Source organism: Rhinoderma darwinii, chromosome 4 (genome assembly GCF_050947455.1).
Source record: "Rhinoderma darwinii isolate aRhiDar2 chromosome 4, aRhiDar2.hap1, whole genome shotgun sequence".
NCBI classification, from domain to species: domain Eukaryota; kingdom Metazoa; phylum Chordata; class Amphibia; order Anura; family Rhinodermatidae; genus Rhinoderma; species Rhinoderma darwinii.
The window spans coordinates 331,778,366-331,917,506 of NC_134690.1; the positions used below are offsets into that span (position 1 = coordinate 331,778,366).

At 40.0% G+C, this 139,141-nt stretch overlaps 1 long non-coding RNA gene across 2 annotated transcripts; it reads right to left on the reverse strand.

Moving 5' to 3' along the window:
* Positions 1-15,077: 15,077 nt before the first annotated feature.
* LOC142761249 (uncharacterized) lies at positions 15,078-120,900 on the reverse strand. Of its 2 annotated transcripts, none has more exons than XR_012883581.1 (4): positions 120,800-120,900; positions 115,135-115,284; positions 112,401-112,507; positions 15,078-15,640 (listed from the first exon to the last, which is right to left on the reverse strand). It is a non-coding gene; the product is annotated as an uncharacterized LOC142761249 (long non-coding RNA). The 2 variants fall into 2 exon arrangements; XR_012883582.1 differs by lacking the exon at positions 15,078-15,640 and adding an exon at positions 16,635-16,865.
* Positions 120,901-139,141: the final 18,241 nt, after the last annotated feature.

Here is a 139,141-nt window from a genome sequence, read left to right on the forward strand (position 1 = left end):
TAGTTAATTAGTTTGATTAAATTAAAAATTCCATCTGACCTAGTAGTTCACAGGGGCAAAAATACCCCATTATTGAGCTGCTGTAGGACATAAGGGAACTTTATTTTTTGAGTCATTACCGCAACTATATCATATATGTGTATTTTTATTTTTTTTAATAAATAAAACCACTTTTTATGGAAAAAAATGTTTTTTTGTTTTTTTTCTCTGCACCTTTATTCATTTTTATTTCACATTAATTAATTCTTTTTTTGTCCCACTAGCGACTTCACTAAGCGATCTTTTGATCACTTATATAATGGTTTGGTATACTTAGTAAAACTGACAGGCATCTATTAGGCCATGCCTCTGGCATGAACTAATAGGCATATAGCCAGGCAGGCCTGGGAGCCTTTGTTAGGTCCCCGGCAGCCATAGCAACCCATTGGTGTCTCGCGGTCGCATTTGCGAACTGCCGATCGGTGACAGAGGGCGCCCCCTCCCCCTGTAAATCCTTTCGATGCCGTGGTCGCTATTGACCGCAGTTACACAGTCGCAATCAAAGGAAACTTTGATCGCAACTATTAGAGCAGGAGCCCGGCTGTCATGAGACAGCCGAGCATCCTCTCCAGCCTGCTCGGGACACCCGTGCAGGTCATAAAATAGCAAGCCATGACAAGACGGCTACCTAGCCTAAGGTCCATTAGTGACCGCCGTGAAAAGGCATATCAGTGGTCACTAATGGGATAAATAAACACTCCATGCAGAACTGATGTGCTGGGGCAGATTTACGATTCAAAATGAATTTCTGTGCGCCACATTTATTAGCATTTTTCAACACGCTCTATAAGGGGGTATGACTTAGTGGAAAAGGGGCATGGTCTAGCAGAAAGGTACATGACTTAAAATGTGAAACAGTGTGTTAAAAATTTGGGGGCAAAATATAGGTGTAAACTAAGCCAACCAAGAGGTGGTATAAGAAGAGAAAAATGTCTAACAGGTCTAGCAGGATGCACCAAATTTATCAAACAGCATGTACCACTTTGTAAACTTAGACCAGGCAGAAAATGCGCCAAATTTATCACTATCTAAAACTTAGGCTCTGTTCACACAGAGTGTTTTTGTAGGGAGAAAAAATCTGCCTCAAAATTCCTTCAGGAATTGCGTGCATTGTTTCTGCTTATTTTGCCTGCGGCCATTGAATATAATGCAAGGACTGCGGACAAAAAACACAGCGAAAAACGCTCAGAAACAAGTGCCGCAGGTATTTTCTACCTCTCATTGATTTTATTGGCAGATCAGAGGCAGCAACCTTGGCAAGAAAAAACATTCCACTTTTTTTTCCCACAAGCGTCCAAAAGCTGCCCAAGAAACGCCTCTGCCTCCCTTTGTAATCAATGCGGGGCGATTTCAACCATTTATTGACTCTGATTCGGATGCCAATTCTGCGTCACAATGAGCTCCAAAAAACTCTGTGTGAACAGACCCTTAGATAGTTTTAGTACATCTGCCCAAATGTGTTATGGCTATTGCACGGCCTTACGAGGCGGTGCATGACACAGGGATTCAAAAGAGAAAAGTCAGGCACTGAACTAGCAAAGTATGATGGGTGATCATTATCAATAGTGGTGTACAATTCATCACTTTAACGGTGAAAATTGCACAAATTGCGCCAAATGTATGATAATGGTGCAGACGGAATGATATGATGATTTGTCAAAACTTATTAGGCATGCTAGATAGTTTCCTCTTCCTTAAACCATCTCATGGATGGCATACTTTACACCAATATTTTGTGCGCCGTTAATATATTTGGTGCATTTTACAACTTCCTTCAGCCACATCACTTTTTTTTAGACAGTTTTCAAAAATGTCTAGGAAAGTGCAAGAAAGAGTTTAAAACACATTTTGTGCACGTCATGCATTGCACTTTTTTTTGGCACACATTATGCCAGAATTCTGCTGTATTTTGTTTAGTCAATTTCCCCCACTGTATCAGCCTTGCCTGAAGTGTTACTTTAAGGTATCTAGATAAGTTGGCTTCCTCAGAACACTGTGGATGACTTCATAATGAATGAATGAATCAGTAATGGTATGCATCGATAATAAACTCCTGTAGTAATGACAAAGGTGCAGATGTCATAAATACATCTGTTTATGACATTAAGAATCCATAAAAGAAGATTCCATAAAACAAGAGTATACTTCCATGTTCAGTGCCATATTTGATGCGCCAGAGGACCTTTCATGCGGCAGAGGACTTTTGATGCATTGGAGGAGTTTGACTACGCCACAAAATGCTAAGGCTGGATTCACACGTATGGACGGACGTATTTCGTCCGGAAGTCCCGGACCGAACACACTGCAGGGAGCCGGGCTCCTAGCATCATAGTTATGTACGATGCTAGGAGTCCCTGCCTCGCTGCCAGACAACTGTCCCGTACTGTAATCATGTTTTCAGTACGGGACAGTAGTTCCACGGAGAGGCAGGGACTCCTAGCATCGTACATAACTATGATGCTAGGAGCCCGGCTCCCTGCAGTGTGTCCAGTCCGGGACTTCCGGACGAAATACGTCCGTCCATTACGGACGTAATGTGCTCGTGTGAATACAGCCTTACCTTGATTTAATTTGGAGTTTCTAGTAAGGAAACTCCTTCATCCATGATCGTTCCTTCTTTATCACAGTGCTGCCATCCTCTTTACAGGTGTTGTCTGCCTTAGAGAAGGTGCCCTGGTCAGTGAGGATTTCTTTAGAGATCCCAGTCTGAGAAAATATGTAAAACAATTCCTGTGCAATACTTTTAGAGGTGGTGTTTTTTAAGGGCATGGCTTCAGGATAGTAAGTTGCACAAGCCACCATGACCAAAATATATTGGTGTCCTCCGACTTACTTGACAATGGGACCCACCAAATCTAGAGCAATCCTCTCAAATGGTACCTCAATAATTGACAGCGGAACCAAAGAGTTCCAAAAGTGTGACGTTGGGGCACTTATTTGACATGGGGTTCACGACTCACAGGATTTCTTTACTTCGTTATATACCCCTGGCCAGAAAAACCTTCTGGAGAATTCTCTCCTGTGTTTTGTAAGTCCCCAAATGTTCCCCAAGTACATGATTATGAGTCATGTCAAATACCATACATCTGTATGACTAAGGCCTCATACACACGACCGTAGCCATGTGCATGGCCGTGATTTCCGGGTCGGCTGGCCACGGAGTGACAGCCGCGAGCCGCACGCAAATCGCGGGCTGTGCACATGGCCGCGGACATTATTTTCAATGAGCCCAGACCGCAGAACACGGCCGTAATAAGACATGTCCGTTCTTTCTGTGGTGTTGGCTCCGGGGCCATGCACGGACCGTGAAAACCTTGGTCATGTGCATGGCCCCATAGGAATGAATGGGGCCGAAGTGCTCCCGTGGATTTTCGGGGGAATTGCGGCCGCAAAAGCACGTTCATGTGCATGGGGCCTTAGGTTCCAGAAGCTGTTCAAAGATTTTACTGGTAACTCTATACAAGAGATCATTGTTCGTTGCAAAATGGTGAAGTCAGCATCCGGTTCCTGTGACAAACGATTTATGATTGTAATATCTTGCCGAGCATTTATAAGAACAGTGTCTCTCAATTTTGCAGTTCCAAAATTATCTCGGGACACCTCTAGATCAAGTACTTTTTGATCAGCAGGAGGTTCATCCTCCTCTCCAGCTAAGACCTGGAATGGAAAATTGTTATCAATAGCATGCATTTCTGTCAACAAATCAACTTTTGGAAAGGCAGTTTCTCCAGAAGTTTCCACACCCCCTTCAGGGAATTTAGCTTTTTCTCGCAATTCCAGAATAGGGGGGAGTATCACCCCAGTATAACACTATGCATTGGTATAACTACCGCTATAGCAGCCCTACCGGCTGCTATGGGGCCCGCATGCAACCCGCCGGCACGGGCTCCCTCCATGGCCGGAGGCTCCGCTAGCAGGTCCTATGGCTGCTACAGTGCGACGCCACTGAAGGGGTTGTTCCTACAAAAGACATGCATCCCCTATCCACAGTACAGGGGATACATGTGTGATCGCTGGGACGCCCAGCGATAAGGAGAACGGGGTCTGTCTGCAGCTCCATAGAAATGACTTGTGCACCGGTCGCGCTTATGCGCATGCGTGACCAGTGCTCCTTTCATTTTTATTGAACTGCGCAGACGCCGGAAGTCCGAGGTTTGTCATGGAGAACTTCGGGGGACTTTCGGTTCCCCGTTCTCCTTATCGCTGGGCGTCCCAGCGATCACACATGTATCCCCTGTCCTGTGGATAAGGGATGCATGTCTTTTGTAGGACAAACTATAGGCCGTTTTTTTTTGTGGGGGGCTATATGGCGTTATCTACAGGGGGGTCTGTATGGCGTTATCTACTGGGGGGGACTCTGTATGGCGTTATCTACAGGGGGTCTGTATGGCTTTATCTACAGGGGGTCTGTATGGCGTTATCTACAGGGGGTCTGTATTGCACTATCTACAGGGGGGTCTGTATGGCGTTATCTACAGGGGGGTCTATATGGCGTTATCTACAAGGGGGTCTGTATTGTGTTATCTACAGGGGGACTCTGTATGGCATTATCTACAGGTGGGGTCTCTATTGTGTTATCTATAGGGGGTGTCTGTATGGCGTTATCTACAGGGGGTCTGTATGGTGTTATCTAGAGGGGGTGTCTGTATGGCGTTATCTACAGGGGGGGCTGTATGGCGTTATCTACAGGGGGGCTGTATGGCGTTATCTACAGGGGGGCTGTATGGCATTATCTACAGGGGGGTCTGTATGGCGTTATCTACAGGGGGGCTGTATATGCGTTATCTACAGGGGGGCTGTATGGCGTTATCTACAGGGGGATTTGGGGCTGTAAGACGTTATCTACAGGGGGGCTGTATGCCATTATCTACAGGGGGCTGTATGGCGTTATCTACAGGGGGGCTGTATGGCGTTATCTACAGGGGGATTTGGGGCTGTAAGTCGTTATCTACAGGGGGCTGTAAGACGTTATCTACAGGGGGCTGTATGGCAGATATCTACAGCGTTCTGTTCCGATGGGGCGTATTTTTACGCTACTGTTTTTAAAAATGGCCGCGTAAAACAACGCCCGAGAAAAAGAAGTGAATGTCACTTCTTGACCTGTTTTTGGAGTCGTTTTTCATTGACGCTATAGAAAAACAGCTCCAAAAACGGCGTAAAAGATGCCATGAAAAAGGCTAGTTAATTAAAAAACAGCTGAAAATCATGAGCTGTTTTTCCTTGAAAACAGTTCCGTATTTTCAGTCATTTTTTGCTAAGTGTGTGAACACATTCTTAGAGTTTGAAAAAAAAGCCAATATTTACCCACGGGCGTTACCATAGCAATGAGTCCCTGTGTTCTAGGTGCATTACAACATCCTGTGATGACGTTGCAGTCCATGTAAGCACTACAGCCTGTGATTGGTTGCAGCAGTCACATGGGATGTAACGTCATCAGGTTGTATAGAAAACACCTGGGAAAAAAAACTACGTGTCACTATGAAAACGCCAGCAGCGTATATATGGACTTTTTTCATTAATTAAAAACTAAAAAGTTTTTTTCATATTTGCGATTCTTGCGGCGGAATCACAGCGTTTCTGCTGCAAATCGCAACATTTGCTTTTTGTTGTAGGTTTTACCTCTCAATGAATTAAATGGGGAAAACCCGCAACAAAAGAGCAATGATTCCGCAGCATATATTGACATTAAAAAAAAAATACACCGCAGGTCAATTTATGAACATTTTTGCAGCAGATTTTTTCTGGAGAGTGCAAATGAAATTTGTTAAAATCTCATCCACTTTGTTGCTACTGTAAATGCTGCTAATTTTCCACACAGATTTTTTGCATCGGTTTCACTACATGGGAAATCAGCCTTAGGCTATGTTCACACGGGGTATTTTGCCGAGTTTTTTGACGCGGAAACCGCATCGCAAAACTCGGCAAGAATGGCCCGAGAACGCCTCCCATTGATTTCAATGGGAGGCGTCGGCGTCTTTTTCCCGCGAGCAGTAAAACTGCCTCGCGGGAAAAACAAGCGACATGCCCTATATTCAGGCGCTTCCGCCTCTGACCTCACATTGACTTCAATGGAAGGCAGAGAAAGCGTATTTCGCGCTGTTTTATGCCCGCGGCGCTCAATGGCCGCGGGCGAAAAACGGCGCGAAAATCACCGCGAAAATCGGCGTGCAGGGAGAGGAAAATCTACCTCAAAGTTCCAAACGGAATTTTGAGGCAGATATTCCTCCCCCAAAATACTCCGTGTGAACATAGCCTTAGGGTATGTTCACACGCAGTGGTTTCAGACGTAATTCAGGCGTTTTACACCTCGAATTACGTCTGAAAAAACGCTCCTAATACTCCTACAAACATCTGCCCATTGCTTTCAATGGGAATTACGATGTTCTGTTCCCACGAGCCTTTATTTTACGCATTGCTGTCAAAATACAGCGCATAAAATGACGGCTCATCAAAAGAAGTGCAGGACACTTCTTGGGACGTTTTTGGAGGCGTTTTTCATTGACTCCATTGAAAAACAGCTCCAAAAACGTGAGTTGTTAAAAAAACTTCTGAAAATCAGGAGTTGTTTTCGCCTGAAAACAGCTCCGTATTTTTAGACGTTTCTGGTCACTGCGTGTGAACATACCCTTTAGGGTATGTTCACACGCACTATTTACGGACGTAGTTCAGGCGTTTTACGCCTGGAATTACGCCCAAAAATACGGCTTGAAAGCGTCTGCAAACATCTGCCCATTCATTTGAATGGGTTTTACGATGTACTGTGCAGACGGTCATTTTATTTACGCGCCGCTGTCAAAAGACGGCGCGTAAAAAAGACGCCCGCATCAGAGAAGTGCATATCACTTCTTGGGACATAATTGGAGCCGTTTTCCATTGACTCCATAGAAAAACCGCTCCAATTACGTCCGTAATGGACGCTGCGAAAAACGCCTGCACATGCCATTACGTCTGAAATTCAGGAGCTGTTTTCGCCTGAAAACAGCTCCGTAATTTCTGCCGTAACAGACGTGCACGTGTGAACATACCCTAAGGGGGCAGTGTGCACCCTTACCTACTGGGCCTGTTGAACTGCACAGTAGAACATATGGTGTGTCTGCACAAATTCACAGATTCATGGTAATGAAATGCCTAGAGCAGTAACAATATATTTTAAATGGGGGCATCGTAACCCAAAACATGACTACAAGCTGTCTGCTTTTTATGTCACCTTGAAAAGGATACCACCAGAATATCAGAGTGCTTCAACCAAATTTATTTTTTGCTTAAAGCATAATGCACACGACTGTTCATTTATATGGCCAGGCCCCATGCACACGACCGTGATGTTCACAGAACCGATATGGGGACTGCAAATATGGGCCGCGAAAACTCAAGTAATTTTACTATCCGTATTTGTGGCATGGACTCGCTCATCGTTCATGACATCCCTGCATTTTTTGAAGGTTGCACTACTGAAGGTTTTTTGAAGATAAATGGACTACAACGGATCCGGGGTTTGCGGACCGCAAAATCACTATGGTCATGTGCATTAGGCCTAGCTATTTTATGACTGGGAGATGTCAATAGACCTTTTATTCAGACTAACAGATTTGCCTATCCAAATTCGTGTTAAAGTCCACACGTTCCGAAGCAAATTAAAAACAAATCTGCAGCACAGAGGTGTAGCTAGGGGTTTAGCACAGGGGGGGGGGGGCGGGGCAAAACATATCTGAGTGGGCCACAACCCAGTGGGCCCCCAACGCATGTAAAACGCAGGTTCAAGCTGTTGCCGATCACATCTAAGTTCATAGGAGAGGTAGCACTAAAAAACAGATGTCGTCAGAAAAGTGGATTTATTCTCCCATCAGTGCAGTAAACAGCCTTCTTGTTTGGGCTGTTCACATATGGACAGTGTTGTCAAGAGCAGAGCTGGAGTAGCGCTAGTAGCGCTCTGCCTGGAACTCCGGCTCTGGGGTTGCCCTGACATAACTGTCCATATTTGGACAGTGATGTCAGGAGCAGAGCTGGAGACCCAGGAAGAGCGCTACTAGTGCTCTACCCGGAACTCCAGCTCTGGGGTTGCTCCTGACATCTCTGTCCATATATGAACAGTGATGTCAGGAACAGAGCTGGAATCCCAGGCAAAGTGCTCGAAGTGGCTCTGCTCTGGGACTCCAGCTCTGGGCAAGCCCCTGATATCACTGTCCATATATGGACACTGATGTCAGTGACTTCTCCAGAGTTCCAGAGCAGAGCCTGCTCTGCTCTGGGACACCGGCTCTGGGGTTGCCCCAGACATCACAATCCAGTCCAGGAGGACAGTCTATCTATCTGTCTATGGACAGTGACGTCAGGGGCTCCAGCAGCAGAGGAATTCTCCGTCAATGCTTCGGCAACGTTCTGACTGGGGATTCCCCTCCTAGAGGGAGCCCCAATGGAGCTATCTATTGGCGTGTGTGGCACTATCTACAAGGATTGTGTGTGGCATTATCTACAGAGGTCACTGTGGCAGTATATACAGAGAGCAGTGTGGCAGTATCTACAGAGGGCACTGTGGCATTATCTACAGAGGGCACTGTGGCATTACCTTGGGGGGTGGCATCCACAGATGGCACTGTGGCATTATTTAGGGGGTGGCATTATCTACAGAGGGCACTGTGACATTATCTACAGAGGGCTGCCCAATCTTGACATTCATGTGTCTGCCAACTGAGCCGCCGGACTGCATTTAGGGACACTTAAACGGCAAAACTGGAATATTAAAATAAGCACGTGGAGAAGTTTAAGAAGTTTAAACATAGCGGTATTATTATTATTATTATTATTATTATAGTAATGTAGTATTGTTATTATAGTTCAAATAACTAATTGATTAAAGATAATTTTGTATCAAATTTGTGAAGTAATGTGGTCCGTCAACTTCAAATTTTTTCTATATGTTATATGTGGCCCACTTACCCAGCCGAGTTTGAGACCATGTTCTATAACCAATTAATGATTAATCATTAAGTGCAAAAACCTGAATATAACATGTCCACAGGGTTATCACATGTGCCAATTTGTATCATCAGCAATATAAATGTAGTTTCACAAACCCCCTTTATAGATAGTGCCACACTTCCCGCTTTGTAGATATTGCTAAACTCCCCATTTGTAGATAGCGCCACACTCCCGCCTTTGTAGATAGTGCCACACAACCAGGGACGTAGCTAAAGGCTCATGGGCCCGATGCAAAAGTTCTTCTTGGGCCCCCCCCCCAATGTTCTCCTGGTCGATGGCCCGCATCTTTCAGCTGCATCACTGGGTCTCCTAAGTAACCCAACAATGCAGCACTAGCAGCCAGGAGCGTCACTAAGGTCTTAAAACGTCAGGGGAAATAGCCCCAAAACATACGTCCCCCCCAAAAAAGTGTGTGCATGTTTGTATATGTGTATGTATACGTGTGAGTGTGAATATATATGAGACAGCATATCTATAGATCTACGACCCCATAGCTATGGATAGGATTAGATACAGTGGCTCAGCAGACAGTATCACATATGATGTGTTTAGATATAGGTTCCAGCTCGCTGACATTGCGGGTCCAGCGCTGGACCGGGACAGGTAAGAATAATAATTGTTTTGCTTTTTTATGTGTTACTAATTATTTTTGTGTGTTTGTATTTTTTTATAGGCTCAGTTGTTGGACTACATCAGATTCGGGGACTACTTCGATGACAGTGTTTTTTTATTCTCAATAAAATGGTTGTGTTTTTTTTAATTTCAATAAAAAAAAAATTCTATGTCGTTGTATTGTTTTTTAAACTTTATTACTACCTCCTTAGTAATGGCCGCTGTCTGATTGACATCGTCCATGACTAAGGCGGGGCTTAATGTTAGCCGGTGAAGAGGCTAACACTAACCCCCATTATTACCCCGGTACCCACCGCCACAGGGGTGTGGGAAAGTGCCGGGTAGGACCCAGTACCCGACCATCTGTAGGGATGTTCAGGCCCTGGGGTGGCGCATGCTAATATTATTAGGCTGGGAAAGGCCAGAAACAGTGGCCCTTCCCACCCTGGTAATGCTAGCCTGCTGTAGCTGTGTTGTATCTGGCTGGTTATGAAAAATGGGGGAACCCCACATCGTTCTTTCCAATAATTTTTTTCTTTTTAAAATACTGACGTGGGCTCCCCCGATTTTTTATAACCAGCCAGATACAACATAGCAGCAGGCTAGCATTACCAGGATGGGAAGGGCCACTCCCATGTGGTAGGCTTAAATACAGGGCTCATCAGACAGGATCACACATGGGCCCTGTATCTAAGCCTACCATGTGGTTGTCTTAGATACAGGGCTCAGCAGACAGGATCAGACACTGTGTGATCCTGTCTCATGGGCCCTGTATCTAAGCCTACCACATAGTAGGCTTAAAGGGGTTGTCCAGTCCTTAAACATTGATGGTCTATCCTCAGGATAGGCCATTAATAGCTGATGGGTTGGGGTCCGACTCCTGGGACCCCCGCCAATTGGCTGTTTTGAACGGGGTGCAGCGCTCGTACTTCCCCTTCATTTCCCTTACTTGCTCACTGTGAATCGCCAACAGGTCCGTGTCGGGGATTCACATTGTGGGCAAGTGACCGAAACGAAGGGGAAGTAGCGCTCGTACGAGCGCTGCGGCCCCTTCAAAACAGCTGATCGGCGGGGGTCCCGGGAGTCGGACTCCGATCTATCAGCTCCAGCAGACAATGATATTAAACTTACCCACCTCTCCGGCTGCAGCGGAGGTCCTGACTCCATCCAGGGTCGGGATGTTGTGAGCGGCGCATAGCGTTGTGATGTCATGCACTGCGTACAGCGTTGTAACGTCAGGACATTTGCTGCGCATCGGAACGAGGAGGGTAAGTACTGTCAGTTACTATAGTAACAGGTTTAGTATATTACATAGGCCCCAGTTACTATAGTAACTTTTTATTAATACGGTGCGGGGGGCCGCGGGCTCTTCTGGCTTCGGGGCCCGGTCGGAATTGCGACTGCTGCGACCCCTATAGTTACACGACTGCACAAATCCCTGTAGAGAGTGCCACACAGCGCCTTGTAGATAGTGTCAGCCACAGCCCCCTTGTTGATAGCACCAAACAGCCCACCCTTGTAGATAGTGCCACACCCCCCCTATATAGATAGTGCCACACAGTCCCGCTGTAGATAGTGCCTGGGTGCCCCCAAAACAAATAAAAAAATGTATATCCACCTAGCCCCGTTCCGTGCAGAAAGGAGCTCCACAGCCTATGAGGCACTGAGACGGGAGCCTTGCGAAGACCGTCAGTAACTTCATCTAGCCAGCATTCACAGGTATCCTCTACCATTGTCTTATAGGCTGCAGGACTAACGTGGCCTGTAGCCTAGTAAATGGCAGAGCAGGGAGCTCCCAGCTCTGCCATAGTATTTTATTGTATCTGCTTCCTGAGGACACAGATACAAATGAATGTGGCAGTCACCCGGACCATCAGGCCAATGCTCAGTGCTAATGACACCACTAGTATGTAAGGGCCTTCCAGTCCTAGTCACAGGTGGATATCCGGGCAACTTGGAACAGCCCCTGCATTAGATCCTAGTCATATACTAGTCCTTCTCAATTAATTAGAATATCATCAAAAAGTTAATTTATTTCAGTAATTCAATTAAAAAAGTGAAACTCATATATTATATAGATTCATAACACACAGAGTGATCTATTTCCAGCATTTTTTTTTCTTTTAATGTTGATGATTATGGCTAACAGTTAATGAAAACCAAAAATTTTGTGTCTCAGAAAATTTGAATATTATATAAGCCCAATTTCAAAAAATTATTTTTAAGACCGAAATGTTGGCCTACTGAAAACTATGCACAGTATATGCACTCAATACTTGGTCGGGGCTCCTTTTGCATGAATTACTGCATCAATGCGGCGTGGCATGGAGGCGATCAGCCTGTTGCACTGTTGAGGTGTTATGGAAGCCCAGGTTGCTTTGATAACGGCCTTCAGCTCGTCTGCATTGTTGCGTCTGGTGTCTCTCATCTTCCTCTTGACGATACCCCATAAATTCTCTATGGGTTTAGGTCGGGCGAGTTTGCTGGCCAATCAAGCACAGTGAAACTGTGGTTATTAAACCAAGTATTGGTATTTTTGGCAGTGTGTGCACGTGCCAAGTCCTGCTGGAAAATGAAATCAGCATCTCCATAAGAGATGTCAGCAGAGGGAAGCATGAAGTGCTCTAAAATTTCCTGGTAGATACTGTTGCTCCGTGGTCTAAAGTCCTGTTATCAGAGGAAAGTAAATTTTGCGTTTCTTTTGGAATTCAAGGCCCCAGAGTCTGGAGGAAGAGTGGAGAGGCATCAATCCAAGTTGCTTCTGGTCCAGTGTTAAGTTTCCACAGTCACTGAAGGTTTGGGGAGCTATGTCATCTGCTGGTGTTGGTCGCACATACATGTGAATGTGGCTGTCGCTAGCACCAGAGCCCCCTCCGGTACTAGCGACGCCACTGCATCCGCCCGCCGCTCGTGACAGTGCGCAGGCTTTAAAGTTTAGTGAGCGGGCGGATCGTGGAAGGAGCACCTTCTAGGGAACACTGCCAACAATGCAGACGAGCGTAAGGCCGCTATCAAAGCAATCTGGGCTTCCATAACACCTCAGCAGTGCCACAGGCTGATCGCCTCCATGCCACGCTGCATTGATGCAGTAATTAATGTAAAAGGAGCCCCGACCAAGTATTGAGTGCATATACTGTACATACTTTTCAGTAGGCCAACATTTCGGTATTAAAATCATTTTTAAATTGGGCTTATATAATATTCTAATTTTCTGAGACACTACATTTTAGGTTTTCATTAAGGGTATGTGCACACGTTTAGTAAAAAAACATCTGAAAATACGGCGCTGTTTTCAGGGGAAAACAGCTCCTGATTTTCAGACTTTTTTTTAGCAACTCGCGTTTTTTGCTGCGTTTTTTACGGACGTTTTTGGAGCTGTTTTTCTATAGAGTCAGTGAAAAACGGCTCTAAAAACGGCTCAAAAAGTGACAAGCACTTCTTTTTCGTGGGCGTTTTTTTACGCGGCCATTTTTAAAAACAGTAGCGTAAAAATACGCCTCGTCGGAACAGAACGCTGTATTTCCCATTGAAATCAATGGGCGGATGTTTGGAGGCGTTCTGCTTCCGATCTCTCTGCTGTTTTTCGGCCATTTACGGCCCGAAAAACGTCAGAAAATAAGCTGTGTGAACATACCCTAACTGTTAGCCATAACCTTCAACATTAAAATAAAAAAATTGCTGGAAAAAGATCACTCTGTGTGTAATAAATCTATATAATATATGAGTTTCACTTTTTGAATTGAATTACTGAAATAAATTAACTTTTTGATTATATTATAATTCATTGAGAAGGACTAGTATATCCAGGGTCTCCTCCACACTTAGTACACAGTGCTCCATTGCTCCGTCTTGGCGTCCTTCTCAAAGGCACTTGTTCTCCTCACACTCATAGCTACGACTGCCCACAGTGAACGAAATTCCTTGGAAGTCATAATCCTTTCAGAAAATCCCATCTCTGAATTTGGTGCAACCTTCAGGTAAAGAACCACGGAAAAAAAGACCAGATTAAAAATACCAAACCCCACTTCTTCTTCTTTATTGTACTTACAAAATATGAAGATTGTACCATAGCAATTAATGCCAATAAAGGCAATACTAACCAGTTATACAAGAGTAAGCCATATGTATTTCTAGATTTAAAATTATGATCATCTTTATTCCAGTAGACAGCACATGTTGAGGAATATTTTTATAGCGACTCTGGCTAAAAGTATTTATTTATAATTATAAACAGATGTCTCACAGGGACAGGTAGCTGGTTGGGTACAAACCACATTGGTATACAGTACCCCCACAGTGTCATAAAATAGCAAACTCACTGATAGCATAGCATATATATGAGAAAGAAAGAGTCATAAGCTATATATAAAGTACAAAATACAATTTTATTAGATATAATTGACATAAATGATTTTAATAAAAAACATGGCGAGGTTTCTAAAAAGAAGAGATATGCCTGTGGGTCACATTTGGAGAGTATATACGACCATGGGTACATTTGTATAATAAACAATGAATGACACGAGAGCATGCAGGTATATATTGCTCAAATGCACCGTTAACAATTTAACCAGCACTGCTGATATTAAAGGGAAAAAAGACAACATAAAGTCTATGTCAAAGATAAGTATGCCGTATGAGGAAATCCCTGTTACTGGAACAAAGTGCCATTCAATCTAAAAAAGTCCAAGGACTTATAGTAATAGCTGCACTCAATGTGCAAAGTATATACCATATGCATGGCTACTACTCCGGAATCACCGGATAGAGCTAGGAAGTATACACTCACCCATGGTTGAAAAAACGTAAGATCGTGATCCACAGACAGTGAAAGGCCACCCCAACGCGCGTTTCGCTGTACCAGCTTCCTCAGGGGGTCTGAACTAAACTATATCCTGTCCACCCTTTTATATTGTCCCACGGCCCGGATCGCAGAAGAAAGAAGAGAAGTTCCGGGTGTCAGTCCACATCAGAGGTCCACGGCGCATGCGCGGGATTATTGCATGGACCACGAGAACTCGGTCACCAGTCGTCACGCCCCAACTGCGCGTGCGCGTCTCCAAAGACGCGTCTCCATGGAGATCGCGCAAACGCAGAGGGGCGTATAGAGGAGAGGGGACCGAGTCGCGCGTCCAGCAGCCCTGCTCATGCGCAACCCCAAAATGTGGTCAGTGTTTGAGTAGGCAGATCTATCTTTAGATGAATGGCACCCGTCCCCAGAAAAGACCCCCGAGATGGACCTGAAGCGGCACAATCAAGGGATTGACTATAGACATCAAGGTAATCATTGGATGATATACATATACTTTAAAAAGAAGAGAGTACTAACAAAGACTCAATAAGTGTATGCAATTGCATAAAAGAAGAACAAATGATATAAATAGTGAAGAATATATATAAATAATAAATATTTATAATATACAATTACAAAATAAGACCGAGACTAATGCTCGGATATAAAAATATCAATATCAGAATATCAAAAGTGGGTAAAGAAACAAGGGGGAGGGGAAAGAAGGGAAAAGAGGAAAGAAAGAAAGAAAAGGTAAAGAAGGGGGGGGGAAAGGGGGGGGAAGGGGGGGAGAGGGGAAATAAAAAGTGGTGAACAAAGATGCACAAAAAAGATGAAATCAATCCATAGGAAATCTATTAATAACTTGTGATGATAAAATATATGTTAGAACAGTACACAAATTATACTGGTAAGTGCAGTGAGAAAGTGCTGAACCGTGTAAAATATATAATCATAAGAATATTTGTAGATAAAATTATATATACACCAAAATTTACCAAGGGTCTCAGAAAGGGGGGAATTTCAAAAAATAGATAACATCCCAACCATCCTACTTTACAATATAGTAGAAATATAATGTTGGGACATATTATTCATTTCATATTCAGGTAACTGTTGTTCATCAGTTGAATAGTCATGTTTCAAATTGTTCCAGTATGGATCGTGGTCATCAAACACGAGAAGGTCCTCATAATAGAACTACGACCGGATCTAAATCTAGAGGTGGGAACAAAAGGTTAGTAACATTTTCCAGGTGGATCAGGTATATACTAACGCATAAAATCGCCTAAAAAACGCAAAAGATTACAGTGAATGGGAATATTCTATAAAAAGGGAGAAAAGCTCAAATATTCATTTAGACCAGATGGGGTCATAGTACCGAGGGTAATAATCCATCTGCACTCTTTTTGTGCAAGGATTTTAATCGCATTACCCCCTCTGACACCACAATGTACCGTGTCAATACCTCGCACCAGAAACGTTTTAGGATCGCATCTATGATGTAGTTTAAAGTGTTTAGGTATCGTCTTTAATAATGACACGTCACTGATTTGTTCTGCAGCCTGGATATCCCTCACATGCTCACGAACACGAATCCTGAGTTGTCTGGAAGTAAGGCCAATGTATACTTTAGAGCAGCCACATGTTGCGTAATACACAACATGGGTCGTGCTGCATGATATATAATGCAGGATATTGAATTGGCGTCCGTTTTTGACAGAAGTGAAGGAATTTGTCCTTATTATGTTGGCGCATGCCACACACTTACCACAAGGGTAGCAACCTTGAATCGGGCCTCGTGAGGAAAAGGGGTTGAGTTGTAAGGGTACGTAGTGACTTTTAACAAGTATGTCTCTCAGGTTTCTATTTCTTCTGGCCGTCATCTGGGGATTACTTTGTAGAGCCCTAGAGATAGCAGGTTCTGTATGCAAAATCGGCCAATGTTTTTCTAAAATTGATCTCATTGTTTGCCACTGGTTGTTAAAAGTGGAGATAAATCTAATTTTGTTATCCGTCTGATCTTTCTTTTTTATACCGATCGGATGTAAGAGAGTCTTCCGTTCTGTTTTTTTGGCTCGATTATACCCCTCTTTATTGTACTTACAAAATATGAAGATTGTACCATAGCAATTAATGCCAATAAAGGCAATACTAACCAGTTATACAAGAGTAAGCCATATGTATTTCTAGATTTAAAATTATGATCATCTTTATTCCAGTAGACAGCACATGTTGAGGAATATTTTTATAGCGACTCTGGCTAAAAGTATTTATGAAGGGTTGCAAACTTGACACGGCGAATACTTCTGAATTTACATTCAGTTGCTTGACTATCCGAATTTAAATCTGTTCCACGCTATCCTCCTCTCAAATTCAAATGACAGCTCTCATTGAAACAACAGATGATTCAAGTGGCAGCTTCTATCATACGTAGGAAGAGCTCGCAAAAAAAGAGATACAAAAAATATTGTTCAAACATACATAATCATATAAACATAACAGCGTAACAAAATAAGATGTTTTTAGAGACAAACACAAGATTAAAACATGGACAACATCACTTAAATAAAAGACAATAGCAATCTGTTGTCAGAGGACATTAGCAGAAAAACAAGGCTATTGTTTTACTTTATAGGAGCACACTTCATTGTAAAACTATATTTGCAGGTACTTTTTCGTCCCCTAGGCTTAAAAAATTTAACCTATGTTTTCTGACCAAAGATGCAATTCCCAAATTTTAAGCTTACACACAATTCCCCATTCACTGACAGAAATGACACTATCCATTAAGAATCTCTTATTAAAGAAAACATACATATAAAAAACAATATATAATAATAATAATAAGAGTCAGTGGTCAGAAAAAATAAGCAGATACACACAACCGTCGTTTTCACCTATAGGGGTCACCATTTCCCATAGTGCTCTGTTTTTCGACAGGTACTCGGTTACCCGCAGGACGTAAAGATTTGGTCGACTTTTTTCTAATGACACAATTTTCACATTCAAAACATCACACACAATTTCCCATCCATCCCCCCAAAAATGACACCCTCCCCAACAACATTATAACACTGTTATTCCATATTATGTCATATCAAACATAATATTTATTCCCATATTTCCTATATTGTAAATATCTCTTCCTCTATTAATAACCTTTCATAAAATAGACTCTCAAAAATACAACTATTAACAGTTAGTGGTCAGAAAAATAGGAAGATACACATGTCCGTCGTTTTCACCTATAGGATCCACAATTTCACATAGAGCTCTGATTGCCCACAGGTACTTGGTTGCCCCAGGACTTAAAGATTTAATTTACTTTTTCTGACTAATGACACAATTTCCATAATATTTATGCAAACATAATATTTATTCTCATATTTCCTATATTGCTAAATATCCGCACTTACAATGATCTCCCCATGCTACATATCTCTTTCTCCTTTAATAACCTTTCATTAAAAAAAAACCTCTAAATAAACACCTATTAACAGTCAGTGGTCAGAAAAAATAGGAAGATAACAAACGACCAACGTTTTCACCTACAGGAGCCACCATTTTCCATATAGCTCTGATTACCCACAGGTACTTGGTTGCCCTCAGGACTTAAAGATTTGATGTACTTTTTTTTGACTAATGACACAATTTTTACACTCAAAACATCACATACAATTCCCCATCCATACCACTAGAAACGACACCATCCGCAACAACATGTTCAACCTATAGAATATTTTGTCATATTAAACATAGTATTTATTCCTACATTTCCTATATTGCTAAATATCCGCACTTACAATGTACTCCCCATGCTACATATCTCTTTCTCTATTAATTTCCTGTCATAAAAAAAACAAACTAAAAAAAACCCATAATAACAATCAGTGGTCATAAAAAATAGGAAGATACACATGTCCATCTTTTTCACCTACAGGAGCCACCATTTCCCATAGAGCTCTGATTGCCCACAGGTACTTGGTTGCCCAGAACTTAAAAATTTGATCTACTTTTTTCTGACTAATGAAACAATTTCTACATTCAAAACATAACCCACGATTCCCAATCCATTCCACCAGAAATTACACCCTCCACATCATTATTCATAATCTATAGAATATTTGTCTCATCCTAATTTGTCCTATTAAACATAACACCCCTGTACAAATAAAAACATTAAAAACAGTCAGTGGTCAGAAAAAATAGGAAGATACTCACGTCCGTCGTTTTCACATATAGGAGCCGCCATTTCCCATAGAGCTCTGATTGCCCACAGGTACTTGGTTCCCCCCAGGACTTAAAGATTTGATCTACTTTTTTCTGAGTAATGACACAATTTCTACATTCAAAACATCACATATAATTCCCCATCCATCCCACCAGAAATGACACCCTCCGAAACATCATGTTTAACCTATAGAATATTTGTTAAACCATATTTTGTCATATGTACTTGGTTGCCGCCAGTTTGAACTACTTTTTCTGACTAATGACACAATTTCAACATTCAAAACATTACATACAATTCCCCATCCATCCCACCACAAATGACACCCTCCCCAACATCATGTTTAACCTATTGAATAATTGTTAATCCATATTTTGTCATATCAAACATAGTACTTATTCCCATATTTCCCATATTGCGAAATATCCGCACTTACAATGATCTCCCCATGCTACATATCTCTTCCTCTATTAATAAATAACCTTTCATAACGAAAAAACCTCTAAAAAAAACCATAATAACAGTCAGTGGTCAGAAAAAATAGGAAGATACACATGTCCGTCGTTTTTACCTATAGGAGCAACCATTTTCCATATAGCTCTGATTGCCCACAGGTACTTGGATGCCCCCAGGACTTAAAGATTTGATCTACTTATCTTCTGGCTAATGACACAATTTCTACATTCAAAACATAGCCCACAATTCCCAATCCATCCTCCCAGAAATTACACCCTCCACATCATTACTCATAACCTATAGAATATTTGTCACATCCTAATTTGTCCTATTAAACATAACACCCCCTGTACAAATAAAAACATTAGAGACAGTCAGTGGTCAGAAAAAATAGGAAGTGTTAGAGTGATCTTTTCTAGATAATAGAATTTGTCCAGGATTAATTCAAATTCACAAAAATGACAGATCGAGAGAGATTTCACATACAATGGTTTGATGTACAGAAATCTGAAATGGCTGTGAACGGATCCTTTATTTATAGGTTCACGCTTTCACTTAACACACATTAACCAATGCCATGTATACAAATGCATGCATTCAAAAATACTTCTATATAAGGTAATGACTTCCTTCCTAGAATCCTTTCAAACACATCAACTATTTATTAGTTTTGATTGCTAGATGACGTCATCTTAATTCCATGTATTCAAATGGACAAATGATGGGGAAAGGGAATGGAAATGTTCAAACATTTTTTTATACATATCTCATACATATCTAATTGAATATAATGCAGTTATTTTGATCATTTAAACAATTTATACAAATCATTTTAATAATTTACTGCATCCAACTACTCTATCCCTATGGGACCCGATATTCTCTGAAGGTGAAAACTTGGATCCTCCTATCCCTTCCTAAACTAGTATAGTGGCCATTAAGTTGGGGAATCTACCTATCATGAGTTATAGTCTAAACTGTGGTATATCACGGATTATACGGGTAGCCATATAAACAGTGGGATCGTCAAACTTGCCTTGAGATCCTTTCCCACAGATCATCTATAAATCATTTACCTAAGAGAAGAGTGTTCCTGGCCACACAAATTTATCCCTAATGATCTGATTCCTTCCTCACAACACCACAATGGACACATATGTCAACTTGAGAGGGGATCTATCCATCACAGTAGACGCATATCCATCGAGGCATGAGAACTGCTACTGGGAGAAAGGATGTAGAAGTTATTTTATGTCCCAATGTTACTCCTTTTTCTACACATGGAACTTTAATCTGTGTTGGGTTTTTCTAACAATTACAAGACTTCGTCATCAGTATAAAAATTTGTTTGACAATAAGATAAATCGGTATTCTTATAATAAATAGCTGCAAAGCTACATGTAATATTCCGTAAAACCAAGCACCTATTCCCTTAAACCAGTTAGCTGTTAGCCAACTAAGCCAATCGGGCAATATGAAATTCCAGTCACCCTGAGAGTTAACTTTCTTGAACTCTTCCTTAACCCTCTTCGCCTTGATATCACATTTGACTTGCAACAGTCCAGAGGGTTCTATATAATGGCAGCAGGCAGGGCCTACTATCTGACACGTACCGCCTTGGGATGTTATCCGATAGTCCAGGACCAAAGCATGCTGATTAGTTACTAAGATAAGCTGACTGGTAAGTGTGCTAGTTATATTTAAAGCATCATAAACATATTCTGCAATATGTCAGCAAGCTTTTCAATATTATGTGCCTACTAGTGTAAGTGATAGGCCTAACTTTTCTTGCCAGGAAACATGTACTAGGGATTTAGCCTTACTTGGGTTGGCTTCCCTCATAAACAACATATGATTTGGTATGTCACTGTAAGGAAAATCATTATTTTCGCATACCCATGTGGGAAGCTGGAGTCTAGCAATTGTACAGGTTCGTTTTGCTCCCATAGGTATCCATTTATAGGCAATATGACCACATAATACATAGATATAATTTGGAAGCATATAGATGCCACTTATATGATGTATCATCAAATCTGCCAGTTCCCCAAACCTTAGGGAATTATGGAAAAGGCACCATGGTTCACTAGTCTTGTTACCCATGGGGCAATGGTATCTTTCCTGTCTGTATATAGAAAGATCACTATGATTATAATTATCCCCAAGATTAGGAATAGCTCCCTTTTGGGTATAGGTGGTATTTTCTCCTTTCGTGAAATTTAACGCACATCTCCAACTGGATCATGCACATACCGGCCCAAACATTTTTTTGAATATGGCATGTTACAGCCTAGATAGTCTGAAGCCTTCTGGCCACCTCATCTGCCATTCGGTTACCTACGACCTCAGGTGACTGTTTCATTGTGTGCGCCTGGACTTTTATAATGGCTGCCTTTTTAGGTAGCTGTTAGGCTCTGAATAGGTTTGCTAATGTTTCACTAAGTGTCAGTGGTCAGAAAAAATAGGAAGATACACACGTCCGTCGTTTTCACCTATAGGAGCCACAATTTCCCATAGAGCTCTAATTGCCCACAGGTACTTGATTCCCCCAGGACGTAAAGATTTGATCTACTTTTTTCTGACTAATGACACAATTTCCACATTCAAAATATCACATACAATTCCTCATCTATCCCACCAGAAATGACACCCTCCGCAAAATCATGTTTAACCTATAGAATATTTGTTAATCCATCTTTTGTGATATCAAACATAGTATTTATTCCCATATTTCCTATATTGAAAAATATACGCACTTACAATGATATCCCCATGCTACATATCTCTTCCTCTATTAATAACCTTTCAAACTGTCAGTGGTCAGAAAAAATAGGAAGATACATACGACCAACGTTTTCACCTACAGGAGCTACCATTTTCCAATCCATCCCCCCAGAAATTACACCCTCCACATCATTACTCATAACCTATAGAATATTTGTCTCATCCTTATTTGTCCTATTAAACATAACACCCCCTGTACAAATAAAAACATTAAAAACAGTCAGTGGTCAGAAAAAATAGGAAGATACATATGTCTGTCGTTTTCACCTATAAGTGTGCTAGTTATATTTAAAGCATCATAAACATATTTTGTAATATGTCAGCAAGATTTTCAATATTATGTGCCTACTAGTGTAAGTGATAGGCCTAACTTTTCTTGCCAGGAAACATGTACTAGGGACTTAGCCTTACTTGGGTTGGCTTCCCTCTTTAACAACATATGATTTGGTATGTTACTGTAAGGAAAATCATTATTTTCGCATAACCATGTGGGTAGCTGGAGTCTAGCTAATGTACAGGTTCCTTCTGCTCCTATGGGTATCCATTTATAAGCAATTTGACCACAGAATATATAGATATCATTTGGAAACATAAAGGCGCCACTCATATGATGTTTCATCATATCTGCTAGTTCCCCAAACCTTAGGGAATTATTGAAAGGCACCATGGTTCACTAGCCTTGTTACCCATGGGGCAATGATATCTTTCCTGTCTGTATATAGAAGGATCACTTTGATTATAATTATCTCCAAGATTAGGAATAGCTCCCCTTTGGGTACAGGTGGTATTTTCTCCTTTCGTGAAATTTGACGCCCATCTCCAACTGGATCAGGCACATACCGGCCCAAACAGTCTTTTGATTATGGCATGTTACAATCTAGATAATCTGAAGCCTTCTGGCAACCTCATCTGCCATTCGGTTACCACCGACCTCAGATGACTGTTTCATTGTGTGCGCCTGGACTTTTATAATGGCTGCCTTTTTAGGTAGCTTTTAGGCTCTGAATAGGGCTGCTAAATCTTCACTGTTTTTCACAGGTTTACCTGATAAGCCAACAAAATCTCTGCTCCTCCAAATTGGGCCATAATCATGTGCAATACCCTCACCAACATTATTTTAACCTATAGAATATCTGTTAATTTATATTTGTCCTATAAATCATAATATGTATTCTTATATTTCCTATAATACAAAATATCCCCATTTACAATGATCTCCCCATGGTAATTATCTCTTCCTCTATTAATAACCTTTTATTAAAAAAAAAACACCTAATGAGTGTCAGTGGTCAGAAAAAATAGGAAGATACACACGATTGCCGTTTTCACCTGATTGCCCCAGGACTTAAAGATTTGATCTACTTTTTTCTGACTGACACAATTTCTACATTTAAAACATCACACTCAATTCTCCATTCATTCCACCAGAAATGACACCCTCCACATCATTACTCATAACCTATAGAATATTTGTCACATCTTAATTTGTCCTATTAAACATTACACCCCCTGTACAAATAAAAACTTTAAAAACAGTCAGTGGTCAGAAAAATAGGAAGATACACACATCCGTCGTTTTCACCTATAGAAGCCAACATTTCCCATAGAGCTCTGATTGCCCACAGGTACTTGGTTGCCGCAGGACATAAAGATTTGATCTACATTTTTCTGACCAATGACACAATTTCTAAATTCCTAACATAACCCACTATTCCCAATCCATCCCCCCAGAAATTACACACTCCACATCATTACTCATAACCTATAGAATATTTGTCGCATCCTAATTTGTCCTATTAAACATAACACCTCCTGTACAAATAAAAACAATAAAGACAGTCAGTGTTCAGAAAAAGTAGGAAGATACACACATCTGTTGCTTACCTAAAGGAGCCACCATTTCCCATAGAGCTCTGATTGCCCACAGGTACATGGTTGCCCCAGGACTTAAAGATTTGATCTACTTTTTTCTGACTAATGACACAATTTCTACATTCAAAACAACACACACCATTCCCCATCCAAGCCCCACAGAAATGACACCCTTTATAACATCATGTTTAGCCGATATAATATTTGTTAGTCCATATTTTGTCCTATCAAACATAGTATTTATTCCCATATTTCCTATATTGCAAAATATCCACACTTACAATGATCTCCCAACGCTACATATCTCTTCCTCTATTAATAACCTTTCATAAGGAAGCCCTTTAAAAAAACATAATAACAGTCAGTGGTCAGAAAAAATAGGAGTATACTCAATTCCGTTGTTTTCACCTATAGGGGCCACCATTTTCCATAGAACTCTGATTGTGCACAAGTACTTGGTTGCCCCAGGACTTAAATATTTGATCTACTTTTTTCTGACTAATGACACAATTTCTAAATTCCTAACATAACCCACTATTCCCAATCGATCCCCCCAGAAATTACACCCTCCACATCATTATTACACATAATCTATAGAATATTTGTCTCATCCTAATTTGTCCTATGAAACATAACACCCCCTGTACAAATAAAAACATTAAAAACAGTCAGTGGTCAGAAAAAATAGTAATTTACACACATCCGTTGCTTTCACCTACAGGAGCCACCATTTCCCATAGAGCTCTGATTGCCCACAGGTACTTGGTTGCCCCAGGACTTAAAGATTTGATCTACTTTTTTCTGACTAATGACACAATATCTACATTCAAAACAACACAAACCATTCCCCATCCACCCCTCAGAAATTACACCCTTTACAACATCATGTTTAGCTGATATAATATTTGTTAGTCCATATTTTGTTCTATCAAACATAGTAGTTATTCCCATGTTTCCTATATTGCAAAATATCTGCACTTACAAAAATGATCTCCCAACGCTACATATCTCTTCCTCTATTAATAACCTTTCATAAAGAAGCCCTCTAAAAAAACATAACAGTCACTGGTCAGAAAAAATAGGAGTATGCTCAATTTCGTTGTTTTCACCTATAGGGGCCACCATTTTCCATAGAACTCTGATTGTGCACAAGTACTTGGTTGCCCCAGGACTTAAAGATTTGATCTACTTTTTTCTGACTAATGACACAATTTCTAAATTCCTAACATAACCCACTATTCCCACTACACCCTCCACATCATTACTCATAACCTATAGAATATTTGTCTCATCCTAATTTGTCCTATTAAACATAACACCCCCTGTACAAATAAAAACATTAGAGACAGTCAGTGGTCAGAAAAAGTAGAAAGATACACACATCTGTTGCTTTCACCTATAGGAGCCACCATTTCCCATAGAGCTCTGATTGCCCACAGGTACTTGGTTGCCCCAGGACTTAAAGATTTGATCTACTTTTTTCTGACTAATGACACAATTTCTACATTCAAAACAACACACACCATTCCCCATCCAAGCCCCCCAGAAATTATACCCTTTACAACATCATGTTTAGCTGATATAATATTTGTTAGTCCATATTTTGTCCTATCAAACATAGTAGTTATTCCCATGTTTCCTATATTGCAAAATATCTGCACTTACAATGATCTCCCAACGCTACATATCTCTTCCTCTATTAATAACCTTTCATAAGGAAGCCCTCTAAAAAAACATAACAGTCAGTGGTCAGAAAAAATAGGAGTATACTCAATTCCGTTGTTTTCACCTATAGGGGCCACCATTTTCCATAGAACTCTGATTGTGCACAAGTACTTGGTTGCCCCAGGACTTAAAGATTTGATCTACTTTTTTCTGACTAATGACACAATTTCTAAATTCCTAACATAACCCACTATTCCCAATCCATCCCCCCAGAAATTACACCCTCCACATCATTATTACACATAATCTATAGAATATTTGTCTCATCCTAATTTGTCCTATGAAACATAACACCCCCTGTAAAAATAAAAACATTAAAAACAGTCAGTGGTCAGAAAAAATAGTAATTTACACACATCCGTTGCTTTCACCTACAGGAGCCACCATTTCCCATAGAGCTCTGATTGCCCACAGGTACTTGGTTGCCCCAGGACTTAAAGATTTGATCTACTTTTTTCTGACTAATGACACAATTTCTACATTCAAAACAACACACACCATTCCCCATCCACCCACCAGAAAATACACCCTTTACAACATCATGTTTAGCCGATATAATATTTGTTAGTCCATATTTTGTCCTATCAAACATAGTATTTATTCCCATATTTCCTATATTGCAAAATATCTGCACTTACAATGATCTCCCAACGCTACATATCTCTTCCTCTATTAATAACCTTTCATAAAGAAGCCCTCAAAAAACATAACAGTCAGTGGTCAGAAAAAATAGGAGTATACTCAATTCCGTTGTTTTCACCTATAGGCGCTACTATTTCCCATAGAGCTCTGATTGTGCACAATTACTTGATTGCCCCCAGGACTTAAAGATTTGATTTACTTTTTTCTGACTAATGACACAATTTCTACATTTAAAACATCACACTCAATACCTCATCCATCCCCCAGAAATTCCGCCATCCCCAACATCATGCTTAACCTATAGAATATCTGTGAATTTATATTTTGTCCTATCAAACATAATATTTATTTTCCATATTTCCTATAGAACAAAATATTCCCTTTTACAATGAACTCCCCATGCTACATATCTCTTCCTCTATTATTAACCTTTCATAAAATAAACTCTAAAAAAAAAAACAAATAAGAAGAGTCAGTGGTCAGAAAAAATAGGAGTATACTCATTTCCGTTGTTTTCACCTATAGGAGCCACCATTTCTCATAGAGCTCTGATAGTGCACAAGTACTTGGTTGCCCCCAGGACTTAAAGTTTTGATCTACTTTTTTCTGACTAATGACACAATTTCTAAATTCCTAACATAACCCACTATTCCCAATCCATCCCCCCAGAAATTACACCCTCCACATCATTATTACACATAATCTATAGAATATTTGTCTAATCCTAATTTGTCCTATGAAACATAACACCCCCTGTACAAATAAAAACATTAAAAACAGTCAGTGGTCAGAAAAAAAAGTAATTTACACACATCCGTTGCTTTCACCTACAGGAGCCACCATTTCCCATAGAGCTCTGATTGCCCACAGGTACTTGGTTGCCCCAGGACTTAAAGATTTGATCTACTTTTTTCTGACTAATGACACAATTTCTACATTTAAAACATCACACTCAATACCTCATCCATTCCCCAGAAATTCCGCCCTCCCCAACATCATGCTTAACCTATAGAATATCTGTGAATTTATATTTTGTCCTATCAAACATAATATTTATTTTCCATATTTCCTATAGAACAAAATATTCCCTTTTACAATGAACTCCCCATGCTACATATCTCTTCCTCTATTATTAACCTTTCATAAAATAAACTCTAAAAAAAAAACAAATAAGAAGAGTCAGTGGTCAGAAAAAATAGGAGTATACTCATTTCCGTTGTTTTCACCTATAGGAGCCACCATTTCTCATAGAGCTCTGATTGTGCACAAGTACTTGGTTGCCCCCAGGACTTAAAGATTTGATCTACTTTTTTCTGACTAATGACACAATTTCTATACTCCTAACATAGCCCACTATTCCCAATCCATCCCCCCAGATATTACACCCTCCACATCATTACTCATAACCTATAGAATATTTGTCTCATCCTAATTTGTCCTATTAAACATAACACCCCCTGTACAAATAAAAACATTAGAGAGAGTCAGTGGTCAGAAAAAGTAGAAAGATACACACATCTGTTGCTTTCACCTATAGGAGCCACCATTTCCCATAGAGCTCTGATTGCCCACAGGTACTTGGTTGCCCCAGGACTTAAAGATTTGATCTACTTTTTTCTGACTAATGACACAATTTCTACATTCAAAACAACACACACCATTCCCCATCCACCCCCAGAAATGACACCCTTTACAACATGATGTTTAGCTGATATAATATTTGTTAGTCCATCAAACATAGTAGTTATTCCCATGTTTCCTATATTGCAAAATATCTGCACTTACAATGATCTCCCAACGCTACATATCTCTTCCTCTATTAACCCCTTCCCACTTTAGCCACTTTTGACCTTCCTGACCGAGCCTCATTTTTCAAATCTGACATGTGTCACTTTATGTGGTAATAACTCCGGAATGCTTTCACCTATCCAAGCGATTCTGAGATTGTTTTCTCGTGACACATTGGACTTTATGTTACTGGCAAAATTTGCTCGATATGTTCAGTATTTAATTGTGAAAAACACCAAAATTTAGCGAAAAATTGCAAAAATTAGCATTTTTCTCAATTTAAATGTATCTGCTTGTAAGACAGGCAGTTATACCACCCAAAATTGTTTCTAATTAACATCACCCATATGTCTACTTTAGATTGGCATCGTTTTTTGAACATCCTTTTATTTTTCTATGACCTCACAAGGCTTAGAACTTTAGCAGCAATTTCTCACATTTTCAAGAAAATTTCAAAAGGCCATTTTTTCAGGGGCCAGTTCAGTTGTGAAGTGGCTTTGAGGGCCTTATATATTAGAAACCCCCAAAAAGTCACCCCATTTTAAAAACTTCACCCCTCAAAGTATTCAAAACAGCATTTAGAAAATGTCTTAACCCTTTACACATGTCACAGGAATTAAAGCAATGTAGAGGTGAATTTTACAAATTTCATATTTTTTTGCAGAAATAAATTTTTAGTACAATTTTTTTTATAACACAGAAGGTTTTACCAGAGAAATGCAACTCAATATTTGTTGCCCAGTTTCTGCAGTTTTAGGAAATATCCCACATGTGGCCGTAGCGTGCTACTGGACTGAAGCACCGGCCTCAGAAGCAAAGGAGCACCTAGTGGATTTTGGGGCCTTATTTTTGTTAGAATAAATTTTAGGCACCATGTCAGGTTTGAAGGGCTCTTGCGGTGCCAAAACAGTCAAAATCCCCCAAAAGTGACGCCATCTGGGAAACTACACACCTCAAGGAAATTATCTAGGGGTGTAGTGAGCATTTTGACCGCACAGCTTTTTTACAGAAATTATTAGAAGTAGGCCGTGAAAATTAAAATCAACATTTCTTCAAAGAAAATGTAGGTTTAGCGATTTTTTTTCTCATTTTCACAAAGACTAAAGGAGAAAAAGCACCGTAAAATTTGTAAAGCAATTTCTCCCGAGTAAAACAATACCCCACATGTGGTAATAACCGGTTGTTTGGAGACACGGCGAGGCTGAGAAGGGAAAGAGCGCTATTTGGCTTTTGGAGCTCAAGTTTAGCAGGAATGGTTTGTGGAGGCCATGTCACATTTACAAAGCCCCTGAGGGGACAAAACAGTGGAAACCCCCCACAAGTGACCCCATTTCGGAAACTATGCCCATTGAGGAAATTATCTAGGGGTATAGTGAGCGTTTTGACCCAACAGGTTTTTTGCATAAATTATTGGAAATAGGCCCTGAAAATGACAATCTAAATTTTTTCAAAGAAAATGTAGGTTTAGCTAATTTTTTCTCATTTCCACAAGGACTGAAGGAGAAAAAGCACCGTAAAATTTGTAAACCAATCTCTCCCGAGTAAAACAATGCCCCACATGTGGTAATAAACGGTTGTTTGGAGACACGGCAGGGCTGAGAAGGGAAAGAGCGCTATTTGGCTTTTGGAGCTCAAGTTTAGCAGGAATGGTTTGCGGAGGCCAGGTCACATTTACGAAGTCCCTGAGGGGATAAAACAGTGGAAACCCCCCACAAGTGACCCCATTTTGGAGACTACACCCATTGAGGAAATTATCTAGGGGTATAGTGAGCTCTTTGACCCCACAGGTTTTTTGCAGAAATTATTGGAAGTAGGCCCTGAAAATAAAAATCAACATTTTTTCAAAGAAAATGTAGGTTTAGCTTATTTTTACTCATTTCCACAAGGACTGAAGGAGAAAAAGCACCACAAAATTTGTAAAGCAATTTCTCCCGAGTAAAACAATGCCCCACATGTGGTAATAAACGGCTGTTTGGAGACACGGCTTGGCTTAGAAGGGAAAGAGCGCTATTTGGCTTTTGGAGATCACATTGAGCAGGAATGGTTTGCGGCGGCCATGTCACATTTGCAAAGCCCCTGAGGGGAAAAAACAATGAAAACGCCCAAAAAGTGACACCATTTAGGAAACTACACCTCTTGAGGAATTCATCTAGGGGCGTAGTGAGCATTTTGACCCCACAGATGTTTCATAGAATTTATTAGAATTGGGCAGTGAAAATAAAAACAATCCTTTTTCTTCAATAAGACGTAGCTTTAGCGCAAATTTTTTCATTTTCGCAACAAATAAAGGAAAAAAAGAACCCAACATTTGTAAAGCAATTTCTACCGAGTACGGCAATACCCCATATGTGGTCGTAAACTGCTGTTTGGGCACACGGCAGGGCTCAGAAGGGAAGGACCGCTATTTGGAGTGCAGATGTTTCTGGATTGGTTTCTGGGCGCCTGTGGGCCCAAAACAGTGGAAACCCCCCAGAAGTGACCCCATTTTGGAAACTACACCCCTCAATGCTTTTACCTACGGGTGTAGTGAGCATGTTAACCCTGCAGGTGTTTTGTAGAAATTAGTGTGAACTCGATGTTGCAGAGTGAAAATGGGATTTTTTCCACAGATATGTGGACAATATGTGGTGCCCAGCTTGTGCCACCATAACGAGACAGCTCTCTAATTATTATGCTGGGTTTCCTGGTTTTAGAAACACCCTACATGTGGCCCTAATCTCTTGCCTGGACAGTCGACCAGGCTCAGGAGTGAAAGGGTACCATGTAAAATTGAGGCCTAATTTGGCGATTTACAAAGTATTGGTTCACAACTGCAGAGGCTCAGATGTGAAATAATAAAAATAAACCCCTGGGAAGTGACCCCACTATGGAAACTGCACCCCTCAAGGCATTTATTAAGGGGTGTAGTGAGCATTTTCACCCCACAGATCTTTTCCATAAATGAATGCGCTGTGGATGGTGCAAATTAAAAATTTATATTTTTCCCTAGATATGCCATTAAGTGGCAAATATGTCGTGCCCAGCTTATGCCACTGGAGACACACACCCCAAAAATTGCTAAAAGGGTTCTCCCGGGTATGACGATGCCATATATGTGGAAGGAAACTGCTGTTTGTGCATGCTGTAGGGTTCAGATGGGAGGAAATGCCATTTGGCTTTTGGAGCGTGGATTTTGCTTGGTAGTAGTTTTGTTTGGAGTCTTACTGGTGTTTCCGTTTATAATGTAGGGCATATGTAAGCCGGGCGGAGTATATAAGGGGCATAGTCAGGTGGTATAATAACGGGGTAAAAAAAAACAATAAAATAATCCATAGATGTGTGTTACGCTGTGAGGCAATCCTTTCTGCACAGGCTGGTGTCGCACTGATAAATGGTGTCATTTCTTATCCCCCTTTTGGTCCACACTCCGCGCCTTTGTAGTTTGGGGAATTTTGCTAGGAAGTGTTGTCCTGGTATAATACGGGCACCGTTGCTTCCAGCGGATATGTTTGGGCCCTCCCTTTCCTGGTTCCCTAATTTTAGGTCCTTGAAAAATCGCCTCTTCAAACAGAAGAAATGTTCCCCTCGGGCACAACTGCATATTTTTTTATTTCCTGACTTATTGGAGCCATAACTAATTTTATTTTTCATAGACGTAGCGGTATGAGGGCTGGTTTGTTGCGGGACGAGCTGTAGTTATTATTGGTACCATTTTGGGGTACATGCGACTTTTTGATCACCTTTTATCCTATTTTTTGGGATGCCAGGTAAACAAAAAAATGCAATTCTGGCACAGCTTTTTTCGTTTTTTTTTTTATACAGCGTTCACCATGCGTTATAAACTACATGTTAACTTTATTCTGCGGGTCAGTACGATTCCGGCGATACCTAATTTATAGAACTTTTTCATGTTTTACAACTTTTTGCACAATAAAATTACTTTTGTAAAAAGAATGTATTTTTTCTGTCGCCAAGTTGTGAGAACCATAACTTTTTAATTTTTTTGTCGACGGAGTTGTATGAGGGCTTGTTTTTTGCGGGACGAGCTATAGTTTTTATAGGTACCATTTTTGGATACGTGCGACTTTTTGATCACTTTTTATTCTAATATTTGTAGGGCAAAGTGACCAAAAAACAGAAACTCTGGTAACGTTTTTTACGGTTTTTTTTACGCTGTTCACCGCGTGCAATAAATAATATAATATTTTGATACCTCCGGTCATACGGTCGTGGCGATACCAAATACATATGGTTTATTATTATTTTTCAATAATAAAGGACTTGATAAGAGTAAAAGGGGGATTGTGTTTTATTTGATTACTTGAAACTTTTATTGTTTTCAAACTTTTATTATTTGCACTTTTTTTTACACTTTTTTATACTTTTTTTACACTTTTTCTCAAGTCCCACTAGGGGACTTGAAGTTCCAACGGTCAGATTTTTTTTTTTCTAATACATTGCACTACCTATGTAGTGCAATGTATTAGATCTGTCAGTCATTCACTGACAGCAAGCCGATTAGGCTTCGCCTCCCGGCGGGGCCTAAATCGGCTTCCGTAATGGCAGAGCAGGAGACCATTGTGTCTCCTGTTGCCATAACAGCAGTCGCCAGTCCCGATTGCCTGTCAGGGCTGGCGATCTGCTAGTAACCGCTACGATGCAGCAATCGCTTTCGATTGCTGCATCGAAGGGGTTAATGGCAGGGATCGGAGCTAGCTCCGGTTCCTGCCGTTACAGGTGGATGTCAGCTGTACAGTACAGCTGACTTCCACCGCTGATGACGCCGGATCAGCTCCTGACCCGGCGCCATCTTGCCGACAGCTACGGAAGCCGATCAGGCTCCGCCGCCGGGCGGATCTTGACCGGCTTCGGTGCTAGGCAGACCGGGAGGCCAGTATTAGGCCTCCGGTTGCCATTGCAGCCACCGGAACCCCGGCAATTTCATTACTGGGGTTCCGATGAGCTGCAAACACCTTAAGTGCAGCGATCGCGTTTGAGCGCTGCACTTAAGGGGTTAATGGCGGGGATCGAAGCTAATTTCGGTCCCCGCCGTTACAGCCGGATGTCAGCTGTAAGATACAGCTGAGATCCGGTGATGATGGGACCGGCTCAGCTTCTGAGCCGGTCCCAAACATTTGGCGTACATGTACGGCAAGATGCGGGAAGTCAGTACTTTCCATGACGTACATGTACGGCAAATGTCGGGAAGGGGTTAATAACCTTTCATAAGGAAGCCCTCTAAAAAAACATAACAGTCAGTGGTCAGAAAAAATAGGAGTATACTCAATTCCGTTGTTTTCACCTATAGGGGCCACCATTTTCCATAGAACGCTGATTGTGCACAAGTACTTGGTTGCCCCAGGACTTAAAGATTTGATCTACTTTTTTCTGACTAATGACACAATTTCTACATTCAAAACAACACACACCATTCCCCATCCAAGCCCCACAGAAATGACACCCTTTATAACATCATGTTTAGCCGATATAATATTTGTTAGTTCATATTTTGTCCTATCAAACATAGTAATTTATTCCCATATTTCCTATATTGCAAAAAATCCGCACTTACAATGATCTCCCAACGCTACATATCTCTTCCTCTATTAATAACCTTTCATAAGGAAGCCCTTTAAAAAAACATAATAACAGTCAGTGGTCAGAAAAAATAGGAGTATACTCAATTCCGTTGTTTTCACCTATAGGGGCCACCATTTCCATAGAACTCTGATTGTGCACAAGTACTTGGTTGCCCCCAGGACTTAAAGATTTGATCTACTTTTTTCTGACTAATGACACAATTTCTAAATTCCTAACATAACCCACTATTCCCAATCCATCCCCCCAGAAATTACACCCTCCACATCATTATTACACATAATCTATAGAATATTTGTCTCATCCTAATTTGTCCTATGAAACATAACACCCCCTGTACAAATAAAAACATTAGAGACAGTCAGTGGTCAGAAAGAGTAGGAAGATACACACATCTGTTGCTTTCACCTATAGGAGCCACCATTTCCCATAGAGCTCTGATTGCCCACAGGTACTTGGTTTCCCCAAGTCTTAAAGATTTGATCTACTTTTTTCTGACTAATGACACAATTTCTACATTCAAAACAACAAACACCATTCCCCATCCACCCCCCAGAAATTACACCCTTTACAACATCATGTTTAGCTGATATAATATTTGTTAGTCCATATTTTGTCCTATCAAACATAGTATTTATTCCCATATTTCCTATATTGCAAAATATCTGCACTTACAATGATCTCCCAACGCTACATATCTCTTCCTCTATTAATAACCTTTCATAAAGAAGCCCTCTAAAAAAACATAACAGTCAGTGGTCAGAAAAAATAGGAGTATACTCAATTCCGTTGTTTTCACCTATAGGCGCCACCATTTCCCATAGAGCTCTGATTGTGCACAAGTACTTGATTGCCCCCAGGATTTAAAGATTTGATTTACTTTTTTCTGACTAATGACACAATTTCTACATTTAAAACATCACACTCAATACCTCATCCATCCCCCAGAAATTCCGACCTCCCCAACGTCATGCTTAGCCTATAGAATATCTGTGAATTTATATTTTGTCCTATCAAACATAATATTTATTTTCCATATTTCCTGAATAACAAAATATTCCCTTTTACAAAGAACCCCCCATGCTACATATCTCTTCCTCTATTATTAACCTTTCATAAAATAAACGCTAAAAAAAAAACAAATAAGAAGAGTCAGTGGTCAGAAAAAATAGGAGTATACTCAATTCCGTTGTTTTCACCTATAGGAGCCACCATTTCTCATAGAGCTCTGATTGTGCACAAGTACTCGGTTGCCCCCAGGACTTAAAGATTTGATCTACTTTTTTCTGACTAATGACACAATTTCTATACTCCTAACATAGCCCACTATTCCCAATCCATCCCCCCAGATATTACACCCTCCACATCATTACTCATAACCTATAGAATATTTGTCTCATCCTAATTTGTCCTATTAAACATAACACCCCCTGTACAAATAAAAACATTAGAGACAGTCGGTGCCAGAAAAAGTAGGAAGATACACACATCTGTTGCTTTCACCTATAGGAGCCACCATTTCCCATAGAACTCTGATTGCCCACAGGTACTTGGTTGCCCCAAAGACATAAAGATTTGATCTACTTTCTTCTGGCTAATGGCACAATTTCTGCATTCAAAACATAACCCACAATTCCCATCCCCTCAGAATTTACAACCTCCAGATCATTACTCATAAGCTATAGAATATTTGTCCCATCCTAATTTGTCCTAATAAACATAACACCCTATACAAATGTAAACATTAAAAACATTTTGTGGTCAGAAGAAAAAGGAAGGGTTAGAGTGATCTCCATCAATCTTAAAAAAAAATTCTCAATAAAATTCCGCCCTCCCCAACATCATGTTTAACCTATGGAATATCTGTGAATTTATATTTTGTCCTATCAAACATAATATTTATTTCCATATTTCCTATATAACAAAATATTCCCTTTTACAATGAACTCACCATGCTACATATCTCTTCCCCTATTATTAACCTTTCATAAAATAAAATCTAAAAAAACAAACAAATAAGAAGAGTCAGAAAAAATAGGAGTATACTCAATTCCGTTTTTTTCACCTATAGGAGCCACCATTTCCCATAGAGCTCTGATTGTGCACAAGTACTCGGTTGCCCCCAGGACTTAAAGATTTGATCTACTTTTTTCTGACTAATGACACAATTTCTACATTCCTAACATAACCCACTATTCCCAATCCATCCCCCCAGAAATTACACCCTCCACATCATTACTCATAACCTATAGAATATTTTTCTCATCCTAATTTGTCCTATTAAACATAACACCCCCTGTACAAATAAAAACTTTAAAAACAGTCAGTGGTTAGAAAAAATAGGAAGATACACATATCTGTCGTTTTCACCTATATCAGCCACCATTTCCCATAGAGCTCTGATTGCCCACAGGTACTTGGTTGCCCCAAAGACATAAAGATATGATCTACTTTCTTCTGGCTTCTACATTCAAAACATAGCCCACAATTCCCATCCCCCCAGAAATTACACCATCCAGATCATTACTCACAATCTATAGAATATTTGTCACATCCTAATTTGTCCTATTAAACATAACACCCCTGTACAAATATAAACATTAAAAACAGTCAGTGGTCAGAAGAAAACGGAAGTGTTAGGCTATGTTCACACGGGGTCTTTTGCCGAGTTTTTTGACGCGGAAACCGCGTCGCAAAACTCGGCAGAAACGGCCCGAGAACGCCTCCCATTGATTTCAATGGGAGGCGTCGGCGTCTTTTTCCCGCGAGCAGTAAAACTGCCTCGCGGGAAAAAGAAGCGACATGCCCTATCTTCGGGCGCTTCCGCCTCCGACCTCCCATTGACTTCAATGGGAGGCAGTAGAAAGCGTGTTTTCTGCCCGCGGCGCTCAATGGCCGCGGGCGAAAAACGGCGCGATAATTGCTATTCACACGGAGTATTTTGGGGGAGGAATATCTGCCTCAAAATTCCGTTTGGAGCTTTGAGGCAGATATTCCTCCCCCAAAATACTCCGTGTGAACATAGCCTTAGAGTGATCTCCATCAACCTTAAGTTCCTTTTTTTGATAACAGAATTTGTCCAGGATTCAATCAAATTCACAAAAATGACAGATCGGCAGAGATTTCACATACAATGGTTTGATGTACAGAAATCTAAAATGGCTGTGAACGAAGCCTTTATTTATAGGTTCACGCTTTCACTTAACACACATTAACCAATGCCATGTATACAAATGCATGCATTCAAAAATACTTCTATATAAGGTAATGACTTTCTTCCTAGAATCCTTTCAAACACATCAACTATTTATTAGTTTGGATTGCTAGATGACGTCATCTTAATTCCATGTATTCAAATGATGGGGAAAGGGAATGGAAATCTTAAAACATATCTTATACTTATCTCATACATATGTAATTGAATATAATGCCGTTTTTTTGATAATTTATACAATTTATACAAATTACTCTAATAGCATCCAACGATTCTATCCCTATGGGACCCAATATCCTCTGAAGGTGAAAACTTGGACCCTCCTATCCCTTCCTAAACTAGTATAGTGGCCATTAGATTGGGGAATCTACCTATCATGAGTTACAGCCGAAACTGTGGTATATCACGGATTATACGGGTAGCCATATAAACAGTGGGATCATCAAACTTGCCTTGAGATCCTTTCCCACAGATCATCTATAAATCATTTACCTAAGAGTGGGGTGTTCCTGCCAAAAAAAAACAGATCCCTAATTATCTTATTCCTTCCTGACAACCACAATGGACGCATATGTCAACTTGAGAGGGGTTCCATTCATCACAATAGACGCATATCCATCGAGGCATGGGAACTGCTACTGGAAGCAAGGATGTAGAAGTTATTTCATGTCCCAATGTTACTCCTTTTTCTACACATGGAACTTTAATCTGTGTTGGGTTTTTCTAACAATTACAAGACTTCGTCATCAGTATAAGGGCGGGTTCACACATGGCGGAATTTCACTTAAATTCCGCTGCGGACACTCCGCAGCGTTAATCCGCAGCGGAGCCGTTTCTCCATTGACTTTCACTTTAATTTAGCAGTGTTCGTTTACACGATGCGTACAATTCCGCTGCGGAGCATAGGCTGCGGAGCGGAATTTGGTGTCCGCAGCATGCTCTGTCTGTTGCGGAGCAGTGGCGGACTCATGGCGGAATTTCTCCATTGACTTCAATGGAGATTCAAAGTTCCGCAATGAAGTCCGCAGCTGTCATGCACATGTCATGTGTGCTGCGGATGCGTCTTGCTTTTTTAACTTGACATTTCTTCATTCTGGCTAGACCTATGTATTTCTAGGTCTACAGCCAGACTGAGGAAGTCAATGGGGCTTCCGTAATGACGGGAGCGTTGCTAGGAGACGTCAGTAAATAGTCACTGTCCAGGGTGCTGAAAGAGTTAAGCGATCGGCAGTAACTGTTTCTGCACCCGGGACAGTGACTACCGATCCCAATATACATGTATCTGTAAAAAAAAATGAAGTTCGTACTTACCGAGAACTCCCTGTTTCTGTCTCCAGTCCGGCCTCCCAGGATGACGTTTCAGTGTAAGTGACGGCTGCAGCCAATCACAGGCCAAGCACAGGCTGCAGCGGTCACATGGACTGGCGCGTCATCCAGGGAGGTCGGGCTGGATGCCGAAGGAGGGACGCGTCATAAAGACAACGGGCGGTAAGTATGAATTTCTTTTACTTTCACTAGGGAAAGTGCTGTCCCTTCTCTCTATCCTGCACTGATAGGGAGAAGGGAAGCACTTTTCCCGCAGTCCGCAGCAGCTAGTCCGCATCAATTTTCTGCACATTTTGTGCAGATCCGCAGCCGTAATCCGCAACCCGGATTAGGTGCGGCATTGATGCGGACAGTTGCGGAGGAATTCCGCCATGTGTGGTCATGCCCTAAAAATTAGATTGACAGTCAGGTAAATCAGTATTCTTATAATAAATACCTGCAAAGCTACATGTAATATTCCGTAAAACAAAGCACCTATTCCCTTAAACCATATAGCTGTTAGCCAACTAAGCCAATCTGGCAATTTGAAATTCCAGTCACCCTGAGAGTTAACTTTCCTGAACTCTTCCTTAACCCTCTTCGCCCTGATATCACACTAGACTTGCAACAGTCCAGAGGGTTCTATATAATGGCAGCAGGCAGGGCCTACTATCTGACACGTACCGCCTAGGGATGTTATCCGATATTCCAGGACCAAAGCATGCTGATTAGTTACTAAGATAAGCTGACTGGTAAGTGTGCTAGTTATATTTAAAGCATCATAAACATATTCTGCAATATGTCAGCAAGCTTTTGAATATTATGTGCCTACTAGTGTAAGTGATAGGCCTAACTTTTCTTGCCAGGAAACATGTACTAGGGATTTAGCCTTACCTGGGTTGGCTTCCCTCTTAAACAACATATGATTTGGTATGTTACTCTAAGGAAAATCAGTATTTTTCGCATAGCCATGTGGGTAGCTGGAGTCTAGCTAATGTACAGGTTCCTTCTGCTCCTATGGGTATCCATTGATAGGCATTATGACCACAGAATATATAGATATCATTTGGAAGCATATAGGCGCCTCTCATATGATGTTTCATCATATCTGCTAGTTCCCCAAACCTTAGGGAATTATTGAAAAGGCACCATGGTTCACTAGTCTTGTTACCCATGGGGCAATGATATATTTCCTGTCTGTATATAGAAGGATCACTTTGATTATAATTATCCCCAAGATTAGGAATTGCTCCCCTTTGGGTACAGGTGGTATTTTCTGCTTTCGTGAAATTTGACGCCCATCTCCAACTGGATCATGCACATACCGGCCCAAACAGTCTTTTGATTATGGCATGTTACAATCTAGATAATCTGAAGCCTTCTGGCAACCTCATCTGCCATTCGGTTACCTACGACCTCAGGTGACTGTTTCATTGTGTGCGCCTGGACTTTTATAATGGCTGCCTTTTTAGGTAGCTGTTAGGCTCTGAATAGGGCTGCTAAATCTTCACTGTTTTTCACAGCTTTACCTGATAAGCCAACAAAATCTCTGCTCTTCCAAATTGGGCTATAATCATGTGCAACGCCCTCCCCAATATCATTTTAACTTATAGCATCTGTCTTATTTGTCCTATTAATCATAATATGTATTCTTATATTTCCTATAATACAAAATATTCCCATTTACAAATATTTCCCCATGCTAATTATCTCTTTCTCTGTTAATAAACTTTTATAAAAAAAACACTCCAAAAAAAACACCTAATAACAGTCAGTGGTCAGAAAAAACTAGGAAGATACATACGACCAATGTTTTCACCTACAGGAGCCACCATTTTCCATATAGCTCTGATTACCCACAGGTACTTGGTTGCCCTCAGGACTTAAAGATTTGATGTACTTTTTTTTGACTAATGACACAATTTTTACACTCAAAACATCACATACAATTCCCCATCCATACCACTAGAAACGACACCATCCGCAACATCATGTTCAACCTATAGAATATTTGTTAATCCATATTTTGTCATATTAAACATAGTATTTATTCCTACATTTCCTATATTGCTAAATATCCGCACTTATAATATACTCCCCATGCTACATATCTCTTCCTCTATTAATTTCCTGTCATAAAAAACAAACTAAAAAAAAACCATAATAACAATCAGTGGTCATAAAAAATAGGAAAATACACATGTCCATCTTTTTCACCTATAGGAGCCACCTTTTCCCATAGAGCTCTAAATGTGCACAGGTACTTCGTTGCCCTCAGGACTTAAAGATTTTATCTACTTTTATTTCTGATTAATGACACAATTTCTACATTCCTAACATAACCCACTATTCCCAATCCATCCCCCCAGAAATTACACCCCCATATCATTACTCATAACCTATAGAATATTTGACACATCCTAATTTGTCCTATTAAACATAACACCCCCTGTACAAATAAAAACATTAAAAACAGTCAGTGGTCAGAAAAAATAGGAAGATACACACGTCTGTCGTTTTCACCTATAGGGGCCTCCATTTCCCATAGAGCTCTAATTGCCCACAGGTACTTGGTTCCCCCCAGGACTTAAAGATTTGATCTACTTTTTTCTGACTAATGACACAATTTCCACATTCAAAACATCACATACAATTCCCCATCCATCCCACCACAAATGACACCCTCCGCAACATCATGTTTAACCTATAGAATATTTGTTTTGTGATATCAAACATAGTATTTATTCCCATATTTCCTATATTGAAAAATATACGCACTTACAATGATATCCCCATGCTACATATCTCTTCCTCTATTAATAACCTTTCATTTAAAAAAAACCATACTCTAATACACACTTTCGCCGTTTTCACCTATAGCAGCCACCATTTTCCATATAGCGCTGATTGCCCACAGGTACTTGGTTGCGCTCAGGACTTAAAGATTTGATCTACTTTTTTCTGAGTGACACAATTTCTACATTTTTAAAAATTACACTCAATTCCTCATCCATCCCCCCAGAAATGACACCCTCCACATTATTACTCATAACCTATAGAATATTTGTCACATCCTAATTTGTCCTATAGAAATAAAAACATTAAACACTGTCAGTGGTCAGAAAAATAGGAAGATACACACATCTGTCGTTTTCATCTATAGAAGCCAGCATTTCCCATAGAGCTCTGATTGCCCACAGGTACTTGGTTGCCCCCAGGACATAAAGATTTGATCTATATTTTTCTGACCAATGACACAATTCTACATTCAAAACATCTCACTCAATACCTCATCCATCCCCCAGAAATTCCGCCCTCCCCAACATCATGTTTAACCTATGAAATATCTGTGAATTTATATTTTGTCCTATCAAACATAATATTTATTTCCATATTTCCTATATAACAAAATATTCCCTTTTACAATGAACTCCCCATGCTACATATCTCTTCCTCTATTATTAACCTTTCATAAAATAAAATCTAAAAAAACAAACAAATAAGAAGAGTCAGTGGTCAGAAAAAATAGGAGTATACTCAATTCCGTTGTTTTCACCTATAGGAGCCACCATTTCCCATAGAACTCTGATTGTGCACAAGTACTTGGTTGCCCCCAGGACTTAAAGATTTGATCTACTTTTTTCTGACTAATGACACAATTTCTACATTCCTAACATAACCCACTATTCCCAATCCATCCCCCCAGAAATTACACCCTCCACATCATTACTCATAACTTATAGAATATTTTTCCCATCCTAATTTGTCCTATTAAACATAACAACCCCTGTACAAATAAAAACTTTAAAAACAGTCAGTGGTTAGAAAAAAATAGGAAGATACACATGTCTGTCGTTTTCACCTATATCAGCCACCATTTCCCATAGAGCTCTGATTGCCCACAGGTACTTGGTTGCCCCAAAGACATAAAGATATGATCTACTTTCTTCTGGCTTCTACATTCAAAACATAGCCCACAATTCCCATCCCCCCAGAAATTACACCATCCAGATCATTACTCATAATCTATAGAATATTTGTCACATCCTAATTTGTCCTATTAAACATAACACCCCTGTACAAATGTAAACATTAAAAACAGTCAGTGGACAGAAGAAAACGGAAGTGTTAGAGTGATCTCCATCAACCTTAACCCCTTCGCGCTCAGGTCAGTACTATTACGTCGCGCTAAGTACATCGTTCGCGCTCAGGTCAGTAATAGTACTGACCTGAGTAAACACGGCGCCATTTAATCCCGGCGCGTGTTTGAGCTGTGATACCTGCTGTTTCCGACAGCAGGCTATCACAGCTTAGTGTGCAGGGACCGATCGCGGTGGTCCCCGCCGATTAACCCCTTAGAAGCCGCGTTCAATAGCGATCGCGGCTTCTTAGGGGGTTAAGCTGCCATCGCCGGCCTGTTACACGATAGCGGGCCGTGATGGCTACAATGGCAACCAGAATCCTAACAATGGACTCTGGCTACGCCATCGACGGAAGCCTAGTGGGTCCGACAAAATGAGGACCCACTATGCTTGCTGTCAGCGAACAGCTGACAGCTCTAATACACTGCACTCATGTCCCCTCATGTCCCCTAGTGGGACAAAGTAAAAAAAGTGTAAAAAAGTAAAAAAAAGTTGTGTAAAAATAAGAAAATAAAAGATTTAAAAGTAATAAAAGTAAAAGTCCCCCTTTTTCCCTTATCAGTTCTTTATTATTAATAAAAATATATAAATAAACAAATAAACTATACATAATTGGTATCGCCGCGTCCGTAACGTCCTGAACTACAAAACGATGTCGTTATTTATCCCGTGCAGTGAACGCCGTAAGAGAAAATAATAATAAACCGTACCACAATCACAATTGTTTGGTCACTTCACCTCCCAAAAAATGGAATAAAAAGAGATCAAACAGTTATGGCTCTTAGAATAAGGTAACACAAAAAATAAATTATATTTTACAAAATGTATTTTATTGTGCAAACGCCATAAGACATAAAATAAAACTATAAACATATGGTATCGCCGTAATCGTATCGCCCCGCAGAATAAAGTGAATATGTCATTTATAGCGCACGGTGAATGCTGTAAAAAAAATTGAATAAAAAACAATAGTAAAATTGCTGTTTTTTTAGTCACCACGCCACCTAAAATTAGAATAAAAACTGATCAAAAAGTCGCATGCGCCCCAAGAAAACTACAATGGATTCCTCAAGGTCTCTAGTTTCCAAAAAGGGGTCACTTTTGGGGGGTTTCCACTGTTTTAGCACCACAAGACCTCTTCAAACCGGACATGGTGCCTAATAAATTAAATTCAATTAATTAAATGTCACCTCTACTTTGCTCTAAATTCCTGTGATACACCTAAAGGGTTAATAAACTTTTCTAATATATGGGCCCCTCAAAGCAACTTCAGAACTGAGCTGGAAACTAAAAAATAAAATAAAAATGAGGCAATGCTTCGCTTCTTACATTATACTGATAATGAGCCGTGCCCACCCCGAGATGACCCCAGTTTTGACCGTTTGTATAAATGGAGACCCCTATTAGACCGTTTCAGTGCCCGGTTTTCCCCAAGCATTCACCCCCGAGAAGTGTATTTCTATAGATAAATCCCTGGTACATTTGAAAGGGAGGCTTCAATTCCGCGAGTACCTGCCGGGTAAGAGGGCAAGGTATGGAGTGAAGATGTATAAGCTGTGCGAGAGTGCATCAGGGTATACCTACAGATTTAGGATATATAAAGGGAAGGACACCAGTACTCAGCCCCCAGAATGCCCCCCCTTACTGGGAGTTAATACAAAAATTGTGTGGGATTTGGTGCACCCACTGCTGGACCAGGGTTACCGCCTCTACCTGGATAATTTTTATACCAGCGTCCCACTCTTCAACTGCCTCGCTTCCAGAAGTCCTGCGGCATGCGGCACTGCTAGAAGAAATCTGAGAGGCCTCCCTAAGACTCTGCTTGGGCAAACACTCAGAAGGGGTGAGAGCAGGGCACAATCTAGCAGCAACATATTGTGTGTCAAGTACAAGACCAGGGAGATGCCACACCAGTACCCATGTACCTGTACGAGGTACCAGTACAGGGACCCCCAAACTAGACTGCATCCTGGAATACAATAGGTACATGGGAGGGGTGGACTTGTCAGATCAAGTCCTGAAGCCTTACAGTACTTCTGGAAGCGGGGCCACAGGCATTGTACCAGGGCAACACTTTTTAGGAGAAGTTCCCCAAACTGGCAAGAAGGGAAAAAGTCAAAAGAGGTGCAGAGTCTGCTATAAGAGGGGGATAAGGAAGGACACAATGTATCAATGTGACGCATGTCCCGAAAAACCAGAGCTCTGTATGAAAGAGTGTTTTAAAATTTATCATCCATCCCTTTATTTTTAATTTACCCCAGTTTTACTCGCTCTGATCCACTTCGCACAGCTTACCCCTCCTCATCTTTCCCCTCTGAGCCCTGCTGTGTGCCCAGGCAGCTGATAACAGCCACATGTAGGGTATTGCCGTACCCGGGAGAGCCAACATTACAGTTTATGAGGTGTATATCTCCGGTGGCACATGCTGGGCACAATATATCGGACACTGAATTGGCATATATGTATAGAAAATTGCAAATTTCACTCTGCACCAACTGCTGCACATTATCTTTTACACAATACCTGTGGGGTCAAAATGCTCACTACACCTCTAGATGAATGCCTTAAGGGGTGTAGATTTTAAAACAGGGTCACTTCTTGGGGGTTTCAACTGTACTGGTACCTTAGGGGCTTCTGCGTACAAGACTTAGCACCAGAAAAGCTCCAGTAGGCCAAATGGTGGTCCTTTCCTTCTGAGCCCTGCCGTGTGCCCAGGCAGCTAATAACAGCCACATGTAGGGTATTGCCGTACCCGGGAGAGCCCACATTACAGTTTATGGGGTGTATGTCTCCGGTGGCACATGCTGGGCACAATATATCGGACACTGACATGGCATATATATAGAAAATTGCAAATCTCACTCTGCACCATCTGCTGCGCATTATCTTTTACACAATACCTGTGGGGTCAAAATGCTCACTACACCTCTAGATGAATTCCTTAAGGGGTGTCATTTTTAAAACGGGGTCACTTCTCAGGGGTTTCAACTGTACTGATACCTCAGGGGCTTCTGCACACACGACTTAGCACCAGAAAATTCCCAGTAGGCCACATGGTGGTCCTTTCCTTCTGAGCCCTCCCATGGGCCCAAACGGCAGTTTATCACCACAAATAGGGTATTGCCACACTCAGGACAAATTGGGCAACAAAATGCGGTATTTTACCCCTTGTGAAAATAAGAAATTTTGAGCCAAAACTACTTCTTATTGGAAAAAATAAATTTTTTTTTAATTCACAGCCCAATTCAAATAAATTCTGTGAAAAAACTGTGGGGTCTAAATGGTCACAACACCCATAAATAAATTCTTTGAGGGGTGTAGTTTCCAAAATGGGGTGACTTCTGGTGGGTTTCCATTGCTTTGATACCTTTGGGGCTCTGCAAATGCGACATGGCACCCGAAAACCAATCCAGCAAAATCTGGGCTCCAAAGAACACATAGCGCTCCTTTCCTTCTGAGGCCTCCCATGGGCCCAAACTGCAGTTTATCACCACAAATGGGGTATTGCCGCACTCAGGACAAATTGGGCAACAAAATGCGGTATTTTATTCCTTGTGAAAATAAGAAATTTTGAGCCAAAACTACCTCTTATTGGAAAAAAGTTTTTTTTTTTAAATTCACAGCCCAATTCAAATAAGTTCTGTGAAAAAAACTGTGAGGTCTAAATGGTCACAACACCCATAAATAAATTCCTTGAGGGGTTTTGTTTCCAAAATGGGGTCACTTTTGGTGGGTTTCCATTGCTTTGATACCTCTGAGGCTCTGCAAATGCGACATGGCACCCGAAAACCAATCCAGCAAAATCTGGACTCCTAAGAACACATAGCGCTCCTTTCCTTCTGAGGCCTCCCATGGGCCCAAACAGCAGTTTATCACCACAAATGGGGTATTGCCGCACTCAGGACAAATTGGGCAACAAAATGGGGCATTTTGTTCCCTGTGAAAATAAGAAATTCTGATCAAAAATGACATCTTATTGGAAAAATTGTCATTCTTTTAATTTCACAGCCCAATTCAAATACGCGCTGTGAAAAAACTACGGGGTCAAAATGGTAACAATAACCATAAATTAATTCCTTGAGGGGTGCAGTTTCCAAAATGGGGTCAGTTTTGGGGGATTCCTACTGTTTTGGCACCTCAACACCTCTCCAAACCTGGCATACTGCCTAAAATATATGCTAATAAAAAAGCACCACCAAAATGCACTAGGTGCTCCTTTGCTTCTGGGGCTTGTGTTTTAGTCCACGAGCCCACTAGAGCCACATGTGGGACATTTCTAAAAACGGAAGAATCTGGATAATACATATTTAGTTGTGTTTCTCTGGTAAAACCTTCTTTGTTACAGAAAAAAAGTAGAATAATATTGAAATTCAGAAAGAAAAACGAAATTTGCAAATTTCACCTCCACTTTGCTTTAATTCCTGTGAAATGCCTGAAGGGTTAAAAAACTTTCTAAATGCTGTTTTGAATACATTGAGGGGTCTAGTTTTTAAAATGGGGTGCTTTATGGGATTTTCTAATACATAGGCCCCTCAAAGCCACTTCAGAACTGAACAGGTACCTTAAAAAAAAGGCTTTTGAAATTTTCTTAAAAATATGAGACATTGCTGTTTATGTTCTAAGCCTTGTAACGTCCAAGAAAAGTAAATTAATGTTCAAAAAACGATGCCAATCTAAAGTAGACATATGGGAAATGTGAACTAGTAACTATTTTGGGTGGTATAACCGTCTGTTTTTCAAGCAGATGCATTTAAATTCTGAAAAATGCTATTTTTTCTAAATTTTCTCTAAATTTTGCAATTTTTCTCAAATAAAGACTGAATATATCGACCAAATTTTACCACGAACATGAAGCCCAAAGTGTCACGAGAAAACAATCTCGGAATCGCTTTGGATAGGTTTAAGCATTCCGACATTATTACCACATAAAGTGAAATATGTCAGATTTGAAAAATGGGCTCTGAGCCTTAAGGCCCAAACAAGGCTGCGTCCTTAAGGGGTTAAGTTCCTTTTGTTGATAACAGAATTTGTCCAGGATTTAATCAAATTCACAAAAATGACAGATCGGCAGAGATTTCACATACAATGGTTTGATGTACAGAAATCTAAAATGGCTGTGAACGGAGCCTTTATTTATAGGTTCACGCTTTCACTTAACACACATTAACCAATGCCATGTATACAAATGCATGCATTCAAAAATACTTCTATATAAGGTAATGACTTTCTTCCTAGAATCCTTTCAAACACATCAACTATTTATTAGTTTGGATTGCTAGATGACGTCATCTTAATTCCATGTATTCAAATGATGGGGAAAGGGAATGGAAATCTTAAAACATATCTTATACATATCTCATACATATCTAATTAAATATAATGCCGTTTTTTTATAATTTATACAATTTATCCAAATTACTCTAATAGCATCCAACGATTCTAGCCCTATGGGACCCGATATCCTCTGAAGGTGAAAACTTGGATCCTCCTATCCCTTCCTAAACTAGTATAGTGGCCATTAGATTGGGGAATCTACCTATCATGAGTTACAGCCGAAAATGTGGTATATCACGGATTATACGGGTAGCCATATAAACAGTGGGATCATCAAACTTGCCTTGAGATCCTTTCCCACAGATCATCTATAAATCATTTACCTAAGAGTGGGGTGTTCCTGCCAAAAAAAAACAGATCCCTAATTATCTTATTCCTTCCTGACAACCACAATGGACGCATATGTCAACTTGAGAGGGGTTCCATTCATCACAGTAGACGTATATCCATCGAGGTATGGGAACTGCTACTGGTTGCCCCCAGGACTTAAAGGTTTGATCTACTTTTTTCTGACTAATGACACAATTTCTAAATTCCTAACATAACCCACTATTCCCAATCCATCCCCCCAGAAATTACACCCTCCACATCATTACACATAACCTATAGAATATTTGTCTCATCCTAATTTGTCCTATGAAACATAACACCCCCTGTACAAATAAAAACATTAGAGACAGTCAGTGGTCAGAAAGAGTAGGAAGATACACACATCTGTTGCTTTCACCTATAGGAGCCACCCTTTCCCATAGAGCTCTGATTGCCCACAGGTACTTGGTTTCCCCAAGACTTAAAGATTTGATGTACTTTTGTCTGACTAATGACACAATTTCTACATTCAAAACAACACACACCATTCCCCATCCAAGCCCCACAGAAATGACACCCTTTATAACATCATGTTTAGCCGATATAATATTTGTTAGTCCATATTTTGTCCTATCAAACATAGTATTTATTCCCATATTTCCTATATTGCAAAATATCTGCACTTACAATGATCTCCCAACGCTACATATCTCTTCCTCTATTAATAACCTTTCATAAGGAAGCCCTTTAAAAAAACATAATAACAGTCAGTGGTCAGAAAAAATAGGAGTATACTCAATTCCGTTGTTTTCACCTATAGGGGCCACCATTTTCCATAGAACTCTGATTGTGCACAAGTACTTGTTTGCCACCAGGACTTAAAGATTTGATCTACTTTTTTCTGACTAATGACACAATTTCTACATTCCTAACATAACCCACTATTCCCAATCCATCCCCCCAGAAATTACACCCTCCACATTATAACTCATAACCTATAGAATATTTGTCTCATCCTAATTTTTCCTATTAAACATAACACCCCCTGTACAAATAAAAACTTTAAAAACAGTCAGTGGTTAGAAAAAATAGGAAGATACACATGTCTGTCGTTTTCACCTATATCAGCCACCATTTCCCATAGAGCTCTGATTGCCCACAGGTACTTGGTTGCCCCAAAGACATAAAGATATGATCTACTTTCTTCTGGCTTCCACATTCAAAACATAGCCCACAATTCCCATCCCCCCAGAAATTACACCATCCAGATCATTACTCATAATCTATAGAATATTTGTCACATCCTAATTTGTCCTATTAAACATAACACCCCTGTACAAATGTAAACATTAAAAACAGTCAGTGGACAGAAGAAAACGGAAGTGTTAGAGTGATCTCCATCAACCTTAAGTTCCTTTTGTTGATAACAGAATTTGTCCAGGATTCAATCAAATTCACAAAAATGACAGATCAGCAGAGATTTCACATACAATGGTTTGATGTACAGAAATCTAAAATGGCTGTGAACGGAGCCTTTATTTATAGGTTCACGCTTTCACTTAACACACATTAACCAATGCCATGTATACAAATGCATGCATTCAAAAATACTTCTATATAAGGTAATGACTTTCTTCCTAGAATCCTTTCAAACACATCAAATATTTATTAGTTTGGATTGCTAGATGACGTCATCTTAATTCCATGTATTCAAATGATGGGGAAAGGGAATGGAAATCTTAAAACATATCTTATACATATCTCATACATATCTAATTGAATATAATGCAGTTTTTTTGATAATTTATACAATTTATCCAAATTACTCTAATAGCATCCAACGATTCTATCCCTATGGGACCCGATATCCTCTGAAGGTGAAAACTTGGAACCTCCTATCCCTTCCTAAACTAGTATAGTGGCCATTAGATTGGGGAATCTACCTATCATGAGTTACAGCCGAAACTGTGGTATATCACGGATTATACGGGTAGCCATATAAACAGTGGGATCATCAAACTTGCCTTGAGATCCTTTCCCACAGATCATCTATAAATCATTTACCTAAGAGTGGGGTGTTCCTGCCAAAAAAAAACAGATCCCTAATTATCTTATTCCTTCCTGACAACCACAATGGACGCATATGTCAACTTGAGAGGGGTTCCATTCATCACAGTAGACGCATATCCATCGAGGCATGGGAACTGCTACTGGTTGCCCCCAGGACTTAAAGATTTGATCTACTTTTTTCTGACTAATGACACAATTTCTAAATTCCTAAGATAACCCACTATTCCCAATACACCCCCCCCAGAAATTACACCCTCCACATCATTACACATAACCTATAGAATATTTGTCTCATCCTAATTTGTCCTATGAAACATAACACCCCCTGTACAAATAAAAACATTAGAGACAGTCAGTGGTCAGAAAGAGTAGGAAGATACACACATCTGTTGCTTTCACCTATAGGAGCCACCATTTCCCATAGAGCTCTGATTGCCCACAGGTACTTGGTTTCCCCAAGACTTAAAGATTTGATGTACTTTTTTCTGACTAATGACACAATTTCTACATTCAAAACAACACACACCATTCCCCATCCAAGCCCCACAGAAATGACACCCTTTATAACATCATGTTTAGCCGATATAATATTTGTTAGTCCATATTTTGTCCTATCAAACATAGTATTTATTCCCATATTTCCTATATTGCAAAATATCTGCACTTACAATGATCTCCCAACGCTACATATCTCTTCCTCTATTAATAACCTTTCATAAGGAAGCCCTTTAAAAAAACATAATAACAGTCAGTGGTCAGAAAAAATAGGAGTATACTCAATTCCGTTGTTTTCACCTATAGGGGCCACCATTTTCCATAGAACTCTGATTGTGCACAAGTACTTGGTTGCCCCCAGGACTTAAAGATTTGATGTACTTTTTTCTGACTAATGACACAATTTCTACATTCCTAACATAACCCACTATTCCCAATCCATCCCCCCAGAAATTACACCCTCCACATCATTACTCATAACCTATAGAATATTTTTCTCATCCTAATTTGTCCTATTAAACATAACACCCCCTGTACAAATAAAAACTTTAAAAACAGTCAGTGGTTAGAAAAAATAGGAAGATACACATATCTGTCGTTTTCACCTATATCAGCCACCATTTCCCATAGAGCTCTGATTGCCCACAGGTACTTGGTTGCCCCAAAGACATAATGATATGATCTACTTTCTTCTGGCTTCCACATTCAAAACATAGCCCACAATTCCCATCCCCCCAGAAATTATACCATCCAGATCATTACTCACAATCTATAGAATATTTGTCACATCCTAACTTGTCCTATTAAACATAACACCCCTGTACAAATGTAAACATTAAAAACAGTCAGTGGACAGAAGAAAACGGAAGTGTTAGAGTGATCTCCATCAACCTTAAGTTCCTTTTGTTGATAACAGAATTTGTCCAGGATTCAATCAAATTCACAAAAATGACAGATCGGCAGAGATTTCACATACAATGGTTTGATGTACAGAAATCTAAAATGGCTGTGAACGGAGCCTTTATTTATAGGTTCACGCTTTCACTTAACACACATTAACCAATGCCATGTATACAAATGCATGCATTCAAAAATACTTCTATATAAGGTAATGACTTTCTTCCTAGAATCCTTTCAAACACATCAAATATTTATTAGTTTGGATTGCTAGATGACGTCATCTTAATTCCATGTATTCAAATGATGGGGAAAGGGAATGGAAATCTTAAAACATATCTTATACATATCTCATACATATCTAATTGAATATAATGCAGTTTTTTTTGATAATTTATACAATTTATCCAAATTACTCTAATAGCATCCAACGATTCTATCCCTATGGGACCCGATATCCTCTGAAGGTGAAAACTTGGATCCTCCTATCCCTTCCTAAACTAGTATAGTGGCCATTAGATTGGGGAATCTACCTATCATGAGTTACAGCCGAAACTGTGGTATATCACGGATTATACGGGTAGCCATATAAACAGTGGGATCATCAAACTTGCCTTGAGATCCTTTCCCACAGATCATCTATAAATCATTTACCTAAGAGTGGGGTGTTCCTGCCAAAAAAAAACAGATCCCTAATTATCTTATTCCTTCCTGACAACCACAATGGACGCATGTGTCAACTTGAGAGGGGTTCCATTCATCACAGTAGACGCATATCCATCGAGGCATGGGAACTGCTACTGGTTGCCCCCAGGACTTAAAGATTTGATCTACTTTTTTCTGACTAATGACACAATTTCTAAATTCCTAAGATAACCCACTATTCCCAATCCATCCCCCCAGAAATTACACCCTCCACATCATTACACATAACCTATAGAATATTTGTCTCATCCTAATTTGTCCTATGAAACATAACACCCCCTGTACAAATAAAAACATTAGAGACAGTCAGTGGTCAGAAAGAGTAGGAAGATACACACATCTGTTGCTTTCACCTATAGGAGCCACCATTTCCCATAGAGCTCTGATTGCCCACAGGTACTTGGTTTCCCCAAGTCTTAAAGATTTGATGTACTTTTTTCTGACTAATGACACAATTTCTACATTCAAAACAACACACACCATTCCCCATCCAAGCCCCACAGAAATGACACCCTTTATAACATCATGCTTAGTCGATATAATATTTGTTAGTCCATATTTTGTCCTATCAAACATAGTATTTAATCCCATATTTCCTATATTGCAAAATATCCGCACTTACAATGATCTCCCAACGCTACATATCTCTTCCTCTATTAATAACCTTTCATAAGGAAGCCCTTTAAAAAAACATAATAACAGTCAGTGGTCAGAAAAAATAGGAGTATACTCAATTCCGTTGTTTTCACCTATAGGGGCCACCATTTTCCATAGAACTCTGATTGTGCACAAGTACTTGGTTGCCCCCAGGACTTAAAGATTTGATCTACTTTTTTCTGACTAATGACACAATTTCTACATTCCTAACATAACCCACTATTCCCAATCCATCCCCCCAGAAATTACACCCTCCACATCATTACTCATAACCTATAGAATATTTTTCTCATCCTAATTTGTCCTATTAAACATAACACCCCCTGTACAAATAAAAACTTTAAAAACAGTCAGTGGTTAGAAAAAATAGGAAGATACACATATCTGTCGTTTTCACCTATATCAGCCACCATTTCCCATAGAGCTCTGATTGCCCACAGGTACTTGGTTGCCCCAAAGACATAAAGATATGACTACTTTCTTCTGGCTTCCACATTCAAAACATAGCCCACAATTCCCATCCCCCCAGAAATTACACCATCCAGATCATTACTCACAATCTATAGAATATTTGTCACATCCTAATTTGTCCTATTAAACATAACACCCCTGTACAAATGTAAACATTAAAAACAGTCAGTGGACAGAAGAAAACGGAAGTGTTAGAGTGATCTCCATCAACCTTAAGTTCCTTTTGTTGATAACAGAATTTGTCCAGGATTCAATCAAATTCACAAAAATGACAGATCGGCAGAGATTTCACATACAATGGTTTGATGTACAGAAATCTAAAATGGCTGTGAACGGAGCCTTTATTTATAGGTTCACGCTTTCACTTAACACACATTAACCAATGCCATGTATACAAATGCATGCATTCAAAAATACTTCTATATAAGGTAATGACTTTCTTCCTAGAATCCTTTCAAACACATCAAATATTTATTAGTTTGGATTGCTAGATGACGTCATCTTAATTCCATGTATTCAAATGATGGGGAAAGGGAATGGAAATCTTAAAACATATCTTATACATATCTCATACATATCTAATTGAATATAATGCAGTTTTTTTGATAATTTATACAATTTATCCAAATTACTCTAATAGCATCCAACGATTCTATCCCTATGGGACCCGATATCCTCTGAAGGTGAAAACTTGGATCCTCCTATCCCTTCCTAAACTAGTATAGTGGCCATTAGATTGGGGAATCTACCTATCATGAGTTACAGCCGAAACTGTGGCATATCACGGATTATACGGGTAGCCATATAAACAGTGGGATCATCAAACTTGCCTTGAGATCCTTTCCCACAGATCATCTATAAATCATTTACCTAAGAGTGGGGTGTTCCTGCCAAAAAAAAACAGATCCCTAATTATCTTATTCCTTCCTGACAACCACAATGGACGCATGTGTCAACTTGAGAGGGGTTCCATTCATCACACTAGACGCATATCCATCGAGGCATGGGAACTGCTACTGGTTGCCCCCAGGACTTAAAGATTTGATCTACTTTTTTCTGACTAATGACACAATTTCTAAATTCCTAAGATAACCCACTATTCCCAATCCATCCCCCCAGAAATTACACCCTCCACATCATTACACATAACCTATAGAATATTTGTCTCATCCTAATTTGTCCTATGAAACATAACACCCCCTGTACAAATAAAAACATTAGAGACAGTCAGTGGTCAGAAAGAGTAGGAAGATACACACATCTGTTGCTTTCACCTATAGGAGCCACCATTTCCCATAGAGCTCTGATTGCCCACAGGTACTTGGTTTCCCCAAGTCTTAAAGATTTGATGTACTTTTTTCTGACTAATGACACAATTTCTACATTCAAAACAACACACACCATTCCCCATCCAAGCCCCACAGAAATGACACCCTTTATAACATCATGTTTAGCCGATATAATATTTGTTAGTCCATATTTTGTCCTATCAAACATAGTATTTAATCCCATATTTCCTATATTGCAAAATATCCGCACTTACAATGATCTCCCAACGCTACATATCTCTTCCTCTATTAATAACCTTTCATAAGGAAGCCCTTTAAAAAAACATAATAACAGTCAGTGGTCAGAAAAAATAGGAGTATACTCAATTCCGTTGTTTTCACCTATAGGGGCCACCATTTTCCATAGAACTCTGATTGTGCACAAGTACTTGGTTGCCCCCAGGACTTAAAGATTTGATCTACTTTTTTCTGACTAATGACACAATTTCTACATTCCTAACATAACCCACTATTCCCAATCCATCCCCCCAGAAATTACACCCTCCACATCATTACTCATAACCTATAGAATATTTTTCTCATCCTAATTTGTCCTATTAAACATAACACCCCCTGTACAAATAAAAACTTTAAAAACAGTCAGTGGTTAGAAAAAATAGGAAGATACACATATCTGTCGTTTTCACCTATATCAGCCACCATTTCCCATAGAGCTCTGATTGCCCACAGGTACTTGGTTGCCCCAAAGACATAAAGATATGATCTACTTTCTTCTGGCATCTACATTCAAAACATAGCCCACAATTCCAATCCCCCCAGAAATTACACCATCCAGATCATTACTCATAAACTATAGAATATTTGTCACATCCTAATTTGTCCTATTAAACATAACACCCCTGTACAAATGTAAACATTAAAAACAGTCAGTGGACAGAAGAAAACGGAAGTGTTAGAGTGATCTCCATCGACCTTAAGTTCCTTTTGTTGATAACAGAATTTGCCCAGGATTCAATCAAATTCACAAAAATGACAGATCGGCAGAGATTTCACATACAATGGTTTGATGTACAGAAATCTAAAATGGCTGTGAACGGAGCCTTTATTTATAGGTTCACGCTTTCACTTAACACACATTAACCAATGCCATGTATACAAATGCATGCATTCAAAAATATTTCTATATAAGGTAATGACTTTCTTCCTAGAATCCTTTCAAACACATCAACTATTTATTAGTTTGGATTGCTAGATGACGTCATCTTAATTCCATGTATTCAAATGATGGGGAAAGGGAATGGAAATCTTAAAACATATCTTATACATATCTCATACATATCTAATTGAATATAATGCTGTTTTTTTGATAATTTATACAATTTATCCAAAATACTCTAATAGCATCCAACGATTCTAGCCCTATGGGACCCGATATCCTCTGAAGGTGAAAACTTGGATCCTCCTATCCCTTCCTAAACTAGTATAGTGGCCATTAGATTGGGGAATCTACCTATCATGAGTTACAGCCGAAACTGTGGTATATCACGGATTATACGGCTAGCCATATAAACAGTGGGATCATCAAACTTGCCTTGAGATCCTTTCCCACAGATCATCTATAAATCATTTACCTAAGAGTGGGGTGTTCCTGCCAAAAAAAAACAGATCCCTAATTATCTTATTCCTTCCTGACAACCACAATGGACGCATATGTCAACTTGAGAGGGGTTCCATTCATCACAGTAGACGCATATCCATCGAGGCATGGGAACTGCTACTGGTTGCCCCCAGGACTTAAAGATTTGATCTACTTTTTTCGGACTAATGACACAATTTCTAAATTCCGAAGATAACCCACTATTCCAAATCCATCCCCCCAGAAATTACACCCTCCACATCATTACACATAACCTATAGAATATTTGTCTCATCCTAATTTGTCCTATGAAACATAACACCCCCTGTACAAATAAAAACATTAGAGACAGTCAGTGGTCAGAAAGAGTAGGAAGATACACACATCTGTTGCTTTCACCTATAGCAGCCACCATTTCCCATAGAGCTCTGATTGCCCACAGGTACTTGGTTTCCCCAAGACTTAAAGATTTGATGTACTTTTTTCTGACTAATGACACAATTTCTACATTCAAAACAACACACACCATTCCCCATCCAAGCCCCACAGAAATGACACCCTTTATAACATCATGTTTAGCCGATATAATATTTGTTAGTCCATATTTTGTCCTATCAAACATAGTATTTATTCCCATATTTCCTATATTGCAAAATATCCGCACTTACAATGATCTCCCAACGCTACATATCTCTTCCTCTATTAATAACCTTTCATAAGGAAGCCCTTTAAAAAAACATAATAACAGTCAGTGGTCAGAAAAAATAGGAGTATACTCAATTCCGTTGTTTTCACCTATAGGGGCCACCATTTTCCATAGAACTCTGATTGTGCACAAGTACTTGGTTGCCCCCAGGACTTAAAGATTTGATCTACTTTTTTCTGACTAATGACACAATTTCTAAATTCCGAAGATAACCCACTATTCCAAATCCATCCCCCCAGAAATTACACCCTCCACATCATTACACATAACCTATAGAATATTTGTCTCATCCTAATTTGTCCTATGAAACATAACACCCCCTGTACAAATAAAAACATTAGAGACAGTCAGTGGTCAGAAAGAGTAGGAAGATACACACATCTGTTGCTTTCACCTATAGCAGCCACCATTTCCCATAGAGCTCTGATTGCCCACAGGTACTTGGTTTCCCCAAGACTTAAAGATTTGATGTACTTTTTTCTGACTAATGACACAATTTCTACATTCAAAACAACACACACCATTCCCCATCCAAGCCCCACAGAAATGACACCCTTTATAACATCATGTTTAGCCGATATAATATTTGTTAGTCCATATTTTGTCCTATCAAACATAGTATTTATTCCCATATTTCCTATATTGCAAAATATCCGCACTTACAATGATCTCCCAACGCTACATATCTCTTCCTCTATTAATAACCTTTCATAAGGAAGCCCTTTAAAAAAACATAATAACAGTCAGTGGTCAGAAAAAATAGGAGTATACTCAATTCCGTTGTTTTCACCTATAGGGGCCACCATTTTCCATAGAACTCTGATTGTGCACAAGTACTTGGTTGCCCCCAGGACTTAAAGATTTGATCTACTTTTTTCTGACTAATGACACAATTTCTACATTCCTAACATAACCCACTATTCCCAATCCATCCCCCCAGAAATTACACCCTCCACATCATTACTCATAACCTATAGAATATTTTTCTCATCCTAATTTGTCCTATTAAACATAACACCCCCTGTACAAATAAAAACTTTAAAAACAGTCAGTGGTTAGAAAAAATAGGAAGATACACATGTCTGTCGTTTTCACCTATATCAGCCACCATTTCCCATAGAGCTCTGATTGCTCACAGGTACTTGGTTGCCCCAAAGACATAAAGATATGATCTACTTTCTTCTGTCTTCTACATTCAAAACATAGCCCACAATTCCCATCCCCCCAGAAATTACACCATCCAGATCATTACTCACAATCTATAGAATATTTGTCACATCCTAATTTGTCCTAACACCCCTGTACAAATGTAAACATTAAAAACAGTCAGTGGACAGAAGAAAACGGAAGTGTTAGAGTGATCTCCATCAACCTTAAGTTCCTTTTGTTGATAACAGAATTTCTCCAGGATTCAATCAAATTCACAAAAATGACAGATCGGCAGAGATTTCACATACAATGGTTTGATGTACAGAAATCTAAAATGGCTGTGAACGGAGCCTTTATTTATAGGTTCACGCTTTCACTTAACACACATTAACCAATGCCATGTATACAAATACATGCATTCAAAAATACTTCTATATAAGGTAATGACTTTCTTCCTAGAATCCTTTCAAACACATCAACTATTTATTAGTTTGGATTGCTAGATGACGTCATCTTAATTCCATGTATTCAAATGATGGGGAAAGGGAATGGAAATCTTAAAACATATCTTATACATATCTCATACATATCTAATTGAATATAATGCCGTTTTTTTGATAATTTATACAATTTATCCAAATTACTCTAATAGCATCTAACGATTCTATCCCTATGGGACCCGATATCCTCTGAAGGTGAAAACTTGGATCCTCCTATCCCTTCCTAAACTAGTATAGTGGCCATTAGATTGGGGAATCTACCTATCATGAGTTACAGCCGAAACTGTGGTATATCACGGATTATACGGCTAGCCATATAAACAGTGGGATCATCAAACTTGCCTTGAGATCCTTTCCCACAGATCATCTATAAATCATTTACCTAAGAGTGGGGTGTTCCTGCCAAAAAAAAACAGATCCCTAATTATCTTATTCCTTCCTGACAACCACAATGGACGCATATGTCAACTTGAGAGGGGTTCCATTCATCACAGTAGACGCATATCCATCGAGGCATGGGAACTGCTACTGGTTGCCCCCAGGACTTAAAGATTTGATCTACTTTTTTCGGACTAATGACACAATTTCTAAATTCCTAAGATAACCCACTATTCCAAATCCATCCCCCCAGAAATTACACCCTCCACATCATTACACATAACCTATAGAATATTTGTCTCATCCTAATTTGTCCTATGAAACATAACACCCCCTGTACAAATAAAAACATTAGAGACAGTCAGTGGTCAGAAAGAGTAGGAAGATACACACATCTGTTGCTTTCACCTATAGCAGCCACCATTTCCCATAGAGCTCTGATTGCCCACAGGTACTGTAATGGCAGGAAGGAGGTGAAGGGAAAGTGAGCCCTAATCTACCCACCGCCCTGTCCCTGCCTACTTGCAACGACCCGCCCTAGGCGACGAGGTACAACTGGGCGGCGGTCCCTACGCTGGCTAAGTGCACAGGAAGACAAACAGGGAACACGCAAGGGAAGGGGCAGTAGCCACGGAACGCCACGAGGAAACGGGGCGGCGAACGAACAGTCAGGACCAGGACGAAGTGAGTACACCCGAGCGGGCACGGAGACAGAAGCAAGCCAGGGCAAGCAAAGCAGGTCAAGCAGAACTGCAGCAAGGCAGAAGCACGGCAGAAGCAGGCTGGAGCAAGCAGCAGTGGGGCCAGGAATCCAAAAGAATTACAAGCACTGAGGGAGAGCACAGGGCAGGTAATAAAGGGCAGGGGGCGGAGCTAACTCCGAGAGACCAGGCCGCGATAGGCTCTCCCACTCCTGAGCCTGCCACCCTGGTTGGTAGGAGATGGTGTCAGTCGAACAGGTCTGGCCTCAGGTGTGGATTGATTAATCCCAGGAGTATAGCTAGATGAAGTACCTGGCAGATCCCTAACAGTACTCCCCCTTTTATGAGGGGCCACCGGACCCTTACTAAGGGGACCCGGTTTAGTGGGGAAGAGGAGGTGGAACCTCCTAATCAATACCCCAGCGTGAACATCACGGGCAGGTACCCAAGTCCTCTCCTCCGGCCCGTATCCTCTCCAATGGACCAGGTACTGGAGGGAGCCCTGGACCATCCTACTGTCCATAATCTTGGCCACCTCGAATTCCACCCCCTCAGGGGTGAGAACGGGAACAGGAGGTATCCTCGAGGGGGACCAGGATGGGGAGCAGCGTTTAAGGAGGGAGGCATGGAAGACGTCATGTATGCGAAAGGATGGGGGGAGCTCCAGACGGAAGGATACAGGGTTGAGGACTTCAATGATCTTATAAGGTCCAATAAATCGGGGAGCAAACTTCCTGGACGGGACCTTAAGGCGCAAGTTCCTGGACGACAACCAGACCAAATCCCCGACGACAAACCGGGGGTTAGCAGAACGTCTACTATCCGCCTGAATCTTTTGTGCGCTCTGGGACGCCTCTAGGTTCTTCTGAACCTGGGCCCAGACAGTGCACAGTTCCCGATGAACCTCCTCTACCTCAGGATTATTGGAACAACCAGGGGAGACGGAGGAGAACCTTGGGTTAAACCCGAAATTACAGAAAAGTCAGAGGGGAGCACACTGAAGCGTTCTAGCTGACGTTCCCTGAGACGTCGGTCAAGTCGTACTGCTAGGGCCATAACCTGGTCAAGGGAGTCAGGCGAGGGGTAGCTAACCAGCAGATCCTTCAGGGCGTCAGATAATCCTAACCTAAACTGGCACCTTAGGGCCGGATCGTTCCACTGAGAAGCTACGCACCACTTCCTAAAATCAGAACAGTATTCCTCAACCGGTCTCCTACCCTGACGTAAGGTCACCAGCTGACTCTCGGCTAAAGCAGTCCTGTCAGTCTCGTCGTAAATGAGTCCGAGGGCAGAGAAAAAACGATCAACAGAGGAAAGTTCAGGGGCGTCAGGAGCCAAGGAGAAGGCCCACTCTTGGGGCCCTTCCTGGAGTCGGGATATGATGATACCCACCCGCTGGTTCTCGGAACCTGAGGAGTGGGGCTTTAGGCGGAAATACAGTCTGCAACTCTCCCGGAAGGAGAGAAACGTCTTACGGTCCCCTGAAAACCGGTCAGGTAACTTGAGGTCGGGTTCTAGAGGTGAGGTGAGGGGTACTACTAAAGCAGCGTCACCCTGATTGACCCTTTGGGCCAGGGCCTGGACCTGTAGGGAGAGGCCCTGCATCTGCTGGGTCAGGGTCTCAAGGGGGTCCATGATAGCGTCAGCGTAGGAGAAATGGTAGACTAGGTAAAGGCTTGTAATTATGTAATGGCAGGAAGGAGGTGAAGGGAAAGTGAGCCCTAATCTACCCACCGCCCTGTCCCTGCCTACTTGCAACGACCCGCCCTAGGCGACGAGGTACAACTGGGCGGCGGTCCCTACGCTGGCTAAGTGCACAGGAAGACAAACAGGGAACACGCAAGGGAAGGGGCAGTAGCCACGGAACGCCACGAGGAAACGGGGCGGCGAACGAACAGTCAGGACCAGGACGAAGTGAGTACACCCGAGCGGGCACGGAGACAGAAGCAAGCCAGGGCAAGCAAAGCAGGTCAAGCAGAACTGCAGCAAGGCAGAAGCACGGCAGAAGCAGGCTGGAGCAAGCAGCAGTGGGGCCAGGAATCCAAAAGAATTACAAGCACTGAGGGAGAGCACAGGGCAGGTAATAAAGGGCAGGGGGCGGAGCTAACTCCGAGAGACCAGGCCGCGATAGGCTCTCCCACTCCTGAGCCTGCCACCCTGGTTGGTAGGAGATGGTGTCAGTCGAACAGGTCTGGCCTCAGGTGTGGATTGATTAATCCCAGGAGTATAGCTAGATGAAGTACCTGGCAGATCCCTAACAGTTACTTGGTTTCCCCAAGACTTAAAGATTTGATGTACTTTTTTCTGACTAATGACACAATTTCTACATTCAAAACAACACACACCATTCCCCATCCAAGCCCCACAGAAATGACACCCTTTATAACATCATGTTTAGCCGATATAATATTTGTTAGTCCATATTTTGTCCTATCAAACATAGTATTTATTCCCATATTTCCTATATTGCAAAATATCCGCACTTACAATGATCTCCCAACGCTACATATCTCTTCCTCTATTAATAACCTTTCATAAGGAAGCCCTTTAAAAAAACATAATAACAGTCAGTGGTCAGAAAAAATAGGAGTATACTCAATTCCGTTGTTTTCACCTATAGGGGCCACCATTTTCCATAGAACTCTGATTGTGCACAAGTACTTGGTTGCCCCCAGGACTTAAAGATTTGATCTACTTTTTTCTGACTAATGACACAATTTCTACATTCCTAACATAACCCACTATTCCCAATCCATCCCCCCAGAAATTACACCCTCCACATCATTACTCATAACCTATAGAATATTTTTCTCATCCTAATTTGTCCTATTAAACATAACACCCCCTGTACAAATAAAAACTTTAAAAACAGTCAGTGGTTAGAAAAAATAGGAAGATACACATGTCTGTCGTTTTCACCTATATCAGCCACCATTTCCCATAGAGCTTTGATTGCCCACAGGTACTTGGTTGCCCCAAAGACATAAAGATATGATCTACTTTCTTCTGTCTTCTACATTCAAAACATAGCCCACAATTCCCATCCCCCCAGAAATTACACCATCCAGATCATTACTCACAATCTATAGAATATTTGTCACATCCTAATTTGTCCTAACACCCCTGTACAAATGTAAACATTAAAAACAGTCAGTGGACAGAAGAAAACGGAAGTGTTAGAGTGATCTCCATCAACCTTAAGTTCCTTTTGTTGATAACAGAATTTGTCCAGGATTCAATCAAATTCACAAAAATGACAGATCGGCAGAGATTTCACATACAATGGTTTGATGTACAGAAATCTAAAATGGCTGTGAACGGAGCCTTTATTTATAGGTTCACGCTTTCACTTAACACACATTAACCAATGCCATGTATACAAATGCATGCATTCAAAAATACTTCTATATAAGGTAATGACTTTCTTCCTAGAATCCTTTCAAACACATCAACTATTTATTAGTTTGGATTGCTAGATGACGTCATCTTAATTCCATGTATTCAAATGATGGGGAAAGGGAATGGAAATCTTAAAACATATCTTATACATATCTCATACATATCTAATTGAATATAATGCCGTTTTTTTGATAATTTATACAATTTATCCAAATTACTCTAATAGCATCTAACGATTCTATCCCTATGGGACCCGATATCCTCTGAAGGTGAAAACTTGGATCCTCCTATCCCTTCCTAAACTAGTATAGTGGCCATTAGATTGGGGAATCTACCTATCATGAGTTACAGCCGAAACTGTGGTATATCACGGATTATACGGCTAGCCATATAAACAGTGGGATCATCAAACTTGCCTTGAGATCCTTTCCCACAGATCATCTATAAATCATTTACCTAAGAGTGGGGTGTTCCTGCCAAAAAAAAACAGATCCCTAATTATCTTATTCCTTCCTGACAACCACAATGGATGCATATGTCAACTTGAGAGGGGTTCCATTCATCACAGTAGACGCATATCCATCGAGGCATGGGAACTGCTACTGGTTGCCCCCAGGACTTAAAGATTTGATCTACTTTTTTCGGACTAATGACACAATTTCTAAATTTCTAAGATAACCCACTATTCCCAATCCATCCCCCCAGAAATTACACCCTCCACATCATTACACATAACCTATAGAATATTTGTCTCATCCTAATTTGTCCTATGAAACATAACACCCCCTGTACAAATAAAAACATTAGAGACAGTCAGTGGTCAGAAAGAGTAGGAAGATACACACATCTGTTGCTTTCACCTATAGCAGCCACCATTTCCCATAGAGCTCTGATTGCCCACAGGTACTTGGTTTCCCCAAGACTTAAAGATTTGATGTACTTTTTTCTGACTAATGACACAATTTCTACATTCAAAACAACACACACCATTCCCCATCCAAGCCCCACAGAAATGACACCCTTTATAACATCATGTTTAGCCGATATAATATTTGTTAGTCCATATTTTGTCCTATCAAACATAGTATTTATTCCCATATTTCCTATATTGCAAAATATCCGCACTTACAATGATCTCCCAACGCTACATATCTCTTCCTCTATTAATAACCTTTCATAAGGAAGCCCTTTAAAAAAACATAATAACAGTCAGTGGTCAGAAAAAATAGGAGTATACTCAATTCCGTTGTTTTCACCTATAGGGGCCACCATTTTCCATAGAACTCTGATTGTGCACAAGTACTTGGTTGCCCCCAGGACTTAAAGATATGATCTACTTTTTTCTGACTAATGACACAATTTCTACATTCCTAACATAACCCACTATTCCCAATCCATCCCCCCAGAAATTACACCCTCCACATCATTACTCATAACCTATAGAATATTTTTCTCATCCTAATTTGTCCTATTAAACATAACACCCCCTGTACAAATAAAAACTTTAAAAACAGTCAGTGGTTAGAAAAAATAGGAAGATACACATGTCTGTCGTTTTCACCTATATCAGCCACCATTTCCCATAGAGCTCTGATTGCCCACAGGTACTTGGTTGCCCCAAAGACATAAAGATATGATCTACTTTCTTCTGGCTTCTACATTCAAAACATAGCCCACAATTCCCATCCCCCCAGAAATTACACCATCCAGATCATTACTCACAATCTATAGAATATTTGTCACATCCTAATTTGTCCTATTAAACATAACACCCCTGTACAAATGTAAACATTAAAAACAGTGAGTGGACAGAAGAAAACGGAAGTGTTAGAGTGTTCTCCATCAACCTTAAGTTCCTTTTGTTGATAACAGAATTTGTCCAGGATTCAATCAAATTCACAAAAATGACAGATCGGCAGAGATTTCACATACAATGGTTTGATGTACAGAAATCTAAAATGGCTGTGAACGGAGCCTTTATTTATAGGTTCACGCTTTCACTTAACACACATTAACCAATGCCATGTATACAAATGCATGCATTCAAAAATACTTCTATATAAGGTAATGACTTTCTTCCTAGAATCCTTTCAAACACATCAACTATTTATTAGTTTGGATTGCTAGATGACGTCATCTTAATTCCATGTATTCAAATGATGGGGAAAGGGAATGGAAATCTTAAAACATATCTTATACATATCTCATACATATCTAATTGAATATAATGCCGTTTTTTTGATAATTTATACAATTTATCCAAATTACTCTAATAGCATCTAACGATTCTATCCCTATGGGACCCGATATCCTCTGAAGGTGAAAACTTGGATCCTCCTATCCCTTCCTAAACTAGTATAGTGGCCATTAGATTGGGGAATCTACCTATCATGAGTTACAGCCGAAACTGTGGTATATCACGGATTATACGGCTAGCCATATAAACAGTGGGATCATCAAACTTGCCTTGAGATCCTTTCCCACAGATCATCTATAAATCATTTACCTAAGAGTGGGGTGTTCCTGCCAAAAAAAAACAGATCCCTAATTATCTTATTCCTTCCTGACAACCACAATGGACGCATATGTCAACTTGAGAGGAGTTCCATTCATCACAGTAGACGCATATCCATCGAGGCATGGGAACTGCTACTGGTTGCCCCCAGGAGTTAAAGATTTGATCTACTTTTTTCGGACTAATGACACAATTTCTAAATTCCTAAGATAACCCACTATTCCCAATCCATCCCCCCAGAAATTACACCCTCCACATCATTACACATAACCTATAGAATATTTGTCTCATCCTAATTTGTCCTATGAAACATAACACCCCCTGTACAAATAAAAACATTAGAGACAGTCAGTGGTCAGAAAGAGTAGGAAGATACACACATCTGTTGCTTTCACCTATAGCAGCCACCATTTCCCATAGAGCTCTGATTGCCCACAGGTACTTGGTTTCCCCAAGACTTAAAGATTTGATGTACTTTTTTCTGACTAATGACACAATTTCTACATTCAAAACAACACACACCATTCCCCATCCAAGCCCCACAGAAATGACACCCTTTATAACATCATGTTTAGCCGATATAATATTTGTTAGTCCATATTTTGTCCTATCAAACATAGTATTTATTCCCATATTTCCTATATTGCAAAATATCCGCACTTACAATGATCTCCCAACGCTACATATCTCTTCCTCTATTAATAACCTTTCATAAGGAAGCCCTTTAAAAAAACATAATAACAGTCAGTGGTCAGAAAAAATAGGAGTATACTCAATTCCGTTGTTTTCACCTATAGGGGCCACCATTTTCCATAGAACTCTGATTGTGCACAAGTACTTGGTTGCCCCCAGGACTTAAAGATATGATCTACTTTTTTCTGACTAATGACACAATTTCTACATTCCTAACATAACCCACTATTCCCAATCCATCCCCCCAGAAATTACACCCTCCACATCATTACTCATAACCTATAGAATATTTTTCTCATCCTAATTTGTCCTATTAAACATAACACCCCCTGTACAAATAAAAACTTTAAAAACAGTCAGTGGTTAGAAAAAATAGGAAGATACACATGTCTGTCGTTTTCACCTATATCAGCCACCATTTCCCATAGAGCTCTGATTGCCCACAGGTACTTGGTTGCCCCAAAGACTTAAAGATATGATCTACTTTCTTCTGGCTTCTACATTCAAAACATAGCCCACAATTCCCATCCCCCCAGAAATTACACCATCCAGATCATTACTCACAATCTATAGAATATTTGTCACATCCTAATTTGTCCTATTAAACATAACACCCCTGTACAAATGTAAACATTAAAAACAGTGAGTGGACAGAAGAAAACGGAAGTGTTAGAGTGTTCTCCATCAACCTTAAGTTCCTTTTGTTGATAACAGAATTTGTCCAGGATTCAATCAAATTCACAAAAATGACAGATCGGCAGAGATTTCACATACAATGGTTTGATGTACAGAAATCTAAAATGGCTGTGAACGGAGCCTTTATTTATAGGTTCACGCTTTCACTTAACACACATTAACCAATGCCATGTATACAAATGCATGCATTCAAAAATACTTCTATATAAGGTAATGACTTTCTTCCTAGAATCCTTTCAAACACATCAACTATTTATTAGTTTGGATTGCTAGATGACGTCATCTTAATTCCATGTATTCAAATGATGGGGAAAGGGAATGGAAATCTTAAAACATATCTTATACATATCTCATACATATCTAATTGAATATAATGCCGTTTTTTTGATAATTTATACAATTTATCCAAATTACTCTAATAGCATCTAACGATTCTATCCCTATGGGACCCGATATCCTCTGAAGGTGAAAACTTGGATCCTCCTATCCCTTCCTAAACTAGTATAGTGGCCATTAGATTGGGGAATCTACCTATCATGAGTTACAGCCGAAACTGTGGTATATCACGGATTATACGGCTAGCCATATAAACAGTGGGATCATCAAACTTGCCTTGAGATCCTTTCCCACAGATCATCTATAAATCATTTACCTAAGAGTGGGGTGTTCCTGCCAAAAAAAAACAGATCCCTAATTATCTTATTCCTTCCTGACAACCACAATGGACGCATATGTCAACTTGAGAGGAGTTCCATTCATCACAGTAGACGCATATCCATCGAGGCATGGGAACTGCTACTGGTTGCCCCCAGGAGTTAAAGATTTGATCTACTTTTTTCGGACTAATGACACAATTTCTAAATTCCTAAGATAACCCACTATTCCCAATCCATCCCCCCAGAAATTACACCCTCCACATCATTACACATAACCTATAGAATATTTGTCTCATCCTAATTTGTCCTATGAAACATAACACCCCCTGTACAAATAAAAACATTAGAGACAGTCAGTGGTCAGAAAGAGTAGGAAGATACACACATCTGTTGCTTTCACCTATAGCAGCCACCATTTCCCATAGAGCTCTGATTGCCCACAGGTACTTGGTTTCCCCAAGACTTAAAGATTTGATGTACTTTTTTCTGACTAATGACACAATTTCTACATTCAAAACAACACACACCATTCCCCATCCAAGCCCCACAGAAATGACACCCTTTATAACATCATGTTTAGCCGATATAATATTTGTTAGTCCATATTTTGTCCTATCAAACATAGTATTTATTCCCATATTTCCTATATTGCAAAATATCCGCACTTACAATGATCTCCCAACGCTACATATCTCTTCCTCTATTAATAACCTTTCATAAGGAAGCCCTTTAAAAAAACATAATAACAGTCAGTGGTCAGAAAAAATAGGAGTATACTCAATTCCGTTGTTTTCACCTATAGGGGCCACCATTTTCCATAGAACTCTGATTGTGCACAAGTACTTGGTTGCCCCCAGGACTTAAAGATATGATCTACTTTTTTCTGACTAATGACACAATTTCTACATTCCTAACATAACCCACTATTCCCAATCCATCCCCCCAGAAATTACACCCTCCACATCATTACTCATAACCTATAGAATATTTTTCTCATCCTAATTTGTCCTATTAAACATAACACCCCCTGTACAAATAAAAACTTTAAAAACAGTCAGTGGTTAGAAAAAATAGGAAGATACACATGTCTGTCGTTTTCACCTATATCAGCCACCATTTCCCATAGAGCTCTGATTGCCCACAGGTACTTGGTTGCCCCAAAGACTTAAAGATATGATCTACTTTCTTCTGGCTTCTACATTCAAAACATAGCCCACAATTCCCATCCCCCCAGAAATTACACCATCCAGATCATTACTCACAATCTATAGAATATTTGTCACATCCTAATTTGTCCTATTAAACATAACACCCCTGTACAAATGTAAACATTAAAAACAGTGAGTGGACAGAAGAAAACGGAAGTGTTAGAGTGTTCTCCATCAACCTTAAGTTCCTTTTGTTGATAACAGAATTTGTCCAGGATTCAATCAAATTCACAAAAATGACAGATCGGCAGAGATTTCACATACAATGGTTTGATGTACAGAAATCTAAAATGGCTGTGAACGGAGCCTTTATTTATAGGTTCACGCTTTCACTTAACACACATTAACCAATGCCATGTATACAAATGCATGCATTCAAAAATACTTCTATATAAGGTAATGACTTTCTTCCTAGAATCCTTTCAAACACATCAACTATTTATTAGTTTGGATTGCTAGATGACGTCATCTTAATTCCATGTATTCAAATGATGGGGAAAGGGAATGGAAATCTTAAAACATATCTTATACATATCTCATACATATCTAATTGAATATAATGCCGTTTTTTTGATAATTTATACAATTTATCCAAATTACTCTAATAGCATCTAACGATTCTATCCCTATGGGACCCGATATCCTCTGAAGGTGAAAACTTGGATCCTCCTATCCCTTCCTAAACTAGTATAGTGGCCATTAGATTGGGGAATCTACCTATCATGAGTTACAGCCGAAACTGTGGTATATCACGGATTATACGGCTAGCCATATAAACAGTGGGATCATCAAACTTGCCTTGAGATCCTTTCCCACAGATCATCTATAAATCATTTACCTAAGAGTGGGGTGTTCCTGCCAAAAAAAAACAGATCCCTAATTATCTTATTCCTTCCTGACAACCACAATGGACGCATATGTCAACTTGAGAGGAGTTCCATTCATCACAGTAGACGCATATCCATCGAGGCATGGGAACTGCTACTGGTTGCCCCCAGGACTTAAAGATTTGATCTACTTTTTTCGGACTAATGACACAATTTCTAAATTCCTAAGATAACCCACTATTCCCAATCCATCCCCCCAGAAATTACACCCTCCACATCATTACACATAACCTATAGAATATTTGTCTCATCCTAATTTGTCCTATGAAACATAACACCCCCTGTACAAATAAAAACATTAGAGACAGTCAGTGGTCAGAAAGAGTAGGAAGATACACACATCTGTTGCTTTCACCTATAGCAGCCACCATTTCCCATAGAGCTCTGATTGCCCACAGGTACTTGGTTTCCCCAAGACTTAAAGATTTGATGTACTTTTTTCTGACTAATGACACAATTTCTACATTCAAAACAACACACACCATTCCCCATCCAAGCCCCACAGAAATGACACCCTTTATAACATCATGTTTAGCCGATATAATATTTGTTAGTCCATATTTTGTCCTATCAAACATAGTATTTATTCCCATATTTCCTATATTGCAAAATATCCGCACTTACAATGATCTCCCAACGCTACATATCTCTTCCTCTATTAATAACCTTTCATAAGGAAGCCCTTTAAAAAAACATAATAACAGTCAGTGGTCAGAAAAAATAGGAGTATACTCAATTCCGTTGTTTTCACCTATAGGGGCCACCATTTTCCATAGAACTCTGATTGTGCACAAGTACTTGGTTGCCCCCAGGACTTAAAGATATGATCTACTTTTTTCTGACTAATGACACAATTTCTACATTCCTAACATAACCCACTATTCCCAATCCATCCCCCCAGAAATTACACCCTCCACATCATTACTCATAACCTATAGAATATTTTTCTCATCCTAATTTGTCCTATTAAACATAACACCCCCTGTACAAATAAAAACTTTAAAAACAGTCAGTGGTTAGAAAAAATAGGAAGATACACATGTCTGTCGTTTTCACCTATATCAGCCACCATTTCCCATAGAGCTCTGATTGCCCACAGGTACTTGGCTGCCCCAAAGACATAAAGATATGATCTACTTTCTTCTGGCTTCTACATTCAAAACATAGCCCACAATTCCCATCCCCCCAGAAATTACACCATCCAGATCATTACTCACAATCTATAGAATATTTGTCACATCCTAATTTGTCCTATTAAACATAACACCCCTGTACAAATGTAAACATTAAAAACAGTGAGTGGACAGAAGAAAACGGAAGTGTTAGAGTGTTCTCCATCAACCTTAAGTTCCTTTTGTTGATAACAGAATTTGTCCAGGATTCAATCAAATTCACAAAAATGACAGATCGGCAGAGATTTCACATACAATGGTTTGATGTACAGAAATCTAAAATGGCTCTGAACGGAGCCTTTATTTATAGGTTCACGCTTTCACTTAACACACATTAACCAATGCCATGTATACAAATGCATGCATTCAAAAATACTTCTATATAAGGTAATGACTTTCTTCCTAGAATCCTTTCAAACACATCAACTATTTATTAGTTTGGATTGCTAGATGACGTCATCTTAATTCCATGTATTCAAATGATGGGGAAAGGGAATGGAAATCTTAAAACATATCTTATACATATCTCATACATATCTAATTGAATATAATGCCGTTTTTTTGATAATTTATACAATTTATCCAAATTACTCTAATAGCATCCAACGATTCTAGCCCTATGGGACCCGATATCCTCTGAAGGTGAAAACTTGGATCCTCCTATCCCTTCCTAAACTAGTATAGTGGCCATTAGATTGGGGAATCTACCTATCATGAGTTACAGCCGAAACTGTGGTATATCACGGATTATACGGGTAGCCATATAAACAGTGGGATCATCAAACTTGCCTTGAGATCCTTTCCCACAGATCATCTATAAATCATTTACCTAAGAGTGGGGTGTTCCTGCCAAAAAAAAACAGATCCCTAATTATCTTATTCCTTCCTGACAACCACAATGGACGCATATGTCAACTTGAGAGGGGTTCCATTCATCACAGTAGACGCATATCCATCGAGGCATGGGAACTGCTACTGGTTGCCCCCAGGACTTAAAGATTTGATCTACTTTTTTCTGACTAATGACACAATTTCTAAATTCCTAACATAACCCACTATTCCCAATCCATCCCCCCAGAAATTACACCCTCCACATCATTACACATAACCTATAGAATATTTGTCTCATCCTAATTTGTCCTATGAAACATAACACCCCCTGTACAAATAAAAACATTAGAGACAGTGAGTGGTCAGAAAGAGTAGGAAGATACACACATCTGTTGCTTTCACCTATAGGAGCCACCATTTCCCATAGAGCTCTGATTGCCCACAGGTACATGGTTTCCCCAAGACTTAAAGATTTGATGTACTTTTTTCTGACTAATGACACAATTTCTACATTCAAAACAACACACACCATTCCCCATCCAAGCCCCACAGAAATGACACCCTTTATAACATCATGTTTAGCCGATATAATATTTGTTAGTCCATATTTTGTCCTATCAAACATAGTATTTATTCCCATATTTCCTATATTGCAAAATATCCGCACTTACAATGATCTCCCAACGCTACATATCTCTTCCTCTATTAATAACCTTTCATAAGGAAGCCCTTTAAAAAAACATAATAACAGTCAGTGGTCAGAAAAAATAGGAGTATACTCAATTCCGTTGTTTTCACCTATAGGGGCCACCATTTTCCATAGAACTCTGATTGTGCACAAGTACTTGGTTGCCCCCAGGACTTAAAGATTTGATCTACTTTTTTCTGACTAATGACACAATTTCTACATTCCTAACATAACCCACTATTCCCAATCCATCCCCCCAGAAATTACACCCTCCACATCATTACTCATAACCTATAGAATATTTTTCTCATCCTAATTTGTCCTATTAAACATAACACCCCCTGTACAAATAAAAACTTTAAAAACTGTCAGTGGTTAGAAAAAATAGGAAGATACACATGTCTGTCGTTTTCACCTATATCAGCCACCATTTCCCATAGAGCTCTGATTGCCCACAGGTACTTGGTTGCCCCAAAGACATAAAGATATGATCTACTTTCTTCTGGCTTCTACATTCAAAACATAGCCCACAATTCCCATCCCCCCAGAAATTACACCATCCAGATCATTACTCACAATCTATAGAATATTTGTCACATCCTAATTTGTCCTATTAAACATAACACCTCTGTACAAATGTAAACATTAAAAACAGTCAGTGGACAGAAGAAAACGGAAGTGTTAGAGTGATCTCCATCAACCTTAAGTTCCTTTTGTTGATAACAGAATTTGTCCAGGATTCAATCAAATTCACAAAAATGACAGATCGGCAGAGATTTCACATACAATGGTTTGATGTACAGAAATCTAAAATGGCTGTGAACGGAGCCTTTATTTATAGGTTCACGTTTTCACTTAACACACATTAACCAATGCCATGTATACAAATGCATGCATTCAAAAATACTTCTATATAAGGTAATGACTTTCTTCCTAGAATCCTTTCAAACACATCAACTATTTATTAGTTTGGATTGCTAGATGACGTCATCTTAATTCCATGTATTCAAATGATGGGGAAAGGGAATGGAAATCTTAAAACATATCTTATACATATCTCATACATATCTAATTGAATATAATGCCGTTTTTTTGATAATTTATACAATTTATCCAAATTACTCTAATAGCATCCAACGATTCTAGCCCTATGGGACCCGATATCCTCTGAAGGTGAAAACTTGGATCCTCCTATCCCTTCCTAAACTAGTATAGTGGCCATTAGATTGGGGAATCTACCTATCATGAGTTACAGCCGAAACTGTGGTATATCACGGATTATACGGGTAGCCATATAAACAGTGGGATCATCAAACTTGCCTTGAGATCCTTTCCCAAAGATCATCTATAAATCATTTACCTAAGAGTGGGGTGTTCCTGCCAAAAAAAAACAGATCCCTAATTATCTTATTCCTTCCTGACAACCACAATGGACGCATATGTCAACTTGAGAGGGGTTCCATTCATCACAGTAGACGCATATCCATCGAGGCATGGGAACTGCTACTGGTTGCCCCCAGGACTTAAAGATTTGATCTACTTTTTTCTGACTAATGACACAATTTCTAAATTCCTAACATAACCCACTATTCCCAATCCATCCCCCCAGAAATTACACCCTCCACATCATTACACATAACCTATAGAATATTTGTCTCATCCTAATTTGTCCTATGAAACATAACACCCCCTGTACAAATAAAAACATTAGAGACAGTCAGTGGTCAGAAAGAGTAGGAAGATACACACATCTGTTGCTTTCACCTATAGGAGCCACCATTTCCCATAGAGCTCTGATTGCCCACAGGTACTTGGTTTCCCCAAGACTTAAAGATTTGATGTACTTTTTTCTGACTAATGACACAATTTCTACATTCAAAACAACACACACCATTCCCCATCCAAGCCCCACAGAAATGACACCCTTTATAACATCATGTTTAGCCGATATAATATTTGTTAGTCCATATTTTGTCCTATCAAACATAGTATTTATTCCCATATTTCCTATATTGCAAAATATCCGCACTTACAATGATCTCCCAACGCTACATATCTCTTCCTCTATTAATAACCTTTCATAAGGAAGCCCTTTAAAAAAACATAATAACAGTCAGTGGTCAGAAAAAATAGGAGTATACTCAATTCCGTTGTTTTCACCTATAGGGGCCACCATTTTCCATAGAACTCTGATTGTGCACAAGTACTTGGTTGCCCCCAGGACTTAAAGATTTGATCTACTTTTTTCTGACTAATGACACAATTTCTACATTCCTAACATAACCCACTATTCCCAATCCATCCCCCCAGAAATTACACCCTCCACATCATTACTCATAACCTATAGAATATTTTTCTCATCCTAATTTGTCCTATTAAACATAACACCCCCTGTACAAATAAAAACTTTAAAAACAGTCAGTGGTTAGAAAAAATAGGAAGATACACATGTCTGTCGTTTTCACCTATATCAGCCACCATTTCCCATAGAGCTCTGATTGCCCACAGGTACTTGGTTGCCCCAAAGACATAAAGATATGATCTACTTTCTTCTGTCTTCTACATTCAAAACATAGCCCACAATTCCCATCCCCCCAGAAATTACACCATCCAGATCATTACTCACAATCTATAGAATATTTGTCACATCCTAATTTGTCCTAACACCCCTGTACAAATGTAAACATTAAAAACAGTCAGTGGACAGAAGAAAACGGAAGTGTTAGAGTGATCTCCATCAACCTTAAGTTCCTTTTGTTGATAACAGAATTTGTCCAGGATTCAATCAAATTCACAAAAATGACAGATCGGCAGAGATTTCACATACAATGGTTTGATGTACAGAAATCTAAAATGGCTGTGAACGGAGCCTTTATTTATAGGTTCACGCTTTCACTTAACACACATTAACCAATGCCATGTATACAAATGCATGCATTCAAAAATACTTCTATATAAGGTAATGACTTTCTTCCTAGAATCCTTTCAAACACATCAACTATTTATTAGTTTGGATTGCTAGATGACGTCATCTTAATTCCATGTATTCAAATGATGGGGAAAGGGAATGGAAATCTTAAAACATATCTTATACATATCTCATACATATCTAATTGAATATAATGCCGTTTTTTTGATAATTTATACAATTTATCCAAATTACTCTAATAGCATCTAACGATTCTATCCCTATGGGACCCGATATCCTCTGAAGGTGAAAACTTGGATCCTCCTATCCCTTCCTAAACTAGTATAGTGGCCATTAGATTGGGGAATCTACCTATCATGAGTTACAGCCGAAACTGTGGTATATCACGGATTATACGGCTAGCCATATAAACAGTGGGATCATCAAACTTGCCTTGAGATCCTTTCCCACAGATCATCTATAAATCATTTACCTAAGAGTGGGGTGTTCCTGCCAAAAAAAAACAGATCCCTAATTATCTTATTCCTTCCTGACAACCACAATGGACGCATATGTCAACTTGAGAGGGGTTCCATTCATCACAGTAGACGCATATCCATCGAGGCATGGGAACTGCTACTGGTTGCCCCCAGGACTTAAAGATTTGATCTACTTTTTTCGGACTAATGACACAATTTCTAAATTCCTAAGATAACCCACTATTCCAAATCCATCCCCCCAGAAATTATACCCTCCACATCATTACACATAACCTATAGAATATTTGTCTCATCCTAATTTGTCCTATGAAACATAACACCCCCTGTACAAATAAAAACATTAGAGACAGTCAGTGGTCAGAAAGAGTAGGAAGATACACACATCTGTTGCTTTCACCTATAGCAGCCACCATTTCCCATAGAGCTCTGATTGCCCACAGGTACTGTAATGGCAGGAAGGAGGTGAAGGGAAAGTGAGCCCTAATCTACCCACCGCCCTGTCCCTGCCTACTTGCAACGACCCGCCCTAGGCGACGAGGTACAACTGGGCGGCGGTCCCTACGCTGGCTAAGTGCACAGGAAGACAAACAGGGAACACGCAAGGGAAGGGGCAGTAGCCACGGAACGCCACGAGGAAACGGGGCGGCGAACGAACAGTCAGGACCAGGACGAAGTGAGTACACCCGAGCGGGCACGGAGACAGAAGCAAGCCAGGGCAAGCAAAGCAGGTCAAGCAGAACTGCAGCAAGGCAGAAGCACGGCAGAAGCAGGCTGGAGCAAGCAGCAGTGGGGCCAGGAATCCAAAAGAATTACAAGCACTGAGGGAGAGCACAGGGCAGGTAATAAAGGGCAGGGGGCGGAGCTAACTCCGAGAGACCAGGCCGCGATAGGCTCTCCCACTCCTGAGCCTGCCACCCTGGTTGGTAGGAGATGGTGTCAGTCGAACAGGTCTGGCCTCAGGTGTGGATTGATTAATCCCAGGAGTATAGCTAGATGAAGTACCTGGCAGATCCCTAACAGTACTCCCCCTTTTATGAGGGGCCACCGGACCCTTACTAAGGGGACCCGGTTTAGTGGGGAAGAGGAGGTGGAACCTCCTAATCAATACCCCAGCGTGAACATCACGGGCAGGTACCCAAGTCCTCTCCTCCGGCCCGTATCCTCTCCAATGGACCAGGTACTGGAGGGAGCCCTGGACCATCCTACTGTCCATAATCTTGGCCACCTCGAATTCCACCCCCTCAGGGGTGAGAACGGGAACAGGAGGTATCCTCGAGGGGGACCAGGATGGGGAGCAGCGTTTAAGGAGGGAGGCATGGAAGACGTCATGTATGCGAAAGGATGGGGGGAGCTCCAGACGGAAGGATACAGGGTTGAGGACTTCAATGATCTTATAAGGTCCAATAAATCGGGGAGCAAACTTCCTGGACGGGACCTTAAGGCGCAAGTTCCTGGACGACAACCAGACCAAATCCCCGACGACAAACCGGGGGTTAGCAGAACGTCTACTATCCGCCTGAATCTTTTGTGCGCTCTGGGACGCCTCTAGGTTCTTCTGAACCTGGGCCCAGACAGTGCACAGTTCCCGATCAACCTCCTCTACCTCAGGATTATTGGAACAACCAGGGGAGACGGAGGAGAACCTTGGGTTAAACCCGAAATTACAGAAAAGTCAGAGGGGAGCACACTGAAGCGTTCTAGCTGACGTTCCCTGAGACGTCGGTCAAGTCGTACTGCTAGGGCCATAACCTGGTCAAGGGAGTCAGGCGAGGGGTAGCTAACCAGCAGATCCTTCAGGGCGTCAGATAATCCTAACCTAAACTGGCACCTTAGGGCCGGATCGTTCCACTGAGAAGCTACGCACCACTTCCTAAAATCAGAACAGTATTCCTCAACCGGTCTCCTACCCTGACGTAAGGTCACCAGCTGACTCTCGGCTAAAGCAGTCCTGTCAGTCTCGTCGTAAATGAGTCCGAGGGCAGAGAAAAAACGATCAACAGAGGAAAGTTCAGGGGCGTCAGGAGCCAAGGAGAAGGCCCACTCTTGGGGCCCGTCCTGGAGTCGGGATATGATGATACCCACCCGCTGGTTCTCGGAACCTGAGGAGTGGGGCTTTAGGCGGAAATACAGTCTGCAACTCTCCCGGAAGGAGAGAAACGTCTTACGGTCCCCTGAAAACCGGTCAGGTAACTTGAGGTCGGGTTCTAGAGGTGAGGTGAGGGGTACTACTAAAGCACCGTCACCCTGATTGACCCTTTGGGCCAGGGCCTGGACCTGTAGGGAGAGGCCCTGCATCTGCTGGGTCAGGGTCTCAAGGGGGTCCATGATAGCGTCAGCGTAGGAGAAATGGTAGACTAGGTAAAGGCTTGTAATTATGTAATGGCAGGAAGGAGGTGAAGGGAAAGTGAGCCCTAATCTACCCACCGCCCTGTCCCTGCCTACTTGCAACGACCCGCCCTAGGCGACGAGGTACAACTGGGCGGCGGTCCCTACGCTGGCTAAGTGCACAGGAAGACAAACAGGGAACACGCAAGGGAAGGGGCAGTAGCCACGGAACGCCACGAGGAAACGGGGCGGCGAACGAACAGTCAGGACCAGGACGAAGTGAGTACACCCGAGCGGGCACGGAGACAGAAGCAAGCCAGGGCAAGCAAAGCAGGTCAAGCAGAACTGCAGCAAGGCAGAAGCACGGCAGAAGCAGGCTGGAGCAAGCAGCAGTGGGGCCAGGAATCCAAAAGAATTACAAGCACTGAGGGAGAGCACAGGGCAGGTAATAAAGGGCAGGGGGCGGAGCTAACTCCGAGAGACCAGGCCGCGATAGGCTCTCCCACTCCTGAGCCTGCCACCCTGGTTGGTAGGAGATGGTGTCAGTCGAACAGGTCTGGCCTCAGGTGTGGATTGATTAATCCCAGGAGTATAGCTAGATGAAGTACCTGGCAGATCCCTAACAGTTACTTGGTTTCCCCAAGACTTAAAGATTTGATGTACTTTTTTCTGACTAATGACACAATTTCTACATTCAAAACAACACACACCATTCCCCATCCAAGCCCCACAGAAATGACACCCTTTATAACATCATGTTTAGCCGATATAATATTTGTTAGTCCATATTTTGTCCTATCAAACATAGTATTTATTCCCATATTTCCTATATTGCAAAATATCCGCACTTACAATGATCTCCCAACGCTACATATCTCTTCCTCTATTAATAACCTTTCATAAGGAAGCCCTTTAAAAAAACATAATAACAGTCAGTGGTCAGAAAAAATAGGAGTATACTCAATTCCGTTGTTTTCACCTATAGGGGCCACCATTTTCCATAGAACTCTGATTGTGCACAAGTACTTGGTTGCCCCCAGGACTTAAAGATTTGATCTACTTTTTTCTGACTAATGACACAATTTCTACATTCCTAACATAACCCACTATTCCCAATCCATCCCCCCAGAAATTACACCCTCCACATCATTACTCATAACCTATAGAATATTTTTCTCATCCTAATTTGTCCTATTAAACATAACACCCCCTGTACAAATAAAAACTTTAAAAACAGTCAGTGGTTAGAAAAAATAGGAAGATACACATGTCTGTCGTTTTCACCTATATCAGCCACCATTTCCCATAGAGCTCTGATTGCCCACAGGTACTTGGTTGCCCCAAAGACATAAAGATATGATCTACTTTCTTCTGTCTTCTACATTCAAAACATAGCCCACAATTCCCATCCCCCCAGAAATTACACCATCCAGATCATTACTCACAATCTATAGAATATTTGTCACATCCTAATTTGTCCTAACACCCCTGTACAAATGTAAACATTAAAAACAGTCAGTGGACAGAAGAAAACGGAAGTGTTAGAGTGATCTCCATCAACCTTAAGTTCCTTTTGTTGATAACAGAATTTGTCCAGGATTCAATCAAATTCACAAAAATGACAGATCGGCAGAGATTTCACATACAATGGTTTGATGTACAGAAATCTAAAATGGCTGTGAACGGAGCCTTTATTTATAGGTTCACGCTTTCACTTAACACACATTAACCAATGCCATGTATACAAATGCATGCATTCAAAAATACTTCTATATAAGGTAATGACTTTCTTCCTAGAATCCTTTCAAACACATCAACTATTTATTAGTTTGGATTGCTAGATGACGTCATCTTAATTCCATGTATTCAAATGATGGGGAAAGGGAATGGAAATCTTAAAACATATCTTATACATATCTCATACATATCTAATTGAATATAATGCCGTTTTTTTGATAATTTATACAATTTATCCAAATTACTCTAATAGCATCTAACGATTCTATCCCTATGGGACCCGATATCCTCTGAAGGTGAAAACTTGGATCCTCCTATCCCTTCCTAAACTAGTATAGTGGCCATTAGATTGGGGAATCTACCTATCATGAGTTACAGCCGAAACTGTGGTATATCACGGATTATACGGCTAGCCATATAAACAGTGGGATCATCAAACTTGCCTTGAGATCCTTTCCCACAGATCATCTATAAATCATTTACCTAAGAGTGGGGTGTTCCTGCCAAAAAAAAACAGATCCCTAATTATCTTATTCCTTCCTGACAACCACAATGGACGCATATGTCAACTTGAGAGGGGTTCCATTCATCACAGTAGACGCATATCCATCGAGGCATGGGAACTGCTACTGGTTGCCACCAGGACTTAAAGATTTGATCTACTTTTTTCGGACTAATGACACAATTTCTAAATTCCTAAGATAACCCACTATTCCCAATCCATCCCCCCAGAAATTACACCCTCCACATCATTACACATAACCTATAGAATATTTGTCTCATCCTAATTTGTCCTATGAAACATAACACCCCCTGTACAAATAAAAACATTAGAGACAGTCAGTGGTCAGAAAGAGTAGGAAGATACACACATCTGTTGCTTTCACCTATAGCAGCCACCATTTCCCATAGAGCTCTGATTGCCCACAGGTACTTGGTTTCCCCAAGACTTAAAGATTTGATGTACTTTTTTCTGACTAATGACACAATTTCTACATTCAAAACAACACACACCATTCCCCATCCAAGCCCCACAGAAATGACACCCTTTATAACATCATGTTTAGCCGATATAATATTTGTTAGTCCATATTTTGTCCTATCAAACATAGTATTTATTCCCATATTTCCTATATTGCAAAATATCCGCACTTACAATGATCTCCCAACGCTACATATCTCTTCCTCTATTAATAACCTTTCATAAGGAAGCCCTTTAAAAAAACATAATAACAGTCAGTGGTCAGAAAAAATAGGAGTATACTCAATTCCGTTGTTTTCACCTATAGGGGCCACCATTTTCCATAGAACTCTGATTGTGCACAAGTACTTGGTTGCCCCCAGGACTTAAAGATATGATCTACTTTTTTCTGACTAATGACACAATTTCTACATTCCTAACATAACCCACTATTCCCAATCCATCCCCCCAGAAATTACACCCTCCACATCATTACTCATAACCTATAGAATATTTTTCTCATCCTAATTTGTCCTATTAAACATAACACCCCCTGTACAAATAAAAACTTTAAAAACAGTCAGTGGTTAGAAAAAATAGGAAGATACACATGTCTGTCGTTTTCACCTATATCAGCCACCATTTCCCATAGAGCTCTGATTGCCCACAGGTACTTGGTTGCCCCAAAGACATAAAGATATGATCTACTTTCTTCTGGCTTCTACATTCAAAACATAGCCCACAATTCCCATCCCCCCAGAAATTACACCATCCAGATCATTACTCACAATCTATAGAATATTTGTCACATCCTAATTTGTCCTATTAAACATAACACCTCTGTACAAATGTAAACATTAAAAACAGTCAGTGGACAGAAGAAAACGGAAGTGTTAGAGTGATCTCCATCAACCTTAAGTTCCTTTTGTTGATAACAGAATTTGTCCAGGATTCAATCAAATTCACAAAAATGACAGATCGGCAGAGATTTCACATACAATGGTTTGATGTACAGAAATCTAAAATGGCTGTGAACGGAGCCTTTATTTATAGGTTCACGTTTTCACTTAACACACATTAACCAATGCCATGTATACAAATGCATGCATTCAAAAATACTTCTATATAAGGTAATGACTTTCTTCCTAGAATCCTTTCAAACACATCAACTATTTATTAGTTTGGATTGCTAGATGACGTCATCTTAATTCCATGTATTCAAATGATGGGGAAAGGGAATGGAAATCTTAAAACATATCTTATACATATCTCATACATATCTAATTGAATATAATGCCGTTTTTTTGATAATTTATACAATTTATCCAAATTACTCTAATAGCATCCAACGATTCTAGCCCTATGGGACCCGATATCCTCTGAAGGTGAAAACTTGGATCCTCCTATCCCTTCCTAAACTAGTATAGTGGCCATTAGATTGGGGAATCTACCTATCATGAGTTACAGCCGAAACTGTGGTATATCACGGATTATACGGGTAGCCATATAAACAGTGGGATCATCAAACTTGCCTTGAGATCCTTTCCCACAGATCATCTATAAATCATTTACCTAAGAGTGGGGTGTTCCTGCCAAAAAAAAACAGATCCCTAATTATCTTATTCCTTCCTGACAACCACAATGGACGCATATGTCAACTTGAGAGGGGTTCCATTCATCACAGTAGACGCATATCCATCGAGGCATGGGAACTGCTACTGGTTGCCCCCAGGACTTAAAGATTTGATCTACTTTTTTCTGACTAATGACACAATTTCTAAATTCCTAACATAACCCACTATTCCCAATCCATCCCCCCAGAAATTACACCCTCCACATCATTACACATAACCTATAGAATATTTGTCTCATCCTAATTTGTCCTATGAAACATAACACCCCCTGTACAAATAAAAACATTAGAGACAGTCAGTGGTCAGAAAGAGTAGGAAGATACACACATCTGTTGCTTTCACCTATAGGAGCCACCATTTCCCATAGAGCTCTGATTGCCCACAGGTACTTGGTTTCCCCAAGACTTAAAGATTTGATGTACTTTTTTCTGACTAATGACACAATTTCTACATTCAAAACAACACACACCATTCCCCATCCAAGCCCCACAGAAATGACACCCTTTATAACATCATGTTTAGCCGATATAATATTTGTTAGTCCATATTTTGTCCTATCAAACATAGTATTTATTCCCATATTTCCTATATTGCAAAATATCCGCACTTACAATGATCTCCCAACGCTACATATCTCTTCCTCTATTAATAACCTTTCATAAGGAAGCCCTTTAAAAAAACATAATAACAGTCAGTGGTCAGAAAAAATAGGAGTATACTCAATTCCGTTGTTTTCACCTATAGGGGCCACCATTTTCCATAGAACTCTGATTGTGCACAAGTACTTGGTTGCCCCAGGACTTAAAGATTTGATCTACTTTTTTCTGACTAATGACACAATTTCTACATTCCTAACATAACCCACTATTCCCAATCCATCCCCCCAGAAATTACACCCTCCACATCATTACTCATAACCTATAGAATATTTTTCTCATCCTAATTTGTCCTATTAAACATAACACCCCCTGTACAAATAAAAACTTTAAAAACAGTCAGTGGTTAGAAAAAATAGGAAGATACACATGTCTGTCGTTTTCACCTATATCAGCCACCATTTCCCATAGAGCTCTGATTGCCCACAGGTACTTGGTTGCCCCAAAGACATAAAGATATGATCTACTTTCTTCTGGCTTCTACATTCAAAACATAGCCCACAATTCCCATCCCCCCAGAAATTACACCATCCAGATCATTACTCACAATCTATAGAATATTTGTCACATCCTAATTTGTCCTATTAAACATGACACCCCTGTACAAATGTAAACATTAAAAACAGTCAGTGGACAGAAGAAAACGGAAGTGTTAGAGTGATCTCCATCAACCTTAAAGGAACAGTGTCATGGCAAATAATTTTTTTATATGTTAAAGATGTTAGTGCTGTAATAAAAACGTTTATATTCATTTGTGTGTTTGTGTTTTACTGTTTCTTATTTTTACACTTTTTCTTCCCTATGGGGGCTGCCATTTTTTGTTCCATTTCTGTGTGTGTCGATTAACGACACACACAGACATGGAGTACGGCAGCCACAGTCCCATAGGGACTGTGAACGGCTCCCGTCCCATTCACGTCCGTGTACGGCGTCTGTGTGGGAACTGCGCATGCGCCGCTCCCACACAGTCCTATTCGAAATTGGCGCCGTCCGGCGCCATTTTCCTGTGGACCGGAAGTCGCGGCCGGACTGTAATATTACTACTTCCGGTCGCGGCTTCCGGACTTGTGCACATGGAACAGCGGCAGCAAAGGGAGCGGACGGGCCGGAGGGAGCCGCGGCGGCAGGAGCAGGTAAGCGATTTCAATGTATGTTAGTGTTTGTGTGTGTTTACTACTGTATGTAAACCTACTACACTGTGGGTTACCTCAAAAAATGGCGACACACAGTGTAGGAGGTTAAACCTTTCAAACCCCTCGTTTATCCCGGCACTAGCCAGGATAAAGGAGGGGGGGATGCTGAGAGCTCACTAGAGCGAGAGCTTTTAACCCAATGTTGCAATGCTGCAATTTTGGGAACTAGCTCCATCTAGTGACCAAAAATGGGTAGTATTATAAATTTGAAAAAATTTATAATATTTCCTGACTCGCGAAAAAAATAAAAAAAATTTGAACAATGTTTAATCACCCACACACTAAATGTTTAAATTTAAAAAAAAAAACATGTTTTTCGGGCGACACCATTCCTTTAAGTTCCTTTTGTTGATAACAGAATTTGTCCAGGATTCAATAAAATTCACAAAAATGACAGATCGGCAGAGATTTCACATACAATGGTTTGATGTACAGAAATCTAAAATGGCTGTGAACGGAGCCTTTATTTATAGGTTCACGCTTTCACTTAACACACATTAACCAATGCCATGTATACAAATGCATGCATTCAAAAATACTTCTATATAAGGTAATGACTTTCTTCCTAGAATCCTTTCAAACACATCAACTATTTATTAGTTTGGATTGCTAGATGACGTCATCTTAATTCCATGTATTCAAATGATGGGGAAAGGGAATGGAAATCTTAAAACATATCTTATACATATCTCATACATATCTAATTGAATATAATGCCGTTTTTTTGATAATTTATACAATTTATCCAAATTACTCTAATAGCATCCAACGATTCTAGCCCTATGGGACCCGATATCCTCTGAAGGTGAAAACTTGGATCCTCCTATCCCTTCCTAAACTAGTATAGTGGCCATTAGATTGGGGAATCTACCTATCATGAGTTACAGCCGAAACTGTGGTATATCACGGATTATACGGGTAGCCATATAAACAGTGGGATCATCAAACTTGCCTTGAGATCCTTTCCCACAGATCATCTATAAATCATTTACCTAAGAGTGGGGTGTTCCTGCCAAAAAAAAACAGATCCCTAATTATCTTATTCCTTCCTGACAACCACAATGGACGCATATGTCAACTTGAGAGGGGTTCCATTCATCACAGTAGACGCATATCCATCGAGGCATGGGAACTGCTACTGGTTGCCCCCAGGACTTAAAGATTTGATCTACTTTTTTCTGACTAATGACACAATTTCTAAATTCATAAGATAACCCACTATTCCCAATCCATCCCCCCAGAAATTACACCCTCCACATCATTACACATAACCTACAGAATATTTGTCTCATCCTAATTTGTCCTATGAAACATAACACCCCCTGTACAAATAAAAACATTAGAGACAGTCAGTGGTCAGAAAGAGTAGGAAGATACACACATCTGTTGCTTTCACCTATAGGAGCCACAATTTCCCATAGAGCTCTGATTGCCCACAGGTACTTGGTTTCCCCAAGACTTAAAGATTTGATGTACTTTTTTCTGACTAATGACACAATTTCTACATTCAAAACAACACACACCATTCCCCATCCAAGCCCCACAGAAATGACACCCTTTATAACATCATGTTTAGCCGATATAATATTTGTTAGTCCATATTTTGTCCTATCAAACATAGTATTTATTCCCATATTTCCTATATTGCAAAATATCCGCACTTACAATGATCTCCCAACGCTACATATCTCTTCCTCTATTAATAACCTTTCATAAGGAAGCCCTTTAAAAAAACATAATAGCAGTCAGTGGTCAGAAAAAATAGGAGTATACTCAATTCCGTTGTTTTCACCTATAGGGGCCACCATTTTCCATAGAACTCTGATTGTGCACAAGTACTTGGTTGCCCCCAGGACTTAAAGATTTGATCTACTTTTTTCTGACTAATGACACAATTTCTACATTCCTAACATAACCCACTATTCCCAATCCATCCCCCCAGAAATTACACCCTCCACATCATTACTCATAACCTATAGAATATTTTTCTCATCCTAATTTGTCCTATTAAACATAACACCCCCTGTACAAATAAAAACTTTAAAAACAGTCAGTGGTTAGAAAAAATAGGAAGATACACATGTCTGTCGTTTTCACCTATATCAGCCACCATTTCCCATAGAGCTCTGATTGCCCACAGGTACTTGGTTGCCCCAAAGACATAAAGATATGATCTACTTTCTTCTGGCTTCTACATTCAAAACATAGCCCACAATTCCCATCCCCCCAGAAATTACACCATCCAGATCATTACTCACAATCTATAGAATATTTGTCACATCCTAATTTGTCCTATTAAACATAACACCCCTGTACAAATGTAAACATTAAAAACAGTCAGTGGACAGAAGAAAACGGAAGTGTTAGAGTGATCTCCATCAACCTTAAGTTCCTTTTGTTGATAACAGAATTTGTCCAGGATTCAATAAAATTCACAAAAATGACAGATCGGCAGAGATTTCACATACAATGGTTTGATGTACAGAAATCTAAAATGGCTGTGAACGGAGCCTTTATTTATAGGTTCACGTTTTCACTTAACACACATTAACCAATGCCATGTATACAAATGCATGCATTCAAAAATACTTCTATATAAGGTAATGACTTTCTTCCTAGAATCCTTTCAAACACATCAACTATTTATTAGTTTGGATTGCTAGATGACGTCATCTTAATTCCATGTATTCAAATGATGGGGAAAGGGAATGGAAATCTTAAAACATATCTTATACATATCTCATACATATCTAATTGAATATAATGCAGTTTTTTTGATAATTTATACAATTTATCCAAATTACTCTAATAGCATCCAACGATTCTAGCCCTATGGGACCCGATATCCTCTGAAGGTGAAAACATGGATCCTCCTATCCCTTCCTAAACTAGTATAGTGGCCATTAGATTGGGGAATCTACCTATCATGAGTTACAGCCGAAACTGTGGTATATCACGGATTATACGGCTAGCCATATAAACAGTGGGATCATCAAACTTGCCTTGAGATCCTTTCCCACAGATCATCTATAAATCATTTACCTAAGAGTGGGGTGTTCCTGCCAAAAAAAAAACAGATCCCTAATTATCTTATTCCTTCCTGACAACCACAATGGACGCATATGTCAACTTGAGAGGGGTTCCATTCATCACAATAGACGCACATCCATCGAGGCATGGGAACTGCTACTGGTTGCCCCCAGGACTTAAAGATTTGATCTACTTTTTTCTGACTAATGACACAATTTCTAAATTCCTAAAATAACCCACTATTCCCAATCCATCCCCCCAGAAATTACACCCTCCACATCATTACACATAACCTATAGAATATTTGTCTCATCCTAATTTGTCCTATGAAACATAACACCCCCTGTACAAAAAAAAACATTAGAGACAGTCAGTGGTCAGAAAGAGTAGGAAGATACACACATCTGTTGCTTTCACCTATAGGAGCCACCATTTCCCATAGAGCTCTGATTGCCCACAGGTACTTGGTTTCCCCAAGACTTAAAGATTTGATGTACTTTTTTCTGACTAATGACACAATTTCTACATTCAAAACAACACACACCATTCCCCATCCAAGCCCCACAGAAATGACACCCTTTATAACATCATGTTTAGCCGATATAATATTTGTTAGTCCATATTTTGTCCTATCAAACATAGTATTTATTCCCATATTTCCTATATTGCAAAATATCCGCACTTACAATGATCTCCCAACGCTACATATCTCTTCCTCTATTAATAACCTTTCATAAGGAAGCCCTTTAAAAAAGCATAATAACAGTCAGTGGTCAGAAAAAATAGGAGTATACTCAATTCCGTTGTTTTCACCTATAGGGGCCACCATTTTCCATAGAACTCTGATTGTGCACAAGTACTTGGTTGCCCCCAGGACTTAAAGATTTGATCTACTTTTTTCTGACTAATGACACAATTTCTACATTCCTAACATAACCCACTATTCCCAATCCATCCCTCCAGAAATTACACCCTCCACATCATTACTCATAACCTATAGAATATTTTTCTCATCCTAATTTGTCCTATTAAACATAACACCCCCTGTACAAATAAAAACTTTAAAAACAGTCAGTGGTTAGAAAAAATAGGAAGATACACATGTCTGTCGTTTTCACCTATATCAGCCACCATTTCCCATAGAGCTCTGATTGCCCACAGGTACTTGGTTGCCCCAAAGACATAAAGATATGATCTACTTTCTTCTGGCTTCTACATTCAAAACATAGCCCACAATTCCCATCCCCCCAGAAATTACACCATCCAGATCATTACTCACAATCTATAGAATATTTGTCACATCCTAATTTGTCCTATTAAACATAACACCCCTGTACAAATGTAAACATTAAAAACAGTCAGTGGACAGAAGAAAACGGAAGTGTTAGAGTGATCTCCATCAACCTTAAGTTCCTTTTGTTGATAACAGAATTTGTCCAGGATTCAATAAAATTCACAAAAATGACAGATCGGCAGAGATTTCACATACAATGGTTTGATGTACAGAAATCTAAAATGGCTGTGAACGGAGCCTTTATTTATAGGTTCACGCTTTCACTTAACACACATTAACCAATGCCATGTATACAAATGCATGCATTCAAAAATACTTCTATATAAGGTAATGACTTTCTTCCTAGAATCCTTTCAAACACATCAACTATTTATTAGTTTGGATTGCTAGATGACGTCATCTTAATTCCATGTATTCAAATGATGGGGAAAGGGAATGGAAATCTTAAAACATATCTTATACATATCTCATACATATCTAATTGAATATAATGCCGTTTTTTTGATAATTTATACAATTTATCCAAATTACTCTAATAGCATCCAACGATTCTAGCCCTATGGGACCCGATATCCTCTGAAGGTGAAAACTTGGATCCTCCTATCCCTTCCTAAACTAGTATAGTGGCCATTAGATTGGGGAATCTACCTATCATGAGTTACAGCCGAAACTGTGGTATATCACGGATTACACGGGTAGCCATATAAACAGTGGGATCATCAAACTTGCCTTGAGATCCTTTCCCACAGATCATCTATAAATCATTTACCTAAGAGTGGGGTGTTCCTGCCAAAAAAAAACAGATCCCTAATTATCTTATTCCTTCCTGACAACCACAATGGACGCATATGTCAACTTGAGAGGGGTTCCATTCATCACAGTAGACGCATATCCATCGAGGCATGGGAACTGCTACTGGTTGCCCCCAGGACTTAAAGATTTGATCTACTTTTTTCAGACTAATGACACAATTTCTAAATTCATAAGATAACCCACTATTCCCAATCCATCCCCCCAGAAATTACACCCTCCACATCATTACACATAACCTACAGAATATTTGTCTCATCCTAATTTGTCCTATGAAACATAACACCCCCTGTACAAATAAAAACATTAGAGACAGTCAGTGGTCAGAAAGAGTAGGAAGATACACACATCTGTTGCTTTCACCTATAGGAGCCACCATTTCCCATAGAGCTCTGATTGCCCACAGGTACTTGGTTTCCCCAAGACTTAAAGATTTGATGTACTTTTTTCTGACTAATGACACAATTTCTACATTCCTAACATAACCCACTATTCCCAATCCATCCCCCCAGAAATTACACCTTCCACATCATTACTCATAACCTATAGAATATTTTTCTCATCCTAATTTGTCCTATTAAACATAACACCCCCTGTACAAATAAAAACTTTAAAAACAGTCAGTGGTTAGAAAAAATAGGAAGATACACATGTCTGTCGTTTTCACCTATATCAGCCACCATTTCCCATAGAGCTCTGATTGCCCACAGGTACTTGGTTGCCCCAAAGACATAAAGATATGATCTACTTTCTTCTGGCTTCTACATTCAAAACATAGCCCACAATTCCCATCCCCCCAGAAATTACACCATCCAGATCATTACTCATAATCTATAGAATATTTGTCACATCCTAATTTGTCCTATTAAACATAACACCCCTGTACAAATGTAAACATTAAAAACAGTCAGTGGACAGAAGAAAACGGAAGTGTTAGAGTGATCTCCATCAACCTTAAGTTCCTTTTGTTGATAACAGAATTTGTCAAGGATTCAATCAAATTCACAAAAATGACAGATCGGCAGAGATTTCACATACAATGGTTTGATGTACAGAAATCTAAAATGGCTGTGAACGGAGCCTTTATTTATAGGTTCACGCTTTCACTTAACACACATTAACCAATGCCATGTATACAAATGCATGCATTCAAAAATACTTCTATATAAGGTAATGACTTTCTTCCTAGAATCCTTTCAAACACATCAACTATTTATTAGTTTGGATTGCTAGATGACGTCATCTTAATTCCATGTATTCAAATGATGGGGAAAGGGAATGGAAATCTTAAAACATATCTTATACATATCTCATACATATCTAATTGAATATAATGCCGTTTTTTTGATAATTTATACAATTTATCCAAATTACTCTAATAGCATCCAACGATTCTATCCCTATGGGACCCGATATCCTCTGAAGGTGAAAACTTGGATCCTCCTATCCCTTCCTAAACTAGTATAGTGGCCATTAGATTGGGGAATCTACCTATCATGAGTTACAGCCGAAACTGTGGTATATCACGGATTATACGGGTAGCCATATAAACAGTGGGATCATCAAACTTGCCTTGAGATCCTTTCCCACAGATCATCTATAAATCATTTACCCTGGGGTGTTCCTGCCAAAAAAAACAGATCCCTAATTATCTTATTCCTTCCTGACAACCACAATGGACGCATATGTCAACTTGAGAGGGGTTCCATTCATCACAATAGACGCATATCCATCGAGGCATGGGAACTGCTACTGGTTGCCCCCAGGACTTAAAGATTTGATCTACTTTTTTCTGACTAATGACACAATTTCTAAATTCCTAAAATAACCCACTATTCCCAATCCATCCCCCCAGAAATTACACCCTCCACATCATTACACATAACCTATAGAATATTTGTCTCATCCTAATTTGTCCTATGAAACATAACACCCCCTGTACAAAAAAAAACATTAGAGACAGTCAGTGGTCAGAAAGAGTAGGAAGATACACACATCTGTTGCTTTCACCTATAGGAGCCACCATTTCCCATAGAGCTCTGATTGCCCACAGGTACTTGGTTTCCCCAAGACTTAAAGATTTGATGTACTTTTTTCTGACTAATGACACAATTTCTACATTCAAAACAACACACACCATTCCCCATCCAAGCCCCACAGAAATGACACCCTTTATAACATCATGTTTAGCCGATATAATATTTGTTAGTCCATATTTTGTCCTATCAAACATAGTATTTATTCCCATATTTCCTATATTGCAAAATATCCGCACTTACAATGATCTCCCAACGCTACATATCTCTTCCTCTATTAATAACCTTTCATAAGGAAGCCCTTTAAAAAAACATAATAACAGTCAGTGGTCAGAAAAAATAGGAGTATACTCAATTCCGTTGTTTTCACCTATAGGGGCCACCATTTTCCATAGAACTCTGATTGTGCACAAGTACTTGGTTGCCTCCAGGACTTAAAGATTTGATCTACTTTTTTCTGACTAATGACACAATTTCTACATTCGTAACATAACCCACTATTCCCAATCCATCCCCCCAGAAATTACACCCTCCACATCATTACTCATAACCTATAGAATATTTTTCTCATACTAATTTGTCCTATTAAACATAACACCCCTGTACAAATAAAAACTTTAAAAACAGTCAGTGGTTAGAAAAAATAGGAAGATACACATGTCTGTCGTTTTCACCTATATCAGCCACCATTTCCCATAGAGCTCTGATTGCCCACAGGTACTTGGTTGCCCCAAAGACATAAAGATATGATCTACTTTCTTCTGGCTTCTACATTCAAAACATAGCCCACAATTCCCATCCCCCCAGAAATTACACCATCCAGATCATTACTCACAATCTATAGAATATTTGTCACATCCTAATTTGTCCTATTAAACATAACACCCATGTACAAATGTAAACATTAAAAACAGTCAGTGGACAGAAGAAAACGGAAGTGTTAGAGTGATCTCCATCAACCTTAAGTTCCTTTTGTTGATAACAGAATTTGTCCAGGATTCAATAAAATTCACAAAAATGACAGATCGGCAGAGATTTCACATACAATGGTTTGATGTACAGAAATCTAAAATGGCTGTGAACGGAGCCTTTATTTATAGGTTCACGCTTTCACTTAACACACATTAACCAATGCCATGTATACAAATGCATGCATTCAAAAATACTTCTATATAAGGTAATGACTTTCTTCCTAGAATCCTTTCAAACACATCAACTATTTATTAGTTTGGATTGCTAGATGACGTCATCTTAATTCCATGTATTCAAATGATGGGGAAAGGGAATGGAAATCTTAAAACATATCTTATACATATCTCATACATATCTAATTGAATATAATGCCGTTTTTTTGATAATTTATACAATTTATCCAAATTACTCTAATAGCATCCAACGATTCTAGCCCTATGGGACCCGATATCCTCTGAAGGTGAAAACTTGGATCCTCCTATCCCTTCCTAAACTAGTATAGTGGCCATTAGATTGGGGAATCTACCTATCATGAGTTACAGCCGAAACTGTGGTATATCACGGATTATACGGGTAGCCATATAAACAGTGGGATCATCAAACTTGCCTTGAGATCCTTTCCCACAGATCATCTATAAATCATTTACCTAAGAGTGGGGTGTTCCTGCCAAAAAAAAACAGATCCCTAAATATCTTATTCCTTCCTGACAACCACAATGGACGCATATGTCAACTTGAGAGGGGTTCCATTCATCACAGTAGACGCATATCCATCGAGGCATGGGAACTGCTACTGGTTGCCCCCAGGACTTAAAGATTTGATCTACTTTTTTCGGACTAATGACACAATTTCTAAATTCATAAGATAACCCACTATTCCCAATCCATCCCCCCAGAAATTACACCCTCCACATCATTACACATAACCTACAGAATATTTGTCTCATCCTAATTTGTCCTATGAAACATAACACCCCCTGTACAAATAAAAACATTAGAGACAGTCAGTGGTCAGAAAGAGTAGGAAGATACACACATCTGTTGCTTTCACCTATAGGAGCCACCATTTCCCATAGAGCTCTGATTGCCCACAGGTACTTGGTTTCCCAAGACTTAAAGATTTGATGTACTTTTTTCTGACTAATGACACAATTTCTACATTCCTAACATAACCCACTATTCCCAATCCATCCCCCCAGAAATTACACCCTCCACATCATTACTCATAACCTATAGAATATTTTTCTCATCCTAATTTGTCCTATTAAACATAACACCCCCTGTACAAATAAAAACTTTAAAAACAGTCAGTGGTTAGAAAAAATAGGAAGATACACATGTCTGTCGTTTTCACCTATATCAGCCACCATTTCCCATAGAGCTCTGATTGCCCACAGGTACTTGGTTGCCCCAAAGACATAAAGATATGATCTACTTTCTTCTGGCTTCTACATTCAAAACATAGCCCACAATTCCCATCCCCCCAGAAATTACACCATCCAGATCATTACTCATAATCTATAGAATATTTGTCACATCCTAATTTGTCCTATTAAACATAACACCCCTGTACAAATGTAAACATTAAAAACAGTCAGTGGACAGAAGAAAACGGAAGTGTTAGAGTGATCTCCATCAACCTTAAGTTCCTTTTGTTGATAACAGAATTTGTCCAGGATTCAATCAAATTCACAAAAATGACAGATCGGCAGAGATTTCACATACAATGGTTTGATGTACAGAAATCTAAAATGGCTGTGAACGGAGCCTTTATTTATAGGTTCACGCTTTCACTTAACACACATTAACCAATGCCATGTATACAAATGCATGCATTCAAAAATACTTCTATATAAGGTAATGACTTTCTTCCTAGAATCCTTTCAAACACATCAACTATTTATTAGTTTGGATTGCTAGATGACGTCATCTTAATTCCATGTATTCAAATGATGGGGAAAGGGAATGGAAATCTTAAAACATAGCTTATACATATCTCATACATATCTAATTGAATATAATGCCGTTTTTTTGATAATTTATACAATTTATCCAAATTACTCTAATAGCATCCAACGATTCTATCCCTATGGGACCCGATATCCTCTGAAGGTGAAAACTTGGATCCTCCTATCCCTTCCTAAACTAGTATAGTGGCCATTAGATTGGGGAATCTACCTATCATGAGTTACAGCCGAAACTGTGGTATATCACGGATTATACGGGTAGCCATATAAACAGTGGGATCATCAAACTTGCCTTGAGATCCTTTCCCACAGATCATCTATAAATCATTTACCTAAGAGTGGGGTGTTCCTGCCAAAAAAAAACAGATCCCTAATTATCTTATTCCTTCCTGACAACCACAATGGACGCATATGTCAACTTGAGAGGGGTTCCATTCATCACAATAGACGCATATCCATCGAGGCATGGGAACTGCTACTGGTTGCCCCCAGGACTTAAAGATTTGATCTACTTTTTTCTGACTAATGACACAATTTCTAAATTCCTAAAATAACCCACTATTCCCAATCCATCCCCCCAGAAATTACACCCTCCACATCATTACACATAACCTATAGAATATTTGTCTCATCCTAATTTGTCCTATGAAACATAACACCCCCTGTACAAAAAAAAACATTAGAGACAGTCAGTGGTCAGAAAGAGTAGGAAGATACACACATTGTTGCTTTCACCTATAGGAGCCACCATTTCCCATAGAGCTCTGATTGCCCACAGGTACTTGGTTTCCCCAAGACTTAAAGATTTGATGTACTTTTTTCTGACTAATGACACAATTTCTACATTCAAAACAACACACACCATTCCCCATCCAAGCCCCACAGAAATGACACCCTTTATAACATCATGTTTAGCCGATATAATATTTGTTAGTCCATATTTTGTCCTATCAAACATAGTATTTATTCCCATATTTCCTATATTGCAAAATATCCGCACTTACAATGATCTCCCAACGCTACATATCTCTTCCTCTATTAATAACCTTTCATAAGGAAGCCCTTTAAAAAAACATAATAACAGTCAGTGGTCAGAAAAAATAGGAGTATACTCAATTCCGTTGTTTTCACCTATAGGGGCCACCATTTTCCATAGAACTCTGATTGTGCACAAGTACTTGGTTGCCCCCAGGACTTAAAGATTTGATCTACTTTTTTCTGACTAATGACACAATTTCTACATTCCTAACATAACCTACTATTCCCAATTCATCCCCCCAGAAATTACACCCTCCACATCATTACTCATAACCTATAGAATATTTTTCTCATCCTAATTTGTCCTATTAAACATAACACCCCCTGTACAAATAAAAACTTTAAAAACAGTCAGTGGTTAGAAAAAATAGGAAGATACACATGTCTGTCGTTTTCACCTATATCAGCCACCATTTTCCATAGAGCTCTGATTGCCCACAGGTACTTGGTTGCCCCAAAGACATAAAGATATGATCTACTTTCTTCTGGCTTCTACATTCAAAACATAGCCCACAATTCCCATCCCCCCAGAAATTACACCATCCAGATCATTACTCACAATCTATAGAATATTTGTCACATCCTAATTTGTCCTATTAAACATAACACCCCTGTACAAATGTAAACATTAAAAACAGTCAGTGGACAGAAGAAAACGGAAGTGTTAGAGTGATCTCCATCAACCTTAAGTTCCTTTTGTTGATAACAGAATTTGTCCAGGATTCAATAAAATTCACAAAAATGACAGATCGGCAGAGATTTCACATACAATGGTTTGATGTACAGAAATCTAAAATGGCTGTGAACGGAGCCTTTATTTATAGGTTCACGCTTTCACTTAACACACATTAACCAATGCCATGTATACAAATGCATGCATTCAAAAATACTTCTATATAAGGTAATGACTTTCTTCCTAGAATCCTTTCAAACACATCAACTATTTATTAGTTTGGATTGCTAGATGACGTCATCTTAATTCCATGTATTCAAATGATGGGGAAAGGGAATGGAAATCTTAAAACATATCTTATACATATCTCATACATATCTAATTGAATATAATGCCGTTTTTTTGATAATTTATACAATTTATCCAAATTACTCTAATAGCATCCAACGATTCTAGCCCTATGGGACCCGATATCCTCTGAAGGTGAAAACTTGGATCCTCCTATCCCTTCCTAAACTAGTATAGTGGCCATTAGATTGGGGAATCTACCTATCATGAGTTACAGCCGAAACTGTGGTATATCACGGATTATACGGGTAGCCATATAAACAGTGGGATCATCAAACTTGCCTTGGGATCCTTTCCCACAGATCATCTATAAATCATTTACCTAAGAGTGGGGTGTTCCTGCCAAAAAAAAACAGATCCCTAATTATCTTATTCCTTCCTGACAACCACAATGGACGCATATGTCAACTTGAGAGGGGTTCCATTCATCACAGTAGACGCATATCCATCGAGGCATGGGAACTGCTACTGGTTGCCCCCAGGACTTAAAGATTTGATCTACTTTTTTCTGACTAATGACACAATTTCTAAATTCCTAACATAACCCACTATTCCCAATCCATCCCCCCAGAAATTACACCCTCCACATCATTACACATAACCTATAGAATATTTGTCTCATCCTAATTTGTCCTATGAAACATAACACCCCCTGTACAAATAAAAACATTAGAGACAGTCAGTGGTCAGAAAGAGTAGGAAGATACACACATCTGTTGCTTTCACCTATAGGAGCCACCATTTCCCATAGAGCTCTGATTGCCCACAGGTACATGGTTTCCCCAAGACTTAAAGATTTGATGTACTTTTTTCTGACTAATGACACAATTTCTACATTCAAAACAACACACACCATTCCCCATCCAAGCCCCACAGAAATGACACCCTTTATAACATCATGTTTAGCCGATATAATATTTGTTAGTCCATATTTTGTCCTATCAAACATAGTATTTATTCCCATATTTCCTATATTGCAAAATATCCGCACTTACAATGATCTCCCAACGCTACATATCTCTTCCTCTATTAATAACCTTTCATAAGGAAGCCCTTTAAAAAAACATAATAACAGTCAGTGGTCAGAAAAAATAGGAGTATACTCAATTCCGTTGTTTTCACCTATAGGGGCCACCATTTTCCATAGAACTCTGATTGTGCACAAGTACTTGGTTGCCCCCAGGACTTAAAGATTTGATCTACTTTTTTCTGACTAATGACACAATTTCTACATTCCTAACATAACCCACTATTCCCAATCCATCCCCCCAGAAATTACACCCTCCACATCATTACTCATAACCTATAGAATATTTTTCTCATCCTAATTTGTCCTATTAAACATAACACCCCCTGTACAAATAAAAACTTTAAAAACAGTCAGTGGTTAGAAAAAATAGGAAGATACACATGTCTGTCGTTTTCACCTATATCAGCCACCATTTCCCATAGAGCTCTGATTGCCCACAGGTACTTGGTTGCCCCAAAGACATAAAGATATGATCTACTTTCTTCTGGCTTCTACATTCAAAACATAGCCCACAATTCCCATCCCCCCAGAAATTACACCATCCAGATCATTACTCACAATCTATAGAATATTTGTCACATCCTAATTTGTCCTATTAAACATAACACCTCTGTACAAATGTAAACATTAAAAACAGTCAGTGGACAGAAGAAAACGGAAGTGTTAGAGTGATCTCCATCAACCTTAAGTTCCTTTTGTTGATAACAGAATTTGTCCAGGATTCAATCAAATTCACAAAAATGACAGATCGGCAGAGATTTCACATACAATGGTTTGATGTACAGAAATCTAAAATGGCTGTGAACGGAGCCTTTATTTATAGGTTCACGTTTTCACTTAACACACATTAACCAATGCCATGTATACAAATGCATGCATTCAAAAATACTTCTATATAAGGTAATGACTTTCTTCCTAGAATCCTTTCAAACACATCAACTATTTATTAGTTTGGATTGCTAGATGACGTCATCTTAATTCCATGTATTCAAATGATGGGGAAAGGGAATGGAAATCTTAAAACATATCTTATACATATCTCATACATATCTAATTGAATATAATGCCGTTTTTTTGATAATTTATACAATTTATCCAAATTACTCTAATAGCATCCAACGATTCTAGCCCTATGGGACCCGATATCCTCTGAAGGTGAAAACTTGGATCCTCCTATCCCTTCCTAAACTAGTATAGTGGCCATTAGATTGGGGAATCTACCTATCATGAGTTACAGCCGAAACTGTGGTATATCACGGATTATACGGGTAGCCATATAAACAGTGGGATCATCAAACTTGCCTTGAGATCCTTTCCCACAGATCATCTATAAATCATTTACCTAAGAGTGGGGTGTTCCTGCCAAAAAAAAACAGATCCCTAATTATCTTATTCCTTCCTGACAACCACAATGGACGCATATGTCAACTTGAGAGGGGTTCCATTCATCACAGTAGACGCATATCCATCGAGGCATGGGAACTGCTACTGGTTGCCCCCAGGACTTAAAGATTTGATCTACTTTTTTCGGACTAATGACACAATTTCTAAATTCATAAGATAACCCACTATTCCCAATCCATCCCCCCAGAAATTACACCCTCCACATCATTACACATAACCTACAGAATATTTGTCTCATCCTAATTTGTCCTATGAAACATAACACCCCCTGTAGAAATAAAAACATTAGAGACAGTCAGTGGTCAGAAAGAGTAGGAAGATACACACATCTGTTGCTTTCACCTATAGGAGCCACCATTTCCCATAGAGCTCTGATTGCCCACAGGTACTTGGTTTCCCCACGACTTAAAGATTTGATGTACTTTTTTCTGACTAATGACACAATTTCTACATTCCTAACATAACCCACTATTCCCAATCCATCCCCCCAGAAATTACACCCTCCACATCATTACTCATAATCTATAGAATATTTGTCACATCCTAATTTGTCCTATTAAACATAACACCCCTGTACAAATGTAAACATTAAAAACAGTCAGTGGACAGAAGAAAACGGAAGTGTTAGAGTGATCTCCATCAACCTTAAGTTCCTTTTGTTGATAACAGAATTTGTCCAGGATTCAATCAAATTCACAAAAATGACAGATCGGCAGAGATTTCACATACAATGGTTTGATGTACAGAAATCTAAAATGGCTGTGAACGGAGCCTTTATTTATAGGTTCACGCTTTCACTTAACACACATTAACCAATGCCATGTATACAAATGCATGCATTCAAAAATACTTCTATATAAGGTAATGACTTTCTTCCTAGAATCCTTTCAAACACATCAACTATTTATTAGTTTGGATTGCTAGATGACGTCATCTTAATTCCATGTATTCAAATGATGGGGAAAGGGAATGGAAATCTTAAAACATATCTTATACATATCTCATACATATCTAATTGAATATAATGTCGTTTTTTTGATAATTTATACAATTTATCCAAATTACTCTAATAGCATCCAACGATTCTATCCCTATGGGACCCGATATCCTCTGAAGGTGAAAACTTGGATCCTCCTATCCCTTCCTAAACTAGTATAGTGGCCATTACATTGGGGAATCTACCTATCATGAGTTACAGCCGAAACTGTGGTATATCACGGATTATACGGGTAGCCATATAAACAGTGGGATCATCAAACTTGCCTTGAGATCCTTTCCCACAGATCATCTATAAATCATTTACCTAAGAGTGGGGTGTTCCTGCCAAAAAAAAACAGATCCCTAATTATCTTATTCCTTCCTGACAACCACAATGGACGCATATGTCAACTTGAGAGGGGTTCCATTCATCACAGTAGACGCATATCCATCGAGGCATGGGAACTGCTACTGGTTGCCCCCAGGACTTAAAGATTTGATCTACTTTTTTCTGACTAATGACACAATTTCTAAATTCCTAAAATAACCCACTATTCCCAATCCATCCCCCCAGAAATTACACCCTCCACATCATTACACATAACCTATAGAATATTTGTCTCATCCTAATTTGTCCTATGAAACATAACACCCCCTGTACAAAAAAAAACATTAGAGACAGTCAGTGGTCAGAAAGAGTAGGAAGATACACACATCTGTTGCTTTCACCTATAGGAGCCACCATTTCCCATAGAGCTCTGATTGCCCACAGGTACTTGGTTTCCCCAAGACTTAAAGATTTGATGTACTTTTTTCTGACTAATGACACAATTTCTACATTCAAAACAACACACACCATTCCCCATCCAAGCCCCACAGAAATGACACCCTTTATAACATCATGTTTAGCCGATATAATATTTGTTAGTCCATATTTTGTCCTATCAAACATAGTATTTATTCCCATATTTCCTATATTGCAAAATATCCGCACTTACAATGATCTCCCAACGCTACATATCTCTTCCTCTATTAATAACCTTTCATAAGGAAGCCCTTTAAAAAAACATAATAACAGTCAGTGGTCAGAAAAAATAGGAGTATACTCAATTCCGTTGTTTTCACCTATAGGGGCCACCATTTTCCATAGAACTCTGATTGTGCACAAGTACTTGGTTGCCCCCAGGACTTAAAGATTTGATCTACTTTTTTCTGACTAATGACACAATTTCTACATTCCTAACATAACCCACTATTCCCAATCCATCCCCCCAGAAATTACATCCTCCACATCATTACTCATAACCTATAGAATATTTTTCTCATCCTAATTTGTCCTATTAAACATAACACCCCCTGTACAAATAAAAACTTTAAAAACAGTCAGTGGTTAGAAAAAATAGGAAGATACACATGTCTGTCGTTTTCACCTATATCGGCCACCATTTCCCATAGAGCTCTGATTGCCCACAGGTACTTGGTTGCCCCAAAGACATAAAGATATGATCTACTTTCTTCTGGCTTCTACATTCAAAACATAGCCCACAATTCCCATCCCCCCAGAAATTACACCATCCAGATCATTACTCATAATCTATAGAATATTTGTCACATCCTAATTTGTCCTATTAAACATAACACCCCTGTACAAATGTAAACATTAAAAACAGTCAGTGGACAGAAGAAAACGGAAGTGTTAGAGTGATCTCCATCAACCTTAAGTTCCTTTTGTTGATAACAGAATTTGTCCAGGATTCAATAAAATTCACAAAAATGACAGATCGGCAGAGATTTCACATAAAATGGTTTGATGTACAGAAATCTAAAATGGCTGTGAACGGAGCCTTTATTTATAGGTTCACGCTTTCACTTAACACACATTAACCAATGCCATGTATACAAATGCATGCATTCAAAAATACTTCTATATAAGGTAATGACTTTCTTCCTAGAATCCTTTCAAACACATCAACTATTTATTAGTTTGGATTGCTAGATGACGTCATCTTAATTCCATGTATTCAAATGATGGGGAAAGGGAATGGAAATCTTAAAACATATCTTATACATATCTCATACATATCTAATTGAATATAATGCCGTTTTTTTGATAATTTATACAATTTATCCAAATTACTCTAATAGCATCCAACGATTCTAGCCCTATGGGACCCGATATCCTCTGAAGGTGAAAACTTGGATCCTCCTATCCCTTCCTAAACTAGTATAGTGGCCATTAGATTGGGGAATCTACCTATCATGAGTTACAGCCGAAACTGTGGTATATCACGGATTATACGGGTAGCCATATAAACAGTGGGATCATCAAACTTGCCTTGAGATCCTTTCCCACAGATCATCTATAAATCATTTACCTAAGAGTGGGGTGTTCCTGCCAAAAAAAAACAGATCCCTAATTATCTTATTCCTTCCTGACAACCACAATGGACGCATATGTCAACTTGAGAGGGGTTCCATTCATCACAGTAGACGCATATCCATCGAGGCATGGGAACTGCTACTGGTTGCCCCCAGGACTTAAAGATTTGATCTACTTTTTTCGGACTAATGACACAATTTCTAAATTCATAAGATAACCCACTATTCCCAATCCATCCCCCCAGAAATTACACCCTCCACATCATTACACATAACCTACAGAATATTTGTCTCATCCTAATTTGTCCTATGAAACATAACACCCCCTGTACAAATAAAAACATTAGAGACAGTCAGTGGTCAGAAAGAGTAGGAAGATACACACATCTGTTGCTTTCACCTATAGGAGCCACCATTTCCCATAGAGCTCTGATTGCCCACAGTTACTTGGTTTCCCCAAGACTTAAAGATTTGATGTACTTTTTTCTGACTAATGACACAATTTCTACATTCCTAACATAACCCACTATTCCCAATCCATCCCCCCAGAAATTACACCCTCCACATCATTACTCATAACCTATAGAATATTTTTCTCATCCTAATTTGTCCTATTAAACATAACACCCCCTGTACAAATAAAAACTTTAAAAACAGTCAGTGGTTAGAAAAAATAGGAAGATACACATGTCTGTCGTTTTCACCTATATCAGCCACCATTTCCCATAGAGCTCTGATTGCCCACAGGTACTTGGTTGCCCCAAAGACATAAAGATATGATCTACTTTCTTCTGGCTTCTACATTCAAAACATAGCCCACAATTCCCATCCCCCCAGAAATTACACCATCCAGATCATTACTCATAATCTATAGAATATTTGTCACATCCTAATTTGTCCTATTAAACATAACACCCCTGTACAAATGTAAACATTAAAAACAGTCAGTGGACAGAAGAAAACGGAAGTGTTAGAGTGATCTCCATCAACCTTAAGTTCCTTTTGTTGATAACAGAATTTGTCCAGGATTCAATCAAATTCACAAAAATGACAGATCGGCAGAGATTTCACATACAATGGTTTGATGTACAGAAATCTAAAATGGCTGTGAACGGAGCCTTTATTTATAGGTTCACGCTTTCACTTAACACACATTAACCAATGCCATGTATACAAATGCATGCATTCAAAAATACTTCTATATAAGGTAATGACTTTCTTCCTAGAATCCTTTCAAACACATCAACTATTTATTAGTTTGGATTGCTAGATGACGTCATCTTAATTCCATGTATTCAAATGATGGGGAAAGGGAATGGAAATCTTAAAACATATCTTATACATATCTCATACATATCTAATTGAATATAATGCCGTTTTTTTGATAATTTATACAATTTATCCAAATTACTCTAATAGCATCCAACGATTCTAGCCCTATGGGACCCGATATCCTCTGAAGGTGAAAACTTGGATCCTCCTATCCCTTCCTAAACTAGTATAGTGGCCATTAGATTGGGGAATCTACCTATCATGAGTTACAGCCGAAACTGTGGTAAATCACGGATTATACGTGTAGCCATATAAACAGTGGGATCATCAAACTTGCCTTGAGATCCTATCCCACAGATCATCTATAAATCATTTACCTAAGAGTGGGGTGTTCCTGCCAAAAAAAAACAGATCCCTAATTATCTTATTCCTTCCTGACAACCACAATGGACGCATATGTCAACTTGAGAGGGGTTCCATTCATCACAGTAGACGCATATCCATCGAGGCATGGGAACTGCTACTGGTTGCCCCCAGGACTTAAAGATTTGATCTACTTTTTTCTGACTAATGACACAATTTCTAAATTCCTAAAATAACCCACTATTCCCAATCCATCCCCCCAGAAATTACACCCTCCACATCATTACACATAACCTATAGAATATTTGTCTCATCCTAATTTGTCCTATGAAACATAACACCCCCTGTACAAAAAAAAACATTAGAGACAGTCAGTGGTCAGAAAGAGTAGGAAGATACACACATCTGTTGCTTTCACCTATAGGAGCCACCATTTCCCATAGAGCTCTGATTGCCCACAGGTACTTGGTTTCCCCAAGACTTAAAGATTTGATGTACTTTTTTCTGACTAATGACACAATTTCTACATTCAAAACAACACACACCATTCCCCATCTAAGCCCCACAGAAATGACACCCTTTACAACATCATGTTTAGCCGATATAATATTTGTTAGTCCATATTTTGTCCTATCAAACATAGTATTTATTCCCATATTTCCTATATTGCAAAATATCCGCACTTACAATGATCTCCCAACGCTACATATCTCTTCCTCTATTAATAACCTTTCATAAGGAAGCCCTTTAAAAAAACATAATAACAGTCAGTGGTCAGAAAAAATAGGAGTATACTCAATTCCGTTGTTTTCACCTATAGGGGCCACCATTTTCCATAGAACTCTGATTGTGCACAAGTACTTGGTTGCCCCCAGGACTTAAAGATTTGATCTACTTTTTTCTGACTAATGACACAATTTCTACATTCCTAACATAACCCACTATTCCCAATCCATCCCCCCAGAAATTACACCCTCCACATCATTACTCATAACCTATAGAATATTTGTCTCATCCTAATTTGTCCTATTAAACATAACACCCCCTGTACAAATAAAAACTTTAAAAACAGTCAGTGGTTAGAAAAAATAGGAAGATACACATGTCTGTCGTTTTCACCTATATCAGCCACCATTTCCCATAGAGCTCTGATTGCCCACAGGTACTTGGTTGCCCCAAAGACATAAAGATATGATCTACTTTCTTCTGGCTTCTACATTCAAAACATAGCCCACAATTCCCATCCCCCCAGAAATGACACCATCCAGATCATTACTCATAATCTATAGAATATTTGTCACATCCTAATTTGTCCTATTAAACATAACACCCCTGTACAAATATAAACATTAAAAACAGTCAGTGGACAGAAGAAAACGGAAGTGTTAGAGTGATCTCCATCAACCTTAAGTTCCTTTTGTTGATAACAGAATTTGTCCAGGATTCAATCAAATTCACAAAAATGACAGATCGGCAGAGATTTCACATACAATGGTTTGATGTACAGAAATCTAAAATGGCTGTGAACGGAGCCTTTATTTATAGGTTCACGCTTTCACTTAACACACATTAACCAATGCCATGTATACAAATGCATGCATTCAAAAATACTTCTATATAAGGTAATGACTTTCTTCCTAGAATCCTTTCAAACACATCAACTATTTATTAGTTTGGATTGCTAGATGACGTCATCTTAATTCCATGTATTCAAATGATGGGGAAAGGGAATGGAAATCTTAAAACATATCTTATACATATCTCATACATATCTAATTGAATATAATGCCGTTTTTTTGATAATTTATACAATTTATACAAATTACTCTAATAGCATCCAACGATTCTATCCCTATGGGACCCGATATCCTCTGAAGGTGAAAACTTGGATCCTCCTATCCCTTCCTAAACTAGTATAGTGGCCATTAGATTGGGGAATCTACCTATCATGAGTTACAGCCAAAACTGTGGTATATCACGGATTATACGGGTAGCCATATAAACAGTGGGATCATCAAACTTGCCTTGAGATCCTTTCCCACAGATCATCTATAAATCATTTACCTAAGAGTGGGGTGTTCCTGCCAAAAAAAAACAGATCCCTAATTATCTTATTCCTTCCTGACAACCACAATGGACGCATATGTCAACTTGAGAGGGGTTCCATTCATCACAGTAGACGCATATCCATCGAGGCATGGGAACTGCTACTGGGAGCAAGGATGTAGAAGTTATTTCATGTCCCAATGTTACTCCTTTTTCTACACATGGAACTTTAATCTGTGTTGGGTTTTTCTAACAATTACAAGACTTTGTCATCAGTCTAAAAATTAGATTGACAGTCAGATAAATCAGTATTCTTATAATAAATACCTGCAAAGCTACATGTAATATTCCGTAAAACCAAGCACCTATTCCCTTAAACCAGTTAGCTGTTAGCCAACTAAGCCAATCTGGCAATTTCAAATTCCAGTCACCCTGAGAGTTAACTTTCCTGAACTCTTCCTTAACCCTCTTCGCCTTGATATCACACTTGACTTGCAACAGTCCAGAGGGTTCTATATAATGGCAGCAGGCAGGGCCTACTATCTGACACGTACCGCCTTGGGATGTTATCCGATAGTCCAGGACCAAAGCATGCTGATTAGTTACTAAAATAAGCTGACTGGTAAGTGTGCTAGTTATATTTAAAGCATCATAAACATATTCTGCAATATGTCAGCAAGCTTTTCAATATTATGTGCCTACTAGTGTAAGTGATAGGCCTAACTTTTCTTGCCAGGAAACATGTACTAGGGATTTAGCCTTACTTGGGTTGTCTTCCCTCTTAAACAACATATGATTTGGTATGTTACTCTAAGGAAAATCAGTATTTTCGCATACCCATGTGGGTAGCTGGAGTCTAGCTAATGTACAGGTTCCTTCTACTCCTATGGGTATCCATTGATAGGCATTATGACCACAGAATATATAGATATCATTTGGAAGCATAAAGGCGCCACTCATATGATGTTTCATCATATCTGCTAGTTCCCCAAACCTTGGGGAATTATTGAAAAGGCACCATGGTTCACTAGTCTTGTTACCCATGGGGCAATGATATATTTCCTGTCTGTATATAGAAGGATCACTTTGATTATAATTATCCCCAAGATTAGGAATTGCTCCCCTTTGGGTACAGGTGGTATTTTCTCCTTTCGTGAAATTTGACGCCTATCTCCAACTGGATCATGCAAATACCGGCCCAAACAGTCTTTTGATTATGGCATGTTACAGCCCAGATAATCTAAAGCCTTCTGTCCACCTCATCTGCCATTATGTTACCTGTGACCTCAGGTGACTGTTTCCTTGTATATGCCTGGACTTTTATAATGGCTGTCTTTTTAGGTAGCTGTTAGGCTCTGAATAGGGCTGCTAAAGCTTCACTATTTTTCACAGGTTTATTTGATAAGCCAAAAAAAATCTCTGCTCCTCCAAATTGGGCCATAATCATGTGTAACGCCCTCCCCAACATCATTTTAACCTATCTGTTAATTTATATTTTGTCCTATCAATCATTATATGTATTCATATATTTCCTATATTGCAAAATATCCCCATTTACAATGATCCCCCAATGAAACATATCTCTTCCTCTAATATGGAAAAATAGGAAGATACACACGTCCATTGTTTTCACCTATAGGAGCCACCTTTTTCCATAGAGCTCTGATTGCCCACAGATACTTGGTTGCCCCCAGGACTTAAAGGAACAGTTTCATCACAAATTATTTTTTTATATGTTAAAGATGTTAGTGCTTTATTAAAAACGTTTATATTTATTTGTGTGTTTGTGTTTTACTTTTTCTTATTTTTACACTTTTTCTTCCCTATGGGGGCTGCCATTTTTTGTTCCATTTCTGTATGTGTCAATTAACGACACATACAGACATGGAATACGGCAGCCACAGTCCCATAGGGACTGCGAACGGCTCCCGTCCCATTCACTTGTGTGTACGGCGTCTGTGTGGGAACTGCGCATGCGCCGCTCCCACACAGTCCAATTTGAAATTGGCGCCGTCCGGCGCCATTTTCCTGTGGACCGGAAGTCGCAGCCGGACAGTAATATTACTACTTCCGGTCGCGGCTTCCGGACTTGTGCACTTGGACCAGCGGCAGCAGACGGAGCGGACGGGCCGGAGGGAGCCGCGGTGGCAGGAGCAGGTAAGAGATTTCAATGTATGTTCCGTGTTTGTGTGTGTTTACTACTGTATGTAAACCTACTACACTGTGTGTTAGCTCAAAAAATGGCGACACACAGTGTAGGAGGTTACACCGTTCAAACCCCTCATTTATCCCGGCACTAGCCAGGATAAAGGAGGGGGGGATGCTGAGAGCTCACTAGAGCGAGGGCTTTTCACCCAATGTTGCAATGCTGCAATTTTGGGAATAGCTCCATCTAGTGACCAGAAATGGGAAATACTATAAATTAGAATTAATTTATAATATTTCCCATCTCGTGAAAAAAATAAAAAAAATTTGAACAATGTTTAATCACCCACACACTAAATGTTTAATTAAAAAAAAAAAACATGTTTTTCTGGCAACACATTGCCTTTAAAGATTTGATCTACTTTTTTCTAAATAATGAAACAATTTCTACATTCAAACTATCACACACAATTCCCCATCCATCCCCCAGAAATGAGGCCCTCACCAACTTCAATCAATTTAACCTATAGAATATATGTTAATCCATATTTTTTCCTATCAAACAAAATATTTATTCCGTATTTCCTATATTACAAAATATTCCCATTCACAATGATCTCCCCATGAAACATATCTCTTCCTCTATTAATAACCTTTCATAAAAAATGAAAACTATAATAAAAAGTAATAACAGTCAGTGGTCATAAAAAAATAGGAAGATACTCACGTCCGTCGTTTTCACCTATAGGAGCCACCATTTCCCATAGAGCTCTGATTGCCCACAGGTACTTGGTTGTCCACAGGACTTAAAGATTTGATCTACTTTTTTCTGACCAGTGACAAAATTTCTGCATTCAAAACATCACACACAATTCCCCATCCACCCCCCCCCACCCAGAAATGACACCCTCCCCAACATCATGTTTAAGCTATAGAATATCTGTTAATCCATATTTTGTCCTATCAAACATAATATTTATTCCCATATTTCCTATATTGCAATATATCCACACTTACAATTAACTCCCCATGCTACATATCTCTTCCTCTATTAACCCCTTAACGACCAGGCCTATTTTGGCCTTAATGACCAAGCACCCTTTTTTATTTTCACATTCCAAGAGTTATAACTCTTTTATTTTTCCGTCAACATAGGCGTATGAGGGCTTGTTTTTTGTTGGAGGAGTTGTGTTTTTTAATGGCATATTTTTTTGGTGCATATATTATATTGATTAACTTTTATTAACTTTTTTGGGGGAACGGAATTGAAAGGAACGCTATTCCTGCATTGCTTTTCGCATTTGAAATGTATGCCGTTCACCATGCGGCATAAATACCATGTTACCTTTATTTTATGGGTTGGTACGATTACGACGATACCACATATGTTAGGTTTTTTATGTTTTATTACGTTTGCACAATAAAAAACCTACTAAATAAAAATAATACATTTTTGCATAACCGTATTCCAAGAGCCATAACTGTATTATTTTTCCATTGATATCGCAATATGAGGGCTTGGTTTTTGTGGGACAAGGTGTAGTTTTCAGTGTTACTATTTTGGGGTGCGTGGGACTTATTGATTAACTTTTATTATATTTTTTTAGTGGGGGAATGCCGAAAAAAAGCGATTTTGATGATGTTTTTAGCTGTTTTTTTTGTACGGCGTTTACTATACAGTTGAATTAATGTGTTAACGCTATTCTTTTTGCTGTTACGATCGCAGCAATACCATCCATATATGTGTACTCTTCATGTTTGATTTTACACTTTTATTAAATAAAACCACCTTTTATGGAAAAAATAGTTTTATTTTATTTTTACTGTTCACATTTTTTTTTAATATTGTTAAAAACTTTATTTGACTGTTTTTAATTATTTTTTTAAGTCCCACTGATCACAGATGTAATACTTTCGTATACTTAACATACCAAAGCATTATTGCCTGTCAGTGTAAAATTGACAGGCAATCTATTAGGCCATGCCTTTGTTAGACACCCGGCTGCCATGGAAACCTGTTGGCGGCCGGAGATCGCATTTGCGGGCCGCCGATGGGTGACAGAGGGAGCTCCCTCCCTCTGTCTATAGTTTTAAATGCTGCGGTCACTATTGACTGTGGCTTTTAATGGGTTAAACGGCTGAGATTTAAGGTTTCTTCAATCTCGGCAGTTGCAGCGGGAGCCTAGCTGTCAGTCATAGCCGGGCTCCCGCGGCTATAGTGCGGGCACTGCTTCTGTGCCCGCACGATCTCCATCACGTACATGCGGGAAGGGGTTAATAACCTTTCATGAATAAATCCTCTAAAAAAAACAAATAACAGTCAGTGGTCAAAAAAAATAGGAAGATACACTTGTCCGTTGTTTTCACCTATAGGAGCCAACATTTCCCATAGAGCTCTGATTGCCCACAGGTACTTGGTTGCCCCCAGGACTTAAAGGTTTTGACTTTTTTCTGACCAATGACACACAGTTACCACATTCAACACAAAACCCACAATTCCCAATCCATCCCCCAGAAATGAGGCCCTCTTCATTATTACTCATAACCTATAGAATATTTGTCACAACCTAATTTTTCCTATTAACCCCTTAATGACCAGCCTATTTTAGACCTTAATGACCAAGCCATTTTTTACGTTTTTCCATCGTCGCATTCCAAGAGCTATAACCTTTTTATTTTTGCGTCGACATAGCCGTATAAGGTCTTGTTTTTTACGGGACAAGTTGTACTTTTTAACAGCACCATTTTGGGGGACATATTATTTATTGATTAACTTTTATTGACTTTTTTTTGGGGGGGAATAGAAAAAAACTGAAAATTCGCCACTCTTTTTCGCGTCTTAAATCAACGGCGTTTACCGTGTGATATAAATAACACAATAACTTTATTCAGCGGGTTGTTACGATTGCAACGATACCAAATTTGTATAGTTTTTGTATGTTTTACTACTTTTACATAGTAAAAACGTTTTTTTTTCCAAATGACTTGCTTTTGTGTCTCCATATTTGAAGAGCCGTAACGTTTTTATTTTTTCGCCGATGCGGTCGTATGAGGGCTTTTTTTTTGCGGCAAGACTTGTAGTTTTTATTGGTACCATTTTGGAGTAGATGCGACTTTTTGATCTCATTTTATCAAATTTTTTTTGTCAGGATTCACAGAAAACAGCAATTTTTCCATAGTTTTTTATTACATTTTTTACGGCGTTCACCGTGCGGGTTAAATAATGTAATAGATTTATAGTCGGGGTCGTTACGGACGCGGCGATACCAAATATGTGTAACTTTTTTACTTTATTTTGTATTTTTAATAGTAAAGCATTATGTATGGGGAAAAGCTGGGTTTTTCATTTTTTTCACATTTTTTTTTTAAATTAACTTTATTAAACTTTTTTTTCACTTTTTTACTAGTCCCACTAGGGGACTATAATATGCAATTCTCCGATCGCTATTGTAATACACTGCAAAACTTTTGTATTGCAGTGTATTACTGCCTGTCCGTTTAAAACGGGCAAGCATCTGCTAGGTCATGCCAGAGGCATGATCTAGCAGGCATTCGCTCCAGGCAGACCTGGGGGCCTTTATTAGGCCCCCGGCTGCCATTAGAGACACAGACACTCGGCGATCTTATCGCCGGGTGTTGGTGGGGAGAGAGGGAGCTCCCTCCCTCTCTCCAAAACCACTCAGATGCGGTGCACGCTATTGCGCAACGCATCTGAAGGGTTAAACAGGTGAGATCGATACTAATATCGATCTCACCCGGCAGAACAGGGACGCTCCCAGCCCTCACCTGCCTCTAGATTTGACGCTCCCTGCTCTGTTTACTTTATCCTGATGCAGTGCCGTAAAAAGGCATATGCATCAGAATAAAGCCCGTTAGTGGCCGCCGTTAAAAGGCGTATTGGCGGTCACTAACGGGTTAAACATAAGATTGCTATACAAATAAAAACATTATTAAAAGTCAGTGGTCAGAGAAAATAGGAAGATACACACGTGGTTTGTAAACATTATTAAAAGTCAGTGGTCAGAAAAAATAGGAAGATACACACGTCCGTGGTTTTCACCTATAGGAGCCAACATTTCCCATAGAGCTCTGATTGCCCACAGGTACTTGGTTGCCATAGGACTTGACGTACTTTTTTCTGACTAATGACGCAATTTTCACATACAAAACATTATACACATTCCCTCATTTATCCCCCCAGAAATGACACTTTCTCTACAACATTACTTTTAACCTATAGAATTTGTTCTATTACACATAATATTTGCTCCCACATTTCCTGTCATTCTCCTCTTGTTGAACATCCATCCCTGTTATAAATTCCCTCCCTTTCCTCCATGAGGCTTTTTCTAGTACAGCTGAAATATTATCCATTTTTTTTGTTACTCGATAAATATTCTACAATTATTCTCCTAGGACATATTGTGTGTAATCTAGATATTAATTGGTTTTCTTGTCAATCGTTCCCACGTCTAGATTACAGAGGTCGGATACTTACGTCTTCATCCTCTTCTATAGCCATTTCTTCTCCCATAGAGCTCCATGTGACAACTGATACTTTGTAGCTTTGAAGTGTTGTATATTTTCTAGCAAATGTAAGACGTCCTATAAGACAAAAGAGAAATATGAGAAAAAGTCTCTATTAAAATATACATTTAGTTTTTCAGAGAATAATAATAATCCCGCCACTCCTGACCCACAACTTCGATTTACTTTCCTCTTTTGGGAAGGGCTCTCTTCTCTTGTTTTAGGTCATGACCAGACGTGGCGTATTTTTTCCGCCACTGTCCGCATCAATGCCGCACATAATCTGCGTTGCAGATTCTGTTGCGGCTCTGCCTAAAATGGGCATTAACCCCTTAATGACCAGCCTATTTTGGACCTTAATGACCAAGCTATTTTTTACGTTTTTCAATCGTCGCATTCCAAGAGCTATAATCTTCTTATTTTTGCGTCGACACAGCTGTATAAGGTCTTGTTTTTTGCGGGACAAGTTGTATTTTTTAATAGCACCATTTTTAGGTACATATTATTTATTGATCAACTTTTATTAACTTTTTTTTGGGGGGAATAGAAAAAAATCTGAAATTTCGCCGCTCTTTTTCGCGTCTTAAATCTACGCCGTTTACCGTGTGGTATAAATAACACAATAACTTTATTCAGCGGGTTGTTACTATTGCAACGATACCAAATTTGTATAGTTTTTGTATGTCTTACTACTTTTACACAGTAAAAACCCTTTTTTTTCAAAATTATTTGTTTTTGCGTCTCCATATTTGAAGAGCCGTAACGGTTTTATTTTTTCGCCAATGCAGTTGTATGAGGGCTTTTTTTTTGCGGGACGACTTGTAGTTTTTATTGGTACCATTTTGGAGTAGATGCGACTTTTTGATCACTTTTTATTAATTTTTTTTAAAGTCAGTATTCACAGAAAACAGCAATTTTTCCATAGTTTTTTATTATTTTTTTTTACGGCGTTCACCGTGCGGGTTAAATAATGTAATAGATTTATAGTCGGGGTCATTACGGACGCGGCGATACCAAATATGTGTAACTTTTTAACTTTATTTTGTTTTTTTAATAGTAAAGCATTTTGTAAGGGGAAAAGCTGGGTTTTTAATTTTTTTTTCAAATTTTTTTTTAAATTAACTTTATTAAACTTTTTTTTCACTTTTTTACTAGTCCCATTAGGGGACTATAATATGCGATTCTGCAATAGGACAGGCATCTGCTAGGTCATACCTGCGGCATGATCTAGCAGGCATTCACCCCAGGCAGCCTGGGGGCCTTTATTAGACCCCCGGCTGCCATGGGAGACACAGATACTCGGCGATCGTATCGCCGGGTGTCGGTGGGGGAGAGAGGGAGCTCTCTCCTTCTCTCCAAAACCACTCAGATGCGGTGCTCGCTATTGAGCACCGCATCTGAGGGGTTAAACGTTTGAGATCGATACTAATATCGATCTCACACGGCAGAGCAAGGACGCTCCCAGCCCTCAGCTGCCTCTAGCAGCTGAGAGCAGGGAGATCTGACAGCTCCCTGCTCGACGTAAAAAGTCTATGGCATCGGAATAAGGCCCGTTAGTGACCGACGTAGAAACACGATGGGCCGGTCACTAACGGGTTAAATTGATGCGGACAAGCCGTTGCGTATTGAGGTGAAAGTATTTCCCTTCTCACTATCAGTGCAGGATAGAGAGTTGGGACAGCACTTTCCCTAGTAAAAGTAAAAGAAATTCTTACTTACCTGGCCGTTGCCTTGGTGACGCGTCCCTCTCTTGACATCCAGCCCGACCTCCCTGGATGACGCAGCAGTCCATGTGACCGCTGCAGCCTGTGATTGGCTGCAGCCGTCACTTGGACTGAAACGTCATCCCGGGAGGCCGGACTGGAGGAAGAAGCAGGGAGTTCTCGGTAAGTATGAACGTCTATTTTTTTTACAGGTTGATGTATATTGTGATCGGAAGTCACTGTCCAGGGTGCTGAAACAGTTACTGCCGATCGTTTAACTCTTTCAGCACCCTGGACAGTGACTATTTACTGACGTCGCCCAGCAACGCTCCCGTAATTACGGGTGCACAGACGTAGTCACCCGAATTTATGGGAGCCCCATTGACTTCCTCAGTCTGGCTGTAGACCTAGAAATACATAGGTCCAGCCACGAATGAAGAACTATCATGTTCGTAAAACCAATACGCTACGCAGCAGACATAACATCTGCGGACTTCATTGCGGAATTCTGACTCTCCATTGAAGTCAAAGGAGAAATTCCGCAATGAGTCCGCAACAAGTCCGCTACACGTCCGCAACAGCCAGTGTATGCTGCGGACACCAAATTCCGCACTGCAGCCTATGCTCCGCAGCGTGTAAATGAACCTAACTAAAAAGCTGTGGAAAGCAATAAAGAAACGTGTATACTGCGGATTTCCACAGCGGACTGTCCGCTGCGGAATTCCAGAGCAATTCCACCACGTCTGGTCATGCCCTTATACTTCTAATGTTTTGCATTGGGGTCTGTTTTTGTACCTCTCTATCCTACAATGTACAGCACTGCATAATATGTTGGTGCTGTATAATTTATGGATAATAATCATTCTATGATCCGCTGTACATTTATATTCTTATTCCGAAAGTTCATATTGAATTTTTAGTAATTGTTTTCTCAAATAAAATAAATAAATAAATAAACTCTCTCGCTGTCAGATCTTTCATTTTCCATATTGTGATCCTTACCCTGTTATCAGCGCACTGTCTGCATTTAGGTCTAGTAGCCGCATGTTCACTTCCTCTGACTCTTGCAAAATGGCTACTGCTACCATGGCAACCAGTGCAACACTGGCCCCATTATTCTAAACAATACCTAAACTGTTCCTCTGGAAAAGACTGGAAGAAATGTCAGTTGGAAATGATATATCATGGGATGTAACTGCTAATATATAACATGTGAGCGGGGCTTATGTTTAGATACAATTGGCCCCATTTATCGAAATTGTCTATGGCCCAGTTCACACAGAGTTTTTTTGGGCGCTGATTTTGACACGGAAACAGCGCCAAAAACGTCCAAAACCGCCTCTCATTGATTTCAATGGGAGGCATTTTCTTTCCGAGGTGGCTTTTAGCCTCACACGGGAAAATAAAGCGGCATGTCCTTTCTTGTCGCACTTCCACCTTTGACCGTCTATTGAAATTAATAGGTGGCGGAAAAAGCGTTTTTCACTGTGTTTTTTTCCCACGACGCTCAATGGCTACGGGAAAATTACATTTTGAGGCAGATTTTTTTCTGCCTGCAAAATCATGTGTGTGATCCAGGCCTAAAAGAAAAGCTGTTCTTGTTGCCCATAGCAACCAATCATAGTGCAGCTTTCATTGAACTCTGATTGGTTGCTATGGTCAACAAGTCCAGTTTTTCTTTTAGACAATTTAAAAAAATCTCCCTTAATAAGTGTCAATGTTGACCGCAGCAACCAAACAGATCACTACCTTAACCCCTTCCCGACATGCGCCGTACATGTACGGCGCTGTCGGGAGGTGCTTCCCGCAAAGCGCCGTACATGTACGGCGCAGTGATTGTGCGGGCTCAGAAGCAGAGCCGGCACCATCACCGCGGGGTGACAGCTGTATTATACAGCTGGCACCCTCCTGTAACTGCCAGGACCGGAGCTATTCTCCGATCCTACAGATTAACCCCTCAGATGCTGCGCTCAATAGAGCGCAGCATCTGATAGGTTTTCACCCGATCGGCAACCCAGTGATGCAATCGCTGGGTTGCTGTGGCAATCGGACGCCAGAAAATGGCGTCCGAGTCTGCCTTGTACGGGAGCCGATGAGGACCCGCCTTCGGCGAGTCCTCATAGGCTTGCTGTCAGTGAATAACTGACAGCGCTAATACACTGCACTACGTACGTAGTGCAGTGTATTAGAGTAGCGATCGGGGCATCAGGCCCTCATGTCCCCTAGTGGGACATGTCAGAAAAGTAAAAAAAAGTTAATAAAAATGTGGTAAAACAATAAAAACACACACATTTCAAATAAAAATAAAGCTAAACTGACTTTTTTCCCATAGTAAGTCTTTTATTATGGGAAAAACCGTAAAAATTAAAAAACTATACATAATTGGTATCGCCGCGTCCGTAACGACCCAAACTACAAAACTATTATGTAATTTATCCCGCACGGTGAACGCCGTAAAAAAAAAACATGAAAAACAACGCCAGAATCTTTGTTTTTAGGTCACATCTCCTTCCAAAAAATGCTATAAAAAGTGATCAAAAAGTCACATTTACTCCAAAATAGTACTAATAAAAACTACAATCCGTGCCGCAAAAAATAATCCCTGACACCGTTTAGTGCACGCAAAAATAAAAAAGTTATGGGTCTTAGAATATGGCGAGACAGAAAACAAATGATTTTATAAAAAAAGTGATTTTATTGTGCAAAAGCCGCAATACATAAAAAAACTATATAAATTTGGTATCGCCGTAATCGTATCGACCCGCAGAATAAAACTAACATGTAATTTAGGGCGCACTATGAATGCCGATAAAAAAAACAATAAAAAACGATTCCAGAATTGCTTGTTTTTGGTCATTTCCTTTACCAAAGAATGAAATAAAAAGTGATCAAAAAGTGGTATGTGTTCTAAAATGGTACCAATAAAATCTACAGCCCGTCTCGCAAAAAACAAGCCCGCACACCGCTCAATCAACTGAAAAATAAAAAAGTTATGGCACTAGTAATGCGGTGATGAAACATCTCAATGCGCAGGCCGGAGGGGAACATTCCTTCAGTTTCAGGGCCCTAGTATTTAGGAACTAGGAAAGGGAAGGGACATCGCACATCCGCTGGAAGCGAGGGCGCCCGTATTATACCAGTGCAAAACTTTCCCAGTAATATTTCCCAAACTACGAAGGAGAAAAAGTCCCCAAAAGCTGCAGAGCGTTACAGAAGGCGGATAAGAAAGAAAACTGTTTATCAGTGTGACGCCGGACTGCGCATAACGGATCGCGTCACAGCGTAACACACATCTATGGATAATTGTATTATTTACCCCATTATTATACCCTCTTATTATGCCCTGATGTACTCCGCACAGATTACATATACCCCTGATGTACTCCGCACAGATTACATATGCCACCACATTATAAACTGAATACCAGCAAAACTCAAACAAAACTACCAAGCAAAATCCATGCTCAAAATGGCGGTCTATTCCTTCTTAGCCCTACAGCGTGCCCAAACAGCAATTTATGGCCACAAGTAAGGCATTACCATACCCGGGAGAACCCGCTTAACAATTTATGGGGTAAGATTCTCTAGGGGCACAACATATTGTGCGGTGAATAGGCAGATCAGTGGAAAAATTGCAATTTTCACTTTGCACCATCCACTGCGTATTCATTTCTGAAAAACACCTGTGGAGTCTAAATTCTCACTACACCCCTTGATAAATGCATTTAGGGGTGTAGTTTCTAAAACGGGGTCACTTTTGTTTGGTACATCAGTGGTTTTGCAAATGCAACATGGCGTCCGCAAACCATTCCAGAAAAATCTACGCTCCAAAAGATAAATACCGCTCCTTTTCTTCTGAATGCTCCCATATACGTAAACAGCTGATTATAACCACATATGGGGTGTTACCGTACTCGGGAGAAATTACTTTACAAATGTTGGGGTGCTTTTTCTTCTCTATTCCTTGTAAAAATGAAAAATGTTGATCTAAAACTACATCTTGTTGGAAAAAAAAATGATTTTTCATTTTCATAGCTTAATTCTAATTAATTCAGCAAAAAACCTTTGGGATCAAAATTTTCACTATACCCCTAGATGATTCCTTAGTGGGTGCAGTTTCCCAAATGGAGTCAATTTTGGGGTGTTTCCACTGTACTAGTACTACAGGGGCTCAGCAAATGTGACATGGCGCCCAGACACTATCCAAAATCCAAATGGTGCTAGTTCCATTCTGAGCCCTGCCGTGTGTCCAAACAGCCGTTTATGACCACATTCGGGGTATTGTTTTACTCGGGAGAAGTTGCTTTACAAATGTTGTGGTGCTTTTTCTCCTTCAGTCCTTGTGGAAATGAAAAAAAAAATACCTAAACCTACATTTTATTTGAAAAAATGTAGATTTTCATTTTTACGGCCTACTTCCAATAAGTTCTGTAAAACACCTGTGGGGTCAAACTGCTCATTGTACCCCTAGATAATTTCCTCATGCGGTGTAGTTTCCAAAATGGGGTCACTTGTTGGGGGTTTCCACTGTTTTGTCCCCTCAGGAGCTTTGCAAATGTGACATGGCCTCCGCAAACCATTCCTGTTAAATTTGAGCTCCAAGAGCCAAATGGCGCTCTTTCCCTTCTAAGCCCTGCCGTGTATCCAAACAGCCGTTTATTACCACATGTGGGGTATTGTTTTACTCGGGAGAAATTTCTTTACAAATTTTATGGTGCTTTTTCTCCTTTAGTCCTTGTGGAAATGAAAAAAAATTAGCTAAACCTACATTTTATTTGAAAAAATGTAGATTTTCATTTTCATGGCCTAGTTCCAAAAATTTTTGCAAAAAAACTGGCCGGTCAAAATGCTTGCTACACCCCTAGATAAATTCCTCGAGGGGTATAGTTTCCAAAATGGGGTCACTTGTTGGGGGTTTCCACTGTTTTGTCCCCTAGGGGGCTTTGCAAATGCGACATGGCCTCCGCAAACCATTCCTGCTAAATTTCAGCTCCAAGAGCCAAATGGCGCTCTTTCCATTCTAAGCCCTGCTGTGTGTCCAAATAACCGTTTATTACCACATGTGGGGTATTGTTTTACTCGGGAGAAATTGCTCTACAAATGTTGTGGTGCTTTTTCTCCTTTAGTCCTTGTGGAAATGAAAAAAAATTAGCTAAACCTACATTTTATTTGAAAAAATGTAGATTTTCATTTTCATGGCCTAGTTCCAAAAATTTTTGCAAAAAAACTGGCCGGTCAAAATGCTTGCTACACCCCTAGATAAATTCCTCGAGGGGTGTAGTTTCCCAAATGGGGTCACTTTTGGGGGGTTTCCACTGTTTTAGTTCCACAAGACCTGTTCAAAGCTGACATGGTGCCTAAAATATATTCTAATAAAAAGGAGACCCAAAATCCACCAGGTGCTCCTTTGCTTCTGAGGCCGGTGCTTCAGTCCAGTAGCACACTAGAGCCACATGTGGGATATTTCCTAAAACTGCAGAACCTGGGCAATAAATATTGAGTTGCATTTCTTGGATAAAACATTCTGTGGTACAAAAAAAAATGGATTCAAAATGAATTTCTGGAAAAAAATAATGAACTTTGTAAATTTCACCTCTACGTTGCCTTAATTCCTGCGCAATGTCTAAAGGGTTAAGAAACTTTCTAAATGCTGTTTTGAATACTTTGAGGGGTGCAGTTTTTAAAATGGGGTGATTTATTGGGGGTTTCTAATATCTAAGGACCTCAAAGCCACTTCACAACTGAACTGGCCCCTGTAAAAATAGCATTTTGAAATTTTCTTGAAAATGTGAGAAATTGCTGCTAAAGTTCTAAGCCTTGTAGCGTCCTAGAAAAATAAAATTATGTTTAAAAAACGATGCCAATCTAAAGTAGACATATGGGGGATGTTAGTTAGCAACATTTTTGTGTGGTATAACTGCCTGTCTTACAAGCAGATACATTTAAATTGAGAAAAATGCAAATTTTTGCAATTTTTCGCAAAATTTTGGTGTTTTTCACAATTAAATACTGAATGTATCGGGCAAATTTTGGCAGTAACATAAAGTCCAATGTGTCACGAGAAAACAATCTCAGAATCACTTGGATAGGTAAAAGCATTCCGGAGTTATTACCATATAAAGTGAAACATGTCAGATTTGAAAAATGAGGCTCTGTCAGGAAGGTCAAAAGCGGCCAAAGAGGGAAGGGGTTAAATGTTAAACTAGCGCTAGGAAAACTGTATTCTGATTGGTAGGACTTACACTTTATAGCTATACAAGTTGTATGTAGGGGGCCATTAGATTTTACTATTTCCAAGCTCTTTCTAGGGTGAGGGGCGGCAATAATTTTCCATGTTGTGAACTTGACCTTGTTATTAGCGCTCTGTCTACATTCATGTCTAGTAGCTGCATGCTCACTCCCTCTAACTGACTCTAGCAAAATGGCTGCTGCTACCATGGCAATCAGTGTAACAGTGGCTGCGCTGTTCTAAAAAATACCTAAACTGTCCCTCTGACTGTCCCATTGGATCCAGACCATTTGGGAGCAAGGCTGGCATTAAATTTATATGTACCCTTGTACCCCTATGAAGGGGCAGAGCTAGGGGGGCTTGTAGGTTATGTGCTCCAGATGCTAGGTGCCTTACAACTATGCCCTCGGGCAACAGAGTCACATTGATCCTCCTTACCTTCACATTGTCAGCGCTTTGCTCTCCATGTATCTGCTAGTACAAACAGTTTTCATCCTTGTGGCAGACAGTGGCAGTCATCTTCATGTGATGTATGTCGGACAATCTGTGGAACTGACAGTAGAACTGCTGATTAAAAAGGGGCGTGGCTTAAACATTGAGGCAATAAATGTCATAGTCAACCACAGCAACCAATCAGATCACTGCTTGGAATTTTAACCCCTAACCACCGCAGCCAGTTTTTACCTTTCTGACACAGCCACATTTTTAAAATCTGACATGTGTCCCTTTATGTGGTAATAACATTGTAATGCTTTTACTTATCCAAGCGATTCTGGGGTTGTGTTTTCATGACAGTTTGTACTTTATGTTAGGGCTAAATTTTGGTTGATGCATTCTAATTTTATTTAAAAAAACACCAAAATCTATTGAAAATGTGGAAGAAAATTTGCATTTCTCTGCTTGTAACACAGATAATGATACCACCAAAATACTTAATAATTATCATTTCTCATTTGTCTACTTTATGTTGGCATCATTTTCTAAATATCCTTTTATTTTTTTAGAACGTTAGAATTCTATAAGTTTAGCAGCAATTTTCACATTTTCAAGACAATTTCCAAAACCATTTTTTTTTTTAAAGACTAATGCCCCATGCACACGGCCGGCTGCTGATGGCCACGGACAGACACCAGTGCTCCCATATAATGTATGGGAGCACAGTCTGTAAAAAGAAAAAAATAGGACATGTCTTATCTTTTGCAGAGTCTTTCTACGGCACGGACACCTTCCCGTAAATATATGGGAAGGTTTCTATCGGCCATAGAAATGAATGGGTCCTAAATTACGGACGAAGTCTACGGTCGTGTGCATGGGGCCTAAATCAGGTCTGAAGTGTCCTTGAGCAGTGTAAATATTAGAAACCCCAACAAATTACTTAATTTCAAAAACTGCAATAGCCCCAAGAATTATATTTTGATATTTTGCCCCCCCCCCAATATATACCGTAAAGTCCCTGCGTCTTATAGTCCGCAGTCAAGGGACCCGGCATCGCCGGGCGCCATGACCGCTTCCTTGCTTAACCCCTTCTTCACCCATGACGTGTCGGCACATCATGGATCTGGAGGGGGGTGATGTATGGAGCGGGCTCACGCGCTAAGCCCGCTCCATACACTGCAGGTGTCAGCTTTTGACATGCTGCTATAACGGCCAGGAACAGCAATTTCACTGTTCCTGGCAGTTTAAAGGGCTTATGCCATAAAACACATGTATCCTCCCTATCCACAGGATAGGGGATACATGTGTGATCGATAAGTAAAACGGGGATCGAAAGTTACCAAGACCGCTGCACGAGAAGCTGTGACTTCCGCGTTCTGTGTCCGGCAGCTTCATAAAGATCAATTTGATTCTTCTGCGCATGCATGAGCGGCTCTCCATTGATCTCTATGGAGCTGCGGAACAGATAAGCCGGACACAGAATCCGGAAGTCCAGGCTTCTCATGTAGTGCTTTGGGTGACTTTCGCTCCCCTGTTCTCCTTATTGCTGGGGGTCCCAGCGGTCAGACCCCCAGCGATCTCACATGTAGCCCCTATCCTGTGGATAGGGGATACATGTGTTTTATGGCAAACCCCTTTAAATAGTTAAATGCCGTGGTCAATAGCGACCGCAGCATTTATAGGGGTTTTTCTATGAAGGACATTTATGACATATCCACAGGATATGTCATAAATGTCAGATAGATGCAGGACCCGCACCTATCTCTAGAACCGGACCCCCTAAACCCCGTTCTAGCTTTCTGTGCTCTTCCGGCCACTTGATTACATGTGGAGTTACTGAAACAGCGTAACTCGCTGAGCTACGCTGTTTCCGTAACTCCCATAGAAGTGAACAGTAGTTACGGAAACAGCGTAGCTCGCATGCTACGCTGCTTCCGTAACTGCCATTCACTACTATGGGAGTTAGGGAAACAGCATACACTTTGTCAGTGACTCCACATGTAACCAAGTAGCCGCTGGTTCAAGTCCCCTAGGGGAACTAATAAAATGTGTAAAAAAAATAAAAAAATATTACATACATTTTCAGGAGTTTAAAAATAAATAAATATTAAAAGTTTAAAAAAAAACCTTTTCCCATTTTCCCCAAGCACAATGTAAAAAATAAAATAATTTGGTATCGCTGTGTCCGTAAAAGTCTGATCTATTACAATATACCATTATTTAACTCGCACGGTGAGTTTTAAAATGTAAAATATCAAAATAGTTTTTTTGTCACCTTAGTGCTTAAAACATGAAATGAAGAAAAAAAGTGATCAAAAAAATCGTATGCACCAAAAAATGGTGCCAATAAAACGATAGCTCGTCCCGAAAAAAAAATAAGCACTCCCACCGCTCAATCGATGAAACAAATATAAAAAAAATGTTGGCTCTCAGAATGTGGTAAAATAGAATAAATAATTTTTTAACAAATAATTTTTTAACAAATTTTTTTTTTCGTATTTTCTGTTGTCTAAAACCTGGGTGCGTCTTATGGTCAGGTGCGTCTTATAGTCCGAAAAATACGGTACTTTTTTCTGACTACCTACACAATTTCTACATTCAAAACAACACACACAATTCCCCATCCACCCCCCCCCCAGAAATTACACCCTTTATAACATCATGTTTAGCCGATATAATATTTGTTAGTCCATATTTTGTCCTATCAAACATAGTATTTATTCCTATATTTCCTATATTGCAAAATATCTGCTCTTACCATGATCTCCTCACGCTACATATCTCTTCCTCTATTAATAACCTTTCATAAAGAAGCCCTCTAAAAAAACATAATAACAGTCAGTGGTCAGAAAAATAGGAAGATATACACGTCCGTCGTTTTCACCTATAGGAGTCACCATTTCTCATAGAGCTCTGATTGCCCACAGGTACTTGGTTGCCCCCAGGACTTAAAGATTTTATCTACTTTCTTCTGTCTAATGGCACAATTTCTACATTCAAAACATAACCCACAATTCCCATTCCCCCAGAAATTACACCCTCCACATCATTACTCATAATCTATAGAATATTTCTCACATCCAAATTTGTCCTATTAAACATAACACCCCTATACAAATGAAAGCAATAACCAGTTCAGGACCGGGCTATTTTGAGCCTTCAGGACCAGACACTGTTTAGCCATTTTTAGCACGCGGTAGTTAAATGGCTATAACTTTTTTATTTGCTGCGCTAGCGACGTGATTTTTGCAATATTTTTTCCGTAGACAATGCAGGTTTCTTTTTTAATCATTTTTATAAACATCCTTTTTGCTATTTTAGAATTTTTAGGCTTAAAGTTTGAAAATAATAGTAAAAAATAAGCATTTTTAAATTTCAGCAATTTTTTTTTTTTTGGTAATAACATAGTTTTACTCTAAAATAGACCTCTTATTTGTGATCGTTAATGTCTACCGTAAATTTGAATATATTACATGTCTATAATTGGGTCCAGGCTAGCGTTACGACAATGATTGGCGGGGGGAACGTTTGTTTGGGGGTGGGTATTTTATGTGTATTTATTTATTTATAATTTTTTTGCACTTTACTTTACTTTTATTTTTTTATTACTATGGTCTGTCACTCAAAGGTCAAAAAAGACCTTTGGGGAACTTTGTATATTTTTTTTCTTTCTTTTACACCATCTTTTTCTACTGTAACTGGGGCTGCACAGTAGCCCTAGTTACAGGGGAAATCAGCCCTCTCATAGTAACTATTGTAACTAATGGAGCTGTGATTGGTCTAATTAGACCCAGTAGTAGTCTGCCACTAACGGCACCCGGCAATCATGTGACCAGTCACATAAACACCGGGATCAATAGAGACAGCGGCGCGGCCGCTGCCTCTATTCCAATACACAGCGTTCATTGAGCGCTGTGTACAAGTGATTAGAGAAGACAAAAGCAGGGAAAGCTGCTTCTATCCTCTCCTCAGGGTCCCCGGCAGTCACTGACTGACAGAGACCCGACTTACAGCTGCCCGATCGCTCGGGCAGCAAGATAAAACCCGGGCCATAAAAAGTCTATGGCGCGCGTTTTAAGGACCCTGACAGCTGGCCGTAAAAACACAGTCAGCGGTCGGGAACCAGTTAAAAACAGTCAGTGGTCAGAAGATATAGGAAGTTGTTAGAGTGATCTCCATCAATCTTAAGTTCCTTTTCTAGATAACAGAATTTGTCCAGGATTCAATTAAATTCACAAAAATGACAGATCGGCAGAGATTTCACATACAATGGTTTGATGTACAGAAATCTAAAATGGCTGTGAACGGAGCCTTTATTTATAGGTTCACGCTTTCACTTAAAACACATTAACCAATGCCAAGTATACAAATGCATGCATTCAAAAATACTTCTATATAAGGTAATGACTTTCTTCCTAGAATCCTTTCAAACACATCAGGTGTTTATTAGTTTGGATTGCTAGATGACGTCATCTTAATTCCATGTATTCAAATGATGGGGAATGGAAATCTTAAAACATATCTTATACATATCTCATACATATCTAATTCAATATAATGTAGTTATTTTGATACTTTATACAATTTATACAAATTACTCTAATAGCATCCAACAAATTCTATCCCTATGGGACCCGATATCCTCTGAAGGTGAAAACTTGGATCCTCCTATCCCTTCCTAAACTAGTATAGTGGCCATTAGATTGGGGAATCTACCTATCATGAGTTACAGCCGAAACTGTGGTATATCACGGATTATACGGGTAGCCATATAAACAGTGGGATCATCAAACTTGTCTTGAGATCCTTTCCCACAGATCATCTATAAAACATTTACCTAAGAGTGGGGTGTTCCTGGCCACACAAATCTATCCCTAATTATCTTATTCCTTCCTGACAACCACAATGGACGCATATGTCAACTTGAGAGGGGTTCCATTCATCACAGTAGACGCATATCCATCGAGGCATGGGAACTGCTACTGGGAGCAAGGATGTAGAAGTTATTTCATGTCCCAATGTTACTCCTTTTTCTACACATAGAACTGTAATCTGTGTTGGGTTTTTCTAACAATTACAAGACTTTGTCATCAGTATAAAAATGTGTTTGACAATCAGATAAATCAGTATTCTTACAATAAATACCTGCAAAGCTACATGTAATATTCCGTAAAACCAGTTAGCTAGTTTTAACCAACTAAGCCAATCTGGCAATTTGAAATTCCAGTCACCCTGAGAGTTAACTTTCCTGAACTCTTCCTTAACCCTCTTCGCCTTGATATCACACTTGACCTCCAACTGTCCAGAGGGTTCTATATAATGGCAGCAGGCAGGGCCTACTATTTGGCAGGGCCTACTTTGGGTACAGGTGGTATTTTCTCCTTTCGTGAATTTTGGCACCCATCTCAAACTGGATGCTGCACATACCTGCCCTAACAGTCTTTTGATTATGGCATGTTACAACCTAGATAATCTGAAGCCTTCTGGCCACCTCATCTGCCATTCGGTTACCTACGACCTCAGGTGACTGTTTCATTGTATGCGCCTGGACTTTTATAATGGCTGCCTTTTTAGGTAGCTGTTAGCCTCTGAATAGGGCTGCTAAATCTTCACTGTTTTTCACAGGTTTACCTGATAAGCCAACAAAATCTCTATAATCAGGTGCAACGCACTCCCCTATATCATTTTAACCTGTAGAATATCTGTTAATTTATATTTTGTCCTATCAATCATAATATGTATTCTTATATTTCCTATATTACAAAATATCCCCATTTACAATGATCTCCCCATGCTACATATCTCTTCCTCTGTTAATAACCTTTCATAAAAAAAACACTAAAAAAAACCCACCTAATAACAGTCAGTGGTCAGAAAAAACTAGGAAGATACATACGACCAACGTTTTCACCTACGGGAGCCACCATTTTCCATATAGCTCTGATTACCCACAGGTACTTGGTTGCCCTCAGGACTTAAAGATTTGATGTACTTTTTTTTGACTAATGACACAATTTTTACACTCAAAACATCACATACAATTCCCCATCCATACCACTAGAAACGACACCATCCGCAACATCATGTTTAACCTATAGAATATTTGTTAATCAATATTTTGTCATATCAAACATAATATTTATTCCTACATTTCCTATATTATAAAATATCCGCACTTACAATGATCTCCCCATGCTACATATCTCTTCCTCTATTAACCCCTTCCCGCTGTGGCCACTTTTGATCTTACCTGACAGAGCCTCATTTTTCAAATCTGACATGTTTCAATTCATGTGGTAATAACTCCGGAATGCTTTTACCTATCCAATCGATTCTGAGATTGTTTTCTCGTGACACATTGGACTTTGTTACTGGCAAAATTTGCCCGATACATTCAGTATTTGATTGTGAAAAATTAAAAAATTTAGCGAAAAATTTAAAAATTTGCATTTTTCTCAAATTAAATGTATCTGCTTGTAAGACAGGCAGTTATACCACACAAAATTGTTGCTAATTAACATCCCCCATATGTCTACTTTAGTTTGGCATCGTTTTTTGAACATCCTTTTATTTTTCTAGGACGTTACAAGCAGTGCCGCACCTGCCATGAGGCCAGGTGAGCCAACGGCCTCAGGCGGCACCACCTACCCAAACGGGGGGGGGGGGGGGCGGCATTTTCAGCCCGGGACGGACTGGACCGGGGGAGGGGGGAATGCAGACGCACATAGATAGCAGACGTGCTGAACGTCTGAAACACTCCTCCTCCTCTCTGACGCTGTATGCAGCCAGAGAGGAGCAAGTCTGCAGGAGGAGCGACGAGCAGCACGAGGTAAGTTCCTGCCTTGCTGGGACCGGGACCCGTGACGTGAGTATACTGCAAGGGGGAATCTGGGCATTTTACCGACAGCAGAGGGCTCTATGGGGCTGGAATAATCCACCCCATAGAGCCCTCACATCACTATAATGGAAGGATTAGTGTGGGTGGGGGAGGGTCTGAGCGTCTGACTTACTGCAGAGAGCTCTAGAGGGGGGGATTCTGCCCCCCCCTTTAGAGCAGTCAGTCAGATGCTCAGACCCCCCTAACCTTTCAGTATAGTAACTAGTCAGGGCTCTATGGCGGGGGGATAATTCCCCCCTATAGAGCCCTCTGCTGTCAGTAAAACGCCCAGATCCCCCCCCCCCCCTTGCAGTATACTCCTGGCTTTGTAGCTTTCCTGTGCTTAATTAGCGTGGGAAAGCTACAAGCAGAGCTGTGACTGGTGAGCCTCACAGTCACTCCCAGTGCACACTGCATGCGGCAGCTGCGGCAGCCAGTCTGACTGTGAGTCTCTTACCAGTCACCACCCACACGCAGCAGACAGGAGAGACTAATAGTGCCTGTCGTTGAATAAACCCTCAACTAGTACAGTTTCACAGGCATTGACTATGAAGCTTTCTATAGTGTAGTGGTTAGCTTGTCTGCCTTACATATGGAGGTTGCTGGTTCAAAGCCCAGCTGGGTTTTTTTATTTTTTATTTATTAACATCTTACTTGTATTGGGCTTTGTTCACACTAGCATTAATATACGTTTACCTCTCTTATGTCAGAGGAAGAGAGGAACGATACGTTAAACGGAAAGCAACGGCTCCATTAGAATTACCATTGCTTTCAATGGTAATTCTTTTGTATCAGTTGCTTTCCATTTGTCTCCGTTCGCTAGGTTTCCGTTCTTTTGAACGGAAATAAAAGTTCTGCAGACTTCACTTTTGTTTCTTTTAAAAAAATGGAAACTTAGCGAACGGAGACAAACGGAAAGCAACTGATACAAAAGAATTACCATTGAAAGCAATGGTAATTCTAATGGAGCCGTTGCTTTCCGTTTAACGTATTGATCCTCTCTTCCTCTGACGGAAGAGCAGCAAACGTATATTAATGCTAGTGTGAAAGAAGCCTTAGGGCCTGTTCACATCAGCGTTGGCTTTCCGTTCTGGGGTTCCGTCGGAGGTAACCCCGCAACGGAAAGTCAAACTGAAACCACAGCTTCCGTTTCCGTCACCATTAGCGCAGTCGACTGCGCTATTGATTCCGTCACAAAAACGGAAACCTGCCGGAATGGTGACGAACGGAAACCATTATCAAAGTTTCCGTCACCATTGATTTCAATGGTGACTGAAACGGAAGCTGTAGTTTCAGTTTGACTTTCCGTTGCGGGGTTCACATGACGGAAACCTCACATGGAACCCCGAAACGGTAAGCCAACGCTGATGTGAACAGGCCCTAATCCTTCCACATAAACCTGCCCCCGCTAATTAAAATAAATATATTATATAATGTATGTAGCGCTGTATCCTGTATCCGTCAGGTCAGCGGGTCCTGCAGGATCGAGCTGTTACCAATCACATCTAAGTTCATAACTTAGATGTGATCGGTAATAGGCGACCTAATGCATTCAGGTCTCAGCGCTATATACAGCTGCTCTGTATACAGGATACAAAGCAGCTGTATCTCAAAAAGTACAAATCATTTTCAATAAAAAGTAATTAAAACTTGCACCAATCGCATTAATAGATATCTTTATATATCATAGTGACATGTCCAAAGTTTTCATCGGTGGGGGACCGAGCACTGAGGCCCCCACAGATCGCTAAAACGAAGCAGCAGAAGTGCTCGGGTGAGCGCTGTGCCGCTTCATTTATGATCGACTTTCAGCCGAGTGAGAGGTGTACGGACTCCTAGACTTTCTATTGAGCCCGTACACTGCTCCAAGGAAAGCCAAACAGAATTGAAGCGGCACACCGCTCACCCGAGCACTTCTGCTGCTTCGTTTTAGCGACTAGTGGGGGGTCTCAGTGTTCGGACCCCACTGATCAAAACTTCTGACATGTCAAAAGTTTTTAAAAAAGTTGTTACACTTTAAAGAGAATCTTTCACCTGCCCACAGATTTGCATTTGAGTGCAGCATGTAATGGGGAGGGCTGCACAAACTCTGGGGCACTTTACATTTTTTTTCCTACCCTCTTTCCTTACTTAGATATCGGTGCCGTAATGTTTGGCACCGATATTTAAATAATCCCATGAACTGCCAATGGGGCGATAATTGGCAAGGGGGCGTGTAACATCGCTGTCACACTGTCCAATCAGCTACGGACAATGTCAACAGCAAGAGCTGGAGAGAGGAGAGCATGTGCGCGTGCACACGCTCTCACTCTTCAGCTCTCGGCAGGCAAGTACAAGACTGTGATCTCAGGTGAGAGATCAGTCTTGTCGTCCTTGTCTGCCGAGAGCTAAAGAGTGAGAGCATGCGTGCTCGCACAGCTCCGATGCCATGAAACAGAAGAAGAAGAATTCACACTCTTCTTCTGTTCCTTAGTGGTGGCGGAGCTGCACGCTCGCGCGCACGCGCTCTCTGTCCAGCTCTTGCTCTGAAACTGTCTGTAGTGATTGCACAGTGTCACAGCGATGTTACACGCCCCCTTGCCAATTACCTCCCCATTGACAGTTCAGGGGGTTATTTAAATATCGGGCGCCAAATATTACAGCACCGATATCTAAATAACGAAGGAGGCTAGGAAAAAAATGTAAAGTGCCCCAGAGTTTGTGCGGCCCTCCCCATTACATGCTGCACTCAGCTGTACATGTATGGGGAGGTGAAAGGTTCTCTTTAAAAGAAAGGTCTTATAATTATTTTTTTTTAATTTGATATGTTTTATTTTATGGGCCTAATTTTTGTAATTATTTTAATATGTTCCCGAAGGTAGCTATTTATTCATATGTCTGTGGGGGCAGCCAACTTTATTTTTTTTTTTCATACTGCTAATTTTTGTTTTGCAGGTTCCGCTGGACCATTTGGACTACGTTGTAGATTCGGTGGACTACTTCGCTGATGTAAGCTTTTTTTCTTCTTTTTTTTTAAATAAAATGGTTAAAGTGGATTGTGTGGAAGAGTTGTCATTTCAATAAAATAAATTTCTTTATGTCTCTGTTTTTTAATACTTCATTACCGCCTTAGTAATGGCTGCTGTCTGATTGAGAGCGTCCATTACTAAGAAGGGGCTTAGTGTTAGCCAGTAATAAGGCCATAAGGTGATGCTCGGCTGCTGCTGCTGCTTTATTGTATCTGGCTGGCTATGAAAAATGGAGGGGATCTCACGTAATTTTTTTTTCAATTTTTTTTTAAAAAATGACGAGGGTTTCCCCAATTTTTCATAACCAGCCAGATACAATAAAGCAGCTGCAGCCTAGCATCCCCAGGGTGGGAAAGGCCTGATAATACCAGCCTGCGGCCTAACCGTTGTTTCAGATGGCCAGGTACTGAATCGTACTCGACTCTTCCCGGTATCCCTGGCGGCAGTGGGAACCGGGGTAATAATAGGGGTTAGTGATAGCCTTTTTACTGGCTAATGCTAAGCCCCAGCCTTAGTAATTGAACGCTGTCAATCAGACAGCTGCCATTACTAAGGTCATAATAAAGTATTTAAAAAAAACAGACATAAGAATTTTTTTTTATTGAAATCAAAACTCCCCCATGCAATCCTCTTTCACAATTTTTTTTTTTTTTAAAGTAGATCATTGAAGTAGTTCAATGAATCTACGACGTAGTCCAAACGGTCCAGCGGAACCCACCAAAAAAAAGTTAGCAATATAAAATGTAAAAAAAATAATAATTTGCCACAATAGAAACCCCTGCTCCGCCGTTTGCTCTTGTAGGCCACAGCCTGGTTTAGGCCTGAGGCCTACAAGAGATCGGGAGCATGCTGATAACGTCAACTGCCCGGCACGATGATGTCACTGCATCATGCCGTCCACGCCGGGCTACTGAACTTGGTTAAAAATCATAAGTCAATTAGGTAATAAAAAGGGGGCATAGAAGATGTTAAACCATTTTCAGTGTTAATGCTGCGTTGCTGATCTATGATACTAAAGTAATATAGTAAATTGAGTTCTTTAAATCTTTTCTATACATTAAACAGCACTTTACAAATAAACAACAAATGTTTTCCTATTTAAAAAAAAAGTATATATTGCGTGTTTGATGTGTAAAGCCAGTAATGAGAAAACTCTGATAGATTGGGGGGGGGGGGGGGGGGTGTCGCCTTTTTATAGTTTGCCTCAGGCAGCAGAGGGGCTAGGTTCACCCCTGGTTACAAGGCTTAAAACTTTAGCAGCAATTTCTCACATTTTCAAGAAAATGTAAAAATGCTATTTTTACAGGGGGCAGTTCAGTTGTGAAGTGGCTTTGAGGTCCTTAGATATTAAAAACCCCCAATAAGTCACCCCATTTTAAAAACTGAACCCCTCAAAGTATTCAAAACAGCATTTAGAACGTTTCTTAACCCTTTAGACATTGCGCAGGAATTAAGGCAAAGTAGAGGTGAAATTTACAAAGTTCATTATTTTTTTTCTCCCGAGTAAAACAATACCCCACATGTGGTAATAGATGGCTGTTTGGACACACGGTAGGGCTCAGAATGGAAGAAGCACCATTTGGATTTTGGAATGGTTTCTGGGCGCCATGTCACATTTGCTAAGCCCCTTTAGTACTAATACAGTGTAAACACCCCAAAAGTGACTACATTTGGGAAACTGCACCCCCTGAGGAATCATCTAGGGGTATAGTGAAAATTTGGATCCCAAAGGTTTTTTGCTGAATTAATTAGAATTAAGCCATGAAAATGAAAAAAAAAAATTTTTTCCAACAAGATGTAGTTTTAGATCAACATTTTTCATTTTTACAAGGAATAGAGAAGAAAAAGCACGCCAACATTTGTAAAGAAATTTCTCCCGAGTACGGTAACACCCCATATGTGGTTATAATCAGCTGTTTACATATATGGGAGCATTCAGAAGAAAAGGAGCGGTATTTATCTTTTGGAGCGTAGATTTTGCTGGAATGGTTTGCAGACGCCATGTTGCATTTGCAAAACCACTGGGGTACCAAACAAAAGTGACCCCGTTTTAGAAACTACACCCCTAAAGGCATTTATCAAGGGGTGTAGTGAGAATTTAGACTCCACAGGTGTTTTTCAGAAATGAATACGCAGTGGATGGTGCAAAGTGAAAAGTGCAATTTTTTCACTGATCTGCCTATTCAACGCACAATATTTTGTGCCCCTAGAGAATCTTACCCTTATAAATTGTTAAGCGGGTTCTCCCGGGTACGGTAATGCCTTACTTGTGGCCATAAATTGCTGTTTGGGCACACTGTAGGGCTAAGAAGGGAAAGACCGCCATTTTGAGCATGGATTTTGCGTGGTAGTTTTGTTTGAGTTTTGCTGGTATTTTATTTTATAATGTGGTGGCATATGTAATCTGTGCGGAGTGCATCGGGGCATAATAAGAGGGTATAATAGTGTGTGTTACGATGTGAAGCAATCCGTTATGCGCAGGCCGGTGTCACACTGATAAACGGTTTTCTTTCTTATCCCCCTTTTATAACACTCTGCACCTTTTGGGGACTTTTTCTCCTTCGTAGTTTGGGAAATATTGCTGGGAAAGTTTTGCGCTGGTATAATACGGGCGCCCTTGCTTCCAGCGGATGTGCTATGTCCCTTCCCTTTCCTAGTTCCTAAATACTAGGGCCCTGAAACTGAAGGAATGTTCGCCTATGGCCTGCGCATTGAGATGTTTTTTCATCACCGTATTACTAGTGCCATTACTTTTTTATTTTTCAGTTGATTGAGCGGTGTGCGGGCTTGTTTTTTGCGAGACGGGCTGTAGATTTTATTGGTACCATTTTAGAACACTTACGACTTTTTGATCACTTTTTATTTCATTTTTTGGTAAAGGAAATGATCAAAAACAAGCAATTCTGGAATAGTTTTTTATTGTTTTTTTTTTTTTGCATCCACAGTGCACCCTAAGTTACATGTTAGCTTTATTCTGCGGGTCGATACGATTCCGGCGATACCAAATTTATATAGTTTTTTTTATGTATTGCAGCTTTTGCACAATAAAATCACCTTTTTTATAAAATCATTTGTTTTCTGTGTCGCCATATTCTAAGACCCATAACTTTTTTATTTTTGCGTGGACAAAGTTGTGTCAGGGATTATTTTTTGCGGCACGAATTGTCGTTTTTATTGGTACTATTTTGGAGTAAATGTGACTTTTTGATCATTTTTTATAGCATTTTTTGGGAGGAGATGTGACCTAAAAACAAAGATTCTGGCGTTGTTTTTCATGTTTTTTTTTTTACGCCGTTCACCGTGCGGGATAATTTACATACAAGTTTTGTAGTTTGGGTCGTTACAAACGCCACCTTGTAGTTTTTTTTTAATTTTTTACTTTTTTTCCCATAATAAAAGACTTACTATGGGAAAAAAGGCAGTTTAGCTTTTTTTTTTAACTTGAAACTTGTGTTTTTTATGTTTTACGACATTTTTATTAACTTTTTTTAACTTTTTTGACTTGTCCCACTAGGGGACATGAGGGCCTCATGCCCCGATCGCTATTCTAATACACTGCACTACATACGTAGTGCAGTGTATTAGCGCTGTTAGTTATTCACTGACAGCAAGCCTATGAGGACACGCCGCAGGCTCCGTACAAGGCAGACTCGGACGCCATTATTTGGCTTCAGGTTGCCGGTCAGATTAAAACCCATCAGATGCTGCGCTCTATTGAATATAGTAATTTACACACATCCGTTGCTTTCACCTACAGGAGCCACCATTTCCCATAGAGCTCTGATTGCCCACAGGTACTTGGTTGCCCCAGGACTTAAAGATTTGATCTACTTTTTTCTGACTAATGACACAATTTCTACATTCAAAACATCGCACTCAATTCCCCATCCACACCCCAGAAATTACACCCTCCCCAACATCTTGTTTAACCTATAGAATACCTACATTATAGCGCCCATCTCCTTATGTAGGATATAGGGCACTTATAATGTGGTGACAGAGCCTCTTTAACCCCTTAAGGACGCAGCCTAGTTTTGGCCTTAAGGCTCAGAGCCCATTTTTCAAATCTAACATTACACTTTATGTAGTAATAACGTCGGAATGCTTAAACCTATCCAAGCGGTTCTGAGATTGTTCTCTCGTGAGACAATGGGCTTTATGTTAGTGGTGAAATTTGGACGATATATTCAGTGTTTATTAGTTAAAAAATGCAAAATTTAGAGATCATTTATTAAAAATAGCATTTTTCAGAATTTCAAGATCTTTCCCACCTCCCTGAGAAGGGGTTCTGATCGGGTGCCACCCTGCCTCATGTTATGATGTCCGACTTTACACGGACTGCTTCCCACTGGACTTGCAGAGTATATAATATGGCTTTGAGTTCCTTTAGTATCAAGGACATAGAGCTCTAGAGGGGACTCTGAGGCCTGGACTCTATACCACTGCAGGTGTACCACCAACATAGTTGAGATGCATCTGTAGTCAACAGGATCCAAATCCTGGATCAGGGACCTCCCGTTTCTAAGATGTTTCCACATCTGACGGATTCATGAGTTTGAAATGACAGGGTGCCCCTATTAATCAACCACACCGGGTTGCATATCTTAGGTACTGGATCTCTCTCTGGCGGGGTCGCAAGTGCCCTAAGGCCCAAAGAACTGCTTTTGCAGCTACTGACATGAACATAAAACCTTCTTCTGCCAAGATTCTTACCTGCTAGGCAGGAGGAAGGGAGAGAATATCTCCAGGGAATTTATGACAAAGCCTAAGAACAAGTTTGTACTTGCTGGAACTATGTGACTTTCTCAATTTATTAACAAACAGCGTTGGAATTACTGGACAGTAGTTTGAAGATGGAGTATCAGATGAATCGTCCAGGTACGGTACCACAGGTATTCCCTGTGTTCTTACAGACAGCTATAGTGGTCACTACCTTAGAAAAGGTATGATGAGCCGAAGAAATCCTGGACAGATGAGCTGTGAATTGCAGGGTGCTTGACACTAGCTCTTATTTATACAGCTGTTCTTAGATATTTTCTGAAGAGGCAGAAAAAAATGGCAATATAAAGGTATGCATCTTTCAGGACCATGGAGGCCATGAAATCTCATTTCCATGGATGTGATTGTCTGCTATTTGATTTTTCTTCTTCCTGAATAATCGGTGGTCGGTACCTTTCCTTCATTTGCCCAAAGGCTTAGGAGAATACACTCCAGTTCCTCTCCCAGAAGTAGGGACCTCCTCTAGGATGTTCCTTCCTAGGAACTGTGGAAAGGAGACATCCAGGATGACCTGATGTAAAGGAGCAGTACCGGAAATCTTTCCAGAGGAATAGAATTAAAATCTATTGAATAGCCGGACTGCATGATCTTCAACAGTAGGAAAGTTTATACTTTGCCAGCTTCTGAAAACAGATTGGAGGCGCCCCTACAGAAAGGGAGCTGGTGTCAGAGTTTAGACCTTCTGGTGTTAGAAATGGAATCAGAATCACAGCCTCCAGAGGGAACTGCGACTTAGCGCAGAGCCCTAGACAGCTCGGTCATCCTGATTGACTTTGTTAAGGGCTATGGAGCCTCTTAATCCCCTTCTAGGGAACCTTGGTCTGCCTCGGTATTGACTTCTGTAACGTCAGAGGAAGTTTCCACGTTGAAGTACCTCAAATGACTACGGTAATGATTATCCCTTCTTGTTAGAGAAGCTCTTTATACTTTTAATCAGCTTGGATCCAAATAGTCTTTTAACTCATACTTTAACTCTCACAGGCTGCACTTGGAAGCATAATCTGTGACTCAGAGTTTAAGCTACAGAGAGTGTCTACCAGTGGTAGATAGGGCCATAGTCCTGTCTGGCAGTCTTACCTATTGGGATAGTATCACCCAGGTAGTCAGGGGTCAAATTGATGATGTCATCACATGTAACTCGGCATCTATTACCTTGGATCTGTTAGAATCCATTTTTGGTGAGCCTTGGAGATTTCCAGAAGTCAATGGAACTAGGCATAGATTCCAAGCCAGGTCCCCCACGCTGGTACTTGCGAGGATTCAAGCTGAGTAACTTCTGTGATCTGATGAGAGCAGACACCTACAGCCTAGCCTGCCATATTTAGCTTAGCTGTAGGATAAGGTCTTTTTTATTTTATATTAAAAAAATAAAAATAAAGTCCTTGGCTATCAGGAAATGCTGGAAGTTGTAGTTTCACAACAGCTGGAGTGCCAAAGGTTACTGTGCACTTCTGCGGTCCATAATAAATTGCACCACTGGCGCTGCTCAGCGGAGTAGGCCCTTCAGGCACACACTTGGAGATTTGACCTGAACTTAGTAGGTACAATAGTAAGCCTGGACAGCCTTGGCAATAGCCATATAATCTTGGAGGAGGACCTCACTGTTTAAGTGTAGCTCATCCATAGGAAACATGGACCATATTCAGGATATTTACTCTTCTGCCACCATATCTTTTTTCCAAAGCTTCATCCACTTTGAAGGCCCAAGGCCCCCTAGAGGTGGAGACGAGAGCTTCCCCCTGGTCAACATCCTGGTCCCTTGACCGGAGGGACTTCCAATATTTTCATTAGGCTGGGTTCACACAACCTATTTTCAGACTTATTGGAGGCGTTTTACGCCTCTAAATACGTCTGAAAAAAAGCCTCCAATATGTCGGCAAACATCTGCCCATTAGTTTCAATGGGTTTTACGCTGTACTGTTCCCACGAGGCGTAATTTTACGCGTCGTTCTTCAATTACGGCACGTAAAATTACGCCTCGTAAAAAGAAGTGCAGGGCACTTCTTCAGGCGTACTTGACGGAGCGCAAGCCCATTGAAGTCAATGGAAGTTTGAAAAAACAGTGTCCAGGCGTTTGACACGCATTTGGAGCGTATTTTGAGGCGTTTACGCCTCAAAATACGCCTCGAAATACGCATGAAACATGGGCAACACTCCCCCAAGGGGTGTTGCCTAACCGGCCATTTTGAAAGGCGAGTTTATGGTTGAAGCAAGGTATTTAAAAAAGGAAGAAGCAGGACGTTCAACATGCCACCCAGAGCCTACAACAGGATGCACATCGATGTGGATGCCCTGATAAGCGAGGTAAGGACCAGATGAAAGCAAAAATGATGTTTGTTTTTGGGTATCCATGTTTTTAGGGCTAAAACGGTTTGGGTAAAGCTGCAGACAGTATGCCAGAGCAAACATGTGTCTAGACAGTTTTATTAATGTTAGGTAATGTGTTCCTTACATGTGCGTGTATTCCCATATGTTATTGCAATTTACTTGCCACTATGCAATGTATCCAATATTTGCTACGCTTTGGAAGCATGCATGGTGTTTGCAATATCTACAGATGCCATTTTGCACACTCACACCTCACGGCCAGTGGCGAATTAAGAAGACCATGGGCCCTGGGCTGTTACCCAAACTTGGGCCCCCCTTCTCCACCGCCACCCTGCCGCGCTGTAAGGGCGGATTTACACGAGCGTGTGCGTTTTGCGCACGCAAAAAACGCTGTGTTTTACGTGCGCAAAAGGCACTTTACAGCTCCGTGTGTCATGTTCATATGGTGCGCGGCTGCGTGCTTTTCACGCAGCCGCCATCATTATGACACTCCGTTTGGATGTTTGTAGCATGTGGTGCTTTTCTGTTTAGATTCATTCTTTTACTGTTGTTGCGCGAATAACGCGCGTCCCACGGAAGTGCTTCCGTGTGGCGCGCATGATTTTCACGCACCCATTGACTTAAATGGGTGCATGATGCGCGAAAAACGACGAAATATAGAACCTGTCATGAGTTTTACGCAGCGGACTCATGCTGCGCAAAAATCACGGACACTCTGCACTGCCCCATAGACTTGCATAGGTCCGTGCGACACACACCCCCCTGTAGATAGAGCCACACACACACCCCCTGTAGATAGAGCCACACACACACCCCCTGTAGATAGCATCACACAGCACTCCCCCTTATATATAGTGCCACACAGCGCTCCCCCCTTGTATATAGTGCTACACAGCGCCGCTACACTGCAGCCCTGGGATGACATTTTATCCCATATAACTGCTGCAGCCTGTGATTGGCCTGTGTTTGGCTGCAGCAGTCACATGGGGTGAAACGTCATCCCAGGAGGCCGGCCCGGACGAAGAAACCGAACTCTGGGCGAATATAAGATTTTATTTTTTTCTAAATTGCATTTTTACATAACATCTGTTATTTGTTGCGGGTTTTACCTCCCTATTGAATTAAATGGGGAAAACCCGAAACAAATAAGCAGCGTTTACGCAAATACAATTGACATGCTGCGGAATAAAAAAACGCACCGCAGGTCAATTTCTGAGCTTTGTTTTTCCCCGACTTATCATTTACGCAGCGTGTGGATGAGAATTGTTCACATCTAATCTACTCTGCTGCTTCTGTATTAGGGCTTGTCCACACTTAACGGAATTGCTGCGTATTTTCCGCCGGGAAAATACC